This window comes from Zeus faber (assembly GCF_960531495.2).
Source record: "Zeus faber genome assembly, chromosome: 17".
NCBI lineage: Eukaryota > Metazoa > Chordata > Actinopteri > Zeiformes > Zeidae > Zeus > Zeus faber.
Genome location: NC_137204.1, coordinates 20,667,459 through 20,789,958, shown reverse-complemented (window position 1 = coordinate 20,789,958; position 122,500 = coordinate 20,667,459). Strand labels below are relative to the sequence as shown.

The 122,500-nt window shown below is 44.2% G+C and overlaps 5 protein-coding genes across 6 annotated transcripts; 3 read left to right on the top strand and 2 right to left on the bottom strand.

Moving 5' to 3' along the window:
* Nucleotides 1–32,076: 32,076 nt before the first annotated feature.
* Nucleotides 32,077–83,365, bottom strand: rai14 (retinoic acid induced 14). Of its 2 annotated transcripts, XM_080017503.1 has the most exons (21): nucleotides 83,193–83,365; nucleotides 81,047–81,128; nucleotides 60,479–60,609; nucleotides 55,889–55,977; nucleotides 55,627–55,691; nucleotides 50,612–50,669; nucleotides 50,409–50,479; nucleotides 46,147–46,253; nucleotides 45,092–45,276; nucleotides 44,443–44,468; nucleotides 43,961–44,047; nucleotides 43,355–43,444; nucleotides 40,972–41,103; nucleotides 39,790–39,888; nucleotides 38,764–39,531; nucleotides 37,832–38,340; nucleotides 36,036–36,204; nucleotides 35,136–35,303; nucleotides 34,870–35,028; nucleotides 33,899–33,964; nucleotides 32,077–33,803 (listed from the first exon to the last, which is right to left on the bottom strand). In XM_080017503.1, exons 2-21 carry the CDS (start codon nucleotides 81,080–81,082, stop codon nucleotides 33,717–33,719), a joined length of 3,102 nt encoding a protein of 1,033 aa, XP_079873629.1. In that variant the 5' UTR covers nucleotides 81,083–81,128; nucleotides 83,193–83,365; the 3' UTR covers nucleotides 32,077–33,716. The 2 variants fall into 2 exon arrangements, with proteins under 2 accessions (XP_079873629.1, XP_079873630.1); XM_080017504.1 differs by lacking the exon at nucleotides 43,961–44,047.
* A 6,278-nt stretch (nucleotides 83,366–89,643) lies between these two features.
* Nucleotides 89,644–100,576, top strand: scarb2c (scavenger receptor class B, member 2c). Its single transcript, XM_080017769.1, has 12 exons — nucleotides 89,644–89,831; nucleotides 90,891–91,048; nucleotides 92,026–92,170; nucleotides 92,489–92,680; nucleotides 93,501–93,592; nucleotides 94,006–94,125; nucleotides 94,895–95,073; nucleotides 95,777–95,895; nucleotides 97,028–97,101; nucleotides 97,614–97,665; nucleotides 97,915–98,067; nucleotides 98,626–100,576. Exons 1-12 carry the CDS (start codon nucleotides 89,709–89,711, stop codon nucleotides 98,662–98,664), a joined length of 1,446 nt encoding a protein of 481 aa, XP_079873895.1. The 5' UTR covers nucleotides 89,644–89,708; the 3' UTR covers nucleotides 98,665–100,576.
* Nucleotides 100,577–105,399: 4,823 nt separating this feature from the next.
* LOC307243022 (AP-4 complex accessory subunit RUSC2) lies at nucleotides 105,400–112,008 on the top strand (the record flags this gene model as incomplete). Its single annotated transcript, XM_080017673.1, has 9 exons — nucleotides 105,400–106,734; nucleotides 106,956–107,232; nucleotides 107,375–108,409; nucleotides 109,352–109,428; nucleotides 109,623–109,797; nucleotides 110,389–110,494; nucleotides 111,035–111,081; nucleotides 111,164–111,806; nucleotides 111,891–112,008. The coding sequence occupies 9 exons, from the start codon at nucleotides 105,400–105,402 to the stop codon at nucleotides 112,006–112,008; spliced, it is 3,813 nt and encodes a 1,270-aa protein (XP_079873799.1).
* A 3,203-nt stretch (nucleotides 112,009–115,211) lies between these two features.
* LOC307243116 (uncharacterized protein) lies at nucleotides 115,212–118,468 on the top strand. Its single transcript, XM_080017770.1, has 6 exons — nucleotides 115,212–115,801; nucleotides 116,576–116,758; nucleotides 116,917–117,091; nucleotides 117,248–117,336; nucleotides 117,674–117,771; nucleotides 118,179–118,468. Exons 1-6 carry the CDS (start codon nucleotides 115,244–115,246, stop codon nucleotides 118,264–118,266), a joined length of 1,191 nt encoding a protein of 396 aa, XP_079873896.1. The 5' UTR covers nucleotides 115,212–115,243; the 3' UTR covers nucleotides 118,267–118,468.
* Nucleotides 118,469–119,140: 672 nt separating this feature from the next.
* On the bottom strand, nucleotides 119,141–119,938 carry rnf208 (ring finger protein 208; the record flags this gene model as incomplete). The annotated part of the gene is made up of 1 exon (XM_080017775.1): nucleotides 119,141–119,938. The coding sequence occupies one exon, from the start codon at nucleotides 119,936–119,938 to the stop codon at nucleotides 119,141–119,143; it is 798 nt and encodes a 265-aa protein (XP_079873901.1).
* Nucleotides 119,939–122,500: the final 2,562 nt, after the last annotated feature.

Genomic DNA, 122,500 nt, shown 5'->3' with positions numbered 1-122,500 from the left:
GCACCTGCTTTTATTAAGCATCAGTTACCACTGAATCAATTATAATGTATTGATTACATATTGATTGATTTCCCTTTCGCCTCTCGCCAAAGCCCTTTTGTTCTGTAAAGCAGTTATAACCAGACTCAGATGTTGGACGCTCGTTGCCCGCGAGGAATAAAAAGTGTTTCGTCACACCAGAAAACAATTTGTTGGATGTTTTGATGCACCAAATATTCCTCTTTTTTTTTTTTCTTTCTTTTTTTTTCGCTCCCCTCAGAACTACTTTGGGAGGTTGTGGGGGCTTCCCTCCCCGGCGTCCCGTGTCAATCAAATACTTTACCAAAAAAAACAAAAAAGAGAAACGGGCGCGACGATCTGACGGAAATGGGCACCGATCAATTTAAGAGTAGATATCGTTCAAAGAATGGAAGAAATTGAGTCAATTTCTCGCTGTCGTAATGGGATTACGCCTTCTTTCCGACGATGAATATTTTGTTATTGTTTTGATTTTGATTTGGGGTTTTTTACTTTTTTTTTAATGCGGTACACATACCTCTACAGCCCCCCTCTCCCACTTGGAAAGAAATGAATCAGTCTTGTTGTGCTGCGGTTTTGGCTTTAACTGTTTGCAATCTGAGGGGAAAATTTAGTTCCAAGGACAGGAAAAAAAAAAAAAAAAAGAAAAGAAAACGCCGATCGAGAGTCAGCGACCAAAACAAATGCCTATGATCTTATTCATTCCCGGGGAAAAAAAAAAAAAAAGGAAAAAGTCGATTGCGGACGTTAGAAAAACGTTAAATAACCTTGTGGGTGAAGAACGAGACGGCTTGGTGTTAATCTCCTCCCGGTTCTATTGGTCATGCCTTGGATAAGCGCTGATTGCTCATGCCTAGGAGGAGAACGCCATTAGGGACCGGCAGTTTGGCTCAATGCTCCTAATTGTTTCATTGCGGTTGAGCCGTCGGCTTTAAACACACGGCGCTCTTCAAACCAGCGCCGTCGAAATGGCCCTGGCAGTTAAATGTAATTACAGACACATTAAAGCACTTATGGGCAACAGGGAGGACTTACGATAAGCAAACGTATATATATATATATTTATTTTATATATATATGTATAGAGATATGCATATCTATACGTATGTAAAGATCTCTGGTATAGTCTGCTCAGTCTGTTCCACTCATCTGGATGAATTTTCCTCTGATTCATTATTTGAACTAACTTCTATCACGAGGCATGTCAGTTTCCGTCGTTCTGTACGTACACAATAAATAAGATCCGTAAACAAACACGACGTTTCGTCCGCTGAATCTCGGCGCTCATGATTAAAGTCGGTTTTCCCTCCCCCTTCGGAAACCGGAAGAAAATCTTTTGCAGCCCCGCGCGTCTTGGGCTTGTTGCGTTTGAGACGATGTTTATCGCCACGAGCACCTTCCGACTCTATTTTTATTCTTCTATGTGCTGATGCTACCATAGGCGACGCTGGGAACACACACACACGCACACACGCACACACGCACACACGCACACACACGCACACACACACACGCACACACGCGCACACACGCACACACACGCACACACACACACGCACACACACGCACACACACACACACACGCGCACACGTGCACGCACGCACGCACGCACGCACACACGCACTCCTGCAACAAGAGAAATAAATGTAAACAGTTAATTACCAGGCAACGTCAGAAGAGATGCCAGAGTCCTTGAGGAAGAGTTAAAACACATAAACAAAAAAGTTCTGTAGACGCAAGATGGGAACGAACAAAGAACGTAGTGATGTGATCTAAAGACGTTGCGTGCTTCACAAAGCGCCGAATTTGGAAGTGGAAGCGTTCTCTAATCGGGAAATAAGAAAAATCTCTGCTATTTGCATATTGGCATTTCTTTTTTTTCATCACAAAATGCAGCTACAAAATAATACGGGAAGCCAAAAGGTGGTCCTCAGTTTATTATGGTTGTTTTGGCTTCTGTGTCGTCTGTCTGTGAACAAAATATCTCCAAACAAAGGAAATGGACCAACTGGGTGGAATGGATGACAAACACGATATACACATGATATACACGATACATGATATGGACAGGTTTCAAATGCCATAAGTAATAAAAAAATTGTTTTAATAAAGAAGCAAATTATTTAATGATGGCTCTTCATCATATATACAGTGGGCAAAAAAGTATTTAGTCAGCCACCAATTGTGCAAGTTCTCCCACTTAAAAAGATGAGAGAGGCCTGTTATTTTCATCATAGGTATACCTCAACTATGAGAGACAAGTGAGAAAAAAGAATCTAGAAAATCACATTGATTTTTAAATAATTTATTTGCAAATTATGGTGGAAAATAAGTATTTGGTCAATAACAAAAGTTCATCTCAATACTTTGTTATATACCCTTTGTTTGCAATGACAGAGGTCAAACGTTTTCTGTAAGTCTTCACAAGGTTTTCACACACTGTTGCTGGTATTTTGGCCCATTCCTCCATGCAGATCTCCTCTAGAGCAGTGATGTTTTGGGGCTGTCGCTGGGCAACACGGACTTTCAACTCCCTCCAAAGATTTTCTATGGGGTTGAGATCTGGAGACTGGCTAGGCCACTCCAGGACCTTGAAATGCTTCTTACGAAGCCACTCCTTCGTTGCCCGGGCGGTGTGTTTGGGATCATTGTCATGCTGAAAGACCCAGCCACGTTTCATCTTGAATGCCCTTGCTGATGGAAGGAGGTTTTCACTCAAAATCTCACGATTCATGGCCCCATTCATTCTTTCCTTTACACGGATCAGTCGTCCTGGTCCCTTTGCAGAAAAACAGCCCCAAAGCATGACGTTTCCACCCCCATGCTTCACAGTAGGTATGGTGTTCTTTGGATGCAACTCAGCTTTCTTTCTCCTCCAAACACGACAAGTTGAGTATTTACCAAAAAGTTCTATTTTGGTTTCATCTGACCATATGACATTCTCCCAATCCTCTTCAGGATCATCCAAATGCTCTCTAGCAAACTTCATATGGGCCTGGACATGTACTGGCTTAAGCAGGGGGACACGTCTGGAGGGTTTGAGTCCCTGGCGGCGTAGTGTGTTACTGATGGTAGCCTTTGTTACTTTGGTCCAAGCTCTCTGCAGGTCATTCACTAGGTCCCCCCGTGTGGTTCTGGGATGTTTACTCACCGTTCTTGTGATCATTTTGACCCGACGGGGTGAGATCTTGCATGGAGCCCCAGATCGAGGGAGATTATCAGTGGTCTTGTATGTCTTCCATTTTCTAATAATTGCTCCCACAGTTGATTTCTTCACAACAAGCTGCTGACATATACCAGATTCAGTCTTCCCAGCCTGGTGCAGGTCTACAATTTTGTTTCTGGTGTCCTTTGACAGCTCTTTGGTCTTGGCCATAGTGGAGTTTGGAGTGTGACTGTTTGAGGTTGTGGACAGGTGTCTTTTATACTGATAACGAGTGGAGGACAGAGGAGCCTCTTAAAGAAAAAGTTACAGGTCTGTGAAAGCCAGAAATCCTGCTTGTTTGTAGGTGACCAAATACTTATTTTACAGAGGAATTTACCAATTAATTCATTGAAAATCCTACAATGTGATTTACTGGATTCTTTCCCCCCATTCTGTCTCTCATATCCGTACGTGTACCTATGATGAAAATTACAGGCCTCTCATCTTTTTAAGTGGGAGAACTTGCACAATTGGTGGCTGACTAAATACTTTTTTGCCCCACTGTACATACAGTATATAGATAAAGATATTGTGTATGTATGTTTATATATATATATATATATATATATATATATATATACAGTATATACATACATTATATAAAGATATAGATATAATGTATATATACTATACACACTATATGAGCATGTTATATATAATATCATATAAATCATCATAATATCATATATATATAATATCAAAACAAATTATTTATAAATGGCTCTTGATCCAATATACATAAATATATTTATTTTTTATATATAACACAAACATATACTTTATATATATATATTCATATTTATATTTATATAATATAATATACTATATATATATATATTTATATATTTTTTTATATAACATAATATACTATATATATATATATATATATATATATATATATATTATATTGTGTGAATGAGTCAAACAATGTGTGGTAAGCAGGGAAAGCCATCAAATTCCTGGTTGGATTTTACGTCTATCAAGTTGTATATGAAATTTGTGGTTCGTACCCAGAGGATATTTATTCATAATAAGTTACATGTTTGCTCGCTTCCTCTCTTACATTTCACTAAAACAAAGTCTGCTACGGTGCTGCTTTGGAAATAACTCCAGCTTTATTGAAGCCGTGGCTGCGCGGAGCAGCACAACTATTTTAGATTTTGTTATTGCACGATGGGAAGCGGCGCTCAGACGTCAGCTCCGTCAGCTCCGTCATCTTATGTTGGAGCAGAAATAAACATTTATCAAATGCCGCAAATTCACCATTATATTATGTTTCACTACAACATAGTATGAAGGTATTTCGAATATTATCAAGTGGATGATATTGACGTGTAGGTCGGGGAAGGTCAGAGTCTTCCTTTGTTCAGTGATCTGGGTTTGCGGGGGGCGGGGTCCTCCAACCACGGAATTGCGATCTAACCTTTGGTTGCCGGGCTTGTTACCCCTGACATTTCAGAGGGTAATGTGACCCATCTGTTTGGATCCCAACGGAATGAATGGAGTGAACACGCTTCGCTGTGGGAAGTGGAAAAAGAACAACGTAAAGTGCCAGCAAACCACTGAAGATAAGAGTCGGAATTGACAGCCATTTGTTTTTATGGAAATTATTTTTTCAATTTACGAAAACCCCTTTGTGAAATATGTGACTTTCAGCATCGTCGGCCCAACACGTTGTTAACCCCCTTCATCATAGAGGTCTGCACCATCACTCAAGATTCAAGAGGGTTATTTGTCACATACATACAGTATACAGGCGTTCATACATGTATGCAGTGAAATGTCGTATGTCAGATATTGCGGTAAAGATATAGCAGCGCAAACACGCCCATAGAGTTTTGCTGCTGCGTGCGATTTGTGTTTCCTTTGTGGCTGATCGCAATGACCCATGTAGAAAAGTAAATAATCCGTACGTCAGCGGGGGGGGGGGGGGGGGGGGGGTCTCCATTGGAGAGTCATTACCGTTTACACCACTGCTCTGCACTTCTTTTACAGATTATCGGTCTTAAATAAATATAAGACTAAAAATAATTGTCGGGCAGTTGTTATCTTGATTTAAAGTGTTCAATGAAAATGTAAAATTGTAAGGGAATCATGGAGGGGCTGCGGCCATTTATATATACTGTATATATATATGTATATATATATATATATATATATATAAATTCTAGTTGTCACTGAATCCTAATATTACAATGTAGAAATGATGACAGTTAATTTAATATATTTCGCTCCACGCAGTTCAGCTCCACACAAAAGGCCTGCGGAGCTGTCCATGTTTCTGAGGTTCGATGCCATCCGTGGTTCAATGCCACTTCTGAACATTTTATGGCCATTCCCTGAACCTTTTAGTTGTTCTTTCGATTTCTTTTGAGTTTAATAGGAATTACGGAGCCGTTTTTGTCAACGCTTGTAACGCCTCTTTGGACTAAAACTTATTCAAAGTTTCAAAAGGTGGTTTTTGGAGTGGGTTTCGAAACGACCACGAACTGCTGCGCATTCCGCTACCTACAGATGCCGTGAGGGCAATAAAAATTCTAATAATAATGTCAAAATATTATTTACAGACCGCTGGAAAGTCTGGGCGTGACACCCCTCATAAATGTGCCTCAGTTGCAGCAGCGCTCTGCAGACGCCCATGCAGCGCTGCCTTTTTATTGCCTTTTTTTTTTTGCCTTTCTTTTTTGCCTTTTTTTTTTGTCTCGTACAGTTACCACCAGCTCTCTGCAGACGGTAATGGCGTCGCTCTAACTGCGTGTAGCTATAACCATCCGAGTTTCTGAATGGGACGCTATTTGCGACGAGGCTCATTTGCATAGGCTTGGCCAATTTTGCACCAAATGCATGCATAATACCCGTTTAAATACGTGCAAATAGCAGCGAATGCGCCAAGACGCTATTTGCGTGGCAGCGCAGTTAGAGGTGCACTGAATTAGACCCTCGCTTTTTCTGTTATTTGCGCCCCCAAAAGCTGCGCAATGACTTTGTGAATTTGCCCCTTCGTTTCCATGTGTGTCAAATTGTTGTTTGTGTTTATTTCTTTGGGAGCGTGTTTATTTGCTGCTTCCTCAGCCACCGTACCAACAACCCCTCAGCACGGAGAGGATCTTAATGCCATCAGTAATTAACATTTAGAACATGAGTAACTGCAGATGTTGCTCAGAGATGCAATGCATCTCCCACGTGGAGGAATACAAAAATGAAAATAACTTGTTTATCCCATGGGTCAATATTGAGAGTTACGACTCCGAGTTCAAGTCCTGACAGAGCTTTGACAGATACATTGGATGGAAAGCGCTGCCGTACCGCTTTTTAGATCACTTAGCTGCCCATCTGTTGTACAGAGCCACCGCCGACATCTGCAACGCAGCCCTATCCAGTCGGCAACAGCTCTGATACTGTAGTAATCTACGGATTCAAACAATATAACGCGGAGCAACATAAAAAAATAAAAACAATTTTTTGCTATGTATGGCTACGTTGCTCAAAAGGTAAGACAAGGTCAAACATAAAGTCACTTAAAATATACATTTTTTGACAGTCTTGTTTGTGTTTGACTCATTCACACAGTTACAGCCAATATAAAATATGATGTATTTTTTATATATATAGTATATCATATTATATAAATAAATATATTCTTTTATTTATATATTTCTTTATATATTTATTTATAAATTTATTTGTTTGTTTATATATATATATATATATATATATATATATATATATATATATATATATATTATAATATCACACTATTCAAATCACTGGGAAATGTTGGGAAATGGGAGTATTGAAAGAGTGTCATTTCTGCTTCATACAAAAAGCAACAGTTGACCTGCCCGCCCCACTTCATTCATTTTGAACAATTCCTTTTCCACCGCAGGCAGAGGTGCGTCCACACCGTCATCCATCTCCCGGCCGTCCAGTCCCAGGCCCACAGAGCTGGCCCGGCTCCCACTGAAATATTGATGGAGGGAGCGGGGAGCGTTGGTCCTGGTTGAATAATGCAGCAGGTGGATCGGTGATCTGGTTTCCGAGAAAGCAAGCGGACGGCCGCATCAATAATTGCGGCGTTGTCAGTGCATCGCACCGGAAAGAAGTATAGGGAAGAGGAAGAGATAAACAGACAGGGAAAGAGGAACAAGGCGTCGGTGCAGGAGTAAGAATTTAAAATGCTGGGCTCTGCATATGGCGCCCCGTGGGGTTCCCATAACACACCCGAAACATTTCCATCGTCTCCATCCGTTCATGTTTTCTCACAAGTTAAAACATTGACTTAACCGTGATCGCCGCTTTGCATTTCCCTGATGGGTGCGTGTACTTCAAACCCTTAGAGGACGTGTCTTCGACATGACAACAGGTAGACTCGCTCCACCTAAAAGGAGGGGTGCTTTTCCGTGATGACGGGTGCTCTTGTTTACTCCGCCGGGCGGGAAGTTCAAAGCGCGAGCACCTGCGACCAATCAGCCTCCGTCGTTAGGGGGGGAGAACGGATGCCAGAACCAATCAGACCCCGGGATCATTCGGAGGGCGGGGCCACGCTGTTTCAAACAGGAGAGCTTGATAAAGTGCATTAAAATGCGGATGGAGACCAGGTGTGAGACTCAAGGGTTATTATGCAAAAACACTCATCAGGCTTTTCCATTATTAACACTATCCTACAGCAGGCAGCCTACTCTACGCAGGCCACTTCCACACACACACACACACACACACACACACACACACACACACACACACACACACACACACACACACTGACACATTTGAATACAGGTAAGAGGTTAGAGGAAAGAGTGAGACACTGGAACTTATATCAGTGCCTTGCTAGTGTTACTACAATGCACACACACACGCACACACACACACACACACACACACACACACACACACACACACACACACACACACACGCACACACACACACACACCACCGCCACCACCACCACAACCCCCTTTCCACTCTCATTCATTACCTGGGCTGTAGCTGGAACCATACACCTGTGATGTGCTGCGTAACCTGGATGGATTTCAGGTGTCATGTTTAAACTGGGCCAAAATTCACAACGGACTCACAAAGGCATGCACGTACACACACATATGTACACGAACAAATACGCTCGGCGACGGTTGTGAAGCTTTGCCCGCCGCCGTGCAGCGCGGCACTGCATTTCCGGGAACCTCGGGCCGGACCGTTATAAACCCCGACGGGTTTGCTCCTCCACCTACTGTCGCGGCAGCGAGAGGATGGAGTCGCCGATCCAACCGCCGATACCCACGTCAACCGGGAGCGAGGCAGATCAGAGACGGGCGGGCGAGGGGGAGTTGAGAGACAAAGATGAACGGTCTGTGATGGGAGAACAAACAGAAGGAGACAAAAGCCCTGTGATGTGGTGCAGCCACCCGGCCGTTCCCCCGGCGTGCAGGTAGACAATGGACAGAAAAGCTCAAAGCTCTGAGATACGTGTTCCGTCTAGACACGTCGACCGAGCCGAGCCGGCGGCGGTGCGTGCAGGGCGGCGGCAGAGGAAAGGGAGGTAGGGACGAGCATGGAAAACATTACTTTCGGAACGCACCTGAAGTAGTGCGCAAGACAAGGACAGCTCGCGTTAAGACGCTATAGAAACGATGTGGGGGGACACGAGCACGTTGCGTTCTCCCTTTAATCACGTAGGTTTCGTTTTGCTTGATACTTCACAGTGTACTTTGTACACTGTGGCTCTAAACGCAGGAGGACCTGTTCACACTCATGGGTCATCCTGGATCTTCCCTAGATACTACTACAGTACTACTACTACTACTACTACTACTACTGCTGTGGCAGAACCTAGTGAGAAGACCAGTGAAATTGTCTTTTAGTTGTTATGTGGAATTAGTATTTTTTTTTGGCAATGTTACGTCTGATATTCTGTCTTAGGCATAGGTTGGTTTGTGATGGCTGGTTAGTCACACACACACACACACACACACACACACACACACGTTACCTGTCACTCACATGCTACAGCCGACTTAATGAGGACCCGTGTCAAAGATGACACACACACATGCTCAAAACCACAATAAACAGTTGTAGCCCAGAACTAATTCCATGTCTATACTGTATGTTGTGTTTTCTCCTGTAATGATAGAAGCATTACGTGATGGGTGTCACATGAAAGCGGACGCGCACGCACGCACGTACGCATTCCGCACGCACACGCACGCACACATACGCACACACACACACACACACACACACCCACCCAGTCCCTCAGAACTGTCCTGACTGAAGCTTTCTGCAGCTTCACTGAACCTACATGAGGTCTTTAGATGTAAGTGCTTTGATTGTGCAACACGCCTGTAATAAGTATCCAGTGATACAATAAAGAGTGATGGCATACAACATTGTACACAGCATACTGTATAATTAAAATACAAACCAGGTTAATAGTGCTCTGATTCATTCAGGTGTCAAACTGGCCATCAGGGGTAAGAGCAATGCCTTAGAACCTGGTAAATAAAGCCTTTGCAACTGATTGTGACCATTTATCGACCTTTATAGGTACATATATATATATATATATATATATATAATTATTATTTTTTGTATATATCTTGTCTATTGTTAATTTTGACTTATACCTAACAAATCCACAAAAATCCTTTAGATCTTCATGATAGGGCAGCCAAACTTCAGAATGACGATACGCAGGTCAAAAGTTTTGCCGAGATAAAGGACCCCCCCCCCCCGACGACATATCCGCGCAAATTTCAAAGGCCTCTGGCACATGGCGGCCAGCGCAATCGGCGCAGCGTCTCCGGCCTCTCCCGCCGGAAAAGACATCCGCCGCGGCCCAGTCCCTCGTACGGAGGCGGCGACGGGCGGCTCGCGCTGCCTCCTCTTGTTTGGCTTTATTTCACCGTATTCCCTCTCCCGTCGCCTCGTCCAGTGAGGGCGGCACCCCCGGCCCCGGCTGTAAGAATGTGGCCGCAGGAGCCAAGACTCTCATGTGGAGGCAACAACGCGCAGAGAGATCTTTGATGTTTTGGATGCAGACCCCGCCGAGCCCACATGGTTCCCAAACGATATGATTAATGGCCGATCGGCGCAGAAGAGAAAGGGAGCGAGCGGGGATGCCGAGCTGCGGTTCCCCCAAAAATGTTCCGCATCACAAACAGTCAATGCCTCACCGGTCGTTGCTACGGCGGGTTTTTTCGAACGTCGCATCGGGGCGACGTCGGAGATTCCACCGAAGAGCGAAAAGGAGCTCGGGCGTTGGTTGAGTCGTGATGATGTGTTGTAATTACCCGAGCTGTTTAAAGAAGCAATGTGTTCCGCACATTTGAATAAAGCGTGGCTGTGAATACGACGGAGCCAAAATCCATCCGCACGCACGCACATGCACATTGTAAAAACACATGGACATATTGCACAGTTTGATTTTAATCCATTATCTTAAACTCTTTGTTGAAATTAGATAAAGAGGTTACATGTTCCAACAGGGTAGAACTGGATTAAAATTGTATTTTTATTTATCAATAATAAAAATAATCAATTAGGGAAAGCAGGACACTTGCAATCTCACTGTTCCAAACAGTTAGATTTATTGTATAATTAAAGAAAAACTGTAATAAAGATTTTATTTTAATAATAAATATGAATTTACTTTTAAATTATATGATCTGCCTATTTAAAAAAACATGTATTTGTTGGCAAATTAAGAAAAAAATTATAATCGAATGTGACATGATAAGGGATTCTTTCACAATTTTTCAGCTACACTTGCAACTTAAAAAAAGAACTAGTCTATTTTATGCAATTTAAACTCGAAAGAATCATACATCAAAAGACACAATTCCCCATGCAACGAACAAGACCGAATGATGCTGAATATAACGACCAACCAGGTAAATTTCTCGCCAATCAATTTAAACTAGATCAGGAAAATAAATGCTCCTCCCAGCCATCGAAGATACACAGGGTAATATAACACACACTCAAGACATAAATAAAGTATTCAGGGACAATATTCATAAACCCAGATAATGAATTAAATCTATCAAGCTCATTCCTCGGTGGCATTCCTGGACCTTCAAAACCATCCAAAGAGCGGGATAATACATGAGAACAAGCCTTCAAATCACAAGATCCCTCCTTTCTACTCCCAACAATGAATCACCTGCACAGACAGGTCCGTGCAGAGACCTTCAGAGGGGCAGGTGCTCAAAGTTAAAAAGGGAACATGGAAGATGTTAAAACAATAATGTATGTGTACAGATATTTTTTCTATATCGATTCTATATATTTAACACAGGGCTGTCTTCTATTTTGCCTGGTACATACATACATACATACATACATACATACATACATACTGTACATACATATATACATACGCCACGGATCCAGAGTAATTTCAATCGAACCCATTTGAACTTGTCACCATTTTTCTGGGGCCCCTCGGTGCCTCTTCTGGTGAAATATTTCCCGTAGCCCCTGCATCTACATGTGGCCATGCAGCCATAGTGTTTTGTTGAGAAACTCTGGTCTCACGAAGGCTTCCTGAGAGGAGTACAAGGTTTACTGTCGCGTGATAAGCTGATGCACAGTGAGCACTGGGTCGCGGGTTTGAATCCAGACACCCAACCAAATGTCTTGCTGTTTGAGAGTTTTCCCGATCCGGGCAAAGCTTTTTGAGTCGAGTTGAGACGCCGTCTTTAATCGTAAAAACCTCACGTCAAGAGAAAACCGGCGAAGATCCTCAGAGAGCAGCTGGAACCCGGCAGGACGCCGCGGTGTGACGGGTTCACGGCGGGGCCGGCGCGGAGGCTCCTCTAATCAGGTGATGGGAGGAGACGACAGCTCTCCTTCAGACTCGGTGACTCGAGGGCTTGATCCCGGGCGAGATTTCCCGAAAGCCGACCCGGTGGCAAGACGGGTTCAGACGCCGCCGTCACCGGCTCAAGTCAAAATCTGTTACGTCCAAGTCACCGCCGAGGTTCCTTTAATCAGATGTTGTAATCCCTTGTTAAGGCTCGCGGCGTGAAGAGTTAAGCCGCCGCGGGAGAGTTCCAGGTTTTTTGCCGACTCGAGGTTTCGACGTAGATTTCGAAAGCCGACAACCTGAGGGTACGTTTTAATAGCGCCCAGAGAGCTCCTGACACATATTGTTGGGGGGAAAAAACAATACTAAGAATTAAAATATGAATGCATTTTTTTCTACTGTAAGTCGTCATGCAGCTGTTTTTTTTCATCCCAGTCGTTCGTATGAAAGTGAAACAATTAATATTATACAAAATAATTCAAAAGTTATTTTGTAAATGAAAACGTCAGAAACATAAGCAAGTTTAAATATAGATATAGAAAATAAATCACTTCGGATCATGTACGGCATATTTGGCACATTTCTATTTTTCACTTATTTGAATACGCTCTAAAAATATTATTTTCCCCCTCGCTTTCCTGTGGGTGAGAGAGACAGAGAGAGAGAGAGAGAGAGAGAGAGAGAGAGAGACAGACAGACAGAGAGACAGAGAGAGAGAGACAGGAAACAAGGACGAACAACAAAGAAACCTCTTGGGGAATTTTCTGGTCTCCAAAATCTTCTTCTATGTGTTGTCAGAATGTTCTCTCTCTCTCTCTCTCTCTCTCTCTCTCTCTCTCTCTCTCTCTCTCTCTCGCTCTCTCTCTCTCTGTCTATGTCGATCACCCACAGGAAGCGAAAGTCAAGTTACATATTTTTAGTGGATAAAAAAAAAAAAAAGCCCAAAATGTGTTTTCTGACGTGACATACAGGATCTCAAATAATAATACTTGCTGTTTATATTAAAAATAACTGTTTTGATTGTATTGGATATTTTGAATAATTTATGGATTATATGAATGCTATTATTAATTCATTATCAATTCATGGATTGGCAATATATTGGCAATATATTTTATTTTATCAGAATATCAACAACTTCACAGACTGTTGTAATGAATGCCTCAACCTGTATAATTTTTAAAATGTAAAATATTCAAAATATCCATAATTTCCACATTGTTATTGATTGCCTCTGAAATAGTTATTGTGTGTGAAGACCATTCTATACAAATTACACCTGGACCTGTCGACCTCGTGGGCATCTCCTTCCACTTCACCTTCTAAGGTACTTTCCTGTTAAAAAAATAAAAATAAAAATGTGCGTGTCATGAAAGTACAACCGGTGACAAAATTTGCAAATGGACAAAAGCGTCCGATCAACTACGTAATGTAATGGAATGTGGGACAAGCCGAAATAGCCTCAAATGATCCATATCGAGGAATTCGACCAAAAATGTTTTTTTATGTTTGAAACATTAAATATAAATAAATCACATTCCTTACTTTATTTGTATTAACATTATTCTATATATGCATAGTACATGCCAGTAGAAAGAATCACCATATGAACTTAACAGACGACGAATGAAAACACTGCACACTGTAATCGTAGCACTATCACATATGAATATAAAAAACAAGAAAATACAAATAGTAATTAAATCAAAAATATATGGATAAAATAAACTTATGGCAATAGCTTTAGCAGTCACGACGTGGGCGTCCTACAACCAGTTCCACCAATGAAGACTCGACCAATGTGGAATATTCCTTCACATGAATATTTATATATAATATATCTATATATATATATATATATATATATATATATATATATATATATATATATATAAATAATATTCATTATGCTGCCCAGAAAATAAAAACGCTACCGGACTTACTCTTCTCCTTTTTCCCTCGCTAAATAAAGTCATTTATCCTGGAATATGCGACTCGTTAAAACCCATTATTCTCCTGCTGTGGTTATAATAAATAATGTCGGGAAAGCAGTTCTTTCCTTCTTTTTCCACTAAAACCACACAGTGGCGCCCGCTGACATAGAGCTCTGATTCGGGCTTACGCTGTTTTATTTCACCCAAATCCGGCAAACGATATTCCGATTTTGAAGAAAAGAAAAAATGGAATTAGTCCTCTCTTGCCTTGGCGTCGGCCAAGCCCTCTCTCGCCCTCTCTCTCTCTCTCTCCCTCCCTAGATATGTTTGTACTCATACTATTCATGATTGACCTTCCTGTGGTTTGTCTCCAATTTTGTTGTTTATTGGTTCCTTCATGATTTAGCTTCTGCTGTTGTGACATGACTTACTGAAACTGGAAATAAAGGAACCTTAAAAGTCTCGCTCTCTCTCCCTCTCTCCCTCTTTCTCTCTCTCCCTCTCTCTCTCTCTCTCTCTCTCTCTCTCTCTCTCTCTCCCTCGCTCTCTTTCTCGCTCTCTCTCCCTCTCACTCTCTGAGATTAGTCAGTACATACACAGCTGTTCTCAACAAAATCTCGATGCCCGTTTGCACAGACTCACTCACACACACACACACACACACACACACACGCACAAAAACAAAACAGGCGGGGGCCTTGTTAAAAAGTGCAGCGCGTGAAGGGCCACGCTGAGCCCCCACTGCGCGTAGGATCCGACGGCTGCCTGGCGGAATTCCATAAACACTCCTGATCGCCCGCGCTCTTCATCATCCGAGATGAGGAGCGACCGCCGCCGTGTCTCGGCACATGAACACCGCTCTGGCCGTGAAACGCTTCGGCGTGTTTTTTTTTTTTTACAGGCCTGGTTCTTGACGGGTTTTTCCCCGACTCGTCGCTTCGTTCGATTCGGTCGGCGAAATGCCCCCTCCCCCTCCATTGAATGCCGGTACGGGCGCACTGCAAATGCGCCCGCACTGGCATTCAATGGAGGGGGAGGAAAAGCCAAATTTACACAAGGGAGGCAAAACACTGCATTGAAATATTGTGTATTTGTACATAAATCTGCACCGGAGATTAAAAGAAACAAAAAAAAACCAACTTAATAGATTTTAAGAAAAAAAGATTTAACGACGACATAATGGGGCATAAACACTGTTGTTGTTGCTTCACTAGACGCCGAGGCTCCGGAGGAGCGGAGCAGCCGGAAGCACTGGACCGCGTTAGACACCACGCCCGCGGTGAGAAATAGTCATTTTGAGATCGTCACTCCTCACTCAATACTGCAGCATCTCATGGTGGCCATCGCCCGTTACACCAGGCCTCGGAAAAGAACACAAAATGTGTTTCCTATTAAAGCCATTAGAAATATTTTCTTTCCACTGTCCCCACCGCTTCCTCTTTTTTTGAAGGGCTCCCCCGGGGGCTCTCGAACCTACGTACCGCTAGGATAAACCAGGCCCAGTTGTCGCGGGGACCACGCCAAACTAATTTCGAAAAAGGTCCTGCACGGCCGCGCGCAAAAGCAGCGGGCGTTCCCGCTCCGCGTTTCCCCATCATCTTTTTTCATCCCAAAGATCGACGCCGTTCCATCAGGGGCAAACGACGGGCCGCGGGGGAGGTTCCTGCGCCCCGATCCAAGTTACGAAACGTATTGAAAATACTCTGTGGGGACCCCCCCCGTGGCCTTCCCTTGTTCGCGTCAAAACTCAAACCAAAACATGCGGCCCCCCATGACCGCTCAGCGGTGTCCGCCGGGGAATCGCGCCGTCCCTCTCCCGCCATTTTCCCGTGGAAAACCCATGACATCATCGCCGATCAGTGGTTTCATCGCGTCTTGGACCGGCCCCGCTGGAGCCGACCGGCACCATCAGGAACGGGTCCACGGGAGGATTTAGCGATGAGTGCACCTTAAAGCCCCGAATTTGAGTTTCCCCGCGGTTCCAAGCCAAGCCCTTTGGCTGGACCTGTGATCGCCGGCCACATTCATTTCCAGATAAGTATTGTTTTGAAATGTTTACTCCGACCGCTCCGTATCGTTCAATATGAACGTGGCCTTACATGTGTTCCATCTCCGCCGTAACCCCGGTGCTTTTCCCCCGGGATTATAATGATTTTTAACTCTCCGAACCAAGGTTCAGCAAATCAAGGATTGGTAATTGGTGTTGATTGGTAATATTTTGAATTTTCTTGATGTTGCCTGATATACATAAATAATACTTTGTGTTAAAAAATAATACCAATAGTAATAATCTTCAATTTTTTATATTCTACTCTATTTTTATTAATTCATTTTAATAGATATATATTTATATCCACTATATATTTATTTAAGAACCTGTGGTCCGGGGTTTAAAAGGTTTCACTTATTTATTTATTTTTATATTTGCACACTTCACAAAAAAACTGAAAAACCCATTGTCAGATTTTTCGGTGCCGGTCTATTATGGTCTATTTTTTTTTTCCCAATCCCGAGTTAATAACTTTGTTGGTATCGTCCCGCTCCCGACCCCCCAAACCCGTCGGCGCGAGCCCCCCCCCCCCCCCCCCCATGGCTGTGCCTCCGTCCCACGGGCAGAGCACCAGACGCCGACGTCCACGGCCTCCGCGGCAGTCAAGCCGTCAACATGTCCGGGGTCATATATAGTATGTCCGTCCGCCCGGTCGGCATATCCAGCCAAGGGCGCGAAAACCAGGGGAAGGAGGTGGGAGAAAAGGAAGGTCAATACCCCCCGAGTTCAGGGAAGAGGGGGAACGGCTGAAGGGCCGGGCGCCACTGCGGCACCAAGCCATTCCAAATGAAAGGGGAGAGAAAAAAAAAGGGTCCTGGGATATCGGATGATTGTCGGCGGTGATTGATCTCGCAACCGGCGATTTCGACACGAATTGGACGACGGCGCGACTGGGCAAAACAGGCTAATCCTTCAAGTGGAGCGGATGGCGTGACTTGTAAAATAAACGCCTTCTGTGCGGGATGAAAATTGTTATGGATTATCGTACAACATCTTGAAAGAAGATGTTTCGGCCTTTTTATACAGTCGCCAGGGCCAGGATTGGCGTAAATATTATTGCGATTGTTGTTTCTTCGGCACAGGTTCATGGGAAAGGCTGCGGAGTGCGATACACTCGCAGATTAGAGCAAACTTTGGGGGTGGCACATTTTCGGCACAACGGGGGGTCGCGCTCGGTGCGGGGAGCTGAGGGGAGTACTGAAAGCGGAGTGGATGGAAGTAAGGGGGAGGCCGGGCAGTGATATATGCGACGAGGCTGATGTAATGGAGGAGAGATAAAGAAGGGGAAGAGAGATGGAGATGGAGAGCAGGGGAGGTTAGACTCAACGTAAATATGTCACCGGCCAGAGAGAATAAGGTATTCTTGGTATTGTTGGTGTCGAAAGGAAATGTAATTCTTTGCATGTGTTACACATGAGAACAAGGATATTGTTTTGGACGACGTCGTGTTGCGCACAGGGGAGAACGCGCACACACACATGTACGTACATATGTGGACTTTTTTTTCTCTTATATATTTTGTATTGTATTTTTTGTATTATGGTATTTTTTATAATACATGTGTCGTCACTGTACATACTGTAATAATTGAGTTAGTTCATAGAAATAATTCATATCTCTAATTCATACCCTATATACCCATAACATAAATTTATCTTACGCATTACATTTACATTTAGTCATTTAGCAGACGCATTTATCCAAAGCCACTCACAATTATTCAAACACCGATGGACTAAATGTTGGCTAAATGTATATATTTGACAATTCTTCTTCTTCTTATTATTATTATTATTTTTAATTCGCACAGTTAAGGTTTTTTTTTACTAATGGACGGCAGCCGCGCACCAAACCTCCGAGTATACGCGTACATTGGAACAATTCTACTTTCCTCCGTACTTTCTCTATCCTCCACTCTTCTGTGTCGCTCCCTCGCAGAGACCTTGTAAAAGTCCAGCTGTGAAGACAAATTCCAGGGCTTCCAGGAAAAAGAGCTATCACACAGCATTAGGCCAAATACTGTTGTTGATTAATCATTTACTAACAGGCTCTGACGTCGCTTCATCTGAGAGAGAGCATTACTCACACACACACACACGCGCGCACGCACGCACGCACGCACGCACGCATGCACGCACGCACGCACGCACACACACTCACACGCACACACACACACTCACACGCACACACACACACTCACACGCACAATCTCTGTTGGACTCATACATACACATTCGTAAACACACACACACACGCACGCGCGCACACACACACACACACACACACACACACACACACACACTCACACGCACAATCTCAGTTGGACTCATACATACACATTCGCAAACACACACACACGCACGCACGCACACACACACACACACACATACACACACACACACACACACACGCACAATCTCAGTTGGACTCATACATACACATTCGCAAACACACACGCACGCACACACACACACACACACAAACTCAGTTTCACTCATACATTCACATTCACAAACACACAGACACACACAGACACACAAACTCAGTTACAGTCATACATACACATTCACAAACACACAGACACACACAGACACACACAATCTTGCACGCGCACACTCGACATGTACAAACGCAGTTACACTCATACACTCAGAAATACACACACATACACACATGTATAAATTCAGTCGCACTCATAATATGAGTGTATATATTATACACACACACACACGCACACACAGACACACTTACATACACTCACATGCTCAAACTCAGTTGCCCTCATGTACTGTATACACAAGCTCTCACATGCATACACTCACATGTACAAACTCAGCTGCAATCATAGATACAAACTCCCTCACACTGACACACTCACACACACACACACACACACACACACACACAAATACACACACACGCCTGTGTCACACAAACTTAGTTGCACTCCTACATACACACTCACATACACACGTATACAGACAAATACATGCACACAAACATGCGTGTACGCATACACACATCCCAAACAAACACCACACACACACACACACACATGCGCCTCTCTCACACACACTCTCTTGGACAAACTCAGTTGCACTCGCACATACACACTCACATCCACACATATTCAGACAAATACATGCGCACACACGCACACACGCACACACACACACACACACACACACACACACACACAGTAACAGTCCCGATACCTAAAGTACTTCAATTGTGCAAGGACCTCTTTCGGCCTCCTATTACCTGGATGAAGCCGTGAGGCCGAGTTGGCTTTGTAATCCGAGCCCTCTCTCTCTCTCTCTCTCTCTCTCTCTCTCTCTCTCTCTCTCTCTCTCTCTCTCTCTCTCTCTCTCTCTCTCTCTCTCTCTCTCTCTCCTCCGTCCATGTGCCTTCCCGCCCTCCAGCAGGTGACAGAGACGGAGAACACCAAGCGGGGAGAAAAGTTGATTCAAAGTGTTTTTTTTCAAGCCCAAAAAAATTAACCCTGGCCAGATAAACGGCGATTATTTTAGCTGAGCAGAACCACATGTGGGGCCGCGTACTCTCAGCCGGAGCCATCACTCTAAGTACGTGGAGATGAATGTCCCGACCAGCATCAGGGGATCAAAGCAACATCAGCGGTTCACATTACTGGATGTACATGTGTCAAAAAGATGGAGGGAGAGACAGGACGAGGGAGGAAAGGCGGGGAGTTTGAAATCCATCCCTCATTAACCCTCGCACAATGACAGCGTTATTCTCATGTTGGTGTTTCGCTCATTACAGCAAACCCAGAACACATGTAGATGGTGGCGTTTGTTGGCGCTTGTAATTAAAGAGCCGGCATGTCGAGAAACAAGCCCTCCCGAGGCCATAACTTGCACAGCGAAACGCAAAATACAGTGTGACTTGTTTTCCCGAAACAAGCGCCGTGAAAAAACAAACAAAAAGAAACTATTCCCCGTATTGCGTGTGTAATACGGGGAATACTCAATATACAAACCGAGAGCATTGATATTCAGTACAGTATATAAATAGATGTATGAACGGCTATGATACACACCTTTGTTTTCACACTGTACACACTGATCTGGTGGTATTGCAGATCTCATTAGGATGTAGCATCGATATCTGTGTGACCTTTTTACTTTTGCACCACGTTTCTTTTTTTCAGCTGATAATATAATAACTTGATAATTAAATCGAGAAACAAACTGTCAGGAGTACGTTCCTTTCGGGTCGATCTCCGAGCTATCGACTCCGATCTCGATACCATCCTCCTGTCTGTGTCACGTCCCTTTTTAAATAGCCAATGTTTATTTATAGCCCCACTACAGAGGTTATGTTCATAATACGTTTCTAAGGAAGACGTGTTTTAGCAATGACTCAGATCTTCAAGTGGATCCAGGAATTCTCTCTCATTTCGCTTTTATTGCAGATAAAGATAAAGAGCAAAATATTATAATCACGGGCGCGCAGTCACTGATGCCGAGGAATGCCCTGACTCCCCAAACTGGGGTCGCGTTTGAAGATGTTTACGTTCTCTCGTAGATATCAGTCACGTTAAAGTAATTAAATCACATTGTATCGGATTTTACACGCAGACGAATCTCAACGATATACAAACAAATTCACTATCGGACTGCACACGTCAAGGAAAGAGCATCTGCTAAATGACATATTTAACTCATTTTATTATTATTTAACCAAAGCAGTTGAGGACATCACGGGAGACGTTTCCTATTTAGGAGTGTTTAGTCTGCGCCGCAGTTCGCCATCTGCACTACAGCTGCCTGGTGGAGGATCCAATTAGGACGGCGCTAATATCCGTTCATTTGCACCAGATCAGCCAAGACGGCGGATTCGGGCGAGACAATTTGGGAGCGCCGGTCGAGACCGGAAAAATTCAGAAAGCGAAACCAAAGTCAGGTCGATCCTGGGATGGATGGACGTGGCCCTCCAGGAGATGACTGTTAGTCCTAGTCTAGAACTAAATCATCTAGTCAAGCGATGTCTCAGAAATGGATTAATTGAAGTGGGATTAGCTTAGTCCTGATTTCGATTAAACCCCACCTGCGAAACCGCCTGTAATCATCTAAATGACATCCACCTACAGCATGGGTCGAGTGATCTAAAAACAATTCCAAGCTAAATAATAGGCGAATTAACGCTGCTTTATTTTTTCTTAACCGTTCCCATCCGTGACGCACGGTGTACAGCTCCTGAAGCCCACTCCTCCCTTCACCTTGGCGCTACATATTGGCTCATATTCCCGGTAAACCCGGCCACTAAAACCATCACCCCCTCCGCCCACTTTCTCCTTCCTCTGCCCTTTAACTCGCGCACCGCCCATCTTTTTCATATTCCCCGCTTCCTCTCTCCTCCTCGCTCTGGCCCTCGGCCCCTGCAGCCGGCTTCTCTTTGAAGTCGGCCGTTAAGAGCCCAGTTAACCCCCTTCCCCAGACGCTGCACTCACTTCTCACCTATTTAATGGCTCGCTCGGTGAGGAGCGTCCGACTCTCACACACACAGGCGCGTGCGCACGCACACACACACGCGCGCGCGCGCGCGCGCGCACACACACACACACACTGTCACACACGAGCAAGCTCAGAAGCACGAACGCAGACACACACACACACACACACACACACACACACACAGTCACACACAAGCAAGCTCAGACGCACAAACGCAGACACACACACACACGCTTACGCACACGCACGCACGCACGCACACACACACACACACACACACACTGTCACACACAAGCAAGCTCAGACGCACAAACGCAGACACACACGCGCGCTTACACACACGCATGCACACACGCATACGCACGCACGCACACACACACACACACACACACACACACACGCGCACACGCATACGCACGCACGCACACACACACACACACACATACACACACACACATGCATGCACACACGCTCGCACACACACACACACACACACACACACACACACGCACACACACACAGATTATTCGATTTCGATTATTGTGTGTGTGTGTGTGTGTGTGTGTGTGTGTGTGTGTGTGTGTGTGTGTGTGTGTGTGTGTGTCTGTGAGAGAGAGAGAGAGAGATCCTGGTTGTTTGACTCAGTTTGCAATTAGCCCCCTTCTCTTTGAAAGCTGGCGAGTCAGTGATGAGTCAGGGAGAAGCCGGTAAGAGAGCAGACCATCACCGAGAGCCTTTCAAGCACTCACTACGTGTGTTTACATCAAAGAACCACGCGGTGCTGTTAACAAGGGGGCATTTTGGAGATCTGAGCGTGTGTTTGTGTGTGTGTGTGGTTGTGTGTGTGTGTGTGTGTGTGTGTGTGTGTGTGTGTGTGTGTGTGTGTGCGTGGGTTTGTGGTTGCGTGCGTGCGAAAAATCAGGTGTACGGGTGGTACGGAGCGCTGAGCCGAGGGAGCGTGGAGTCGCGTTCAGAGGATATTCCATACGCAAACACACACATCCTGACATCCCATAATAACTTCCTCAGAAGCGACAGCAGCGCAGCGTTGAGCTATTTAAGACCAGCAAGTCTTGGAGATGGTGGGAGGGATTCTCTCTCTCTCTTTCTCTCTCCGTCTCACCCTCTCTCTCTCTCTCGCGCCCCCTCTCTCTCTCTCTCTCTCTTTCTGTCATTAATAATATGATATTGTCCCATCTGTCGGGGGAGCCAGTGTGGAGCACGTGTTTCCAGTTAGGATCATCAGAACCTGATGTGGGGAAGGCCTGGGTGAACGAGTATAGCGACTGAGACTGGGAAACCTGGCCCAGAAGGAGGATGGGAGGATGGGAGGACGGGGAGAGGTGATTAGACGACCGCTTCTCCACCATTCCGCTGCAGGGGAACACCGATACTGTACATCAGAGGTATAATGCATGCGCTTGATGTGACTAATGACTCAGAATGTAATTTAAACTCTAATCTCCCCATTTGAAGATCATGAGCCAATAGTTACAAAAAAACAAAAAAACAACAAAAAAAAAAAACAACAACCTTTGTTTCTAATGGTGCAATCACTCAACGTGGGGGTAAACAGTTTGCTTCTCGTTTGCGTACATTTCTCCCTTGAAATCGAATCTTTCCAGCGGCTTTTCAACATGCACACCTATTTTATCATGCAATGGTTTTCCCACCCTAAGTCCCGTGTTTCAAGGTTGTGACCCTCCAACTATAAAATAATACACGTACAATGGAAAAGTTAATTGTATTAAGTTCTCACATGCACTTTGGTACTGTATTAGCTCCATACTCAATTTGCTCCAGAAAGTTGCAGGATATACTGTATATAAGTCTTGTAGTTTTTGATCCAGAGCTAAAAAAAACTGGGCTGGTCTGGGTCTGGAACCCAAAACACATTACTAATAAGTTTATCTTCTAAACGCAGGTTGCTCACTCGAGAAGAATACTACTGAATACCACCGAGCAAAACTCTGCTAATGAATGATTTATCGATTTGCATGGAATTCAAAACAAGCATAATCCAATCTACGTTGGGATCTGTCCTCAGCAGGAGGTTCCCGAAATGCCCAAATATTCTCCACACCCTCCACTTGCAACAAACAATTCCAATGCTTCAATTTGCCTAAATACGGTGGACCCGTCTGCACTCTGCCCACACGTACCCACGTAGACAGAGGAACGGAAATGCAACCGGGCGGGACTTAAAGGTGCGGTGTGCAGATGTGGCAGAGCCGCCTGCCACACCCCACCCGAGTGGTGTTTTCAGGGCCCTCCGACACAGGCAGAGATGTTGCAAACACGCCAGTTTGTTGTAGAGAGTGGGCGAGATGTAACAAGCCGGGAGCGGGTGGAACATTGTCTTGAAAGAGGCTCTCACCGTGTGTGTGTGTGTGTGTGTGTGTGTGTGTGTGTGTGTGTGTGTGTGTGTGTGAGGATGGGGGTTTTACCTGTTGCTTATTGATTTCTCTGACCAGCAACAGGCGTACAGCCACCCTGATCCCGAGCCGTATTACCTAGACCCAAGACAGGCGTGGCTGCTTAAACCACACCACCCCCACACCACAGTAGAAATGGAATGTAATGGTCATACAGTAAGTATGTTTTAATGAGTGTATAATCCCAAAATAAGAATTGTTGCGTTGGGGTCACCTTAGAACGAGTCCCTTATGTCTTTTTTTTTTTTTTTTTCACAGCACCCGAAAGGTCACCGTAGCTTCTCCTACATCATTGGAAAAGGGAGGGGTGAGGGACACACTGCACCTTTGAAAAATATGTCTCCTAGACCCCGGTGCAATCCCAGTAACGACGCTGCCCCATCGCGCCGGGCTTCGTTCAGGCCCCCGCTGGAACCTCCTGGTCGGCTGATCCGCCGTCCCCCGGAGCCGCGCGGTGAAACTCTACCTCGGTGACCTGGGTTCGCGCTGCCAGTCTGCGCTATGATATCACGCCGTGTATCGCTGTGTTCTAGGGGAATACCACTCAATTTAGGAAATCGCACTGCTATCATTATTGCATAGTGCCGCCAAATCAGTTTCCAGAGAACACTCGAGACCCCTCTCTCGCGGAGCCAGAAACCCGAGATCCCCGAAACGTTTTGAATCTGTGATGTCATCCCTATCTGCAGCCTGGAGCTATTCTACTGACAATCAAGACGAGGTTCAATTTTGTGAACTCATGCAAAGTTGGTCGAAAAAATGTTCGCAGCGTTGGATCTAGTTCTGAACCAGAAACCCCCCCCCCCACCCGGTTCTCCCTGGGGAATCTACTCTCACAGTCACCTTTTCCAACTTTCTTCAATTGATTCTCTTTGGAACTGTACATTGGTCATGGTAGTGAGTGGTTCTCTGATAAAGATCACATCGTGCTTTGAAAAAAAACCATACATTGCAAAGATTTGGTGCTCTTCCCTTTTTAGTGCCGCGGTCTCCGCGGTAATGCATGCCTCGTGACGGTCCAAGATCAAAGCCTGCCAGGAACCTGTCCGTCCCGTCTGCCCTCGCTGCATCTCTCACGTCGTTATTATTGAATATAGATCGGCGTGTCCGCGGCCTCCACCCGAGAGCCGCTCGCGGGTTCCCGGGCGGCGCTTCCGCGGTAATGTCATCTTTGCTCTAACGTGCCGCAGCCCAAACGGGGGTCACGGGGATTCCTTGAGGAAACGTGACCTGTATCGTTTGGATCGTCTCAATTTGCTCTGGTCCAGCGAGAGGACCTTCACATCTGAGAGCCATGTTGCAGTATAACAACCGAGACTATTACAGACGTTCTGCATGCATAATGCGTGTGTGTGTGTGTGTGTGTGTGTGTGTGTGTGTGTGTGTGTGTGTGTGTTTGTGTAGATCTGTCTGTGTGTATATGTCTACGTGAATGTCTGGGTGTGTGTGTGTGTGTGTGTGTGTGTGTGTGTGTGTGTGTGTGTGTGTATCTGTGTGTATGTGTGTGTGTGTGTGTGTGTTTGTGTAGATCTGTCTGTGTGTATATGTCTAGGTGCATGTCTGGGTGTGTGTGTGTGTGTATGTGTGTGTGTGTGTGTGTGTGTTTGTGGGCTGTAGGCGAGGTTACATCTTGCAGTAATTATGCTGCATGCGTCTTGTACGCCCCTCCGCTCGTCTACTGAAGGGTCTTGTTACCGGGCCAGAGCGCTTGATGGCTCCGTAGCTGAGGGTTGCATGGAAACAGCGACATGTTAACTACCTGACTATCAAATGCGGTTGTATTAGATGAAACACCAGCGTGTAAACAACGCCGACAAGCCACAGAGATCTTGAGCAACGTGTGAGGAGGAGGAGAAAAAAAAAAAAAAGCATTTGGATTGGGATTAAAAGAGAGAGACGTAAGAGGAAAAAGATGGGGAGTGCGATGGGGAGAATGGGAGACCGTTGCCGTGGAACGCGGGGAGCAGCAAACAGAAGACGTAGAGAGGAAGCGATCAGATTTGATTATACAGCGCGTTATTGATCCCCCGGCGGGAAATTCGGCAGACCAGATCACAGCGATCACCGTGAAATAAACAATTATGAGAAACAATTATTGTAAAATACACAAACAAGGTCAGTATAAGTGACCGTCACTACACTTGAGAAAAGCCTCTTAACCCAGTATAATAGATAAAAGATTTATACTGTGGGCATTGTGCATATACACCGATCAGCCACAACATTGAAACCACTGACGGGCGAAGTCAATAACATTGTTCATCTCGTTCCAATGGCACCTGTCAAGGGGTGGGATATATTAGGCAGCAAGTGAACAGTCAGTTCTTGAAGTTGATGGGTTGGAAGCAGGAAAAATGGGCAAGCGTAAGGATCTGAGCCACTTTGACAAGGACCTAATTGTGATGGTTAGACGACTGGGTCAGAGCATCTCCAAAACGGCAGGTCTAGAAGGGTGTTCCCGGTATGCAGTGGTTAGTACCTACCAAAAGTGGCCCAAGGAAGGACAACCAGTGAACCAGCGACAGGGTCATGGGTTCCCATGGACTCGCTGGTAAACATGGGGAATGAAGTCTAGCCCGTCTGGTTCAATCCCACAGTAGAGCTACTGTAGCACAATTGGTGAAAAAGTTAATGCTGCGATGATAGAAAGGTGTCAGAACACACAGTGCATCACAGCTTGGTGTGTATGGAGCTGTGTAGCTGCAGACCGGTCAGAGTGTCCATGTCAGGGTGTCCACCGCCAAAAGCTCCTACGATGGGCACGCGAGCATCAGAACTGGACCATGGAGCAATGGAGGCCTGAAAGGTGGCTTGGTCTGATCAATTATGTTTTCTTCTACATCATGTGGATTGCCGGAGTTAGGGTCCAATCCGATGGAGCATCTGTGGGATGTGCTGATCCATGGGGGCCCCCACCTCGCAACTTCCAGGACTTAAAGGATCTGCTGCTGATGTCTTGGTGCCAGATACCACAGGATACCTTCAGAGGTCTTGTGGAGTCCACGGGTCACAGCTGTTTTGGTGGTGCGGTGGGGAGCTACACAATACAAGTGGTTATTAGTGGAGGTTTTAATGTTGTGGCTGATTGGTGTACAGTATACACATGTATATAGAATATTATTATATGTAGTACACGTTGAGCACACAACTGCCCATAAAATATATGCAATGGATGATGATAATAATACAAATTCTACAGTTTTTAAATTTTATGAATATTCCCCTTAATGAAGTTATTTTATCTTATTTTATGTGAAAGTGAGGAAAGAGACAAAACATAAAATGAGAAAAATAACGAAAGTAATAACAGTAATAAAAATACTAATAATAATTGTAATAATAATAATTACACTAATGATAATAATAGCGATAACAATAATAATAATAATAATAATACTACTAGTACTACTAATACTGCTAGTGCTACTACTACTACAAATAATAATAATAATAATAATAATAATAATAATAATAATAATAATAATAATAATAATAATAATATTACTAGTACTACTGGTACTACTCATACTGCTAGTACTACTACTACAAATAATTATAATAATAATAATAATAATAATAATAATAATAATAATCATAATCATAATAATAATACTATTACTACTTCAACTAGTACTACTACTACTACTACATCTACTACTACTCATACTACTACTACTGCTACTACTACTAATAATAATAATATAAATAAAATAAAGATAAAATAAGATAAGATAACTTAATTAAGGGTGCTGAATTTCCCCCTTAATTAAGTTATCTTATCTTATTTTATGTGAAAGTCAGGAAAAAGATAATAAAGAATATAAGAAAATAACAAAAGTAATAATAATAATAATAATAATAATAATAATAATAATAATAATATTAATAATATAATAATGACATGCTTTCAATACGATGCTTGAAAAGATGGATAGTAAAGGCTTCAAGGGGATCTTCACTAGTTTATAGCGTAGGCCAGTTAATGAAAGTTTTTCTCAGCAGAGGCTTTAAATCCTACGCATGTCAAACAAGGTCTTTTATTTCCCTCTGGCAGCCCTGTGCACTCAGAGCTCATCGAGGAGACACATCTAAACACATCCCTGTGGTCCCAACGCTCTGCCAAGAGGAACGACGACTTTTCTCTTTGACTCTCTTTACTGCAGCTGCTGAGCTCCCTGCTGACCGGAGCCGTGCAGCCACTCACCGTGGCGTGGATACTGTGCACACCCAAACCCGAGCGGCAGGTTAACAGGCGGCTCCCCATCGCATTACTCGCTGCCACGACCCCACCCGAATTCTCCCACTGAAACTATAACTCGGCCGATAGATCATCCCCCTGAGTGGTGGGGATGCAGGAGGCTCAAAGCATCCCATCGAGGTTGTCTGAGGAGAAAAATGAAGCGGCTGCAGTAAAGCTGGATCCACACTGCCCCCTAGTGGAGGTTGCAGGAAAGGTTATTCCCTAAAGGTCACTCAGTTTAAGCCGATTCCCAAACGTGTAGGTTTAGCACCTTAAGTGTTTAAGGATTCACGCCGCAGTGGAATCACGTCGGCCCGTGGAGGGGATTCGGCTTCATGTATCGGGAAACGCATTATCTAGGTATGTCCTGAATTCAAGCTTTCAGACAGAGAGACTCCTCACACTGGAGATAGGAACACAGCCTACGTAAGTTGGCCAAAGATTTATCTTGGTTGGAATTTTGCAAAATCCATTTGTCAAGCGCGGCCTTGTATCATCATTGTTTAAACATACACAGACAACATGGCTATGTGACAGTTTCCATTTTAACAAGCTTTTTCTATGAAAGTAATAATCTGGATATGAGAACTCCGCTGTCGAACCCGAACCCGGCGAAACCTTTAATTCTTTTCCTCCCTGGAACAGTTAAAGTCACATGGCGGGATGAGCTCCATGTCCTTTTGCAATCTCCTTCTTCTTATTGTGTTCTTGCAAAATCCCTCTTTTCATCTTCTCTCTCTTTTCACAGCCAGTTCATCATTTCTCAATAACAAACTTATTTCCTTATTTCTTCTCCTGTTGTTTCTGAAGGGCCCGACTGTCACCACCTGCACTCTCCAAACCTTCTGAAGATTGCTTTTTTTTTTTTACTATTTTGTTCATTGTGTTTGTGTTTAAACTAGATAAGAAGAACATTCTTTTTGAGGGCTCTATGTTTCCAGGATCCTAAGTTCACAGGGTCATAAGTTCCCAAAGTCCTATGTTCCCAGGGCCCTATTTTCCCGGGCCCTATGTTCCCAAGGGCTAATGTTGCCAGGGTCCTACTGTATGTTCCAAGGGTCCTATGTTCCTAGGGTCCCAAGTTCCCAGGGACCTTTGTTCCCAAGGTCAAATGTTCCCAGGCTCCTATGTTCCCTAAGGTCCCAAGTTCCCAAGGTCAAATGTTCCCAGGCTCCTACCATCTTTCCCAGGGTCCTGTTCCAAGGGTCCTATGTTCCCAAGGTTGTCTGTTCCCAGGGTCCTATGTTCCCAGGGCACTATGTTCCCAGTGTCCCGTTTCAAGTTAAAATATTTCCTAAATATTGTCCAGTTTTTTTTGTTTTTTTTTTAATTATTGGAACGAGGCTTCAAAACATCTTTATAAACACAAGAAAACCAATGGTTATCATTATCTTTGAATTTGACAAAACTGTTACATTTGTGGTGTTCCAGGTCCTATCATTAACCCTATGCCTACCGCTAAATTAACCCTAACCCTAACCTAACCCATTATGTGTTATTTAGAGCTTGGGAACATAGGACCCTGGGGACATAGGACCCTTTGTTATGTTCTCATTATGTGACATATAAATGTGGGGAACACAGGACCTGGAAACATAGGATTCTTTGTGGGGTGACATATAAATGTGGGGAACATGAACAGGACCTGGGAATATAGGAGCCTGGGAACATAGGACCTGGGAACATAGGACCCTTTGTGGGGTGACATAAATGTGGGGAACATGAACAGGACCTAGGAATATAGGACCTGGGAACATAGGACCTGGGAACTTAGGGCCCTAGGAACCTAGGACCTGGGAACATATAACCCTGGGAACATAGGACCTGGGAACTTAGGGCCCTAGGAACCTAGGACCTGGGAACATAGGATCTGGGAACATGAACAGGACCTGGGAACATAGAACCCTGGGAACATAGGACCCTGGGAACATAGGACCTGGGAACATAGGACCTGGTAACATAGGACCTGGTAACATAGGACCCTTTGTGGGGTGACATAAATGTGGGGAACATGAACAGGACCTAGGAACATAGGACCTGGGAACATAGGACCTGGGAACTTAGGGCCCTAGGAACCTAGGACCTGGGAACATAGAACCCTGGGAACATAGGACCTGGGAACTTAGGGCCCTAGGAACCTAGGACCTGGGAACATAGGACCTGGGAACATGAACAGGACCTGGGAACATAGAACCCTGGGAACATAGGACCCTGGGAACATAGGACCTGGGAACATAGGACCTGGGAACATAGGACCTGGGAACATAGGACCTGGGAACTTAGGACCCTGGGAACTTAGGAAAGACCCCACATGAAATCTTCCCTTTCTTCTCCATCACCATCCACTCGGCTTCTCTCATTTCTCCTTTTTTTTGCAGAGAACTTTGACGAGTTCCCTTTGAAACAAGATCTGAAAAAATGGTTTCTTCTTTTTAAGTCGGTCGTCATTCTAACCCTGTATTCTCATTCAACTTCTCTCCCCTTTCTGTGCATAGGTGGATCCTGAAAGAATCATCGGCGGGTTTGAAAGCTGCCATCAGAATTACGCCACTTCATTTAGATTATTTCTGTAGATTTGTGAGAGATTAACACCGGATATAATAAAAAAATAAATTTAAAAAACGACAATAATGCCACAATAAAGCTTGGTAGTACTATCCCTCCTGTCCGTTCCTTTGGAAAATGATCCTAAGAACATGTACGACATCATCCATCACTGCCACTACCGTCCACCGGTAAAGAGTAGTAAAGAGTTTTCAAGCCAACCCAAGCACAGTGCAAGCAAAGCATAATAAATAAGACAATCCATCTTAAATGTATATAATGCACAGATCCGCATGTAACTTAAATAATATACGTGCATCTCAATATAATAAATCTTTAACTCATTTCTCCGAATCCAACAGATTGTTTTGGTTAACGGGTGGGGGAATCACTTACACGGACCGTTTGGGAGACGTGGTCCGGGGGGCTCGGCTGCGGTGGCGGAGCGCCACTTTCCGCTCCACTTCGCACATCGCGCAGGTACGAAACCGACGACAGGTCACCGCAGCCGATTCCAAGCCCTGACCCGGGAGGCCTGGAGGTAGAACAGAGGAATGTAATATGAGTTTGGAAGGGTGGATGGTGTGCAGATGGATGACTCGGCGCCGGGGCTGGCAGCACATAAGAGAGGACGGGGAGTGAGGAGCAGCAGACCAAGGGTGGAAGGAGGAAGAGTACAGAAAATATATATATATATATATTTTTCCCCCAGATTCGCAAATATTGAGGCGCAATTGATTTAGTCCGCGTTACGGTTTGACTTTCGTCACAGGGCAAGTGCAATGTTACAGGTTATGTAATAAAGGTGGAACAAATTCTGCTTGTACCCTCTCCTTTTGGATATCCTCTGAGGATTACAGTCGGTTCGGGAGGGATGTTAGAAAATAATGGAAAATGTCTCCAACTGGATTGGTTTACCTCCTTTGAAACTTCCCTTTCTTCTTGACCCAAAGAGGTGTCGGTTACTTTTCATCCCTCAGCGGATCCACGCAATGTTCGCTGTTTTTCAACGCAGGCCTTATCGAGATTTAACATGGGGTTTTTTTGAAGTCTTAAAAGTTGCATGGGGAGTGGGGAGTTGGTTTGTAATAAAGTGTTCACCTTTTATAGTCTTCTACATTTGGAACAATAAAAAACAACACATAAAATGAGTAATTATTTATGAATAAAAGTAATATAAAGAATGTGTTCTTTATCATTTAATAAAGTGTATTGTATTTGTACAGTATAAATAAAAAAAAAGATTGTTTTCAAATTAATTATATATTTTTGGACACATTAATTACATGTTTTTCCACAAGAAATGAGCTGCTCTTTATGATATTGTGTATAGGATAAATCAACACACTACGGAGACGCATGAAAACCGCATCACAATTTATTTCAAGTGGGCGCAAACAGTCGGCAACACCGGTTTCCATTTTCACTGTAAAACAACAAAGAAAAAAAAAAGCTGTAGAGAGAGAGAGAGAGTTCTGTGCTTCTTTTTAATCGCTTCCCCGATCAACTTAACCCACGCGGCCTGACTGTCGGCGTCGGCGTGTGAGAGAATCTCAATCAGGTCAGGTGGAAATGTGATCCCATTCAATCAGATTGAGGTTTAGTATTTTGTCGAGCGTTAAACAATCCGTGCATTCTCAATAAGGAGAAAGGACGCTATGAAAACGGTGTGATTCCATACCGAAAGGGGGAGCGATATCAGAAGGGTTTGGAGTTTTTCGGAAACGAATTGGGAAACCCTTCGTCGCACAAACGGAGGACGCCGCGGGATGACGAGGCGAGACGGAAGGCCCCGGGCCGCAGCCTCAGCTGACGCGTGGAGGAGTGAGCTTCGCGCAGGCACATGACAGGAAACACCACCAGGCATTTTAGGAGCTTTTAGACAAGTACACTCCTCGTCCTTCTTCTAAACGGACCGGCACTTTCCATTTTCAACAACCGGGCTTAGTTAGTTAGAGAAGTTGAAATGTAGACAATGTGAGATTCTCAAGTCGTCGCCACCCCGCCAAAAAAATGTAGAGTGCACGTTGGTGAATTCAGTGAGAAACAATAACGTTGTTTTTGTTTTTTTCTGTATCTGAAATCACTTATATTCTTACGGCGCTGTAGAGGAGAAGCTGGACAACAGAGGGACATTCAGGTGACACCGGGCGTCTTAGTGCGTTAATAGCGTTTCATTAATTCACACACAAAAACACACAACAAGGTAAGTCAAAGACACTGATATCAAACGTCTTCATTGTTCTTTTTTTTTTAACTGTCACACATTGAAAAAAAAAAATGCCATGCTGTTACAATTTTAATAAAATACATTTCTTTTTTTTCGTTTTTTTTTTTAATAAAAGGTTTGTGCTAATATGAAAATATTCTATAGGGAACACTATCATGTATTTCTTTGTCGTAATATGTCCGAAAGGCATTTCTGTTCATCCGTTCAGGTGGCGACACGTGCATCGTAATAAGTAAATAATTCTGATTGTATCACAAAAAAAATGTGGACGAGGGAACAACGTGAAACTAACACTGTTGATTGAATTCAATTCCTATAAGAGCAGCCGCATTTCAGTCCTTCATCGCTACAGAACTAGTAACACAGAAACTAAGACAAAGTCATTATAAAAAAATAATAATAATGTCTCCAAGTGAATATTCAGTTGGCTCGGTAACCACGGAGACCACACGGCCTAAAATAAGTTGCTATTGACTGAATGGTCAGACCTTTAAGTGTTAAGTGTTTTGTACCCTCTACTTCGATCTGCTGTCGGGCGCGACCTTTTGACCTTGTAATGCGATTAATCACGTCAACAAATCGACCAAAGTACTTTTACAAAATTCGTGGATATCAATTTGCAAAAGCCGGTTCCTCTCAATGACGGAAAAGAAAAGTCTCCCGGGAACCGTTTGGGCGGACGTGCTATCTTTTAGAAGCACGATGGCTTGGGCAGAGGGACTGGACGGGAAGCGGCGGCTTTGAGCGGAGGAAGCTCAAGGCGAGCGGCGTCTCAGCAGGGCTCCTTGGCCGGACTCGGCATCTTGCACATCATCAGGATCTGCTTCAGAGCTCTTTGGACGTCCTCGTCCATTTGACCCTGCAACGCGACACAAATGCGGTCTTGAGAAATTTCGCCGTTTACAATATTGCGGATGAATCGACACCGAGCCGCCTCGCGTTCCATGCGCGTACCTGCACCGCGTAGAGGAGATGCATCCTGTAGACGGACACTATGTCATGATGCTGCTTCTTGGACTCCTGGACAAGCACATGCAAAAAGTAATGTTTTAATACTATAGCATAACATAATATTACAAGAAATCAAATGGAATCACTGGTTTCTTTTCCGATATGTGTTATTTGACATGACGTCCCTGTGTTCTCATATGTGACCCACCACAGATTTGAGGTACTTTTGGTGCCGTTTCACTCCCCCCCCCCCCCCCCGCGTCATTCGAAAGTGGAGAATCAGAGCTTCAAAACAAGGTGTCACTCGTGTGAATCAAGCAAATATTTATTGAAAGCCATAGCTTGTTAATGACCAGGGTGCGGAAAACTGTGTTCCTGAGATGACCGCCCTCAAAGTTTTCCGTCTTGTTGACGGAAGCGACGTCAGCTTTTCTTCTTCGCGTGTTACGCCGCCTACACAACAATGAATCGAGGTGTGTGTGTAAAACACGTAAGATTTAAAGGTTGAACTCTTATCAAAACGGTTTCACATTGTGACGTGACATCACATGGAATATGGAGGAATGATCTTCACCTGGACGCTCACTTTAAAGGAAACCATCGATCGGCGTTGTTCAGTGGTGTTCAGTGTCTCGGTAAGTGAACTGTGTTTCCCTATGTAATCTAACGGGAATATTTAACTCCACGGTTTAACTTTTTTTTTTACTATTTATAAATCAAACTCGGTTTTGAAAATATTAAATTAAATTATTTTGAAAATATATTTTTTTTTTGGAAAAAACACAAAGGAACACGTATCTGGAAAAATCATATTTTCCTTCTAGAAAGGTTTTTTTTCAGCTTATTTGGCTGCCCGTGGTGATTTTAGAAATGGCCGACAGCGCTGGTTCTGCTGCGGTGGGTCACACAGGATCGCCGCGGTTTGTCCTGAAGGTCTGAGTGTCCCTAAATGAGGGAGACCACAGCTCTCTCACCACCAGTTGGTACTGTAGCTGTTTGATTTGCTGCTGTAATGTCTCCATCTGCTGGTTTTGCTGCTGCCGCTTGGAGGCGGAGCTGGAGCTGTAGGACATCTGGGACAGGCTGTTCAGGGCGTCCTTCAGCTTCCCCACCTCCCGCGAGAGGTCGTCAATCTGGGACGGGAGAAAAGACAAAACATTTTTGTCAAAAAAAACCCCCAAAAAAACAAAAAACTCAGATCTGTCGACAACTTACAAGACACGAGATGTCGTTCACCCACCCGCTTGTTCTTCTCCCTCTCGGAGCTGACGTGGTTCTCCACCAGCTGCTTGAGCTGGGACACGGCATCCTGCGACTCCGTCAGCCTGGAGCTCAGGCTCTGGTTCTCCTTCTCCCGGGACATGACCAGCTCCTGCAGCGCCTCACGCTCCCCTCGACTCTCACGCACCTTGGAGGCAGGAGGAGGATGAGGAGGCAGGAGGAGGATGAGGAGGCAGGAGGACGAGGCAGGAGGAGGATGAAGAGGCAGGAGGAGGATGAGGAGGCAGGTGGAGGATGAGGAGGCAGGAGGAGGAGGAGGAGGCAGGCGGAGGAGGCAGGAGGAGGAGGCAGGAGGAGGATGAAGAGGCAGGAGGAGGATGAGGAGGCAGGAGGAGGATGAGGAGGCAGAGGCACAAGTAGAAGTTTAAAAACACACCATTCAAATAATTTCGGGGCATGATAGACAGTGAGGTATTTGTTATTTATTGTACTTTCTTTTTAGTTTAGTTTATTCTTGTGATTTATTTTGAACTTTCAAATGTATGCTTATTTTTACTGTTATCATTAGGTTTATTGTATATTGCCAAATTTTTATGGTCAATCGTATATTTATAGGTTTATCTTTGTAGTTCATTTTTAGGTTTTTGGGTTATTTGGTTATTATTAGGTTTATTGTATATTTGTCAAATTGTATTATTATTTATTGTTAGTTGGCTGGATGAAGACACGCTAATGTTTTTTAATTTAACATTAGAGATGGAACGAAAAATCTAATGAAAAAATAACATCATGAACAATGAAACAAGATTATGTTTATGTTTTTCTCCCTCCTATAATATTGTTTCTGGTTTTTGTGCCAGGTCCTCAGACCGGTTTCTAAGCCCCGGTGTCTTCTCTTTCTTTTCCTGCTCCCGCTCACCTCTTGCCAGGCGGCGGCGGCCTCCAGGGCCATCTCGTCCTGCTTGCGCAGCGCCCCCTGCAGCAGCTGCGTCAGGTGGCTGACCTTGCCCTCCAGGGCTTCCCGCAGCGTCTGGTGCTCGAGGCGCGAGACCGAATCCGCCGGGACGACGTCATTCTCCACCGTCGGCCTTGTAGCGGGACGAGCACAAGCATCCCATAGTAAGAGGCAAAGTATTTTTTTCTGACGCAGCTTCCGCCGCAAAAAGCAGGTGGAGGTAGGGTTAAATGGCTTAGGATTATACCAGTTCTGAATCAATTTTTGGATTCTTCTCATCGATAAGATTCCTTGTCTTTATCAATTTGTCTGGCTTAAAACATCAGGAGAAATATGACCGCTGGCACTGTTTACTTTTATTTTGGTGCCTGTACATGAAAACGGCCCTCTAAAGCCCCTTGCCCCACTTGCACTGAAAGTAGTTAATCCACTGGCAATGTTCCATATTGGCGTAATGTGGGAAAAGGAACCCACTCCCCACTCTCGACCTAGTATCATTTACTGAAAAATGCCGGTACGGCTGTGAATGAAAGAGCGTGTGAATGGAAGCAGTAACATTGCGGGAACAAGCCCGTGAAGTAGGGGTGAAGCCGAATCCGAATACCGGCAAAGCACAAATAGTGGGTTTTTACGAATATTTACTCTGTACAAATATTTCAAAAAGTGATTTGTTTTCGGGAAGGAAAATAAAGAAAAAAAGAAAAAAAACATTCAGAAAAAAGGCAAGTCCGAACCATGTAGCTCGGCTGCAAAGACGAGAAACTGAAAGACGCCCAGTCTCTACGGGGACGGTTCTTTATGTTTCCTTCGAAATGCCACTCAGACCCCAGAGGTGTCTTTTACAGTTCGGGATGGAGAGGGGCGCTACGCGGTGTATGTCAGTTCGGGAAGTATGAATGAAGTGCTTCGAGTGCGGCGTCATCGGGTTCTTTCTTCGGCGGCAGAGAGTGTAGAACAGGTTGAACATAATCACCAAAAAAAAAAAAAACATTCAGAACGTATGTGCGTTGCCGACAGATTGTCCAAAACGATCGCATCTAAACTGGCCATAAAGTACTAACCCTAACCCATTACTTACATAGAAGTAACAGTTGTCTAATGAAGAGACTCACACACGGAACCTCTCTGTAAAGGAGGCCAATGTTGGAATGACCACTTGCTGCCTTTGCCAGACATTTTTTATCCAGCAATGTTATGGATTCCATGTGGGAAAGGGGCTTAGGAAAAGTCTTGATTTCTCACTCTTGCGAGTTCCCTTTCACTGTATTTATTTAATTGTAATTATTGTAATTATTTAATTAATTGCCCGCAAACATTGCACATACTGTTGCACTTTAGACTGAACATTTGCACATTCCTGCACAAACTGAACAGCTTTTTAAAAAACTAACAAAAAAAAAAAAACAGCCTTATTTTACATGTTCTTATATATTTCACGATTTTTTTACTTATTGTTTTATATTTATGTTTTGCGTACGCACCAAACACCGAGACAAATTCCTTGTTCGTGTCAAATTACTTCACAATAAAGACTGACTCTGATTCCGAAAATTAAAATATATGCAAATGTTTTCTGCCAACAGAAAACACAGCAGCCCTGATGGAAGTTGACAGCAGTTGAGAACTGTTCCATGAGATACAATATCAGAAGGAAATTCTCAAATTAGATGAATAGATGTACTATGTTAATTAACATGTTTTGCGAATCTTATTATTTCAACGATTTTCCATCGACCACAAAATAAGCGTTCTAACGTCACCTGTTTTGCAGCGCTTCCACTTGCAGCGTCGTCTGGGCCAGCTGCTGTTTCAGGGCCTCCGACTGGCTCTCCAGCTCTTTGATGGCGTTGCTGAGCGAGGACACCACCTGCAAGTGGTCGGCGAGGGCCACGGAGCCCTGAGCCTGCGCTTCCGCTTCCTGTTTCAGGAGGGCGACCTCCTGCTGTGCGGCGCGGAGCCCGCCCTCCGCACGCTCGAGCAGCGCCTGCAGCTCCTGGACCCTGCTCCTGGACGCCTGGAGTTGCTCGAGTTGCTCCGGCGAAGGCGGCGAGGGGGCGGCGGCCGGCGGGGGTGTCGCGCTGCTCCTCTGGGCCTCCGCCTCGGCCAGCTGTTTCTGCGCGGCGCCGAGCTGGCTCTTGGTGTCGCTGTAGGAATGCGAGAGTTCCAGCAGGCGGCGGTGCAGGCCAGAGATTACCTCGTTCATTTCCGCCTTCATCTCCTCAAAGTCTTTGGCTGCCGCTTCGACGGGCACAGTGCCCCTCAACGCCTCCTGGACAAATCACGGAGAACACATTTTGATTGGGATAATGGAAACATACTGGACGTGGGTGGCGGAAAGAGGCATCTGGTGAACTGATCAACTTCTCAGTTAATTTTCCTGAAGATAGTTCACACTTTTAAGATTTTTAATATTGTTGCTATTTACCACATTAAAGAAGTGGCGCTTCCGCCTTTTTGAGGTAAGTTTCTCACCATATCGTTCAAATCTTCCAAAACCCAAAAACAGAGACAATATTAAAAATGTTAGAGTGTGGGCTATCATCAAGGAAACAGTTAGGGGGTAAAGTGAAGTGTGTGTGTGCCGAGTGGTAAACAGGCTGAAAGTTAATCCCTTACCAGTATGGTCCTTAAAAAGCTATTTGAAAGGTAGATAGGTAGGGAGAAAGAAAGAAAGACAGAAAGAGAACTCTACCTGCAGCATTCTGATCTCCTCCTGCGCCTCTTTGTACAACTTCTCCATCCGTGCCGTCCTCCTCTCCTGCTCCTGTCCTTTCCCGCTCTCCCTCTCCTCCATCGCCCTCCTCAGCGCATCTTCCAGCTGCCCGATCCGCCGGGCCGCCTCCTGCTGCTCGCATCCCGATTGGACGAGCTGCGCCTGGAGCTGCGCCACTTCCTGCTCCAGGGCCGATCTGTGTCTCCGGGCTTCCTGCTCCTCCGCCGCGCCGTCACCTCCTCCTCCCTCACCGGCCTGTCTTCCGATCTCCGTCCTCAACTCCTGCACCTCCTCCGCGGCCTGGTGGTACCTCTCCTGGGTCTCGGTCAGCTTGGCCTGGAGCTCCGCCAGGCTCTCCAGCAGCTCCTCCTCCCTCCCCCTCTCCCTCTCCCTCTCTTCTTCCTCCCTTTGCCTGCTTCTGTCGGACACCACGCCGGGCTTCAGCTGGGCCTGCAGCGAGCGGTTTTCCTTCCGCGTCTCCAGCAGTTTGGCCTGGACGCTCTCCAGGGCCTGTCGCAGCAGCGCGATCTCCTCCTCGCCGCCCCCTCTGCCTCCGTCGCCCTCCTCGTCTTCGTCGAGCCGGGAGGCCTCCCCGTCCGCCGGCCGGGAAGAGGGCGCCCGGGCCGAGGGCTCCCGAGGCGGCGACTCGAAATCGTCCTGGGTGGAGTGAAAGGAGGTGTTGGAGGCCATGCTGTTGGGGCGGCTGTCCTCCTTCGGGTCTTCACCCCCTTGGAGGGACGGACGTTTCTACACGTTAGGGAGAGAAGTGGTTTTTAGTCAGGCTTAGGAACCACAGCTAACCATGATCAGTCCGATAGTATGATGGTGACTGGGGCTAAATTTCTTGATCTTTGGGACCAACGGCAATCGCTGTCGCCGAAGAACGCAGTCGCGTCTGCCCCGGTGCGTGGTGGTCAGCGGAAGCCGTTTCTCTCTATTTTAAGAGATTCCGTCGTGGGTCGAAAAAATGGGGTTCAAGCTGATAAATTCCTCGCCTGCCTTTACCTTGAGTATGTTCGCAAGCTGCTGGTTCTCCAAAGTGAGAGCAGAGATCTTGGCTTGCAGAGAAGAGACTACGGCCGGGGCTGCAGTACCGTGTTCAGTCTATTAACACACACACGCACGCGCACACACACACACACACACACACACACACACACACACACACACACACACACACACACACAGACACACAGACACACAGACACAGACACACACAGGTTTACACATGCACACACAGGAAAGCATAAAAGCAATGATCAGGACCCCTGGCTCCCCGGTGAAAAACACAACAGGTCTTAACACGTCCCAGGTTAACCCTCCTTCAAGAATGCCTCAGGTGAGCAAGTTCAGCAGATGTTCTGAGGAGATAGCGCAGAGTTTTAGGAACCACGACGAGTTCCTTTTCACAAACGGCTGCTAAACAGAAGAGATAGAACGCGCTCGCTGACATCCAGGCAGCCCACACATGCTTTTTACTTATTTTATTTCGTTTTTGTACTTTGCTTTACACAAATAAAATGAGTGTTCTCATTTTCATTGCCTCTGTGGACGTTGCTGTTGGGACCAGACTGAAGAGCAAATCGTGGCCATTTTAAAGATACATTTCCAGACTGGTTTGTAAAGGAGTCTCAACCGGTTGAAAGACTCGCTCAATTTAAAGGTTTGAGTTGTTTGGGTTTGAGTTGTTTTCATTTGATTTGGTGACCATGAAATATAATATAACGGTTAGTGAATGCCTTCATCTTCTGAACTAGTTTCTGTCTCAGCCCCTGTGTGTGGTCCGACATGTACCACAGTTATCATACACACACACATATAGATAGACAGTATATACACATGTACATACATACAAAAAAAAAAAAATAAAAAAAAAATATATATATATATATATATATATATATATATATATATATATATATACATACATACATACATACACGCATATATATTTTTTTTACATACCACACATATATACAGTATATATATATATATATATATATATATATATATATATATATATTTACACTATATTTTTTTCCCCACACTATATATATATATATATATATATATATATATATATATACATACATACATACATACATACATACATACATACATACATACATACATACACACACACACAAACATGTATTTACACTGCATTGTTTCAGAGTTTGAGCTCACCTTTGTTTCCTGTCCAGAACCAGTCACTGCAACCTGCTCCACGATCTGTCTCATCGTCTCCAGTAACATGGTTTTTTCCCCTTGCAGCTTTTCAACCTGCTCTTTTAGGGCCGTTTCTCTCACTTCGTCCTCCTGGGGGAGAGAGAGAGAGAGAGAGGGAGGAAGGGGAGGAGAGAGAGGGGTGGCGGAGGAGGGTAAGGGCGACGGTAAAGGAGAAGGAGAGGAAAGAAGGACAGAGGGGAGAAATAGTCATGAGAGGAGGAAAAGACGAGGCGGGGGGAGTGTAAGAGTTCACCTTCAAACATAGAAAATATGGTTCTAAATTACAATCTATCAGCCAATTAGTACCATTAAATTTGCAAAACTGTGTTCAGTCTTAGGTTTTATTTTCTTTAATTGTTAGGTTTATTTTATTGTCTATGGTTGTATGTTGAAAATGTTCGCTATCTTCTTGTTAATTATATGTAAGTGTATATTGCCATTTATTCTCGCTTTTTGTTTATTTCTAGGCTTATTTTATTGTTTTTTCAATTATAGGTTTGCACTTGTTGTCTATTAGTAGGTTATCGAAATATCAATTTTATTCTTTATGAGAATAAAGAATAATAATAACTTTTTTTGGTTCATTTTTATTGTTTATTTCTACATTCTCTATCTTTTTTATCTATCTATCCATCATCTATCCATCCATCCATCCATCCATCCATCCATCCTTCCATCCATCCATCTATCTAGATTCAAGATGTTTATTTATCACATACTTATACATACGAGCATACATATATGTAGTGAAATGTCATTGCTAACGCTAGCAACGACATTATGCACAATAAGTACAAAGACACAATAGCTAACTAATTAAGTAATTAACTAACTAACTAAACTAACTGATTCCTAAAACATAGGAATAAAATAATAAATAAAATAGGCATAAAAAGGTAATATACTTTACAGGGATGAAAAATGGAAATAAGAGGAATAGACTATTTGTATATATACAGATATGTACAGTAAAGTAGCCTGTGAATAAAGTGAGATAGTGTGTGTTGAGATATACAGTACAGTATACCACAGTATGACGCAGCAATACAGTAACAGTACAGTATGCAGTACAATGTGCAACACACATTACAGTGATGCAGTGGGGGCCTATGTGTGTGGCTCAGTGAGGGCCCCTGGTGAGTGCAGCGTTGACAGTCCTTATGGCTTGTGGGAAGAAACTCTGTCTTAGTCTCAGTGACTGCGGAGGCGCTTGCCCGACCGCAGCAGCTGGAACAGTCCGTCGTTGGGTTGGTGAGGATCATTCATGACCCTGCGGGCTCTGCTACTACACCTCCTGGTGTGTAAGTCCTGCAGGGAGGGGGAGGGTAGTTCCAGTGGTGCGTTGGGCTGAAAGCACAGCCCCTCTGCGGGGCCCGCCTGTCCCGAGCAGTACCGTTCCCAAACCAGGCAGTGGTGTTGCCTGTTTAGGAGGCTCTCCACCGCGCCACAGTAGAAGGACTTGAGGATCCTCGCTAAGACCCGGGTTTTCTTCAGCTGCCTGAGGTGGTGAAGACGCTGCCTCGCCTTTCTCGCCAGAGCGTCCGTGCACCTTCCCGGGGGAGGTAGAATGGACGGCATGAGGTGGTCAGCTGTTCCAGGTTCGGCAAACAGGAGCCGGAGAGAGTCTCGATGTTGTTGGGGTTACACCAGCTGTTGTTCATCATGAGGCAGATGCCTCCGCCCCTCGGCTTTGCCCGCCTCCTAAGGCCTGTCGGCGTGGAACACGGAGAAGGCCTCGGCTGGACGTATGCCGTGGTCCGGCACCAGCGGGTTCAGCCATGCCTCCGTCAGGCAGAGGACGCAACGGTTCCTCGTATCCCTTTGGAATGTAATCCTCGCTTGAAGGTCATCCATCTTGTTCTCCGGGGACTGGACATTGGCTAGAAGGACGCTGGGCCAGGGTGGACGGTAAGGTCGCGTCCTCACTCTGATCCGAACGCCGCCTCGTTTACCGCGGCGCTTCCTCCATCGGCGCCCCCGTGGAACATGTCCAAAAAGTTGTTCTTCCAGGGAATTTTTTATATCCACGGATGCATGGCAGTCGTAGGAGATCACTGCCGGTGAGTTTTTGACGGACATAGCCATATGAAACTAAATAAATGCTAAAATGTGCGTAACCACACGGATCGCTCGAGCAGGCAACCACGAGGGGCGGTGCCAAGCAGCACTATCTATCTGTCTGTCTGTCTGTCTGTCTATACATTGCATCAATCTACTGTATCTGTCTAAATATTCATTAGACGTCAAATTATAGTAAGCAAGCTCAGATTTGAACAAATGCTGCACCACCGCATGTATCAAATACTTAACTTCTACGCTGCAAAACACTTAGACGAGTTACCTTGTAGTTGAATGTTTTGGAGGCGTCGCTCTTGCCGGACACCGGCGTCCCAGAGGAGATGACGTACGAAGGAGACGAGAGCCCAGAACTCTTCGGGACGGACAGTACACAGACATTATGTCATTTGTATTTTAAGAGAGGAGTTACAAGCATTTGATATCAATACTGTTAATATCATTAACAATAGCCTGTTAGGGATGCGGAGGTCACTACAGTATAAAGGGTTAATATGAAATCAAATGGGGGCAAGAATGATCTTAAGTTAATAGAAACACTTTGCTGAAATCCAAATATCCAACAGCAAAGCATGTCATTTTAATTTGCATTTCTGGGTTATTTTCTTCAAAATCATAAATCACAATGGAGGCTGTTGGGATACATACCGCGTTTCTTTTTCACACATTGAAATAGAAACAAGTACAATGACAATATGGAAATAAACACGCACGCACGCACGCACGCACGCACGCACACGCACACGCACACACGCACACACACACACACACACACGCGCAAAATACTTTTACATTTGCGAAAAAGATGCAGACATGCAAACGTGCACGTACAGAGACAAACAGGCAGACACAATAATAGACATGCCTTTACCTGCCGTGGACTAATAGGAGGTGGAGGTGCTTTTCGTTTTTTGGGAGTTGTGATCCGCTCATCAGTTAGCTTAGCTACTTGATCATGCTGAGGAGCCAGCAAAGGAGACAGCCAGTAGAAACAAAAGGCAAGGGGGGGAAAGGAGGGAAAATAAAGACGGCAGTGTATTTAGTTGTGGTTAGTGAAAGAGAAGGAATACTCAATGAATAATGAAAAAAATTACGTTTCACGGGATTTCCTTTTTTCTTTTTTCAGGCTGCATGAGATTTGACGCCATTATATTAGAGATGGTGGTCACATGCTATGTGAGGTGCTCCAAAAGTGCAGCAAGGATCCTTTAGTATCGTGATTAAAAATCCTGAGGCAGGATTTCAAGTTGCATGGTGACACTTCTGAAGGAAGGTCAACCAGACTTACAACCTTTGAGCTGGAATCCCTAAAGAAGGGGTATAAAGCATTCAAAAATAAAGTTGAATTCTCACCTGGGGAGATTTGGGGGACTTCATATCTGTGAATGGAAACAGTAATGGCGATTAAATTGGATGTCAAAAGTACATTTCTACTCTAACCCTGTTACTTTTGATACGAAAGACACTGATGTAGATGGAAATAACTTCCAAGCACCAAGTTCAGGAAAATATGCAAAAATCCATAAAGGAAAAAATACATTACATTTCCAAAAGGTGGCAGTGTTGAACATGTGATGTTATGTAGAACTCTGAACTAGTGCAGTACCACGCTCGACCACACAAAGAGATTGACACTTCAACTGGATTCGGAAAAGCATCAGTGAGTGACTGCAGTGAAGTACTTTTTTTTTTCAAGAACAGATAGACTAAATACTAAAAAAAACAAAAAAAAAACTACCCAGTAAAAGTGTCGCTTTGGCTTCTTTTTGAAACTGTTTACAAAACTTGTTTTTTTACATGACTGATCTGTAGCGGAGTAGATATAAAGTAAATATAAAGAGTAAAAGTCAAAAGTTTCCAAAGCAGATTAAAAAATGTAGACCACTGTGTGTGTGTGTGTGTGTGTGTGTGTGTGTGTGTGTGTGTGTGTGTGTGTGTGTGTGTGTGTGTGTGTGTGTGTGTGTGTGTGTGTGTGTGTGTGTGTGTGCACGCGCGTGTGTACCCGCGCTTTGCTGCCGCTGCAGGGCAGCGGTGAGGCTGGCTCTGACTTCGCTGCTGCCTGACAGCTTAGCGTAGTGCAGGACGTCATGGCCTTGGGAGTCTATGGCCCAGAGGTCGGCTCCTCTGCGAACCAGGACGTCGATCACAGACATACCGCTGGACTCGCTGGCCAGCATCAAGGCTGTCCTGAAACACAGAGCCGCAAAGAGATCATCGCCCCTGCAGGTACTGAGCTTAAACCTCAGTATCTGTAGGGATACACTAGGAGGTAGGCACATAGACAAAAATCTGTTTTTCATTACAGCCACGTGGGGGGAGGGGGGGGTAAGCGAGTGACTGAGAAAGTCTTTTGTGTTGTTGTTTTTTTTTTGGGGGGGGGGCGCGCATTTTGTTTCAATTAGGATTCTGGAAAATAAATACATCAACAATAAAAACACACTGTTTTTATTTTCTTTGTCTGGAGAAACGGGGAGTCAAGATTCAAGATTCAAGATTTTTTATTTGTCACATACATATACATACTTTCATACATATATGCAGTGAAATGTAATGCAACGCACCCGGTGATAGCAAACAATATGTCCTAGGAAAAAAAGAAATAAAAGTAAAGAATTCCTTTCTAATAGACCGACTAACTGACTCCTAAAACGTAATACAGTAAGTTGAATACTTATAGAATAAGATAAAAATATATAGAATAAAATACAATAAAAATGGTGGGAGTGCCCGCCTTCTCATGGCACGGTGGCAAATGCCCCGTGGCCCGGCACCGGTCCGAGTCCCGGTCGTTGGGAACCTCATATTTAGCAGAAGTTTTTGTCCGAAGAGACTTACAATAAGTACATTTCGTTGGTAGCAGCCAAACCACTGCATATCACAGTCACAGCCAAACCTTTTCTAGGAATAAGTTGCATTAATAGAGTGAGAGTTTGTTTTTGGATCCTCAAGAGACGGACAGGTGTGTGGAGGTTTGTCTGTGTTTGTGTGTGTGTGTGTGTGTGTGTGTGTGTGTGTGTGTGTGCACTGCGCTCTGTGTGCTGGCGGCCGTCTTCCTACCTGCCATTGTTTTCAGGCACAGTGATGTCAGCGCCCCAGTCCAGCAGAGCACTGCACACCTCGGCATGAGCGTGTCGGGCGGACAGCAGCAGCGGACTGAAGCCCTCCTGCAGCAGCAACATTAGAAACATCAGAAACGAATCATATGAGAAATGACCTGAAACCTACCCTGGAAGCTTGTTAACTACAACTACTACAATGCAAACAATGACTACCACGCACGCACGCACGCACGCAAACACGCACACACACACACACACAGGTAGATGCAGGTTGAGGTCAGTGTCGCTATGTGGTGAGAGAACTCTCACACGTGTGAAAACAAGAGTGAATGTCCAAACGTTTGTTCCGATTATTATTATTATTATTATCATCATCATATCTAAACTGATAAAAACTGGAGATTGAACCTGTCTACTACTACTACCGGACTACTATACAGTGAAAATTCATCATGTGTAAAATGAAAAAGTAAGAACCTTTTTTTTAATATATATATATAATAGTATTTCCATGGAGCTTGCGTTAGAATATTTATAGAAAAAAACCCAATAAAAAAAACAAGAAAAAAGTCCCTCTGGAAAATGCAGAGACTGGTCAAAGCCCAGTAAGACATGTCAGCGTAGCTTTGTGTTTTATATTACATGACTACTGCTGCCACAAACCAAACAGTAAAAAGCTGCTTTGTCTGTTCCTTGGAACTCTGTTAAAGACTTTAGCAGACTTTCTCTGCTCATTTTCCCTCTGTAGTCTAACTCTGTTTATCTGTGTGTGTGTGTGTGTGTGTGTGTGTGTGTGTGTGCGCGCGTGCCTGCGTGCGTGTGCGTCTCAAGGGGTTAAATGTTTAAATTGGTCATGGCTTCTAACTAAAGCCAGAGTGAAACTCTACACCGATCAGCCATAACATTAAAACCACTGACAGGCGAAGTGAATAACATTGACCATCTCGTTCCAATGGCACCTGTCAAGTGGTGGGATATATTGGGCAGCAAGTGAACAGTCAGTTCTTGAAGTTGATGGGTTGGAAGCAGGAAAAATGGGCAAGCGTAAGGATCTGAGCCACTTTGACAAGGGAGGTCTTGTGGGGTGTTCCCGGTATGCAGTGCTTAGTACCGACCAAAAGTGGTCCAAGGAAGGACGGCGAACCAATTTCAAAATGCATATTTCCCAAGAAGAAAAATTTACAGTTTTCCTCATGTCTGCAGAGCAATAATACAATGCTGACATGTTGTGTAACATGTTTTGTTGTTGACATCTTAAGCTATATTTATATTCATCTAGACAATATGTTGAAACTCCGTATTAATAATCAAAGTTTGAGAAACGTTTAAAAAAAAACATGGAATCCTTTCTCGTGCGGTCGTTGGGAGACTTGATATTATAATGACCATAAGCATAGAAATGTACAAATGTATAAACTGGTAAAGTACTCTTCGTTTCTCTTTGGGTCTCTGCACCTCCACGTATTTATGCAAGTCACATGTCACAGACATGACGTACGCCTGGAGCCAAAAAGCTGGCATAGCTTCTCTTCACCCTGTCGTTCATTTCAGCACAGTCCGAAGCCCAGCAATGTCTTCCAGATGTCTCTGTGGTTCCCCGTCGACATGTAACTAATGCAACTAACCACCACCACAGCAAGTGGGACTGCCCGACTGTGCACCCAGCTCGAGGCTTGCAGATGTACATACATGCACACGCACACGCACACGCACAAGGGAAATCACATTGAGACACGCGGATGTTGTGCCACGAATCTCCATCGGGTGCGTCCTATAACCACAATCCCCATTGTCTATTTCTAATCACTTAAAGGCGACCCTTTTTAGGTCACATTCCAAGTTGGTTTAAAATAATCTCACATTGCGTTTCTATTGAAGCCAACTCTCCTGGAAAACACGTTCAACTGACTTTCAACTATATTGGCAGGAACGTAACATCAACATCTGGCTGCACTATGAAGGACAATGAGGAAGAGCACAGTTACTGGTAGAGAGCCATGACTAAGGAGGACCATGGTAAGACTTCGGGCGAAACAAGAACCGCCAACACGCACCAACGCCGTGCACTGGAACAATAAAGGGATGAACAACAGTGATGCACTCTCCAAATGAAGAACAGAGCCGACCGATCTCCCGCGGCGGGATCAGGGCACCGGCGATGTTCCACGCCTTAGCGTCTCTTAGATCTAACCTCCTTAGCGCCGGCATCCAGGGAAGAGATGCAAAGAGGTTGAGTAAACTGGTTTGGGAGGCTTGTCCTGTCATGGGACCGTCTAGACGACAGGGAGGTGAGGGCGGGGGGGATACAACCCAGGATTATCTCCATCTTGGGGAAACTGTCTTCCCACACGCTCCGCGATGACGGGCCCGCAGCGAAGAAGCACCTTCAGTCCCCGGCTGATTCCCCTCAACTGAACTCATGAGCAGTTCGTGCATTCTGTTCAACGCCACTGACCAGAAGGATCACCAGATACTTGAAAAGGGATAATTCGGCACAGGAACAAATTCTTCATACTTTCCACCGCTCTGTTACACCTGTCCGTCCCCCGCTGGAATGCGATCCAACACTCGTTTGGTGTTTATGCTCGGATGTGACCTTGGCGTACTTCGACGTCCAGCCCTACTCTCTCCCGGCCCGATCCCTGCTTTGTACCCGCACCACCATCTCGGGGAGATGGATTAAGCGCAATCCAATCCCACATAAAACTCAAGTCAAGACGAGGCTGTCTGATAGCAAAATGGCTGCTTGTGACTAGTTCCCAAGCGCACATCGTACAACTGCCCCCGGCTTTAAACCAGCAACGCAGCAACTTGAAATGTAAGCAGAGGAGAGAAAAGTGTGGGGTTCACATGCATGTGCACATGTATCAAACTGTGACACAGGAACAACAAGGGAGAGTATTTCTTTCCTCTTAAAAAAAACCACAGGCATGGAACGTCACTCCAACGGAGACCGCATGTCTGCGGCTGGAGAACAGTGTTCCCACAGTACACTGACCCCCTAACCACACACACACACACACACACACACACAGACACACAGACACACACACACACTCTAACTTCACTATTAATCAATCTTAAAATATGGAAGGAAAAAGAGAGGAAATTCCTGGTAGCAAAGACCTTTTATATTCGAGAGGTAGTTGTTGGTACGAGTCCAGCAGAGCCAGCCCTTTGCCTCAGCATTCTTTACGTGCTGTATTTGAAGAACGGAGAGGTGCTAGATGCCACGGTTTCTATAAGTCACTTAGTTATGTTAAATCTTGAGGAAAATATCGAAAGAGCAAGGAGCAATTCATCATTTTGAGATGATGTCATCATGTCAGATTTCAGTTGAGATAAACTTCCAAACTGGCCGGGTAAAGAATCCTGATCACTAATGATTGTTTGAATATAATGTGTATGTATATAATCAGTACAATGTGTATACTTTGCATATAAAACAGGGCAGCGTATATGAGAACAGTTGGATATATGAAATTCATATATAAGGAAGAATTTCTCCCCAATCACCATAATCAAAAGGGGATTTTACTTAACATTAATATATTAGTCTGTACATAATGGCATCCACGTATACATTCAAATCCTTGCAAAAAAAAATCAAATCACATTGAACTATATGCTCACATATTACTAAACAAAAAGTTATTTTCCGGATAAAACTCCATAGAAATATCTTATGCTATATCAAGAGACATTTTTAGATCTTACTTCTGACCAATAATGGATATGTAGATGTCTTTAGTTTGATGACGATAACCATAAATACTAAAATGATAATACTGTATTAGAACCTATTCATATGATGATGTACTGTGGTGTGGTTTAAGCAGCCACACCTCTCTTGGGTCTACTGTAGGTCATTTGGGCCCAGGATCAGGGTGCCTGAGGGCCTATTGCTCGTTAGAGTAATCAACGAGCAACAGGTAAAAACCCCGTCCACCCACACCCACACACACACACACACACACACACACACACACACACACACACACACACACACACACACACAGGAGAGGAGCCCTTGTCATGACATGCTTTCCATATGCTCTGGGTGTCTTCCACCAAGCCGACTCTCTACAATTAAACGGGCGTGTTTTCAACCCCAATCGCCTGTGTCTCTGTGTCGGACGGCCCTGAAAAGGCCACTCGGGTGGCGTGGGGCAGGCGAAGCGGCCACATGTATCAACATCAGGCAGATAACAAGTGAGGAAATCAGAAGAAGACTGTGTGTGTGGGGGTGAAGGTACGTACAGCGTCTCTAAGGTTGACGGGACTCTTGTGTTCACACAACAGTTGGACGGTGTGGACGTTCCCACTGGCAGCTGCAGGAGTCACAACCAAAGCAAAATCAGAAACTTTTTTGTGGTGGGGTGGGGTTGGAAAGAATGTCTTGGACGATGATCACGGAGGTCTTTGTATTTGCCTGAAACGTTCGGTCTTAAGTAAATTCTTACCTGCATAGTGCAACGCAGTTCTCCCTGAGTTGTCGACAGCATCAATTAAACATTTATTCTGCACAGGAGTCAGAAAAAAATATAGACAGAGGTGTTAGACAATGAGGATTTATAAATATACACATTTTTACAAGAATAAGCTCAAGTTCAAGTTCAAGAATAAGTGGAACAGGTCGAGTTTGTTTCAAAATAAAAATAACACCCCAAACTGAAACTGCAATAAGGGTTTGGATGGATGTGCTGTGTGTAATTTTGAATAAGTACAGGGTTGTAATTGTGTTTTCGCCAGGTACAATATGTGTTGGCAGGTTTTTGCTGACTGTTATGAGATAGTTAAGTCCGTACCTTGAAGCAGTGTGTGTGTGTGTGTGTGTGCGTGCGTGCGTGCGTGCTTGTGTGTGTGTGTGTGTGTTCAGCAAATCTCTGTGGGACTGAAGAATCAGCAGAGCGAACAAGTGAAGCAGCTAAAACAGATCGATTGGAAACAGACAGTCTGCTTTCCATACCAGGACTGCTGCGCCACCTCCAGAACCGTTTGCATTTTTCAGCTCTGTACTGGTTTCCTATTGCACTCCCTGCAGCAATACACCTACTCCACAGTCGCCAACATACACCTTTGACAAATAACCGATTTAACCACTCTTGTTAAAACGGTACTTTCCAAAAGGTGGTGTATGACTATCCAGGCTGGCATGCACAATCATTTCTTCATACTCTTTTTCAACCGAGTGATTACAGCCTTTATGTTGAATATTCCTCATCGTTACATTCTTACAAACTGACATTCACCTTTGTTCTCCATTACTGAGGCTGGCGAGTAGCCTGTAGCCTAGTCAGTAGCCTAGTGAGTAGCCTAGCGCAGAGGTTCCCAACCACCGGGCCGCGGGGAATTTGCCACCGGGCCGTGAGTAGGCGGGCGATAATTGTTTCAGAAGCGATCTCCACTTCGCTGCGCGATCAGAGCACAAAGAGAGCGACTTTCCCCAGTCACTCTCTCACCAGTCCATAAACATTTTATTTTCACGTCCTCGTGCAGTGTATTGAAACTCTGACTTAACACTAAGTTAAACCATAGCCAATGAAGAGAGAGTCATAGTAAGGCTGACTATTTACTGCCACACCTCCTCATACATGCCGTGCTCAAAACTGTGAATAAAAAAAATTGAAAAAGTGTCTGTGTTCTTCACTAAACACCATTGTACATTCTGTAGCTGTAAATATGAACATACTGTACATTGCTGTCTTGCACTGTAAGTAGCAGTTATGCTAACTGCTACTTACTGCTACTGCATGGCATAGCATTGCTGTTCACTTGTGCAAAATTGTAAACAAACAGCTATTAAAATAACTTACTAAATATTGGGTTTTTTTTAACTAAACCGCGACTGATTAATGTTCTTTAACATGTCTAATGTCAGACAATAAAACTTACAGCATTGCCTCTACGATGCTTCATAGTGGATGGAAGTTAATTTAATTCAGATTGTACATTGTGTCTATCTGCGGAACCATTAAGCCATTGCACCAGAAGTGACTAAACAGGAAGTAAACCCAAAATAATGTCACCGTGTAACGCGATTTGACAAATAATATTAATTGTTACAAACGAGTTGTAAACTGTGAAGTAGTTATCAACTACTTAGAACTATTTAATGTATCGATTTCAGCCATAGGAGCTTAATAATGCCTTAGAAACACCACACTCCTTGCCTTGCCTTTGTGAGGTCACTATGAAGTTGCAGAAGTCCAGAACATTAGTCTCTAGCTCAGCCTTTGGGTAGAAGTAGAACAATCTCTGCAATTTGTCTTGAGAAAGGTATTTACATTGCCTTGGTCAGTTGTCTTCACCTCAACCTCTCTCACATCCATCCTTTCCCAGGAATGTGGAGGTGATCCAGGCCATGGGCCAGCAGTTGCGGGCGGTCTGCTTATCTCTGAGCAGAACCAGATCTCCAACTTCAAGGTTTCTGCACTGTCCACTTTTGTCTGTGTTGCAATGAAAGTAGGTATTCACAGCTTCAGCTGGTCAATAACTGGTTTGCAAGAGCTTGAACTTGTCTACACTGCTTTGTGTACAGGTCCTTCTCTGAGAAATCTCCTGGTGGAGGTGGAGCTCCAGCCTTCTGTGTAAGGAGTATCAACGGTGATAGTATGAAGGGGTTTTCAGGGTCTGCAGAAAACAGGTAGGAGCGGACGTGTATTTATGATGGCATCTATGATTGCAGCTGGACGTGTCCATAGACTCAATGACCTCTATATGCACTCATATCGAACTCAAACAGCTGACATGATGGCCCACTGCTTGCTCTTGGCCTGTCCTCCTCTGGTGCATCTGGTAGAGACAGGCCAGGGGCCAAATACATCCATCCTGGGTTTTTCACTTGCTCATGGTGATGTTGTGTGAGCAGTAAGGAGATCTGGCTATCTTTTGGCAGAATTATTGGGTTACTTTCTGCAGCTGGGAGTGCTTTAATCGGCCTCCAATCTGCAAATGAGATTGTTCTCTAAGGATGGGCTGCGTTTCTGCTTTGTTGGCTCAGAGGGCTGACAGTTATTTTGCAAAAGCTGCTTTTTGTGTTGCTTTGAGGATAACACTCCTTTCTTGGGCCATTTCATCTGGAGTGCGAGGTAAGTTACATCTGCAAACGTACCCCAGTACTACTTTGCTGTCCATGTAGGACTTCGTCGCATCGAACTTTAGGTGTAGCTCCTCCTGAATGAGATCTGCCATCATGACCGCTAAGACGGCAGCGCACAGTTCAAGCCAGTTCAGGATTGCAGGCATGGACTGGGGTGCTAGCCTTGTCTTGCCCATAATGAATCCTACTTCAGCTTTTCCATCTTCTTGAACTGCTCTCAGGTACGCCACAGCGTAGGAGCAGGTAGATTGTCTCGGTTTTAGATGGTATGGATTCCAAGCCATCATCAACATAGAAATGCCTTTCCAAAAAGTTGACTATATCGGCACCATGCTCCTATGCACCTTCTCTTATGGGTCTTTTGGTCCTGAGGTGGTCAAGGAATTAAATGGCCCGTTGCCAAAGACATAGACCTTCATCTGGTACTCCACAACAGCCTTGTTGATGTCATTGTTCTTGTGCCATAAAAAAAATGGAGGAAATTGCTGTGGTCTTCACAGACCAAAAAGCAATGGAACATCTGCTGGATGCCCGCCACGATTGCAATCATCTCCTACCAGAAGCGTAGCAGGGCACCAAGGAGGGGCTTCTTGTGGTGGGGGCCTGTGAGATGAGTGTGTACGCCTGTGAGCACGTCATTGAGGGAAACACCGGAGCACTGGGCGCTGGAATCAAAGACCACCCTAATCTGATTGGGTTTTTATGAGTGGTAGACCCCAAACGGTGGGAGATACCAGAATTCTTCAGCTTCTTTGGTTGTGCCGCTACCTCGGCATGTCCATTCGCGAAGATCTTCTCCATGAATGCCACATACTGTTCCTGCATCTCAGGTTTCCTTTTCATGGTTCGATGCAGAGATGTGAACTGGTTGACTACTTGTTCTTTGTTGTTCAGCAGAGGCTGGCATGGTTCCCTGAACGGCAGTGGGGCTACCCAACTGTTAGCATCGTCTCTGTAGACGCTGGGGGAGGGGCCTTTGTGTGGTCCGTTGACCTGCTGCCTGACCTTGTGTGCTCTAAAGACATAATTTCCGAGTAGCAGGATTACTTCTGCTTCAGGATCCAGTTCTGGGATGTGCTTCGCAATGTGATGAAGATGAGGTTGGTGTAAGACTGCATTTAGCGTTGGAATCTCGGATCGATTGTTCAAGATCTTGTGACACTCAATGAGTGGTGGGAGAGAGATGAGAAGTTTGCTGTCCAGTGACTTGATCTGAAATCCTCCTGCCTTCTTGCCAGATGTTTCTACAATGCCAGAGAAGATTCTGGGGTGGTATGAGAATGGTTTGCTCTCCACACTGAACAGCTCGAAGAACACTGGTTTGGCTAGTGAGCGACTGCTCTGGTCATCCAGGATTACATAGGCTATTATGGCCTTGTCCCTGGCACCCTTCGGGTATATCTTTGCGGGGCAGATATTTGAGCGTGAGCAGCTCAATTGACTTGGACCGCAAACTTCTGTGCAGCTTGTTCTAACAGCAGCCATGTTAGATGGATCTTCACCCTCCCAGCTATTCTCCTGTGACGGTGAAGGAGCCTCGGCAGTTTGAGGGGATGGACTGGGATGCATTGCCGCATCATGATAGGTGATGTCGCGTTCTGACCACTTCACTGAGGACCTCTTTGGGGAGGTGGGTGAATGAAGAAGAACATTTGAAATGTATTCCTTTCTTCTCGAGGAAGGCCTTTCTGTCATTGAGGAGTTTGTTTCTAAATGTTCTGCATTTTCTGAGAGGAACAGAGCACACGGAGCAGTCGAAGCGGTCCCCACATAGCGGTCCCGGTACTCAAAACATTTCATGGTCCCGCATGTGGGAAAAAAGTCAATAACTTCTGATTTTCTTTTGACTCTGAATCCGATGTAAAATGATCAAATGATACAAGGATATTCCTGTCTATTTACGGGCCGACGGCTGGGACTTCAAAGCGTGACAGATTGCGCCGGTAAAGTGGCAAAATTAGTATGTTTCGGGTGTCATGTTTCCATCACTGCCGATCAGAGTTGTAGCCGATAAAAATTTGTGACTATTGCAGGGTAATTTGTCTCGGGACTGAATGCCAAGCGTATCCTTTTCCACTAGAGAGAAAAGTCAGATGTTAGCAGGTGTTAGCGGGTATTTCCTACAGTGGAAAAGAGGTATAACTCCACTAGTACTGCTTGTCTCGGGCGAATGTTTCGCTGGCTGTGACTGTGACTTACAGTTGGTTTGATACTGCGACGAAATGTACTTATTGGATCGAATTCAGTAGGCAAGGTCAACGTTCCCCAACTGATATTTTATAAAGATGTCAGTTCATTAAGTATGTCTGGTCGTCCAAGTAATCAACACCCCTTGTTGTTATTCTGTACTTAGCTCCTTCAGTATTTTAACCTTACCTGGATCAGCTTTTTGACACACTCTGTGTGGTTGTTTTTGGCAGCCAGGTGCAATGCGGAGAAACCTATGGAAAGATTTTAGTTAAGAAAGTCAACATATTAAAGGAATTATGAATTATTATTAATCAGAGGTAGACTCTTTTCCCATCCTGAATCGTTTGTTGACACTTATACAGCCTTTAACCAAATAAACCCGGAACAAAACTGCTCAAAATTGTAGCTTAATGATGTTAGAAAGTACAAAATAGAATTATCCACATACCTGCAGCATCAGTGACTGACAGGTCAGCTCCATGGGCCAGGATCACAGATAGACAGTCTGTCAGACCACGGGTGGCTGCTACATGAAGACTAAACACAACAACAAATCCATAAATAAAACATTATCATTATCATCATTATTAATACAAATAATAATGATAATAATAAACAAAATACAAAACAAATGTTATTGCAAGAAACCCTTATCTATTCTCCCAGTGTTATTGAACCAATGCAATATAGGAAACTTTTGTGAGTTTTCACTCCTTGAGTCATCCATAGAAAACATTATCTAAGGCGAACGTTAATCTATACACAGAGAAATGTGCTTTGTGGCTGACAATCAATGTTAGCATGTTGGCTTGTCTCCATGTGATTGGCAGACAATCAATGCGACCCCTTTTAGTTCAAGGAGCGGAAATAAAAGATAAGCGGCACACAGATAAATTGACGAACAGGCCCCAGCACGCAAATGCAAAATGCTCTCACAACATGGCTTCCACTCATGTTCCATCACTATAGCAGCATAGTTGGTCCTGAGAGACCCAAAATGATCGAATCCATCACGTCTTGAAAAGGTGCGTGTGTATGCATTTTATGTGTTTCCTAGTCACACACCAAAATCAGTCAAGGATGTGAACTACTTGTGACATAGACCGCTTGTGTGCTTTTGAGTGTGTGTGTGTGTGTGTGTGTGTGTGTGTGTGTGTGTGTGTGTGTGTGTGTGTGTGTGTGTGTGTGTGTGTGTGTGTGTGTGTGTGTGTTTTCATCAATGGATGACAAAATCAATAATTAAAAAAAATAATGCTTTACTATTTTATCATATAGGTCAAAGGGTGTTGATTAAATTTTACGTTTTTGCACCATTTTGGGACGCTCTGAGCCATACATTACATTATATGTATATAAGATACATATTTGGCCATATATAGTTGGCCACCACTGTGTACGTGCTTGTGCGAGTGTTTCCTACATTTGGGCCTGTGTGTGGATGCCATAGGATTGATATGAGCGTCTGAACACATTGAGGTCAGTGGGTGTTGGGTTTCAATAAGAGAAGTCAAACATTGACATTGGGTTTCTGTGTTATCAACAATCTCCACTCGGAGAGCACTAAAAGCTCTCAACGCGCTCCAAACTCAGAATGTCTGTTCCTATTTATTTCAATGTTTACATGAGGACTGTAGTTCGAGAGAATAACTCAACATTGTTAAAACATAAGAATAATAATGAAAAAAATACAACATTAGATTCCTTCCATCCATTTTATTTTTCAAACGAGATTTAAGGGGGATGATACAAATGTTGCAAGAAATGTAATTAGGTTGGATTGGATTAAATGTGAAGTAGTTGGTTTTCCATCAGTTGGGTTCAGGCAAATTAAATGTCTGTCCACATTTATTATGTTCATATTCAACATATTTAACTTTATTCAACTAGGTACTTTTTTCAACTAATATGTCATGATCGTAACAGCCCTAGATAAGCTCACGCCGAAACACAAAATGTCCTGCAGAAAATGATGACACATCCTAATTTCATCCTCTTTCAAATCCTCAAGTCTACATCTTTCGCTCACTAGCGTGTAGTGTGTGTCTCCGATAATACACAACGCATGATATAACAATCCCAACAGAGTTCATACTCTAGTCAGGCTTTGAAGGCTTTGCGCGCAGTTCTCAAACGCTCGGTGATTGAAGTTCAAAAAGTCGTCTCTCGGGCCAGAGACTGCGGCTTCTTCGCCGTGCAAAGTGTGTTCGCGTTTCCAAAATGCAGGGATGGAGAGAGTCACCACCACCACCACCTGGTATCTGGTGGGGTGACTCAGGCCTGCTGTCTCTGTGACAACGTTATGCAAACTTAGTTTCAGTGCTGTTCATCCAAACGGTGCCTTCGCGTGTCTATTTAAATGACCCCCGCTCCTCTCCTCTGAATAGCCCTCGGTTAACAATGTTCTCTACTCAGCTCATATTTGTGAAAATAGCTCAAACTGAGTCGGGCGCTAAGCAACTCAACTCCACTGTCGTAAACAATATCCAGCAGCACAAAGAGGGACGAAATAATCGCACTTGGATACCATTGTGAGTATTTTTCGAGCAGTAATGAGGCTATTTGGCCTGAGAGAAATTAAATGCTGAGGAATAATACTACAAAACTGTCAAAGATTTGATTTAGAAGAACGTTTAATCTTGGACTTGGGTTAGGGTTGGGTTTTACATGAACCATTTCCAAAACAAGCCAACAAAGCGTAAGAGAGAATATATACATATGATATATACAATACATATACAATACAATATATGAATAAGTGTATTTTGATATAGGACATACAGTATGTGTGGCTGTGTGTGGAAATCAGGTAATTTTATGATATTGATTGAATAATATTGATATAATAATAATATAAAATAATAATAATAATAACAATAATAATAATAATAATAATAATAATAATAATAATGAGAATATAAATATGAAATATAAATGTATAAATATATGTACATATATGTATATAAATGCATATATTTATAAAATATAATATTGATAATATTGAGGATCAATTTCTGTTGCATTCCATATGAAGATAACTAATCTCTTCGGCATCTGTTCGGCAAGCATGAGCAAATGCGCCAAATTTTTGTTGATTCTTTCAAAACATCCGACAAAAAAAATGTTTTAAAGACGGTTTGCGCGCTTTATGTGAGAAAATGTATTTCTGGTCTGAGACAAAAGAAAATTGGTATCATAACAAGTATTTGAAATCAAGGTATGGTTATTGGTATGAGAAGTGTAATGTCAAGACAAGAGCCCTGTATGTTATGAATTATGTTTTGGCTATAACTGATCTAAATGCATCCCGGCCCTTCATAGGTAAGGCGATCGTGTTCTACATCAAAGACGACACCTAAAAAATGGCAAGAAGGCTGAAGGTGATTCTACAGGGCATGGATACTATTTATAATTCATCATCGTTCATCATTTAATCAGAGCTCTTGTGCGTCCTCTGGTCAGACCTGTGTTGGTTCTGAGTAAATATATAGTGAGGGCTGCCGACTTCCCGTCATCCCTCTCTGTTTTTTACCGATCTGACGATAACACGGTGAATCTCTAACCGGGATCTGCAAAATGTTTAGAGGGGCCGTGGATCGCTGTTTGCATCTCTGAAGTTTAAAGATCTTGACATAGCTAATTAGGAACATGGGAATCGTGTGCACTTAATATAAACGGGACTGAAGTTACTTTTGGGAAAGGGAATTTTTGAATTAACTTAAAACCCACAGAAATGGCACTTTACTCCTTCTGCAGCTTTGTAACCCAATGATGGTTGCAGTTGTTATTGTTGGTCACCAAAAAAAGAAAACTGCAGCTGCAAGATGCAAGTAATGGGGAGGATCCATGTCCCTGGATCAGAGTAAAAATAAGTCTAAAATGCTCATCTGTAAAAAAAACAAATGTATTTATATTAATTAAATCAACTTGCTGATTCTTTTATGAAAATCCTATTCCTTAAGGATCTGTAGACTAGTATTTTTGTTAACTGAAAAAGGCATCTTAAATAATATTGAAATTGCGGATTTGTTTTTCTAATCACAAGTTTCTAAATGTGCAAACTTTGGATCTCCAGCAGAAAACACCGAGTTGATAATAGTACCTTCAAAAATAACAACAGACCAATTATTGAAGGTGCCATGTTCTTCATTTCTCCTATTTCATTTGCAATGCATATAGACTACAAGTACTCCGTTCGGACTACGACCAGCTCTCTGACCAGTCTGTATTGTAGGCTGCATCCAATACCCCGGCGTCTCAGCGTCAAGCATCTCATCTCATCACCCTTTATACACTATATACACACTATATACTATATACACTACATATATACTATATACACACTATATACACTATATATACAAGTTATATACTACATACACTAGATACACTATATACACACTATATTTACTATATACACTATATAGGTAAGTACTGGAGGTACTAGATATACAGTATATAAATATACACACTATACACACTATATACACTCGTTCCCGCAGTCTGTCAGTATTCACTACACTAGCTTACGCAATCACCACTCCCCCTTACCGTGAAATAACAATATATATACTGTATATACTATATATACTATATACACGCCCCCTGACCATGAAATAACACGGGTCCTCGCTTATCGACCAATTCGTTTAACAACCTGGTCCTAGGAACGGAACTCTGTCGTTAAGTGAGGAGTACCTGTATTACCTGTGGACCATTTAAAGGATAAGTAACGATCCTAAGTGCATGTATTTCTTTCTTGTTTAAGTTAGTTTGTTTTCATACGCTGGTATCAAATTGGATATCAAGAATCGTGGAATTCCAAGTACTTCGATGATGTGGAATTGAATGTTTTCACAGCAGAGCAACAAGTCGTATAAAGTGTGAATTATCTCAGCATACCACGACACCAACGTCATTCCTTCGTCGATTCATGGGCAAACTTTTATTTCTCCAAACGGATGCTCTGCCAAGAAATAACTTTGCAATAGGCACGTAGTAAAAAAGCAGCGTGGCGTCTGACCACCGCGGCGGCACTCACGCTGACTTTCCCTCGTTGTCCAGTTTGACGGCGCTGGCTCCTTTCTTGGCCAGGAGCGACGCCACCTTCTCCACCTCGCCATGCTCCACCGCCACCAGCAGCCGCTCATCGTTCTTGTTCCACTCGTGGACCTGCAGGAAGAGAGAAGAGGAGGATGAGGAAGTAGAAAGAGAATAATAACATTTATTTGTGCACCTTTGGGACCCAACACGCAGTTCAAAGTACTTTGCATTACAGTTTTCCTTTAATTGTTTACACAGTAACACTGGTACCAACCTGTAATTCATGTTTCAATCTTCAAGCTAATTCTGCTAAAATACAAGCACATTTCATGCTTTACACTCAGACTGCAGTTCTAAACCACACTTCTTTCAATTCTCTTCATTTGGCACAATCTTCATGAATAAAATCTCTTGTGTTCACATGGAACACACTGCCATTCAAAATGCAGATCTTCAATTTCCTACTATCCACACTGACCCTCCATCATCAGGCCCGCCGGGCCCGCACCATCACACCCGCCGGGCACGCACCGTCACATCCACTCCCAGCGCTGTCAAGCCCGCCAGTCAAGCACCATCACGCCCGCCAGACACACACCATCACTATCACGCTCGCGGGTCATACATATATATATATATATATATATATATATATATATATATATATATATATATATATATATATATATATATATATATATATATATACATACATATATACATATATATATATATATATATATATACATATATACATACATATATATATATATATATATATATATATATATATATATATATATACATATATACATACATATATATATATATATATATATATACATACATATATATATATATATATATATATATATATATATATATATATATATATATATATATATATATATATATATATATATATATATATATATATATATATATATATATATATATATATATATATATATATATATAAAATCGTATGTATATGTATGCGCCTACTGTCATGCCCGCCGGGCCGCACCGTCACACCTACCAGGCACTCACCGTCAGGCCCACCGGGCACGCAGCATCACGCCCACCGAAAGAAAGATATAAATCCGGTAAAAATAGAAAGGAAGAAACATAGCAAACTGGAAAAAGAAGCAAAGAAATAAAGAAAACTAAAGAAGGAAAGAAATAAAGAGAGAGACAGAAATGTGGAGGAGTATCGTGTCAACGTCGGTGCGACCTCTCCGCTCACTGTGAGACGGTGTTTTGCTGTGTTGCCATGGTCACGGTTTTGCCGCATGAGGCGTCAGATGTCCCCCCCTAACGCGCCACACCGTCGCGCCCTCCGGGCCCACACCTTCACGCCCTCCGGGCCCGCACTGTCACGCACCATTGCTCCCGCACCGTCACGCCAACCGGGCATGCACCTTCACCGCCGCCGGGCCGGCACCGTCACACCTTCCGGGCCCGCACAGTCACACCAGCCGGGCACAGCCCAGCACGCGCCCAAGGTCCGCACCGTCACGCCCGCCGGGCACGCACCATCACAGCCACCGGTCATACATATATGTATAATCGTATGTATATGCATGTGCCCACCGTCACCCCTGGACCGTCACGCCCGCCGGGCCCGCACCATCACGCCCGCCGGGCCTGCACCGCCGTGCCCGCACTGTCGCGCCCACCAGGCACGCCCGCCAAAAGAAAGATATAAATCCGGTAAAAATAGAAAGGAAGAAACATGTAAAATGCAAACTGAAAAAAAAAGAAAGAAAGAAAGAAAAAAGAACAAAAGAAGGAAATTACAAAAGAAAGAAAGAAAGAGAGAGAGAGAGAGACATATGTGGAGGAGTATCGTGTCGACGTCGTTGTGACCTCTCCGCTCGCTGTGAGACGGTGTTTTGCAGCATGTTGCAGCATGGGGCGTCGGACGTCCCCCCCAACCCGTCACACGTCTGCCGGGCCCGCACCGTCATTATATTTATGTGTTTTATATTTGAGTATAAAAATATTTCACAACAACTGTTGTTACAACATACGTTGTAAGTATAACACTGAACATGCAAAAGGCACAAGTCTCCTGATAAGAAATTGGTACTCATATTTCTATTCACAGCCGTGTTTTACAATTGAGCACATCAATTGATTCTTACAAATGTCTATTCCTATAATGGTGTGGTGTGTCATTTCAACACCGTCTGCGATCACATAACATTGTTCCGAATGCAGAGTTTCATTTCGTTTGTGATTTGTGGAGTTCTGCCTTCTTGCGTGTCTGTTTCTGGATTTGTGTGTAGAGCTTCTGAGAATAGGAGGCATGTTCTCAGAAAACATGTGTAAACAATTGAGGAAAAAAAACGCAATAGTGGGCCATCAAATAGCCATGATAAAAAACAAACAAGCTAAATCATTTAATAAAAATTGGTAAGATATTATACTCAATTTCAGATGTGAGAAGAAGAGAAGGAGATGGAGGATGAGAAACAGATCCAAAAAAGAGGGAGGGAGGGGCTCAAGAGGAAGTGGAAAAATGAAAAGTGAATGACTATGAGGGGAAAGGAGGAGGTGGGAGGAGGGAAAAATGAATGAAACGTAACCATGTTATGTTCATGTGCATGCACACTAAAAATAAATGAGAAATAAATAATACATTGAACTCAATCAAGAAGTACTAAATACAGCGGCGGCTCAGAATAGTCCGTGTACCAGCGTGCCACATTTCCCTGATGAGAGATAAGACCGGGCTCCTGCTGTGACGTGTGGAAGGCCACATCACTAAATCATGGACACGGGCCCTGTAATTCACTGGCGCGGACATGCGGTTACAGGCACAGTGGGCTGAGACAAGTGGCTGAAATCCCCGAATGTGGGTCATGTTCCTCTGAGAAAAAAATAAATAAAAAAAATTAAAAAAAATTGCCCTCTGCTATGACGTATCCAAAAGAGCAGTCACGCCACGAGTTACAAGCTGATTAAAAAAACATGTACTATACGAGTAGAACATACAAGCACAAATGAAACACGTTTCCATACATAGACCACACACACTAGGGCTCAAAGACACGATACCAGTACCATCAAAGTGATACCGATACCAATAGAGTACTTCATTCAATACCTTTTTTTCTACTTCTTCCATCATGTGAATGGAAGCATTCTGTTGCGTAAAATGCCACCACTCCTCCCCGTCCAAATGATTTTTACGCAAACACATTCCGAACGTGTCAAAAGCATTGATATATTTATTCAACAACTCTACAATGAAGTATTTCGGGCGGTGTCATTTTAAACAAGGAGCCGGTACAGGAGGAACGATTACAGCGAGGAAAACCTCTTCCACTAAGACAGACTTGAAAAATTGAGAACCTATGCTTTACCAGACTGTTGTGGCTGCTGCTGTGGTAGTGAGCCAAATCACACGTTGCTTTAAATCGCAAAAAAAAAAAAACGCTTGCGGTCATTGGCTGGGAGCAAAACCATAGAAATATTCCTTTTTTCTTTCTAGACCTGGCTACAAAAAGGATTGAATGCAGGTATTGTTTGTCTGGAGACGTTTGGATACTACTTGGTTTGGGGTTATTTCGGTCGATACCTTAAATGTATTGAGCACCCAGTACCCAGCCCCAGCGTGCACAGGGGCGCAGCGCTCGTGAGCCCAGGGTTCCACGCTGACAGCCTGAGTCCGACTGTGGGAGAGTCAGCCATGACCTCATATGAAGGCAATCCGCAGTACAAACACTGCACAGTGGCGGTTTTGAAAAAACCGAGCCGGACCGCAACATTTCGTCTCACGAAAACATAAAATAGAACGGGAACATTTTAATAAATAAAAAACGGTCAAAGCCAAAAAAAAAAAGCACAACCGGAGCCCTGACGGGCCGGCTGTCTCGGCGAGCCCCCAGGAGCTTTGTTTTCCCTGTCCTTAAAAAGGGCTGTTCACCTTCCGCGGCGGCTTTCGCGGACGAGGATATGACACAGAGATGGAAAGGCCCGACGCGTCGCCATTGTCAAGGCCAAGTCTGTTTGGCCGTGGATAACATGTTTTTGGCAAACTAGAATTGCCCCTTACTGGTTTATAAATACATTCCTGTGCGTGCACGCTGGAGAAAATATGCAGAACAGCATGTGATAAGACTCCTCTGGCTTCCAGTCAAAATACCCAAGTTTCCTTTTCCTTCCTCGATGTAAGACCATTGGTATGAAAGAAGATTTGAGCCCACGCAGGGCACTGCACTGGCAGCTACAAGTACACTAGTAAACCAGTAGGGACTGGTGTGTACATATTAGGATACAGCGGTAGACCTGGCCCGACGTGGCCCACTGACCTACAGACGATAAAGGGGTGAACTCTGACTCCTTAAATAGCCGTCCTGGCGTGCTGTAAGTTATGATGGGGGAGTAATGAGCCAACATTGAGACGCATGGTGTAAAATAGCCTCTGCGGCGTACACCCCCGCTATCACCGCACTACATTTTGCACGACCGATGGAAAAAGGCCGGGCCGGGCTATTAAAAAACCACTCTATCACTCATAGAGGGGTTTTTTTTATAGCCCGGCCCGGGCAGCCAGGGAGTGCGCTGGGCTCCTCAGGGGTCAGCGGTCACAGATAGGGCTGCCAAGGTCCATGAAATTTTAGCTGGCGATAAATGGCTAAACAAATAATTTCACATGCACCTAAACTGCCATACTTTATTGGAAAATCTTCTCCGTGGTTGTCCTCCACAAAGACTGTCAAGTGTGTGTCAGTACAAAGCTTCACATTGTTTTGGCGTTTTCAGTCTTTCTAAAGTAAAAATAGTACTTGTCAGATGGTGTCATTAGCACAGACCCATTAGTGTGTGTGTATGTCTCTCTTTGTGTCAGTGTGTGTGTCTCTGTGTGTGTGTGTGTGTGTGTGTGTGTGTGTGTGTGTGTGTGTGTGTGTGTGTGTGTGTGTGTGTGTGTTTCTATGACTGGAACTTGTAACGTGACACACATCAAGTAAAGCCGAGGTGGAAAACTCGACATGTGGAGCAGATGGACCCAAGATATCCAAGATGTCCAATATGGTCTGGTAGTATTATGGGAAGGCCCCCCCGCCCTCTAATTTTTTAAGAGAGTTCATATTTCGGTTAACACATTAAGTTCTATTAGACAGATACTGTACTTTCACTTGTCCACTTGTGGGGAAATTGAATGAACAGTAAAGTAATTACTGTAAATACGAATAAATATAAATGAAATACTATTAAATTAAATAGAACAGCAGGGGCTCGGGGTTGTGGGCAGTATACAACCATAAAACAGGCAAACTAGCACTCATTTGAAACAGGGAGCTGTGAATACAGTTGAAGGGGAGAAAAAAACACACTACTTCATTAGTATAAACAGGCTGCTGTTTAGTTAAAGCTGAAGGACAAAGTGTTTTGTGTGCTTTAAAACTTTAGACATACCGTGTACACTGTGAGGTCATGAAGCCCGAAAAAAAAGAAGAAGAATTGATTTTTTGAACAAAAGTAAAACACCACCCTTTATCATCAAACATATAATATACAGCAAGTCCCTGCGGCCTGTGGGAGGTTTCTGAGCTGAATGAAAGTGAAAGGCCGTCCCGGTGCAGTAGCGCGGCGCTGACGCCGCGAGGCTGCATTGCAACGACAGATCTAAGTGGAGCAGAATGCGCCGCTCTAATTCCACCTCACGGGTGGAGTCATGACGCTGGAGCAGAGGAGTGAAACGGTGAGAGGAAGTCAAGATTTATCCTACTCCTTAAACACAACTGGACAGGCTTAGCTCGTCATTATTTGTCACCGTACACAACACATGCGCGCGCGCGCGCGCGCACACACACACACACACACACACACACACACACACACACACACACACACACACACACACACACACACACACACACACACACACACACACACACACACACACACACACACACACACACACACACAGTGAACTGTGTGCTCTGCTTATATCCCATCCAGGCTGGTCCTTCCTGCGGGGGGAAGGAACCAACTTCAGTGTCCATCACTGCTCAGATGATTCAAGATTCAAGATTCAAGATTCAAGATTTTTATTTGTCACATACATATACATACTTCCATACATATATGCAGTGAAATGTAATGCAACGCACCCGGTGATAGCACACAATGATGATGATGATGTTTCTTGTGCATGTTTTTAGTGGAGGTTCTTACAACGTTATACTGTAACGTAGGAGACCCCATGTGTGAGCACGGGGAGAACATGCAAACTCCACACAGGTGATTAGGGACCTGTTTGGAGACCCACTGGAGGTAGGTGCCAACAATGGCCCAAGCGGGAATCGAACCCAGGACCTTTTTGCCATGAGGGAGTGCCACCGTGCCAAAGGCATGGCACTGCTAAGAAGTTAAGTCTTACCAAGTCAAATATTTTTTCAGCTGTCCAATTATTATTATTATTTCTCACAAAATATAAATGCAATTCAATTTAAGAATTGAAGTTGTTAAATGGAAAGTATGAAGACTCTATATGCGTTGTTTTGTTATGATGAAACAGCCTCATCTACAGCAGTAGGTTAAATATTTTCTACAAGTTATCCACAACCCCCACAGCTTCATACTGAGCGGTCCACAGAGTCGAAAGAAAATAAAATAAATAAGAATAAAAATAAACAGCTCGCAAAGAGGAAACACAAAATTCCGACAGTCTTCTTGGTCGACCGTAACGAAACAGCCACAGAGTGAGAAAACAAAACACGCTCTAGTAACATTCCAACAGGCCGTCCATCGGGCCAATTCTTTTACTGGTTTCCTCGTTACTTTTTCTCTGAACGGTTGAAGCGGATAGTCATTGAATGTCACATACAACCCACGCCATGGCGACGAGTGGTAAACAAAGCAGATTCTCGCCAACACCTGGATATGAAAGTGAATGTAGCGGCCACTAAAATCGGTTTTCAAGTGGAGGATTACATTATTATGGATTATTATATAGCTAACTGACTCCATAGTCTAATGATTAATGTCTTCGTTTGAAGGCAACAGAGGTGAACGTGAATGAACGGTTTTATTTCTTGGTGGGTGGATGAGCCAGATCGGATAGTCACGTCACTTTTCACCAAGTACAGTCATAATAAGACCGTTAAATGTTGAACTTTTGATGCTATATGCGCTCGCTTGACAATAACACACGGCAGTGAACACAATATCGACAGAATTGCAGCAGGAAGTGCCATGGAAAAGTGTTTTAATTGCTCCAGGAAAGAAAAGGGTTGAGGGGGATCATTTCCTCCGAAACAAAGAGTCCAGACCCTGACCGCCCGTTTTGAAGCTTTCAAACCTCGGCAGGCGTGGAGGGGGACGGTGGAGTGACCGGCAGCGATCAACAACATAATTCAATATAGCATGGTCACTTCGTCTCCTGTAATGTGTAACCCATTCGCGGCACGCTCCACCGGCCCCGGTATTCCCCGCAAATATTCACAAATGCACGACATCTAATCCTCGCCTCGACCCGCCGCACCGCACCAGAACTCTGCGTTTTGGTGAACGCCGTGTTTTCTCGCGCTGGCCACTCCGGGCTTAGCCTCAGCGCCGGCTTGCGACGGTCAAGAGTTTTTAGTCGACGCAGCTTTGAACCGGCTAAAAATGAAAAGGCGCCGTGTGTGTGGCCTCTCTGTGGCATTCATTCACTAATTACAAGGTTCTAAAGTAGGAAAGACCAAAACTCATTCTACGTTTACCACCAGACAGCTCGGCGGAGCTGTCTGTCTCCGACCCTTCAGACAAAAACCCATCGGTCAACTCTCCCTCTCGTGTCTTTCTTGCCTTTCGCTGTCATTTTTGGCCTTGTCCTTGTGCTCTCCCTCCAGCCTGGACAAACAGGAAACACTTGGTCTTATCAGGGCGCTCTCCGTGCGTCTTAATGAGTGTCAGGCTAAAGACAGAGAACAAACACTACCGTCCACACCCTCATCCCATTGTAAACACTATTATCTGCAGGGGGGGGAGGGAGATAAAGAGAGAGAGAGAGGGAGGGAGCGAGAGAGAGAGAGAGAGAGAGAGAGAAAGAGAAAGAGAAAGAGAAAGACAGACAGAGAGGGAAAGAGGGAGATAGAGAGAGAGAGAGAGAGAGAGAGAGAGAGAGAGAGAGAGAGAGAGAGAGCCCATGAGCTTGTTGCTGTAATGAAGGGCTAGTAGAGTTGGAGACAGACAGATGTATTTAACCGTCAGGTTGTCAAGAGGGAGGGAGAGATTGTGCTCAGTAATTATTAAAACAAAGACATATTATCCCCACTGCACCAAATTAAGTGTTATTATTTCAAACCGACACCATGACCCTGTGTGACCTGTGTGACTATGGAGTACTTGCACTTGCACAATTTCAGTGCGGAAACATTCAGTCACAATAATTGGGAGATCAATGATCTTTACAAGAGTCTATCAGTCGATTAATCTCATAAATATATATTTATTCACTACTATGTTTAATCTCGGCGTAACTTACAGGACTGAATTTTCTTTCAGAAAATTGGTTTGAAAGAACTTTACTGTAACACACCTTAGTTATTATACAGTCTTATGTTATGTATTTAGATTTATCAAAACACCTCCAAAGGGAAGAATTACAAAAAAAATTTAAAAAAACAAAACAAAAAAAACCCCACTTCTTTATGAAATTAATGAAAAAGTTCAGAGACTAGTTTTCCTTAAAAAAAACAACAAAAAAACGACATACTCCAGGACCCGTTCTCCGCTCCCGTGACCCTTTTGCCTTCTGCAGAAACAACAAACCCAGAGGAGGGAAAACACTGACTCCTCCAGCCGCTTTCGGCGCGTTGATGGACTTAAAACGACTTGCGTTGCGTCTCAGGAGGCAAACATTTAGGTTGGAATACTGATCGACACTTCCTTTCAAAGCAAGCTGAACAATAATGTGCGTGACTTTAAATAAACGAGGGGGGTTCCGTGAGTTAATCCGAGGAAGATTAGGACAGGAAGTGCGAAATGACTCCAAAGTCTAACCCTAAACCTATTATTTGTACATTGTTTATTTAGGTGCCCTTGTTCATCAGCGTTGAAGGGACTGCATTGATTCAACGGCGTTGAATCAATATGTGGGTTACATTTTTACGAGGAGACAAACAAAAACAAAAAAGAATGAATATTAACCACAGCAATTATCAAACTGGAGGGGGAAGGTGTTTGGCAACGGCTGCTCGTCGTCGTTCAGCATTTAATTAAATCCCGGGCTTTTCCTGCCAAAACTGCTTCCACGTGTATCCTCGTGCAATAATTGCAATAACCAAGCGCTATTCTTTAAAGCCGGACGATGATCCCACCCCAACCCCGACATCTCACGGCAAAAGAATGCACCGCTCTCCGATCAGCTGCCGATCAAGGCTGCAGTCCGCCCCGGTTTGGCTCCGCGGGAATCTCCACATCTAAGGCGGACGGCGATGGTGCACATACCAAGGATTGCACCGACGTAGGCCTAAATACCGTGAATAATTACATAAACAGGTTAGTGCAAAACAAAAGGAAGCTCCAAAGAGAAAAAAAGAGCCCAGGGCGCCTCAATGGAGCCGTTGTTTGTCAATGAACTGGGAGCAGACGATCAGAGACTATCAGACTACACCAATACCAGTTTCCAGAGGTCGGAACCGAAGCAGAGCTATTCAAGGGGCCACTCGGTTTTCCACAAATCTTTCTCGGCAAAGAAAAACACTTTCCTGACAAAGAATCCCCAATTTTCAGTATATTTGATCAATATCTCAATTATCAATAATCGGACGATATTTTTGGGCCAACTGTTGCCGCTTTCGCAGTTTCCTGATCTTACCCATGATAGGGCGCATCTGATCTCCTTTTTGACCTTTCACCGTGAATGAGCACAAGGACTACACACATCGGATCGCCTGCCGTCCCACTTCTCACGCCCACCTCCGCTGTTCTGCCCTGACGTCGGATGCATTCATGACCCGTGCGTCACAACAATGACAGTTGAAAATGGGAGAAGAGACACACAAACAATGACGCCATTCGCATTTTGGGAAATCTTCCCCTGTAAAAAGGATGTAGGAAATGGAAATTGTGTATTTGCAAGGAAAGAGAGTAGAGATTGAGAGTAGAGATGCACCGAGCCCGTCGGTTCCGTTCCGAATCCGTTACATGTGTGCCGATATGATACCGATTCCAATTCCAGAGCTCGTTGTTGTTGTTGTTGTGTTAAAGGTTACATGAGGTTGTAGTAAACCACAAAGCTCTTCTTATTAAAAGAGCAAAAAATACACAAAAATCCATTCAATTTAAATGTATTCCAAAGCGGTTTATTTGAACTGTATGTTAAGTAGGCTTCACATACTTCACGTTTTACCATCATGTGGGTTTTCAAAGTGAATATTAAAAAATATATTCAATAAAAAGATCAAAATCTGGATCTGGACCTCGACTTTTGGATCGGACGTCAACGTCACCGCCATATTGTAACGGTAATATATTGTAAAATAACAATAATAAAATAAAATTTAAAAAAAAATTACTTTTTTTCTACTGCACGTAGATCGTACGGGCCAGTCTTGCCCGTTCCAATATGGCGGCGACGTCGACGCAGTATTGTTTCGGTTTTCAGCTGGCAATCCCAAGGACGCATCTGTATAGTTTTTGATCCTCATCAGGTGATTTGTTTCAGTGTGCCATTGCACCAATATAACTACAACTCCCAGTAGCTCTATGGCGGCGCATATTATATATACGTGGGAATCATGAGGTCTGATGACGTGAATGGCTGCTTCAGTTACTGACGGTTTGCCCAGCTTCAACTGCCAATTCTTATTCACAGGTTAATTAATTGCCGAGTTGAAGTGTCGAGGAGGCAGACCATGGAACAGAATTTGGATGGGCACGCGGATGGGCGACGTCAGTCCGATATCCGATGTGCGGATGATGTCAGTATCTGCACCCGATACCGGTATTGGATGGGATCGGTCCCATCTCAAACTGAGAGTGCGGTGGGGGACAGGAAGGAAGGTAGCCGATGAAAATGTGGACATAATACAAAAAAGTGAAAAGGAAACAGTAGGAGAGAGACGGAGCGATGCATCTACAATATCCGAGCCCTTTGATCAGCAACAGTTGTTAACCTCAAGCCTCTTATCTTCAACAAAGCAGATGCTCAAATGTCGCCAAAACAATACATCCTTTCTCTGCTGGGTGCGGGGCTGGAACTGCTTACGGGCCGTACCACTACAAACACTCACAGATGTTAATGCACGCACGCGCACGCATACACACGCGCACACACGCACACACACACACACACACACCACTGACCTGGAAGCTGTAGCCCAAAATAAGAGAGTGAACAACTAGAGCTAGAGACCGAACCACGAAACAAATAGCAGATGGTGCTGCTATAATTTATTTATTCATTTCAATTTATTTCAAATTCCTCAATTTGACCTAGATCAACTCGCACCAAATTATTTTTTTCCCTCTCAGTTCACTCTAAAAGGATTGCAATTGGGCCACCTTGAATCCAAAGACTCACGATTCAGTCTCCTCGCCACACGACGACCATAATCTTGCCAATGATGCTATGCGTCATAATGCTCTGGTAATCTGTGGTGTTTTTCTTCCCTGGGAATGATTTGATTTATTTATTTGCGTGCCATGCATTGCGAGAGAGCCCAGTTCACACTGTCTTAAAACAGCTTAATGAGAAAAGTACAATCAAAAAAAAAAAAAGGAGATTGGGATTAACCCATCTCTTAAAATACATCAAGTTATTTCATTGTCAAAAGTCAAAAACTACAACTTTTTTCAATGTTTTCAATCATTGATTCCTTCTAAGAAGCGTCTAAATGAATTTCTAATTAAAACATCATCTGGATGTTGATCATTTCTTCATGTTATCAGTACTATCAATACACCTTGATATTCCACAACCTACTTAAAAACTGATTGGATTGTTAAAAAAAAAAAAAAGAAATCGTAAAATCACAACTGAAAAACAAAAATAATCCTTTTTCCATTGGAAAAAAATATCATGTCTTTAATGGCTCTTACTTGCAAATGCCTAAATGCACTTATTGTCCGTTTCGAGAGGGTATATCTTGTTGTGCAAGTCAAGGATAGTGCACACTGGCAAAAAATAGCCTTCATGCAATACTTCCTGCTGACACAAATAGCTTTTCCAGTCCTATAAATAAATTGTGCTTAACTTGGAAAGCCCCCAGCCATGCAGGGCCCGCTCAGGAGGTAAAAAAAAGAAATACAGTCTGCTTTTTTACCTAAAGCTCACACAAATTGTGTATCAGTTTCCATCCCTGTATGCATACAGAGACGTTTAACTTAATGCACAAACACAGACACACACTCTCACATTAGTGTGCACTTACTCATGTGGACTCTCAAACTCCAAGTGCCATTTAATTATTATCAATTATTTGCAAATACAAAAGCAGGATTATATTTGCATGTAACACTTCCCAGGTAAAGTGTGAATATGTATATGCAACGTTAAGTGCGACAGCAACACAAGGCTCACGGTTTTTAAGTCGATCCACCCCACCAACACCACCACCACCACCGTCCATCCATTTATTTCTCTGCATGGATATTATTCCAGTCGTTTGGGCGCCGACGGGCCGCCCAGTTTGAATAACTTTTCTCGTCCTGACATTCTTCCGTTTGGTTTCACTCTCTTCCGTCTAACCCTTATCAACTGCCACTCCCTCTTTATTTCCCCTCCGTTACCCCCTTCTTATCTCTCTTCATCGTTCACACTCCACCTCCCTCCTCCTCGCTCCCGTCTCTCCCCTTCCCTGCGGTACAAGCACCCTGGCTCTGCTCTGGTTCTCGCTCTCCCCCTTCCCCCTTCCCCCTTTCCCTTCCCTCTCTCCCCCTCCCCCTGTCTCCTGCCCACTGCCCTCGTCTTCATTGGGGATCAGTCTTGTGCAGCAACATTGCTTCATCTAGCTCTGAATCTGGTCTACAGAGAGGCAGGTTATCTAAGCAATCCTGCCATATCCGATTTCCATGATTCTTCGGATATGAAAGGGGTTTTAAAGGGATGCTCCGGTTTTTTGGGGAAATTTGAAAAAAATTGGATTCTTTGCACGCACGCATGCACACACTCACACACTCACACACTCACAACAACAGAGAAACAGCCTTTTGACGATTACTAAGCAAGTCAGAAACCTCCACCTCAAAGCAAGATTCAGACTGATTTGTTTATCGCCAGTTACCGTTAGTTAATACGATGCAGCGAGATATTCGCAACATATATTTCATACCCATAACATCTTTTAAATGAAATAATGCTGAAGTTTTTCTATTCATCATTTTGCTGGAGACCCTGTGGAACCCCTTGAAGGACCCCCGGAAGGGTCCCCGGACCCCACGTTTAAACTAATCTACTAAACTAACCCCGTTATTCTCTTCTACTGTGACCGGCTTTTGCCTCTGCTGAATGTGTCGCAGTCCCAAGAAGACCAGCACACCGACAGGCAGGAGCATTTTAAAACAAACATACACATATACAGAGGCAGCCGGGCACCTGCCGACGTGCAAATAGAGCTGGACACACACATTCACATCAGCACACAGCGACAGATCAGAAACCAACCTTCCTATATCCTCAGTCCGGCTCGTATCTGCTGAGCGGTGGGCTTTTCCATCCCTGTGTTTACAGTGTGTGTAAACAGAAGATAAGGCATACTGTACTGTCAGGACACTTCCTGCTTTAATTGGATCCGTGTCTAAACAGGACCTCAACCGTTCCTTTTGTCTTTCCTCACATTCCTTTGAACGAGGAAACAAATTCAGACATAAAAGACACTTTGAAATATCGTTTTGTTTTTTTTTGGGGTCCAGCGCTTTGAGAAAAGTACCGACAATTACCATCCGACCGAGCAGCGGAACCAGCGGGAACAGAACCACACTGGGCAACGCAAAACAACAGTTGTGGAAAATATTTGAACATAATCATATAATCATCTAGTGTCTAATTTCCGAACTAAGGTTTGCACCAACCGACAACCAGGCCATCCAGCTGACACAGTGACCACCACAGATGTCGGTCACAGCATGAAAAGGAAAAAAAAAAAAAAAACACATCAGATACTAATCCCGTCAGCAATTTTATTATTGAATCCTCCTTTAAAACTGATTTATTCCTGTTGCTAGCAAATATTTTGCATTGAGTCTTTATCAATAAGCGTACTTGAATTTAATTCAATATCATTCATTTAAAAGTAAAATGTTTTTTTCTTCTTTATTTTTCTAACAAATAAAATATTACATCCTTAATTTAAATTGAGGTGAAATTGAGTCCTCCTGGGTGGAGGGACATTTTCCCCCAAACAGAGAATCTGACCCAGGCTGCCTGTTTTGAGAGCTTGAAATCGCAGCGGATTACTGATCATACCTTTTACCATTTCTTTAATAACGGCTATCTCATGAAGCACACACACACACACACACACACACACACACACACACACACACACACACACACACACACACACACACACACACACACACACACACACACACACACACACACACACACACACACACACACTTCCTCCAGACTCCCGGATTGAAGCTCTGAGGGTTTACTGTCACTCTCAGGATTAATACCCTTTTACTACACCAAGCCAGACCAAACCATTCCATGCCAAACCAAGCTAAGGAGGGCCAAGTCAAACAGAGCCCACTAAAGACAATTCCGGCTGTGTTTTGGTTAATAAAGATACCCACTTCGTTTAAGGAGTTTCCACTCTGAAACCATCCTCATAAATGTACAATTTACCTGGCATATTTGGTATACACACACTCGGTTTTTTTTTTTAACATTTTATTTAACGAGCAATCCAACGACTACCTTAAATTATATGGCAACTTGAGTGGAGAAGGTCTCCGACTCTGGGATGAAAACTCTCCATCTCGTCCCTATTTATAGAAGCGGGAATGGAAAATACCACATTGTGCTGGGTCTACCAATTAGGGCTCACCAATTATACGGAATGTAAAACACCACGGCTCCATACACGCTGGATGTGTCAGAAATGCAGTAAACAGTCATGTACCGTCCGGTCCGCTGCGTGACGGAGAGCGGCTGAATGTAAACCACGAAAAAAACAGCTGTGTTAGGACAGAAACAGGAGACGGCGTAATCCACACATCAGCGACACACCGTTTTACGAGACAATTTTATAGGGGGGAAGGGGATATAGCGTGAGTGTGTGTGTGTGTGTGTGTTTTTGCTACTCAAGTCTATGCGATATTTTCCCGTGCACGTGCGTTTGATAACCTGCATCCTTGTGTGCGTTTGCACGCACTTTTGTGCGTGTGCACAAAGAGCTTGGGTAATCCAGTTTAATCCAGCAGCTGGGATGCCGGGGAAAGTAGGGTAACCATGTGGAAGGCTGGGTGAGGGGCAATACTACGACTCCTGTAAACAATGGAGTACACAGATAGCGCGCTCGGATGAAAGTGTGTCAGGGTGCGTGTGTGTGTGCCTGTGTGCGTGTGTGTGTCATTCTTGGTTAATTGATATTCTAATAAAGCTGTGTTTCTCCATCCACCCCTCAGTTTTCCCCCCCCCCACGATAACAGACCTGACATCACACCAACACGGCAGCGCACGCAGCCAACAGCCAACAAAGTTCCCCCTCGCAGAGGTTCTTAGACCCACTCGCGCTGCACGACGCATCGTATTATAATCACAACAATCAACAATCTCGCCGCATTTGCATCCGGGAGATCGAACCTTCTCCTTTCGCACACCGATGCAATTAAGGGGACATTAGAATGTGTGGACCTCGGTCAGATGTGCCGGATGTCCCTCCGCGGCGCCGTGCTGGCGTCAGATATAAAAGACATGTTGACGAAGCCTCGCACTTCACACATCCACCAAACGTGAAGTCAGCAGAGCCCTCAGCTGAGATTTGGTGAATTCTTTTTCTCAATTTGACGGTTCTTATTTAATCAAAGCGCTTTCGGAGCCGAAGTCCCCCCCCCCCTCCCACCCGTCTGTTACTGTGGGAGAATTTTTTTCACGGTTGGATTAACGTGAAATTCAACACCACCCTCCGAAAACACATACAAATTAAGTTTCAACCGAAAAGGGGGGGGGGGGGGGGGGGGGAAGTGAGTATCACCTCAATTACATGACTCGCGCGGGCGCCAAGCATAACCTTTCTCTGAGAGGGTTCTGCGCCACGGTTCAGACTCCAAGAACATCGCTTGATTGGCAACAGAAGGTGCGGGCCGTATCTGGAAGTGTGTGTGTGTGTGTGTGTGTGTGTGTGTGTGTGTGTGTGTGTGTGTGTGTGTGTGTGTCCAAATAAGACTTTCCGTGGCCGCCGGCCAAACCCATTCCCAGAAACCAGCAAACATCGCTTGTTTCTTAAACATTTCTCCGCCCCCCTTCCCGCCAGCAGACCGGGCCAGAACAGGCCGAGTCTTAAGCATTCCATAAACGTCGCCCGGAACGCCGGCGACGTGCTCCCGGGACACTTCCAGGCGGACGTAGACAAACAGAATCTCCGACAGACGCGCAGAATTCCTCCGATTTCGCCGCGACCTCGCGTAACCCAGCCCCCCCCCCCCGCTGACACCTGCTCCCGGGCATCTGATAAAGCAGAACCGGCACTCCCCCGAGCCCCGTAAGCTCGGATCATTTTACGTTTTCGCACTGAAACCCTGCGCGGGATTGACATCACGTTCAACCTCCGGACGCAAGTTCTGTAGAATTAGTTGGGCTCAACGACTTTGTCTTGTTCGGCCTGAACGCCGCCAGAGCTGGAAGCCGCATTTTGCATTTCTGTTCTCCTTTTGGGGGCGAACTCTGTCGAGACCTCCCTCGGACTTGCTGTCTTATCTCTGAGTAAACATTATGGGATGGCGAGGGATTCACAAGTGGATCCAGGAGACGCGTGAGCGCTGCCGTTGGGTCTAAATCCAACACGGCTGATAATAGAAGTGAAACCAAATGTCACCGGGTGTAAAGGTCGCCATTGAAGTCGGACGCGACATTGCCCAACATTACAACAACCTCTTAAATGATTAATGATAAAGGTTATGACACAGTCAGTTGTTCCGATGATAAATGACTTTATTCATCGGAGCGTATCTTAATCATTCATAGGTCCATTTATGTGCATGGATACTGGACATGGGAAAACTCAACAATTTCAGCTTTGTTCTCACTAACGTCACGAGTACACTACATTTATGAATTGATGCTTTACTTAGAATATAAACTCAGTAAAAAAAAAATAATAAAAATAAAATAAAAATAAAAAACGTTTCAATTCTACCCAACGGGCCTCATGTTCTCACGCTCCCTGGGCTGGAGGAGTATCCTGAGTGCGAAACATTTAGCGGAGATTTGACACCGCTTAATACCCCTGAACCTCGACTAAAATGTTATTACAAACGGTGATATGGCAACTGCCAGGACTTCGTAAAAACAAAAAAAAAAAAGATATTTATACAGGCATTCTTCTCCTTCAGTTCCTAAAGAATTAATGGTTGGTTTTAGGCAGATGGGGGGGGGGGCGGCGCATTCCGCTGTAATCTATCGCAAACACACATAACTTAAAATAGAATCCAGAAGTTATTTTCTTTCAATTTCTCTTCATTACAGATTCTTCAAAAAAAGAGAAATGGCATGGCTTACTGACTCCGAACCAAGACACATAATCCACAACCAAGCAGATCTCAAACGTCAGTGTGTTTGCCATCACATTGTTAGCCTCCGGGACGAGACGTTTTTCTGGACATGTCGGCCGAAATATAAATATAGCTTTGGTAATTTGTCACTATGTTCTCTACACAGTTAAAGGATAAATCTGGCCGCCGTCATGCTTGGCCATTTCAGTGAGTATTTTTCGTGCACGCCCCATTCCTGACAACCTGAAATTGGCAGCGTGCCACGCTGATTTCGATTTCGGGTAGAGATAATTGCTATGCTTGCAAAAACACGACCCAAAGCATCCATTAAACATGTCAGAGAGCACACGACATGACACGGCGAGGGCAGGCTACGATATTATTTTCCATGAGTGTGCCTTTCGCAGTTACACTAGCTGTAGATTTATCCATAATCAATGCACGCCGTGACACACATACAGTCAGGCCAGAATGATGTCAACTTGTGGAAAGAATATTGGCCAAAAGTACCTTTTGCAAATAAAGAATCCATTTTATGTCTAAACCCTGTTTTTGTAACACTTTATTCTCAGATGACCACGACAAGAAAACCATGAAATGTTGCAGCTGTGCTATACAGGGTTTTAATAGAGCGGCGTGCCAGAGGAAAGCTGAAATCAGAATTGAATATCTCTTTATCGTCATTGCACAAGCGGGATACGACGAAATTTGCCATCTGGAAATTTGTCCGCATTTGACCCATCCTTATACCTAGGAGCAGCGAGCAGCCACAGCGCAGCGCCCGGGGCCCAGCTCCGGCTCTTTTGCCGGCGCCTTGATCAGGGGCACCGACAGGAGTATTAACCCCGAACATATATACATACGGTGATGGCAGGGGGGAAACTGGAGCACCCGGAGGAAACCCACACAAAGACATGCACTCTAACCCTAACCCTAACCCCAACCCTCACCCAGAGAGGGCTGGGATGGCCGGGGGTTCGAACCCAGGACAGCGCTGAGCCCTGAGCCACCGTGCCAAATTCATTTGTTTTACTGTGTCAAAGCAAACAAATTCAAATTCAATACTTATGCAACATACTATATTCACAAAATAATAATGTCTTTCATTTATCAAAATGTGAAAAAAATGCGTGGGCGTGAGGCCTCCGAAGGCATGCATGGCTTCAAAAAGGCAGAAGTCCTGTTTCTAAGCAACATTCATTCACTTCTCCCGACTGTTCCGCTCTCAGAACACCCACGATAGGCCAACTCATAAAAAAGCATTTTATTTCGAGAGCATCAGTTTTGCGCAGCCATCCTCTCTCATCTGTTACAGCTATAACTCCACCAGGAACTTGTCCAACTTTGGACCCAAAAGCAACAGTACCGTAGTTTCTAAAGAAGCATCGGCATCTGCCAGACAAAGCTTTAGATCAGTGAGACGGAGGTCATTTTCGACACTTTTATCCTCCTGGTCATAACGGGCTATGCTGTAGCTCTGCACACTCCTACACAGAGTCGGATTGGAATAACAAAAATGTGCTTTAGACCATTGTGGGGGCGGAGGCAGCAGAGATGGGGGAGAAACAAATCAGATGAGTTTCCTAACAATGAAAATGTTATCTTACTGGGATCTCAGATCAATTCTTTCTCGCATCCTTATTTCATTTTAGAAATCAGAAGTCTTAGAGGTCGATTTTAAATTTGGTGAATGAGATGTATAGAGAAGCAGGACTTTAAGAGGCCTCGGTTCCCTTCACTTCACTTCACCTCACACACACGCACACGCACACACACACACACACACACACACACACACACACACACACACACACACACACACACCAAGTCGAGTAAAGCTGAAGTGCTCCAGTTCATTTTTCCCCCCCAGGGTGCAATCCGTCTAAATCAGTCATGAAGTAAACAGTCTGTGACATTTAAGCAGTGCCCTCTCCACCATGTAATCTTTGCCTCAAAAACATTTCTCAAGCCCGTCTCATTAAGCCGGCATTCCCTACTGTTCACCACACACTCCGCCTCCGAAACCCTCTTCATCCCGAGAAACAGTCCCGATTGGGCCGCTGTCCCGGCAGACTCTTCCTGTCTGGCAGCGGCTCCTGTCTCATCATGGTCACCGTGACGACTGATGAGTCATACACCGTGCAGGCGCCTCACTTCCTGTGAGGGAATCTCACCACGGTGAGTGAATGACTGCCTGACTGACTATCCCAATATGGAAAACCTCCAATCCTGAAGCTCTGATTCATAGACAGTAGATCGTGTACTTGTCTGGAACAGCCGAGAGCCAGACTCCCCCCGAAGAAGGAACGGTTCAACCATTCAACGTTAAAACACAACATTCCCTCTGATCCGGAGTCAGTAACTCTACTGAAATGACTCAACAAGAACGACGAGAGCGTCTGTGCGCGCGTACGAGCGGGTGCCATTCACAAATATGTCTGTCTTCTTCGGACTGACTATGTGTACACAGTATGACTAAGGGCCAAAAAAAACAAAAACAAAAAAAAAAAAACTCTGATACAATTCAATTCTATTGTATTGTATTGTTTCAATTTCTGAATCGATTTCACATCTGTAATATCAATACTTTGTTTGGAAGATATACATCCATTTTCCACTCAAATTAAATACCACCAAAGCCGCAAATTATATACTATTTCTGCATCAAACTGAAAATGTTTTATGGCACGTCAGACGGTATAACTGCAAAGTTGGCGGCAAATATCATTATGTATAAAACATCAATATATTGATATTGAATTGAATCATGCCCCTTTGTATTTGAATCAAATATTCAGCCCCAGCGTATATGTTTGTCCTAAATGTAGACGTTTTTGGAAGTCCCGGAATTCCACACCTTTCGCATAGCGCATAGAAATGAATCAACAGAGCAAAGGTTACTTACATCACTTTTCCTAAATTTGGCTTTGAGGCTCTTCATGTTCGATCCGGTCCATGCAGTCTTTCTGCCAATCGCCAGGTAACGGCTGTGAATTCAATAAGATAAAAAAGGTTAAGTCGTCTCCTCGGGTGGTGTTCTCACCGCACTCGGGTGCAGCGCCGCGTCTAAAGGGTTAAACAAGTTAGGGATCATCATCTTTTCATTCGTTGCCTTCAATTACACGGGCTCTGGGTAAACAGTCACAATGAAGTAAAAAAAGGGAGGGGAAAACCCCAGTTTGCAATACAGGATTCCCTTCATACCTCACGTCAGTTAATACCTGTGAATAATCCAGATTTCTAAGGAATTGCTGCTTGACGTGCTCCAAGTATGATTTAAAAAAAAATGTAGACACGAGCATTAGAACAACTTTGATTTAGATCTTCACAATAAGGTAGTTGAACCACAAAACAATGAATAGTCTGGGTAGAAATGAGTAAGGAGCAGTTAACAGAGTCCAGTCCTTGTTGTTGATAGTAATCTAGATGGAGTTGAATAGTTCCTTCTAAGGACCTTTGGGCTAAAGCAACAGAAAGTCTTCTCCGGCTGCCAATATCACCACTACACGGAAGGCAAAGTTATCCGTGTTCATCCTGACCGTTGCAAATCGAATAATCTCCCGACGGCTAACCTTTCCAACCCCCTCAAATCCTCGGGCCAAACCGGCTTTGCCCTCCGATAAAAGTGCGCCAGCGCCTTTGCAGAGGCTACGCAGATGCAAAGTACATTTCAACACACCTGATTTTGATTTTAGGCTGCTTAGGTTGATCCTTCGGAGTTTCAACTCCGATAAACAAAAATCTTGAGTGATTGAAAAGTTGCCCCGCTAAATGAAGCGGTGCCGCCTCCTCTGAAACCACCTGAAGACGTACAGTATCCTTTGGGATACATTTGGAGTGCCAAATGAAGCGATCCAAAGGGTTTAAACGGCAGCAAGCGGTAGCGTGGATACACTCTCCCGACGCAGGATTTCACCAGCTATAGACTTCTGTTAAATATGCGGACTGAAACACCACTTTGTGATTGTGGGTGACAACATAATAATTGTGTTTACCTCGTAGTAGTAGTAGTAGTAGTAGTAGTAGTAGTAATAATAATAATAATAATAATAATAATAATAATAATAATAACCTGACCAATGGGCTCAACACTAGTGTGATATCACACATAGGCCACTGCACACGCATGGACACATTAAGTAGTTAATAGAACTATGATCCCACTGCATAGAAACAGTTTGTGATCGATAGCACTATGATCCCACTGCATGGACACAGTATGTGATCAATAACATTATGATCCCACTGCATGGACACAGTATGTGATCAATAGCATTATGATCCCACTGCATAGAAACAGTTTGTGATCAATAGCATTATGATCCCACTGCATAGAAACAGTTTGTGATCAATAACATTATGATCCCACTGCATGGACACAGTATGTGATCAATAACATTATGATCCCACTGCATAGAAACAGTTTGTGATCAATAGCATTATGATCCCACTGCATAGAAACAGTTTGTGATCAATAGCATTATGATCCCACTGCATAGAAACAGTTTGTGATCAATAGCACTACGACCCCACTGCATGTGATCAATACTAGTGTGATATCACGAGTGTTCACGCATAGAGCCATGACCAGTATGATGTCGCCGCCGGTGTAAAAGACAGTGAGAGAGCGTGCGCCCCGTTCGCCCCTCGCGTAGAAGCGTCCGACGCGAGGGGCGAATCCGTGGGGTGGTTCGCTTCCCCGTCGCGCGACGCGAAGCCGCCACCGCCGAGCGAGGCGACCGGTCAAACCGGAGCGAACCCGTCGCGTAGCGTACGTTTCGTTTTGTCGGTCGGCGACAAAAAAAAAAAAAAAAAAAAAGTTAAAGTTCGCTTCTGGTTGATTTAGGGGCGAACGAACGAGAGCGGCGGCGTTTCCTCCCGCTCCCTCCCGCCCCCCCAGAACAACTTTCCAAACACGACTCACCCAGTGAAAAGTTGCAGCGGCGCCGAGACAGAAAGAGAAAGTGTCCCCCCCCCCGCCAAAAACAAAACAAAAAACAAAAAAAAACCACAAAAAAAAAAAACCAAACAAACAAACACAGGAGGATTACCGCGTGAAAACAACCCGCCGGTGAAACCGTAGAAGAATGGAGGAGCGGCGGCGGCGGCAGGAGGAGCAGGAGGAGGAGGAGGAGGAGGACAAAACGGAGCGCCTCTACACCCGCTCGGCCCGAATACATTAAGAGCTGAGCTATTCAGGAATCCTCCCCTCGGCTGCCGCTGCCCGCTGGCCGCCCGGTGTGTGTGTGGGGGGGGGGTGTGACGTCACACCCCCGGTGCCCCCGTGACCGCGTCCTCCGGCTCCGCGCTCCCCGCGCGGCCGTTCGTGTTGGGATTAAAGGGGCATTCCCCTCAAAACCAGGGCCCGACTTCCAGGGAGGAGGAGGAGGAGGAGGAGGAGGGTGGAGGGTGGAGGGTGGGGTGGATTAGAACAGGGGAGAAAAGACGACGGTGGAAGAGAAGAACAGTGGAATGGAATAAATTACGGAAGGATCGGGTGGAAGAGAATAGTGAAAAGAAAATAAGTTGAATGGAGTAAAGTAGAATAGAGGAGCAGAATGGAATGGAATGGGATGGGTGGAAGAGAAGAGAAGGAATAAATAAATAAAATAAATAATAAAGAATATAATAGAGGGGATTAGAGAAAAGAAGTGAACACCATATAGAGTGGAATAAAGCAGTTAGAGAAGGGGAGGGAAGCAGAAGGGAATATAATAAAACACACTAGGAAATACTTCAATAGAAGAGAAGAGTGGTAGAATAGAATAGATTAGAATAGAATGGTGTGGCAGATCCTCCCGCCACACACAGAGACGCAGCGCCGGGGTGTTGTAAACACACCCGTTTATTGTAGAGAGTGGGCAAGACGGAACGAGCCGGGAGCAGATGGACATGATGTCACGACAGAGGCTCTCCCTGTGTGTGTGTGTGTGTGGGGACGGGTGATTTACCGTCGATTTATCGTCGATTGCTCTGGCGAGCAACAGGCGTACAGCCACCCTGATCCCAGGCCCAATTACCTCCACCCCAGACAGGCGTGGCAGCTTAAACCACACCAGCAGCTGATGTGTCGTCATGTCAGGTTGTAATTTTGATTAGGGGGTGAGCGTATGATTCACATTCTAACAAGTTTCGGCTCAAATAAGGGAATTAGTGACGGTCTGGTTTTCTATCTATCTATCTATCTATCTCTCTATCTGTCTATCATTCTATCTATCTATCTGTCTATCTATCTATCTATCTATCTATCTATCTATCTATCTATCTATCTATCTATCTATCTGTCTATCTATCTATCTATCTATCTATCTATCTATCTATCTATCTATCTATCTATCTATCTGTCTATCTATCTGTCTATCTATCTATCTATCTATCTGTCTATCTATCTATCTATCTATCTATCTATCTATCTATCTATCTATCTATCTATCTATCTGTCTATCTATCTATCTATCTATCTATCTATCTGTCTATCTATCTGTCTATCTATCTATCTATCTATCTATCTATCTATCTGTCTATCTATCTATCTATCTATCTATCTATCTATCTGTCTATCTATCTATCTATCTATCTATCTATCTATCTATCTATCTATCTATCTATCTATCTATCTATCTATCTATCTATCTATCTATCTATCTATCTATCTATCTATCTATCTATCTGTCTATCTATCTATCTGTCTGTCTATCTATCTATCTATCTATCTATCTATCTATCTATCTATCTATCTATCTATCTATCTATCTATCTATCTATCTATCATTCTATCTATCTATCTATCTATCTATCTATCTATCTATCTATCTATCTATCTATCTATCTGTCTATCTATCTATCTATCTATCTATCTATCTATCTATCTATCTATCTATCTATCTATCTGTCTATCTATCTATCTATCTATCTATCTATCTATCTATCTATCTATCTATCTGTCCATTTGTCTTTTTGTCTGTCTAACAACTAAAACATTGCCATGTGAATCGAATCAAATCGAATGTGATAGAAAATGTGATCAAAGAGCATTGACGAGAATTGGAATAATAAATGCATTGCTTGGTGGCCTCCGTGAAGCGTACCCGCTCCCTATGTAGATAAACATCCACATCTACATACATCATTTTAACGTAATGAAAACACAATTCTTATTTGCAGGGCATTATACACCTATTAAAACATACATATGAGTATTTTATTCCATTTCTGCTCAGTCAGTTTCGTATATTATACACACTGCACCCTGCAGACATTCAAACCTAGGAGCAGTGGAGTCTTTGCAACATTATTGGATAAAGGATCGTCCTAGACACCCCTCAAATCCATTTGAGGTTTTTAACCGTGTGTTAGGTTGCTAAATGACAAGGAACAGCTAAGTTTAAGTGCTGCGCTTAGAACACAATTTGAAGTACCATTTGGAAAAATATATATATATATATTCCAAATTAAATTCCATCTCGTTTAATTCCATTCAATCCTATTCTATACTTGAGTCTAATTTAGGCTCGGTACAGTGACATCTAGTGGAGAAATTCATCTATCACGATCTCTCTCTCTCTCTCTCTCTCTCTCTCTCTCGCTCTCTCTCTCTCTCTCTCTCTCTCTCTCTCTCTCTCTCTCTCTCTCTGTGTGTGTGTGTGTGTGTGTGTGTGTGTGTGTGTGTGTGTGTGTGTGTTTAACATATGCATGTCCAGCGATGGATAGCAACTCTAACCGCTGCTTCTAACTCAAAAGGATTTATTCCTGTGAGGAGTGCCTGATGAAAAAATATCTTTCTTTAATGTCTCTTTGATCGTCTGTTACTTATGAGGCAAAAATAGATCCAGGCATAACAAAAATTCGGGGAATATAAGATGATATTCCACGACAGGCAAATATGCTCAATAATAAAATGCAAAAATCCAAGACATGAAACTAATGAAGAACAGTCCAACCAAAAATGACCTGAAAAGGTGTTATCAATGACTCACAATGAACAAACGTTGAATTGTGTGAACTGTCAAAATGGAACAATATGATAATAAATATCATGTTAGTCTAAAATCAAAAATAAATGTATTTTGGAATGTCTGTAATTGAAGAATAGCATCCATCTTGGAATATAAATACAATCCATTCATTACAATTTATACTATAAAGTAAAATGATTGACGAGTGTGAAACATCTTCATCAGGATGAATTATTACTATATGAGATATTGCAGACATCAGGATTAATCAACTCGGTAATGAGGACCGGTTTTGATTGGTGATTACTCATGTCGTCGTTGAGGGGTTATAAGAAAAGTGGATGAACTTGAAAATGCATCAATAAAGCAGGACAATGTCGGTTTTGCATTCGCTAAAGCACAATCAACAGCAGTCATTTCCCATTAGGATAAGGAAATATTGTTTAAATCAGTGTTGATTCACCCTTCAGGAAATGTGGTTCTCCACAACATCCCACTCCTACATAGACTTGATTTAAAAAGGAAGAAAAAATAAATGAGACGTATAAGGGGGCTGCTGATTGGGCTGGGAATGCCATTGCTGACATGCTAAAGCTTGGATGTATGCTATGAATTACTTTGTCAGTTTGGCCAAATTTAAAAATATGCTCATTACGTACCTCAATCAACATCAGGATGGTTTCCTTTTGAGAGTAAATTCCAGCATTAATAGGAATCATTTGTATTTATTGTACAGTATGTACAACTAGATCAAATAGTTTATTTCTCAGTATTTTTATAATAAAAAAAAAATTACATTGTCACATTTTTGATGGTTCATGCCAAGCTATTGGAACTTCTTTATCTGCGTTGTTTTTCCCTGAAATATATCCGCCTCTGTCAAGTAAATATACCTACTGACCGTACTGTTCCCTACTGAGGCTGACCGTAAGAAGTTCAAAAGAATGAGTGATCGTATATCTACTATACTTTATACCAATTCACTGTAAGACCAGTAGTAATAACATAGTAGAACAAGGTTTGGTCAATTTATGTATCCATTTATGTCATTTTTGTATTCTCTCAGTTGTTTATTATGGGTGGCCTCATTCATGTTTAGTAACTTTGACAAGTAAACCGAAATTCAAAGCATTAATTCAATGGGAATTCAATGGGAAGCAAGGAAGCGTTTGGGGAAGGTTACAGTTAGACTTGTTGTTTTGAATCCTCATATATACCAAATGTGAAAGATGATGACTGATATAAATGACAGTGCTAGACATTAGGGACATTAATTACACAGACCTTCAGACTAACAGTGCAACTACATTCACTCATAATCGCTGAGTTAGAATAACAACACACCAAAGTAATAATCAAATAACACACAGTAAACACAGAGTAAAGTCTGACTTATTTCGAACACAACTGAACCACACCTGTGTCCATAAACCCATCATCCCCCCAGGGAATGCCGGGAGGCTTCTGGACCACCCACCCCAGCACGCTACACTGCCCCAGCTCGGTGGTTAGCTCTAAGTCCCCAGTAACCCATGTGTCCATGACAAAGTCCCGAAAATGCTGGGGAGGGCGACGCTGCCGTCAGGCAGACATTGGATGCTCCTCTGTGGCGGCAGGGTTTCCACTCTTTTCTAGAGATCATTCTCCAGGACATTTCCAGGACATTTACAGCGATGATCCAGCTTGTACGACAGACAGGGGTCGCGCCATACACCACAATGTTCCTGTCTGTGGAAGTCTGAATTTAAAATACGCATCTATGAAATCATCTCTTACATGCTTAGAAATTAGGACAAATTGATCATAGAATAATGCAAACACACCTGCAGATGTACAGCACCTTACTTTATTAGTATAACCAAGTTACATGACGGTTTGGGCAACTCTCACCTCAGCTCTCTCTTTTCTCTTACTTTCTCTACCGTCTCTTACTCTAAAAAATAAAAATGAGGCTAAGTAATTAAAAAAAAAGGGCCAGCAAAAGTATCTGGGACCTGCCTCATTAAAAAAATATATAATAAATAATAATAAAAATAAAAATCAGGAAGGTCAGTGCATATATATTTGTGGCCACAAACATTATTTTTTAAGTAACTCAAAATATAACTGTTGTATCATGGATATTCACCCTGCAAAGTGATCAATATAAAATAAAGCAAATGTCACATTCAAATAAAAATGTTCATCATTGAGTTTAGTGTAGTCTCTTGACACACCTTGACATGGCTATTTTATATTTTGTTTATTTATATTGGACAAGCATTTAAAATGTTATATTTTGGACATCTGGATATTTACGCTCAACTTACTCTACTTATTTCAACAATAAATCAGATCGTATGATGTAAATCAGTAGTTGAGTAGTCTTTTCACTAGTACTTCTACTTGAGTCTTTAATATTTTAAAGTAACAATACTTTTACTTGAGTACAGTTTTTGGCTCCTCTACCCACCTCTGGATTTCAGTTTAAGGGCATAACCCTTAAATGTCACAACTTTAAAATTTTGCCAACTGACCAATCTAGACTGAACTTTACACCTAAATGTACGATTCAAAGTTAGTCAAGTTTGCTAGGATTATGAACTGCCACTGACTTATTAGTTTATCACATCATACGTTAGCACCTATGAGTAATATTAAGTGTTATTAAATGTTAACTGTTAAAAAGTGCATACATAACTGCTAATGAATGCAAAATAAAGTATGTATTAACCTCGATAAAGCCACAAAAAAAGCTTAGTAAAGGTGTAACAATGACATAATAGGTAAGTAAGTTAAACTCAATAAATGTGTTTGGAATGCTATTATAAACAATGATAATAAAACTCATAAGGCTTTTATTGACGTTCTTAAGCAGTTCACAAAATGTTAACAAGTTTCTTACAAGTGCTTAATGTCTTATAATCTAACAATAAACATGTTTATGATGCTATTATTAACACTTATATAGTGCTATTGACACATCATGTTAATAAGCATCTTATAAGGACTTTTTAGGGCCTTATCAACTATTAACTAACGCTTATTACAAGGACCTTCATAGAACGCTTAACATTCAACCGTTTAGGTTGGGAAGACAGTGACGTTATGTCTATGAAAGATATTTTTTTTATTTTGATTTTTTTTTTTTTAAAAGGACCCCAGTTTGCAGCAGTGACTAATATTGACATTAACATTGACATTATTTCCCTCCGTGTTTCCCACGACGTCGTTATTCTTTTTTTTTTCCGGGACGCGTGGGAACCCGGGGCCGCCTTTGACGGCAAAGCCGCGACGGTCGCTCCGCACGGGGAAAAGTCGACGTATGTTCGTTCTCGTTTTCCTTCGTCGAACCGCGTAACGGAGCGACAAAGCGACGACACAACGGGGGCGAAGGAAGATCGGCAAACCCGCGAACTGCGCCCTCACCCGGTGCCGAGTCCGGCGTCATAAGGTGGCGGGCGGGGCCGCGGAGCTGTCGCTGACCGGAACGGGCGGGGCCTCGCCTCGCGTCCGCCCGGGGCCGTTCCGTCAAAACAAAACGACTGCCGCGTCCGGGCGGGGCCAACGCGTCGAAGCTCGGCGTGTGTGTGTGTGTGTGTGTGTGTCTGTCTGTGTTGTTTTTGTTCCGCCATGTCGCCGCGCTCCTGCTGCGTTTACGCCCTGGGAGTCGTCTCCCTGCTCGTTCTGATCTCCGGCATCGCCATGGTTCTGTCCGACGTCTTCCCGAGGTTCCTGAACGCCTTTGTGAAAAGGGTGAGCGATGGCGTCGTCGTTAGCGACGGCTACTGTTTTTCGCTGCCACGGTTGGTTCTGTTGGAGCTGAGGGAGTAGGGAAGGGTTATTTAAATGTTGTGTTTATTAGTTTATTATAAGGAAGAACATCTTCGCGGGTTAACGTGGACAGACATTGGTCCAGCTGACTTTATTTTCTATTTACCCATTATTTTAATTTATGATGTTTACTGTATTGTTATAACCAGCCTTTTACACCCTAATGCGCACAGCATATATAGTACAGGTGCTATTGTGTGTGTGTGTGTGTGTGTGTGTGTGTGTGTGTGTGTGTGTATGTGTGCGTGTGTGTGCGTGTGTGTGTGCGCGCGTGTGTGTGTGTGTATAATATAAAATCAATTTCAATTCAACTCAAGAGGTTTATTTTCCACATACATATACACAGGTTCATGCAGTCAAACGTCTTTGCAACGCACCCGGAAATGATGGACAATGGTTACCGAACCCAACGTGATAGCTTACCTAATTTCTACCCAGCCAACTAACTGAAACGAACTGATTCCTGAAACGTAATGAATAGAATAATATAAATGTAGTCAAATAAAAATACAAGAAGTCTCAAAAAGATAATACAGGGGATAGAGGGATAGAGTTATGTATATAGGATAGGCTATTTGGATATACAGATATGTGCAGGAAAGTGCAGGTGAATAAAGTGAGTATGGAGATATACTGCATATATATTGCATATATATATATATTGAATTTATACTGTATATATGCAAACTTGCACAATTTATTATTTGTGTGTGAGCTGTTGATACAGTTGTGTATTGTTAATTTGCAGGTTATGAATTTATTAATATTGCCTTTTGTTTTGATGTAATAAAGTATAAGTATAATAAAGTATGTCCGTCGGTCTATCTGTCTAATGTCGTGTCATACTGCCTTTGCTCCGCTGACGCTCATATGTTTGGTTTGAATCACATGAGACAAGAAAAGCTGAGCTCATCATTTTTGTAATGATTCACTTATAGATCACGTGTGGACTAAATACCTAGTGCCTTTTGTCCCCAACAGGAGGTTGTTCTGAGAAATGGCACAGACGCATTTGAAGCTTGGAAGGATCCACCCCCGCCTGTTTACATGCAGTTCTACTTCTTCAACCTGACGAACCCCCTGGAAGTGCTGGATGGGGACAGGCCAGCTGTGATCGAAATTGGACCCTACACATACAGGTAAAGGCCTCATAAGTGAGTTTTTTTTAACACTTTTTATACAGGCTTCTACAGTACATGTTGTTGTGAACAATGACGTAGGGCTGGGTGATATGTCAATATGATATTGTGATATCAGACTGGATATTGTTTGGGGTTTTGGTTTTCTTAATATTGTGATTTAGTTCAATGTTGTCTTTCAGTCAAGCAATGCAATATTCTGAAATTCTGGCGACTGCTATGTTCTAATCAACGTCTCTACCTGCTTGGTTCTAACACCAAAATTCCCAATTATTTTCTATCAATTAGCTAATTAACAAATTATTATATGATCCAACATTGATATCGCAGTATTGGTCCAAAAATATTATGTGATTAGATTTTGCAGTCAAGGAAATTCTGTCTTGGATGTAAACCTATAGATGTGTAAATTAAAAGTGTAAATTATTCTCAAACCTTAGTTGGAAGTGCTGCTAAACGGTTCTCTCATCTACATTTGCCTGTTCTATTCAGCCTGTCGGTAAGTTGGTCCTGGCTTGAATGCACTTCCAACTTTACTGTGAATCAATCAGCATTACAATTTTGACTTTCACTTTTTTTTTTTCTCGCTTAAACACGTTAACACCCACTTTTATAATCTTTGTTCAAAGTTCTTTCTCGCATTCTGTATTTTCAGGTTTTTTGTTTTTATGTTAATGGTCACTTTGGGGGTTTCAATTGGCAGCCCTCCTCACACGGGCTTTGCTGTCTAATCGTACTGTTTTGTTTGGACACTGTTAAGCAACAGTAAATCTCAATACAGGGAGATAATCAGGTTTATCGAGCAGAATGGTCAGAATGTTTGAGGATGAACACAGCGGTAAACATTGCACAAGAACAGCAACGTTTTGGATCGAATTAAGACACAAAAACTTGAGAGGCCAATTGTTTCTACCCCACACGCTGTGTTACCACCAAGCTCTTGTACTGGTTTAAAGTCTTACTTCTGTTTAATACAGGGAGTACAGACCGATGGAGGAAGTGAATTTCTTGGATAACGGCACTAAAGTGTCGGCCGTAAATACCAAGACGTACATATTCCAGCCTAACATGTCCAGAGGCCCAGAGAGTGACCTCATCAGGACAGTGAACATCCCTGCCATGGTATGTCAAAGGAAACTTTATAGATCCAAACCTGAGCATTGGACTAAAGTAATAAATAACAAGTACATAACATGTAATAACGTATTTTATTCACTATCAACCTGAAAAGGGAAAACAGTTTGACATTAATTAAACATGTGCATGTGAGCCCACAGCAGGATTTGTTTCACCCCAAGATGAGATTAAAAACGCTCACGCTGATGATTTAAACTGCTGTAATGTGCACTTTCAGTTACATCAGATTGTTATTATGGTGCCATTAAGAGATGTTTTGTTGAAGTGTTGTTTTTTTGTTGTTTTTTCCTCTTCAATTGGCAGACTGTTATGGAGAGATTTAAGGACCATTCCATCATAGCCAATCTGATTTCATCCTACCTGAAGTCCAACGACGAAGGTCTGTTCGCCACCAAAACCGTGGGAGACCTCCTGTGGGGATACGAAGACCCTCTCCTCAAGGCCCTAAAAGTCTTCCGGCCTAATCTAGATGACGTCTTTGGACTTTTCTATAAGGTCTGATATGTAAATTGAAATACTTGTCTGATATATTACTGGTAGAGCTGAACAATTTGGGAAAATAATCTAATTGCGATTTTTTTTTTTTTCGACCAATATTGATTTCGTATGCAATTTTTTAAAGTTCTTTATCTTCTGTATTATTCACTAAACACAAGCAGTAAATCACTCTCAAGTATGACCAACACAAAAAATGGATACAGTCAACATATAAACTGCTGTTTCCTGTAGGCCAGACTTACGTTTTATGATGAAATGAGATGAAATGATATGAATCATCTTTATTTAACTGTTGAATTGTAAAAAGAAAAACCTTCAATCACAGTGTCTGAAAACTGACATTCAAAAAATTTGCAGTGTTTCAACAGAAAGTTTTTTTTATTTATTTTTTTATAAAAATGTTGCGCGCATATGTCCACATACACGTGTGCCCAGGTACAGCTTTATGCTCGTTAAATACAAAACAACGTAAAACAAACAAACATACGCATTATTCTGGAAGAGGCTTTGTCAGGACTCTACAGGTGTTTTCCGAAATAATAATAACAATAATAACAATAATAATAATAAAAATTAATAATAATGTTTTGCAATTTTCAAATCGCAGCCTTTGCGATTTGAAAATTGTGTGAATATTGTGAATTCTAATTAAATTGCGATGTCGGTTTGAATATTTAGGTTCCAGGAGAGCGTTATTTTTTATATAATATTTTTTATAACTGAGGACAAAAAAATCAATGAAAGAAATGATAGTCTCTTATTTGTTTGTTCTTTTGTTGATTCTGTGTAAAGTATGAAATACTTCCTTTCCTAACAGGCCAATGCTACCAACGATGGAGAATATGTTTTCTTCACTGGTGAACAAAACTACCAGGACTTTGCTCGAGTGGATACTTGGAACGGGGGCGGGTAAAGGAAACTCTTTATCAAATGAACTGTCCCTGCAAAAACCAAGTGATAATACTTTGTTTTCGTAAATTTGCGGGACGTTGATCAAATAGCTTTTTAATGGACGCACGTCAAATAAGTAATTAAAGTGATTCTGTTGATTAGGTTGTAAATCAATGGCTATACGGATAGGCCTTGACCTCGTCATGGTTTCTTAATTCAATCTAAGGGATGAAGTTACGGCGCATAAACTTAGGGGGAAATTAATCGGGGGCGTGTTGTTTTGCACTCTAGATAACCGCAGGGAAATGAGCGTCGAGTCGTTTGAGAAGAGGGTTTTTTCTAAAGCTTATCTTGTAAAAAAATAAAATAAAAATGACGCGGTTTGGTTTTGAAAAGCACTCAGACAGTTAAATTTTCTTCTCATATTCCAGCACACTGCAGTGGTGGACGTCTGATCAGTGCAACATGATCAATGGAACCAATGGAGCTTCCTTCCATCCCGTCATCAGCAAGAATGAGACGCTCTACATGTTCTCCTCTGATCTCTGCAGGTAACGGTCTATGTTTAGACTCTTTAGGATTTTGGTCGAATCAATAGATTTATTTAATAAATCGGAGCCGGCTGTTATTGGAAAAATGAAGACCCATACTTAATTTTATGACTTAATTTTATTTATATATATTTGTGTGTGTGTGTGTGTGTGTGTGTGTGTGTGTGTGTGTGTGTGTGTGTGTGTGTGTGTGTGTGTGTGTGTGTGTGTGTGTGTGTGTGTGTGTGTGTATGTGTGTGTGTATATGTATGTATATATATATATATATACTTTTTTTTTCTTAGTAAAATAGTACAAAAAAACCCCAAATAATGCTTGTTAATAGTACAGTACTCAAAGATGTTAAACGTATATCAAATACTCGCCCAGCACTAAACCCGCCTTCTCGTGTGAGCAGATCCACTATTTTCTTCTTGGTAAGATTAAATTTTAAGCTGTACAGTTTAGTTTTGTTAGATTTAGTTTAGCTTGTTGGTTTCTGTTTTCTATATTAATTCTATCTTCCTGGCTTCAGTCGGCCACTTTACCACCTATCCCCGTAACCATGTTTTAACAAAGTCAGTAACAAACAAACAAACAAACAAACAAACAAACAAACAAACAAACAAAGTCTTTCTAAGCCTTATCTCGGCATTATTCATGTCTGGCAATGGGATAAAGGACACAGAATTAGCCTCGACTACTTTTTCAAATTGTTCAACGTTCTAAATGGGATTGACACAGGTCCCAATTGTACTCCATCCTTCCTCATGGGTCTTTGTGGTCCTAGGTCCCTGTATGCGAATTACGTGGAGGATGTGAGTGTGAAGGGGGTCCCCGGGTATCGCTTCGTTCCCCCCAGCAAGGTGTTCGCCAACCGGACGATAAACCCCGACAACGCCGGGTTCTGTGTCCCTGCAGGAAACTGCCTGGGCTCCGGCCTGCTCAACATCAGCCCATGCAAACAAGGTGACTGTTCCCTCTTTAACCACGTCATATCGTCACATCTATATCGGTCTGATGGAGAGTTCAATGTCTTGCCTGTTGAGATCCATGTTTTATGGCGGTGTTTTATAGAAATGCCCTCTCCTTTTCTACTCTGCAGGTTATTTTAAAAAGTCTGAAAGTATTAAGTCAACAGCTTAAGTTAAGGCCTTGTATTGTAATTAAAATACTTTTTTTGATGTACTGATGTCATTTTTACGCATATCAAAGTGTTCACCTCTAAGAATCATGTTTTTACATCCCTGTTAAAAAAAGAAAGGCATTGAAGTTACTGGTATCTGGAAAAATACAAAGTTTGAATGCATTTACGGCTCACAACTAAGTCGACTTTTGTTTAGAAAAAGTATTTTTCTTCCTCCAGAATTGTTTTTAAAGGTGCATGGTTTTTAAAAGATCTTAAAATTGGTTTGCAACCTGTAAGAATTTTAGAAGCTACAGTATAAAGTTATAATACTCTTCCCATGGAGTTGCATGATGAATTAACCCATAATAATCATAAAACTGTTCAAACCAAGATATTTCTTCAGACTATCAGCTCCACCTCAGCAATAGCCAGGTGGAGCCTGGATAAAAATAATATATAAGTTGGCTGAAAGAATATCCATGTTTCTGTCTTGTAATAAATATCTTCATAAATATTATTCCATGTTATCTGTTTTATTTTTAGGTGCACCAATTGTTATGTCATCGCCACATTTCTACCAGTCAGATGAGAAATATGTTCTGGATGTGTTTGGGATGAGGCCGAACAAAGAACAGCACCAGACCATCATTGACATCAACCCAGTAAGACCTGCATATGAAACCTTGTTGTATGGCCACAATATGGATGCTTTTAATTTATATACAGTGTGTGTGTGTATATATATATATATATATATATATATATATATATATATATATATATATATATATATATATATATATATATATATATATAAAAATGGGTTTTTTATTTTTATTGGGGACGTTCAAGCAGTTTAGTTTCTGCATCTTAAATGCCATCTTATTATGTAGATAGTATTTGATCATTCTTTACAATATACTACACTATAGAAATAAAAAAACAGCAATTTAGTTGAAATCATGAACACAACATTATTTACTTTTTTACTATTCAAAAACAACATTAAATAATCTCATTGCACGAGGGAATGCCTTGGAAATTTCTCAACAACATGACATGTTTGAGTTATTGTTAGGCTCACTGACTCAGAAGCACGACGCAGGGGAGCGGGTGAAAGTTCACAAAGCAGGGGGTTTATTCGAACCAACAGGCCAGGGTTAAAAAAAAAAACAAAAAAAAAACGGTATCCGTCAGCGAGTGGCAAACAAGTCCGACAAGGAACAGGCAGGGAACCAAAACCTGTGAGACAGGCAGAGGATCCAAAAACCGGGGAGTCAACGGAGAGAGCACTAGACGACACGCTGGAGAGCTCCGCCTAGGCAAAGACAATCTGGCATAGAACAGAATATAATACTGGATCTCAGTGGGGATTCATGACAGTTACTTTACCATTAGCAGACACTAGATGGTGAACTATTCCAACTTTTCAACATTAGTAAACTGCTGCCACAATTCTTGACCAGATTAACTTCTGTAAGAAGCTAAACATCGGCCAAATGATTGTGTAAGTGTCTTTTTGTTTATACCTTAGATCTGAATGTTTTTCTTTCTTTTTTTGTTCGTTTTTGTCGTTTTTTCAAGTTATAAAGTCATTCAGGGTAAATAAAAAAAAAAGATGAATATACCTTGTATATGGTAGTGAAATATAATAAGCATTAAATTAAATTCACAAGTCAAGCTCCTCAGTAAAACGTGGCTCTTTAGTTTCTTGGCCGACAGGTGTAATATTTCACACCTGTAACACGTTTTTAGGCACATTTTTCTGATAAAATTGTGATTTTTGTGTCCCAGCTCACAGGAATTGTCCTGCAAGCAGCCAAGAAACTCCAGATCAACGTGTTTGTGGAAAGAATCTCCACCTTCAGGTACACCATGCCTGAACCTACAATAAAGAATGTTTCTATATTAAATCATATACTTAGATATTGATCAGCCGACATAAAAATGGGTGTAAAAAATGACTCAACCGTCGAATAAGAAACCATTTGTGTTGAGTGGGAGCGACTGTGACTTTTGTCTTAGCCTCGTCATTTCCTTCCACTTTAATAGTTTGAAGGTGAATTTGTCACTGATCTACGATGGGTTTCTTTGATGTGACTGTGCAGTAATTACGCCATCCTCATGGTTATCGCTGGACTTTTGGACCGCCACAGCTCACCTCTGTTGTTTTGATAGTCACCATCCTAAATTGGTGAAATACAACAAACCAGTCTTTGGACCAAATATAACCGCACAGTTATGATTTTGCTTCCTTGACTTCCTTCCACATGTAAAGGAAAATGTACTCAACTCTCAATAGTTTGTGCACGACGTGTTCTCTATCAAAAGGTTCATAAAAAAGGAAAAAGTACTCAATTGTATTTTCTTTCTTTCTCAGCCAAACAGGAAATGTAAGGACTGTGGTGTTTCCTGTGGCATATCTGAATGAGGTACAAAAGCACCACACACACACACACACACACACACACACACACACACACACACACACACACACACACACACACACACACACACACACACACACACACACACACACACACACACACCATTCTAACTTCATAAAAATGAAAAATAAATTGACCCAAATATTCTTCAGCTGAGCGGCATAGAGACATGGACTTCTTTTGCCTGCTCTGAAATCCTGCCATGCATCTTTTCTCACAATGCCGCCTTTTCAGAGCGTCGTCGTGGACGACGCATCGGCCAAGAAGCTGCAGGATATCGTTGAGAAGCAGAACATTGTGGTGAACATTCCCTTCATGCTGATTGGTCTGGGCATCCTGCTGGGGGCGCTCTTCATGGCCCTGATGTGTCAGCAGAAGGGCCCGGAGGTGAGAGCTGGAGGAAGCCATGCCAGAATAGTTAGCAAAGAGGGAAAATACCTCAATAATCAGTTGACAGGGAGGATTTTGAGACTTTCAATTCACTCAATTTCCCTCTGGGAAATTCATCAAATTTTTATTTTATTTTATTTTATTTTTTAACATAAGATGCATCATTTACATGATCTAGAATTCATCGTTTACAAACTTTCGCTCTGAACTATTTCTTCCTTTCAGTCCTTAGGGTTAATGTGTCTTTTCCAAACAGTTTTACATTATGTGATATTTTCCTTCTAAACATGGTTGTATGCAGTCCTTGTGTCTTCACAGTATTTATGATAGGAAATTGAGGAAATGATACACAACCATATAATATGCTTACGCAGCTTAGGAAAAGGTGCACCTGGAATTTGGCATTCATAGCAATCCACTGTGCTGGAAAGTATCTTCCCTGAGTTGTAATATTGGCTTCCATGCCGGGTGTTACCGGGTTTTTTTGGTGCGGTGGGAAAGGGCAATGGAGAGTGATAGAATGGACTCTGATATATTTTGGTGTCTTTTCTTTAGAGCACCGCTGCTGAGCGACAGCCCTTGCTTAAATCGTAACACAAAAGGGGATGTGGAGATCTGGAAGAAGAGGAAGCTCGCCGTGCTTGCAGCGCGGTCACGTCCTTTTACCAAGACACTGTCAAAGACATTCACCCACCGCCTCCTAAGTACCATTCTACTCTGAAACCATTCATTCTGTCTTTAAACATACTATTTTAGGGAAAACATCCATCACCTTTTTATTTTTTTTTAAATTATCGCTTTTAACCCCTATGATTTTAAAATGATGTTGGAATTTAATTAATATTTTATTTGATCATTTTATAGTCTCAACAGGTTCATTTTCTCGGACGTGGGGATTTATAATCTCTACCTGTACTACTACTACTACTACTACTACTACTACTACTACTACTACTACTACTGAAGTAATACCAGACTAATTGGAGTGTAATTATAGTTAGTAAAAATCTCTGTCTTGAAGTGCGAGTTGCTACCAACCTGAACCGTGTGTGATACTCATCCCTGTCTGGCAGTGATTCATTTGTACTATGTTACTTGAGAGAGATGGTGTTGGTGACGGCTTCTGGTTTTACAGTAAGACAATGGGCGTTTTGACATTTACACAACGTACCCTCTGCTGTGTTGTTACTCTGGTATTGAGCACATATCACCGAGCGTAAAACTGATGTTCATAATCCTGCGGCTCAAAGAGCTGGTCTATGGAAAATGATTTGGTGAGATCGGGTATCTCCACCGAGAATTCTTTGTCCAGTAGTGAATTCAAAAAGCTTGACAGGGTCTTCTCTGCATCCAGACCTTCATTGAGAAACAGTCATTTGGTGTGTGTGTGTGTGTGTGTGTGTGTGTGTGTGTGTGTGTGTGTTGTTATACATACACACATGGCTACAACAACAGCCTTGCATGGCTAGCCGGAGAGCCTACTGTGCACTATACTTTACTTCAATATGGAGCTGTCTACTAAGTCAGGGGTTCACAAACGTATTGACGATGTCAAGCCCCCCCTTGGCAGACTCATCTTTGGCTGAGGAAGCTGTAGACACTTATAAGCCTATAACAACTTAATCAACTGCCATGTAGTTTGTTTGGAGTGAAAAACATTTATGTACCTTTTAAAAAAATATATCTATTTTTTTTTTCTAGTGCAAATGTCACTTTTTTTCCCCCAATAGTGAGAGGGAGCGTGTATTCATTTGTGGCCCCCTATCGATCCACAAAGCTCAGTTTGGAAACCCTTGTACTAAGTGGCTGAAAATGATGTTGCTGAATAATATGCACACTTGCATTGTTACAGTTTTTACAGCACCAGGCCTGATAGACAGCCAATTCAATATTGGCTGTCTACACCAATCAAAGAAAAGCTTTTATTTTACCACACTATTATCTTTGCAATTCTTAGACGGAAATTCATGTAACAGATAAACATGAAATACTTTGCTTTACTTTAGCATTTAGAATGCTCTGATGTCTCATGTGATGTATAACGTGACACTCTTCAAGATTCAAGAGATTCAAGAGGTTTATTCGTCACATCTTGACAGTATTGCGGATTTCCTGGCAGGTTGTTAATACTTATATACAGTAAGAACGGCAGTTTGCGTCGCTTTTAATGAGGATTGTCTTGACAACAAATGAAGTTATTTTTATTTGCCTGTACAACGCTATAGGATGATTTTACTTATCCATGGAAGTACACTTTAATTTGTGATAACTGTAGCATCTCACATTGCGTTGTGTTTCAGTTTTGAATGTTCTCTTGGCATTAGGAATTTCCTGTCTTTGTTGTTTTTAATTACTTTTATCCCCAAAACATATGGGATTTGGGTGCCGTACCACTTCAAATAATGTAAACGTATATTTACCCAATATTGAGGTAGATTTGAATACTGTCTGTAAAACCTATTCACTGCACTGATCACTACTTAATAAAAATACAGATGTGCTTGTAGATGACTGTGTGTTTGTCTTTATGTCATCAAAACATTGCTCATAACATTCATAAATAACTACATTTGTCTTTAGTACTATGAAGCTAAGGATAGATGGATACTTTATTCATCCCCGGAGTGAAGTTTCAGTGTCAAAGCAGCTCACATCCAAACTGGCAATAATATTAAAGAATTTGAATAAAAATAGAGAAAAGAAATGGCAATAGACAATAAACCTCTTGATTACCAATGCATACTGTATAAACCTTATATATAAGTGTCATGGTTTAAATTCTAGTTGAATAGAACTACTAATAAGAACAAAGAAAAATTGATGTATGCTTTGATGGTTTCCAGCCTGTCATGTAAGTCGCTTTGGGGGGGCGTCTGCTATATGAATACATGTTAATGTAAAAACAACTGACAATCTGCAAAAGCCTAAATATGAATACAAATAAATGAAATGAAAAAAAAAAAATCTGCTTGTGGTGCCACAGCTTTAGATACCTTTGGAAGTCTCCATGGCATTTATAGATAACCAATTGACTATAAGATAAATAATAAATCCTAGAAATTCATAATGTCAGTCAGGTGCAAATGTTGCAGGTGCAGACCTAAATGCTCAACATAAACAAAAAATAAATGCCCGTCCTTGATTTCCTCAATATTTCATTCCCTCCCAAGCTCTAAATGGGAACATAACCTATCTAACTTCTGGACCCAAATCGATAGAAGATATTTCTTATGACTAGTAACACTAACTTACAACTCATTCAATACAAAGTGACTCACGAGATACATGGCACTGCACAAAATATGTAAAAATGGAACTTATATATCACTTAATATAAATAGTATATCACACATCACAATATCAAATGTTTGTTCTCACTGTAAGGAAGATATTGACCTACACGCTACCTGGTAGTGTGCAGCTGTTAAATCCTTCTGGCAGAAAATCACTAAAAATCGAAATAGTAATAATAATAATAATAGTAAAAATAATACTGACAATGATATTAATAATTTTAAAATAATATACAAATAATAATAATAATAATAATAATAATAATAATAATAATACAATTAATACAAATAACAATAATAAAATTATAATAATAGTAAAAATAATACTGAAAATGATATGAATGATAATAATGATAATAAAACAAATAATAAAAATAATACAATAACATTATTATTATTATTTGTATTATTTGTATTATTATTATTTGTATTATTCATAATAATAATAATAATAATAATTATTATTATTATTATAATAACAATAACAATGTTGATGTTGTTACTATTATTGTTATTATTGGTGTTATTATATAATAAATAAAGAACAGAGTCGCTGTCCCACCCTGTCACTCCCTAAAAGCAGTGAATGGCGGATCCTGCTCCTATTGGCCGCAGCCCCAGTGACGCACTGAGCGTCCTGTCTAGTCAGTGGAGCTGGAGGAGCGGCGTGTTCCGGACGGTGTGTGATGCCAGTTTACTGATATTCATCCCATTATTACCAGGTATTTGATCACCTACAGCACTATTCACTGGGCATCTGATTGCAGCCTGCTTTCTATCCACACCTGTGTCATTGTGTGTGACCACTGGCTTATGCATAATATATATATATATATATATACGTATATATATATATATATATATATATATTTTTTTTTTTTAATTATTATTATCATTTTTATTATCAAATCTCAACGATAATGTGTGTTATGCAATCTGCCTGGAAGACGAGGATGGGGGTCCACCCTTGACTGGCCGCTCTTCTCAGGTAAGCTATTACTTCATATTTCATATTTCATATTACATATCGTATTTTTTGTCATGATTAATATCGCCTCATATTTTGGATTTGCATTGTACCTTTCGGTGCCAAACGCCTCTCGCAGGCGCCCTTGCATTGTACTGCGCTTAATATAATATAATGTATTGTCAATATTTGAGTTTATCAGTGTTGAGTTATAATGTGCGCATGCGTGCGTGCGGGTGTGTGTGTGTGTGCGCGCGCGCGCGCGCGTGTGTGTGAGAAATTTTATTTTTTTTATTTGACAATGATTCATTATCATTTTCACTTGGATCTTCCGGGTAGAATCAAGTTAAACCCACCGGAAGCCAACTGACACGTTTTGCCAGCACCGACTCGATTCTGTCAATCAACGAATCACTTTCATTTTCACTCCAAAAACTGTGTTGAGGAGCAGCAGGACGGACATGGGCCATCAGCCCCAAAGTTTCAAAAGCCACAAATGAGATTCTTCTGCATCCTGTGTCACCTGCATTTTCATATGTATTTTATGTTTCCAAATAAGGCAGTCACTTATTATGTTTTATTATTATTACACGATAATTATTACTTCTTACAAGTCTATTCATCCATCTGCTTATTATGGACCATAGTTTCCAATAACAAGTGGCCTCCACACATCGGGTTAGGGTTAGGGTGACTCGGTTGACTCCCCTGAACTACTGGAGTTTTCCACTGGACTCAGCCGTTTGTTTATATTTGTGCCCATTTAACAGCGGAGACTCCCTGCTTGACACTGTCAGTCTCAGTCGAAAAGCAAAACAGTCAACTCGCCGAACCAGACTTGAGCTTTTGTTGTCGTTGTCGTCTCCGTGGTCGCAGCTCGCGGTTAAAAGTTCTGAACGTACGTAGTGACGTGGAGGTCGGCGGTGGTTCGGTCGGGGCCATGATCCCATTCGAAGGTTAAAGGCGAGAGTGAAGAGGACGAGAGCCGCGGCGCGTCGCTTCTTGACGGTGTCACGCGGCTCAAACCCCGCCTCGAGCGTACCCTGCACGGTGCACCTTTGCCCTCTTCCCCCCCTCGACAGCTCCAGCTTAGCGCCAACACAGGTGAGTGATGTTTCAATGTTGTGAATATTTTAGAGACTGCAGATTACATTTTTTATTTTCTTTTGTTCTAAAACGAGGTCACGCGCCACCGTTTAACATGCAGGGAAAACGGCAGTATTGTGAATTTCATTCCCGCGCCGTCCATTTTGTTCCGTCGGAATTCGGGCCCAGAATGGTGCCTGTGCCACACGGCTGCTTACACACACGCACACGCAAAATCCAAATTGAGCACTTGGATCAAATTGGATCAAATTGGATCAAATCTACAAACAAGTTTCAAAGATATTCCAATAGTTTGGTTGAATTACTGCAGTATGGCCTTTTATTCAAATATCATTGTATTTCTCATAATGATTGATCGTCAATCCATGATGATGATGATGATGATGATGATGTTTTCTAAAATCTTCACAGCCGTGACACTGAACCATCTGATAATGCGAACATGGTGTAGCAGTTCAGTTTTCATTTATTTAGCAAAAGTTATAAAAAAAAACGGATTATTCTGACTGTTATTGTCGTGCTCTGTCCTCATGCGCTGTCTGCACCGCGCCTGCCTCCGAAATGGCCCCTCTGGGATGAATAAGGGTTTTTGAATTGATTTTAATTGAATATGACTTCATGACCCTATTTCATAATCCTCGACACAAGTCTCGAGAGAAAATTCTGACTCCAATACTTCCCTACCAGCCGATTCCAACAAAGCTAATATTTGCTCGTGTTTAATATTTTCCCTCGAAATGAATGTATTTTTACCGGCCTCTTTTATTTTTTGTATATTTGATAGTAGATCCATTTCTCGTGAACTTGCTCGTCGTTTGTGGTGTTTTTTTTTTTTTTTATATTTCACTAACTCTCGAAAATATAAAAGAACGACAATTTACGTGTATTTGTGCAAATTGACCGTGGTAGAATGATGGCAAGCCGCATCAAATAACAGGATATTTAAATATAACCGCTGTCACCGGTGCGATCAGAGCGTCTTTGCAGTGGAGCTGCCCCAGTTGCAGATCGCTGACTAACTGTGACGCCTGCGCTGGCCCAGGGAGAGAGAAGGAGGGATGTTCACGGTTGACTGAATCAGGGAGGAAAGCCCGCACGGAGGGTCTTACGGCAAGATGTAGACAAGAAAGCCTGCGCTGCCGTAGAGCAGGCTGTCACCCACAGCAGGCTGTGACTCATTTCTTGCATAGATCTCTGTATTTGGATCGTTGAAGAATGCGTTTTGAGCCTTGCAATGTTGCCCTATTATGTAAACCTCGATGCTGCATTTAGGGAAATTGGACAAAACAGTGACGAATTAAAGGCAAGGAAACATCCACATCAAGATACATTTTTTTTTTAGCTGGATCCCACAATAATTTGGGATTGGATGGATTTCAACTGAATTCAGACAGTATGAAATGCAGACGGCGCGCAAGTGAACACACGCTTTAATTCCTCTACTGAACAACAGCTCTGCGCCTCCATGATGAGCGGAATGAAGTAGTGGGGCCCCGCAGTTAAGTTAAATGAAACTGAACATCCCCGGTGCACAATAAAGCTCAGCTGAGCCGTCAAACGAAAGCTTTGACCTTTCTCGTTAAAAACACCGGCTCGCCGGCTCGCATTTTTTTGTAAAACGGTTGCAGCTACAATATTGACCCTGAATAAGATTAGAGAACACTTTATTGTTCCCCTGGGGGGGGGGGATTCAGGAACGGCTGTAAAAGGTAGAAGAAGCCTGTGGTAGCGGCCAAGTCAAGCAATCTGAAAGTGGGCAACAATAGACAAGAGACATTTTTTTGGGAGATGCTGGATAGTGGTAAATGTTGTCCCAACACAACTTATTTTCCTCTTCTATTCTGTTTTATTCTATTTAATTGTCTTTTTTGTTGCACCATTAGAAGTTGGATTTTTCTTCCCATTCAGGAGATTTGATTGGAGCGTGAAGACGGTTGCCGCCGTCCAACCAGATGTAGGAGAATGATCCGGGCCTCCAGCCTTTCAGGAGACACCCTGATCACGTGCCACTACCCGGTGGTGCAGCTTCCCTCCTGGCAGCTCCCCGTCCAGGCCCTGTGCTCCGCGGCCGAGAGGCCCGGTCGGCTGTGCGCCCCGGGGGTGACCCGGGCCGTCTCCCTCCCCGAGCAGGATACCCTCCACAGGGGGCCGGCGTTGGCCTGCAACCGCCAGCGCGCTTCCAGCGGCAGTCTGAAGGAGGAGCGGGCGGAGGAGGAAGCGGTGAGCGACAGCAGTGGGAGGTATGACTCCAGCTCGTCCCTGGAGGACGCCCTCCAGCGGGCCGGGTCCGGCAGGACAAAGGAGTGCCCCGCGGCCAGGGGCGGCCTGAGATCCCGCAACCCGTTTCTCCCCAGCGCCGATCTCGAAGAGGACGAGGAGGATGAAGACAGCGACGGAGATAACCTGCACAAATACCGCGAGGACTCCTCCTTTGTGTTGCACGGGAATTTCAACTGGGCGCTGAGGAATGTCCCCAGAAATCCTAAAGTTCCTATCGCGGACGCGGGCGGCGTGCGGGGCGGGGAGCCGTCTGTGTTGGATTTGGAGAGCGACAGAGAGAGTCTGTCTAATCAGCCGAACTCTCTGGACCCGCCGCCGACCGAATTCCAAATTCTCGATGTCAGAGAATCTGGCGGTTGTGGGCAGGACCCAGCCAGGCGCAAGAGTAACATGCCTTGTTTCACCTTCGGGCAACCCAAATGTCCAGAGTCAGTCAATACTGGTCATCGAGAGTCGGTCAGTGACTCCTCCTGCAACAGTTCTGATGGCATCCTGGTTAACTTCTGCACCATCTACAACAAGAGCAACAACCCCGCTACGCCCCACGACAACCTCGGAAGCCCCGCACCGAGACCTCAGCCGCCGGACGAGGGGTCGGTCTTCCTGAACCTGCGGCCCGTTCCCCGGTCCCCCGGCCGTGACCCCCGACGCGGGACCCGAACCGTCTCGCCGCCCCTAGAAGAGGAGACGAAGGCAACGCCGTCCGCGCCGCGCTGGTCCCCTCGCGGCCTGGATTCCAACTGTAACTTGTACCCGTTGGAGCCGGCGTCCCGGGGTCCCTCCTCTCCGGAGGTGTCCGACCTGACCGCGTGTCTCCAGAGCCCGGTGACGCTGACGACCGGGACCAACCAGAAGTATTACAAGCTGGTCACCTGCGACCCGCCCTCCCAGTCGCCCAGCCCTGCCTGGTCCGGCCTCGGCAGCCGCCCTGAGGGCCAGAGGCGGAGCGGCCTGGTGCCTCCATCAGAGTCATTCTCTCTCGGCAAAGGGAAGGAAGGGCACCGGAAAGACGAAAAGGTACGTCAGCATTAAATTCAAGATTAAAAGTTTGACTCCCAAACCGGTTCGCGTGATATGCATAGATTTACCGAATCTAGATGATCCATCTAAATATCTCTCACATCTTAGTTTCTTGAGTAATCATGTATGTGGGGTTTTTTATTTTTATGTTTTGAAGAACGTGCAGACAAAGATATAAAAATACACAAAGTGAGTCCTGACTTTCCTATTACCCCCAGGAAAAGGAGACACAGCAGACTGACGGAGCTGGGTCTTTTCCATTGCAAAGCACCGGTGGTTTTGATTGCACCAAACGTGGAGGCTATAATCCGCCGGCCTATACTGAGAAGCCCCTCTGCGAGACGGTGCCAACGGATTACGTCCGGCGCTGCTCCGACGCTCCCGTCCGTCTCAGCAGGAGTTCCACGCGGAGCAATTTAAGCCAAGGCGGCCGAGGCGTGTCCGCGCACCCACCGGCGATTTTGGAGCACTGTGAGACTGGAGCCGAGGACGAGGGTAAGGCCACAGAGTTACGGAGAGATAAACGACATGTTTCATTTTAATCATCGTATCACATATTCATGTATAATTAATAACAATTTATGTCAGGATATTGATAGACATTTACCACCTCATTCTTGTCATCTTACTCTCTCAGGAGCATGTTCATGGGCTACCCCAGTGGTGCGCTACAGCAAAGCCCAGAGACCCACCTCCCTGCCCATTCAGCCATTTGTCCTACTACCACCGGGCAACCCCAAGACCCAGCACTTGGGCACTTTGCTCGACCAGTATATAAGCCACAAGAGCAGCAAGCCCAGCAGCTCCCAGCCCGTGTCCAAGTGTAAGGGTGAAGGCGACCGGCTCCCCACCCGCCTCCAGCCTTCGCCGATGGGCAACTTTGGTCCCATTCTCCTGGAGGCTCCTTCCAGCTCTGACACCTGTTCCACCTGCACCCCTAGTCCGGAATGCTTCAGCCACAGTCGTACGTGGAGCCACTCCAGCGCAGGCAACAGGCACACCAGCCTGTGCACATCCCAGTCCAGCATCAATTTAACCCATGCAAGTCCACAGCCCAATGCTGTTCAGCTGCAAGACAATACGAGCCCCTATGCAGGCCCAACTCAAGACAAAAATGTTTTAAATCTGAACAGCAATAGTCCAGGTTCATTAATTCCGCCCCAAAATCAGTCCAGCCTCGGGAAGGTTCCAACCTGCCATGACCTCATCAGTCTTACCCCTGAACAAACCCGCGCCACTACAGGAACCGGCCGTGAAAGTCCGACTCCACCTCAGACCCAATCCACGTTTCCTCCTGCCCCGCCCGCTTTACCCGGCGCCAGCCAAACCCAACCCGGACACCTGCTGATGCCCCTCTCGCCGAACCCAGCGTCGGAACCTAAAGACGAGTGGCGGCGCCGTCCCCCGACGCCCGCCGCGGAACCCGCCTCCTTTTACGGCGGCCTGTCGGCCGCCCTCTCCACCGTGGCCCCTCTTTCCTCCCTGAGCTCTCTGCTCTCCCTGGCCCGTTCCAAGGCATGTCCGCGGCAGGGCACGGCGGGGCCCGGCGAGGAGCAGAGCCGGAGTCGACGCTGTGATTCCCTAATGCTGAGTGACAGGCCCCCCACAGAGCTCTGCCTCTCGCCCGACGCCTCTTACGAGTCCATGTCCATCAGCCACCTTCAGAGGCGAGGTAGGAGGCAGCTGATTAATGGATGTATAGACGATGACGTTTTATTAGGCTATAACATAATAAGTACTTTCAGCATGTACGTATGTTATGTGAGAATAAGCAATATTGCAAATTTAATTCAGATGAAGAATATTTTAAAATGATTTATTCGTCTGGAATGATTAGGCTCCTCTGCCTGGACCGGGATCCTCTGTGCCTCGATGGGCTGTTGTAACGAGCCGCAATAAGAACTTGCAGTACTGTATCAGTGCCTTCAATACCCTGAAGGGGCTTTCTCTCAAACGTGACCTATTTTTAACTCTCCCCGCACGGGATTGGCTGAGTCTTTTTCGCTCTCCAGCCTATGTGAGCGTGCCTGCGAGCTGCAACCCAGACAGACAAGAGAGGGCCTATGTTGCGATGGCTACAGCGCTCGCAATGTGCGATGAGCATTGTCAGGATTTTCTGGGGCTTAAGAAAAAAAATGGGGTATGCCGCATACGGGTTTAAAATTCGACGCGTTAAAAAATGTTTGAACGTGGCTACGGGCGATCAGCGCGGGGAGATGTGCGCAGCGGCGGCGAACGCTGGGGGTGGCGGCGGTGGAGGCAGCTTCAAAACGCATAAAGAATTCACCGTGACATTTGCGGATAGGAGCCAGCGAGAGAGACAAAAAAAACAGATGAGGCGGTGAAACGCAAGAAAATGAGCATCACTGCTGCCACGGAATGCCCCTTTATCTTGCGTCTCTGCAATTCGATGTTGAAAATGTGTTTGTGAAACATTTTTTTCTCTACGCGTTGACCTAGTTTCTATGATCATGTATTATGTATCTCCTGCAAATATAGCAACAGGGTGTTGTGTCGGCGCTAAGGGAAGAGGGAATTTTGATTACGCCATGAATATTGAGTAGCTGTTCATCTCGCACATTATCATAACTCCCCGTCCGTCCGATTCCTCTAGGTTTGCTCAGATCTGTGAGCGGGGCAGTGGATTTGATTATGGCTCATTTTGGGAGTAGCAGGGACCATGAAGAAAAGGTATGAAATGTCATTGTGCGGGAGCACTCCACTGTCCTTAAAAGATGCAAAGCAATCACATTTCTCAAAAAATGGGCCGATGCTTAGTGCCTCTTGTCTCATTTCCATGAAAGAAATCTCCAATATAATTATGTTTATCATTTTGTGTTCGGCGAGTGTACGTTCATCTGCTGTGTGTCTTCTCGTGCCCACAGATGCGACTGGGTAACAGCTCTCGGAGTCCCACTATTGTTGGCCTGGTCCTTGAACATTTGTGTCCAACAATCCAGAACATTTTGGAAGATGGACTCAGGGATCACAAACTAGATCTCATCATTGGCCAGCGCCGCAACCACTCCTGGAGTGTAGTGGAAGTCTCCAGTCAGATAGGTTGAAATACAATCTATAATATAATATAATACAATATGATACAATATAATATAATATAATATAATATAATATAATATAATATAATATAATATAATATTATATTATATTATATTATATAATAGAATTCCTAAATTCATATATCAGATAATGTAATATAATATATATGACCTTGTGTTATTGCATTACTTGTATTAAGAAAATAATGTATTTTTCTGCCTTATTGTCATTTTCACTTACACGAAAATAAAATTACTTTTGCAAACTTTATGCATAAACTGAATGAACCATAGGCCTGCATATTTACAAAAAAAAATAAATAAGAAACAAATTATTGCATGTTATTATGTTGGATTTAATATATTGAAGTATTTTAGTATTGTACTCTTCCTTTTTTGTGTATTGTTTGCGCATGTTTGCATAATTAAAAAATATAATAATACTGTAGGATTCAGATGGATGATAAGGTTGATGCAGTGATTTAATGCCATTTATTAACACCTTTACTATGTGGAGTTATTGTTATTGTACTTTGTTTTTAAAAATCCTTTTCTTTTTATTCTTATTATTTTTTCTTTTTTTTTTTCATTGAAGGTCGTTCTTCTCGAGTTCTCCACAACCTGGTGTCCAAAATCAGACAATGTCCCCAGCTCAGCAGCCACTGCATGAGACTGAGAGCCTTCATCATGGGTCTGCTCAAGTAAGTTTCTCATCCATGGGAGACAAAAAAAATACCCCAAACAATTACTAAACAATGGGGACGAGTGAATCAATACCTTGTTAGAATATTAGACCATTTTAGATCAACCTGTAGGGGTTGGATGGATGGAATACCTGATCAGTACTTGACATTCTGGAATGTCTGGAACCATTATGTCCTGTATATTATATAGAGTCTATGGATGCCTGGACAATCCGTTCTCTTCTCCGTTCACAAATCCGTGATGGGTCTATGACTCACTTCTCTCTGAATTTATGTTAAGAAAAACTATGTCCACCCCATTGGTTAAGAAATTGTTGTGTTGGTCGAAATTCATGCACGTGAATGTCATATCACTCTTGTAATTTAATTTGGTATTGGTTTGCCAAAGCTCTTTTGAATTGTACCCAAATCAAAATATACATAATACATAACATTCCACATTGTCAAAACATTTCAGTCTTCACTGTCTTCCAAGTAGAATAATCAATAAAAAACAGTGATTAGTTGAATAACTACGAGCTGTCTCACTTCTTTCAGTCTGAGATCGCTGGAATTTTGGTTAAGCAACCTCCAGAGCCAAAAGGGTAATTTTTCGAGTCTGTTTTATTTTAATACATTTTTCCCAAATCATCTGGGCACGGTTCTTACGGCATCACTTCTCCACAGACGTGGTGGCAGCGTACTACCACTCCTGGGGCTTCCTGTCTGTCTCTCAGAGCCGCTGTCAGCCGCTCTTCCAGGAGCTGCTCCTGCTCCTGCAACCGCTCTCCGCGGTGCCCTTTGACCTCAACCTCCTCCTGGAGCCTCGGCTCCTGCAGAGCGGACGGCTAATTTCCGCAGACGACCAGTGCAGCCCTCCTCCGCCTTCGGCTTGCTACACCCTCCTGATGAGCAGCTGGCCACAACTGCAGGCCGAGAGACACGCAGGAGCCGGTTCCAGCAGCAAGCAGACAGGTCCGGTGGCGGCCCCCAAATCCACTTCCAACGGAACGTCGCGTGCGGAGGTGGCCAACGGGGGTCCGTGGTCAGGCTGGCAAATAAGACAGCCCCTCCCTGTCTACGGGGTCGCCGAAGGGGGCCGCTGCGGGCGGAAGCCGCGCTCCCGGCGAGGCGTCGGAGGAGGAGGGCCGCAGGAGGCCGCGGGAGGGCGAGAGACGCCTCCGCCGGGGGAGCAGCCGAGCCCCCGTGTGCGGGACGGGAGCCCGTCCCGGGGCGGGCTGCGCTGGGCCCGGCTGTTTGGAGCGGCAGGCGTTCCTTCCGCCGGGACACCGCCCGCCTCCCCGAGCCCGGGTGGGGCGCAGCCTAGGAGGTAAAAACAATTTCATTTCGGGTCCGCGTGAAGACATTTAATTTATCCGGCTCCTGATCAACCCCTGGAATGTTTCTCCCCCAGGTGCAGACATCCTTCACGGTGGCTGCGGTTGGACGGGGCACGTTTGGGACGGTTAGCCCGATCGGCGATGTCGGCGAAGCTGGGCGGAGGAGGCGAGGCCGAGCAAGCCTTCGCCTAAAACACTCGAATCGACGCCCGACCGACTATTTATTTTTGATGATCTTTGAATTTACGTCACCGTCCGGCACAGTGCTACGTCTCACAACGGCTCAACCACGGATTACAAGCTTTGGCTGTGTACGGGTGACGGTCTCGAGGCCTCGGCCAAAATCGCACTTGTCAAAATTCGCCCTGCACCGGCGGTATAACCCCCTCGCACAGCTTCAGAACCGTGTAGCGGCGCCGTCCGGTTCCCCCACATGTGTAGCTTTGATCCGAAACGCGACAGTGCCACGGAGTACAGCAAGCTATAGAGCGCCAAACGCCGCGCTCCTCCACCCTGAGGCAGTGGAGTCTGGGTGGTGTCTTCTAAGTGTTGGTTATCCTGCTTTTAAAGCTCAACCCCCCCCCCCCAGCATGGATCATAATGCATGCAGAGAAACATCAGCGCTTGGCGTCATTCGGTGACGGCGGCTTTTTAAAGCACGTCGCGTTTTATTTTTTGTTTGTTTGTTTTTGTCGTTTTACATTTTACCGGCGTGGAGGTAGGGGTAGAATTAATTGCACAAATATAAGCCATCATGGTGTTGTTCTTGTTGTTTTTTGTCAGGTATTTGAATAGACTGTTACTGAACTTGAGGATGGGGAGAACATTGACGGGTGTGGTGTGTGTGTGTGTGTGTGTGTGTGTGTGTGTGTGTGTGTGTGTGTGTGTGTGTGTGTGTGTGTGTGTGTGTGTGTGTGTGTGTGGGTTAGTGTAATTATGCAATAATGTCAAGTTTATACCGTGTTCATTTTGACTGCACTCTCTCATGCCCAGTGACAATCAACTCCATAAATAAAAGACTTGCCATATTCCCGAGCGCGTGGTCGTACGACGCCGAGGTTGTGAAGTGAGTTTGTAGCACGTTCAGTGAAATACAGTTTTACAGCTGAACCATAATCCTTCAATTGGAGACGAGCGGCCACGCCCCGCACCGCAGGCCCATCGTTGACTGATGAAGTCACAATACGTGTTTTAATCGAGTGATTATATGTTTTGCTGGTCCCTGTGTACACTTCAATAAGATACCATTCGATGACGTGAACGGGAACATTTGCACAACTTATTACGATTAAGTCGCGAAGTGCTTCTGGTGTTTCATCAATGTGACTCATTATTCCTTCATTTCAGCACTTATTTAGATGGTATGGATACGGATTAAAGAACAGGCGGCTCGGTGGTCAAGCCCCGAGTGGCCACCTGGAAGCTACCTGCAGGAAAGTCATTTCAAAACTTACAACCCATAAAACTATAATTTTCCTGAAGAATGTGTAAAAAGGTGGCGGTTATGTGTGTATATGTGTTTCAACAAGGAACTGCGTGAGAAAGTTGCCAACTTCAAAAATCGAAACTTCATGAATATTTACAAGAGAAATGATGATTTAAGTGAAAGAAACATTATTTCCCAAAACGTGGAAACCAAGTTATTCCCTCTCCAAACACTAATGTCTCCTTTTCTTGCTCTGGTGTAAAACTTGACAATTCTGCTGACAAGATATAAAACATTCCAGTTAAAATAAAGATGATTTATTCTGTCATTTATTAAAAATGAAATTATCAGGTAGGAATTTTATTTTTAATTTAACTTTACTCATAATCTAAAAGAAAAAACTTTTTTTTTTTAAACTGGCTACAGTTTAAAGATTCCTATTGTCAAAATCTCATTTTATATATATATATATATATATATATATATATATATATATTACATTTTTGTAAATTAAATTTTCTTATATATAAATAAATAATTTTCTAAATTTTATACCACATAATTCATAAGGCAGACACCATTTTGGAAGGGTCCAGTAACATAAATTATTTTAAGCAATAAATAATCTGTGAAATTCCTTTTGTATTTGTTGAAGTGGCGGTCACTCTTTTGGTTGAAAATAAGGTTTAAACTACATAAACCAAGGACGGGCGTCAAACCTAAACTGCCTCGATGGCGCCCGCTGAGCCTCCCTGGTTCTCCCGACACAGATCCACAATGCTGTCGGGTGCAATAAATGAGGAGGGAGAGTAGGGCGAAGGGGCCTTATTCGGCGACAAAAATCAATAAATGTAAAAAAAGAAATGCGAAACACAGCACGGTCCGTGGGGAACCTGCGTTGCCCCGGGACCGGGTCCCTCCACCCCCTCCCCGGGGAGCCGTGTTTCGTTTTGCCCGTCGGCCCTCGGATTCAAAAAAAAAAAAACGAAATTCTGCACCGGTTGATCTGGTGAATCTAATCAGAACGTCACTCAGCAAGACGGTGATTCTCACCGGACGCACACTTTTAGGCTGATAATGATAATGCAAATGGCAGAAAAAGTCCATACACTACATCTACCGTGGGCCACCAGCTCATCTCAATAATTTCACAACGAATGCTTAAAAAAAACAAAGCGTTATTAGATCACACTATTGGTTCGGTTCTTCCTGAATGTGGTTTGCAGTGATCCATTTAGCAATAGCGTCACGACAATGAGAGGCTTAGGAGCACGACAATGACGGATGGTTCACCCAGGGCAAACAAAACCGCCCCCAAATAGCCACTGTAGGCGCTAAACGTCGAACGCCACCGGTGTCTGTTGTGCTCATGCGTGAGTCTGTGTTTCTGACCCGATGAGCCACACTGTGGCTATTCACCTGGGGACAGGAATGTAGATGGTATCACCGCGCAGGAATGTTCATTCTGCTCTTTTCTGCAAGTCTCGTAAAATAAGACCGGCTCCCGAATAATCCAGTACTATGTGGCGTCTGCGATTGCCTCTTTGTTTTGTTGTCGGCACCCATTCATATCTTCCCAAGCTGCGCAATAAATGCGCCATGGCGCACGGTGGTAACCGCGTCCGTCTCTCTTTCATTGTCACTCGTTAGAGGAAGTTGTTCTGGATCCCAGAGGCTCCTCTGCAGCCGACGGAGGGGAAGAGCGGGCGGGCCACGCCGTGACACGCTTCCCGCGTACGTACCCCCGGGCCGTAGAGTCGTCAGATCCCTTCGGCCCGCCTCCCAGGTGAGTTGTTACAGTGACAGGAAGGAGCACGTTCGCACATGCACGACCGCCTGGTGGAGGAGGTGCGGTCGAGGGGATCTGGGCGGAAGGGTGAGGATGTTTCAAATTCTACATCACCTCGCCTCGGTCGTTGCGGAGACGGTCTGAACCTGCGACGGTGCTTCCCGGAGCGGTAGCGGCACCGACTTGACGATTGAAGGCGGGGGCTTGGAAAGATGAATCTCTACAGGAGCTTTGGAAACCTTTTGGAGATCTGGGTGACGGACAGAGCGCCGTTCTCGGACCTGCGGGCGGAAAACGGGCATGGATGCGACCACGCGGGTTCGGCGGAGAATTGCGGCTCGGCGCCTGACCTGGGAATTCATTTGCGGTCGGAGTCGGAAGACTCCGGAGTGGAAATGACCAGTTCTCACACGTCTCTTTCGTCTCCCCGCGGCATCTGGCCGGGAGCAAAGACGAACGCAGAGCCGGTCTTCACGGGCAGAGAGGAGGACCGGTCCCCCGGAACAACCCCGCTCACCCCTCCGCTATCTTCCTTGGAGCCTTCGGTGGAGGTGCCTTCAGAAGGCTCCTCCGTCTCCCTGCACCGCCGAGTGGAGCGGGCTCTGCTGAGGACGGACCCCGGCAGGCAGGGCGCCGTAAGCCGCCAGACGAAATGTGGACGATCGGAGAGTTGCGTTTCCCGAAAGCCAGCTAGCCAGCAGAGATTGGAGCAGTGCAGGCGGCCGCTCTCCCTCTGCCATGACAAGCCGCCGACGCAGCCAAAAACAGAGGTGAGTTCGGACTCAAAGGCAGACTCTGTGAGACGACCGCTTGGCTCATACTCATACTATTTATCCGTCGTCTTGGGATTTATTTTTATTTTTTGCAACCAGGGCGCAAAAGAAAAAGTCAAAGAGCGGATCCAAACGCCCCCACGCTGAACGGGTTCCGAGGCCTACGCATGCCCCGTCTTGCTCTCAGATTTACAGGAACTCAGGCATGTAATGACACGGAGCGGGGCCCTTTCATGCCACCGAGCCGTCGCGGGCCGCTGTGATATCGCAAACCAGTCCATCCGGGTGTGACGTGTCCCAGAGGCGCGAGAGGAATGGGGACGCTCGCGATCGTCAGATAGCGTCGACCGCGTGGGTGCGTGGGCGGGTGCGCGGGCGGGTGTGCGGGCGGGCGATCGGTCTGCTATGTTTTTCACCGAAGAGTGACAGGCATATTTTCCACCAGGTAGGTTAAAAAAGCCGCTGTGTGTTTAATGTGGCAGGAATGAGGTCATGACGGTGATCGGGCGCGGTGTTGACGTTGCCTCATGTGACAGAGCCATGAAACGCGGCGGTTTGGGTCGTGGGATTAACGGGGTTAAAATGTTTTTTTTAACATGGCTGCCACGGGCGCACACACACATGCCGTCCCCTTCCACCTTTTGTTATTCTCTGTGGAGACTCATGTCTGTCGTCACGTCAACACGTTGTAAGTGACTCCCGCCTCGGCCTCCGTGCTGTCAATGGTATGAAATAACAAACGATTGGCGTTCTTCTCCGTGGTCCGTGCAGCAGCAGAGCGCGGCGGCGGCGGTGGCGGTGGCGGTGGCGGCGGCGGGCGGGGACGCCCTGAGCCCCGGGTTGAGCTACTTGGAGCAGGTCTGTCGGATGCTGGAGGAGATCGCCAGGCTTCAGCGGCGAAACCACGGGTTACAGACGGAGATGGACAGCCTCAAGGAGCACCAGGCCAAGCGGGTGAGCCCGAAAACCACACAGAAATACGGTCGAGACCCTTGTTCAACGAATTGTTTCCGCCGATTGCAATGCGGTTCCTTTGCGATTCCGGCGTAGCGTATGTCTGAACACGCATGTTCCCGCGCGTGTTCCTGTCTGAGCGTCTCATTTCCCGTCAGCATCCTGAATCCCGCCCGTGTGACTGCACCACGGCTGCAGACGACGTTTCTGTCAGCGAGAGGCTCGGGGCCGGGGATCTGGAGCGAATCTCCGCCGGGAGTCTACGGTGCAGCTCCCTCGATTTTCGGCAGAGATCCGCATCTGATACAAGAGTCCTGGAAACGAGACGTCTGAGTGAGTCTCCTTACAATCAATATCTATCTGTCCGTCCGTCTGTCTGTCTGTCTGTCTGTCTATCTATCCGTTTGTCTGTCTGTCTGTCTGTCTGTCTGTCTGTCTGTCTGTCTGTCTGTTTGTCTGTCTGTCTATAATTCTGACGTCTTTATGCAGGAAACGTGCTACCCGTACCCTCCACCAGGGGGCAGCATGTGAATGAAAACGTCCTGGCTGAGCAGACAGAGGAGCAGGAGGAAACGCAGGTAAAGAATCTTCATAAAAACATTCATAACGTTGTATTTAACATAACGTTGTTTTTTTTTTCGTATTTGGGTGTCATGACACATCACTGCATATATGCATGAACGTATGCGTATGTGTGTGACAAATAATCTCGTGACCTTGAACTTGAGCTTTAATTTGTTATATGAATTTCCCACTGGAATTCCTTCATGCATCACCACCTTACCATGCCACCACCTTGAATTATGTCCATACGTAAAAATTTTATGAATTTTATGAATGATTTCTGACTTTTTTTATCATTATTATTATTATTATTATTATTATTATTAACCTAAAACTCTCGTCTCTAATTAGGAAACGCAAGAGGAGAAGAAAAGTAAAAGGTGGACGATAAGGAAAAGCTCTTCCAAAAGAGAGGGAATGAGTCATAGTTGGGATTCGAAGGAAAACAGGTGAGGCGCCGCAGCGACCCCTCGGGGAGGAACACGGGAAGTAAACGATAAATCATTCAGGAGCTGCTGCTTGTAGGAGTGTGTGTATGTGTGTGTGTGTGTGTGTGTGCGTGCGTGCGTGCGTGCGTGCGTGCGTGCGTCTGTGCGTGCGCGCCTGCTGCTCCAACATGGCACCCATCCATGCCGGAGCAGTGGTCCAAAACTAATGCACAGTCGGGTGGGAGTGGAGGAGGGCGGATCATTTTTCTGCCTGTGCATCTGTTCCTCTCCAACACTTCCACGCTCTCGCCCCCCAGCAAAGCACCTTCCCTCAGGTTTTCTCTGCTGTGAGAGGGACCCGTCCTGTGCCGTATATATTTGAACGCGTCTCCCTCCCTCTCTCTCTCTCTCTCTCTCTCTCTCTGAAGCCAGGGGACTCGTCCGCCCGAGAGGGGGACCCCCGGCCACCGGCTGAGGCAGCTCTTCAGAGGAAGGGGGAAAACTCTTCCCGCCTGAAAACGCGACGGCCCAATCCGAACGACCACCGCTCACCACCATGACTTATTTATTGCTCAGGCTGGCATTCATTATTTATGTTCATTCTGATTGTGCTGTATTTCACAAAGCCGCTCAATGACTGATAGGTGCACGTGTTCCTGTTTTTCTCTGTTTTATGTGCGTAGTCGATTCAAAATCGTATTAAAAGGCTGGAGATGCGGAGGTTTGATTTTTTTCTTTTTCTTCTTCTTTAATTTACTCTTCCTGCCTTGGGGTTTTATTTCATCTCATTGTCCTGCTGAGAGTGGAGCAGGCAGTTCGTCGCAAGTATCGATCGATACGTTTGAATACTTCCTATTTGTTTAGACTTTTTGTTGAAAATAACGGAAATGTGCCACCCTGCCGTAAGTGAACAACACCGATCGGCCGCTGAATACCAATATCTTTATATTTTTTATTTTTTATTTTTATTTGTTTTTATGTTGACAGACATTGACAGCCCAGACCGACAAGGCTTTTTTTTTTTTGTTTTGTTTTTTTTTGTTTAACCTTTATTCACCGAGGGGACAGACCGCCTCTGGCATTCCCATGTAAAGAGATGTCAATGACAAACACGTCCAAACAAGAGAGGGTGAATAGGATTCCAGTCCATACATAAAATACATTTATTTGCTATATTTCTCCCTGTTTTATCTGCAAGTGTCAATCGGCGTCCATGGGCGTCCGTCAGCCCCACACAGCATCCGTCCGAGCTATTAAATATATAGAGATACATCTGTGGAGGGATTTATGCACGTGAGGGATTGGGGGGGATGGGCGAGGAGGGGAAAGGGGGGCGGGGAGGGGGCGTAGGTGGGGCAGCGTTGGGTCATGCCAGTGTCGCCCCCCGCCTCTACATGATGCCGCAGGACGACAGAGGGTTGGCGATCTGGCAGGTGCAGGCCGACTGGCAGTACTGCCGCACCGTTTGGTAGCAGCTACGGTCGGCATCCCCGCCCCACTGCACCGGCCCGTTGGGGTCGGAGGGCAGACGGCTCAGGATGCTGGTGTTGATGGCCAGGGCGGCCAGGCCGTAGTCCGTGAACAGCACCGTCTCGCGCCGGCAGGTGGGACAGGAGATGAACTTGTACTTGGGGCAGGACTCGTAGAGGATCTGCAGGCACTCCTCGCACACCGAGTGCAGGCAGGAGAGGATGCGTGGGCGCTTGCCCGCGAAGTTGTAGGTGTGGCCGCAGGTGGGGCAGTCGAGCGGCTCGCAGGGCATGACGGGCCCGGCGGCGGAGGAGGAGGAGGAGGAGGTGGTGGAGGAGGAGGTGGAGGAGGAGCGCAGCACGTACTGGTTGACGATGACGTCCTCCATCTTGTAGTGGAACTGGTGGTAGCATATCTCGTTGGCACTGGCTTTGCGCTGGGCCAGGAAGCTCTGCTCCCTCCTCATCAGGGGGGCCGGGGGCGACGCCATGGGCCGGGGGGGGACGATGGCCGCGCCCGCCATCTCCAGCGCCAGGTCGCTGCACGCCTGGTTGACGATTATTTCGCCCTCGCCCCCGCCGTCCCACGCCACCCTGGGGGGCGGGGCGTAGCGCGGCTGGGTGACGGGCACGGGGCACTCTCTGGGGAACTTCTCCGACTGGATAATCTTCACGGTGTCCATGGGGATGGTAACGGTCTGACGCCTGAGGCAGGACATTCGCTTGTTTGGAGGTCTGTGTCTGAGAGAGAGAGAGAGAGAGAGAGAGAGAGAGAGAGAGAGAGAGGGGAAGGCGGCCGCGGCTGGAGTCAGCACCGGGAGCCCCTGCCCGCTTTCGGGCGCGGGGAGAAGGTCGGGATCGGCAAAGCTCCGGAGCTCCTGCAGTCAGCCATTCGAAGGGACGTGGGGGCGTATGCTTCTGTCCATGATTCTTTTCGGGAGGGCCTCCCTCGACGGCCGCTTGGCGGGGTCTCCGTGAGGATTTAGAGCGGAAGAGACGGCCGCGGCCAGAGCACCAGGAGCGGCGGCGGTCGGCGGCCGGGACCCGCCGATCGATCGTCGGCGTTCTTTGACCTGCTGTGGTTGTTGTGTTTCTTGATTGTGTGATTCTCCCGTGCCGCGCCTAACGTTCTAAAACACGGACGGATACGTCGACACGTCTACCACACGCGATTACAGGGCAATATAATTATCGGCACAAATATATGTTCTCACTCAGTACTAACAGCGGTGTGATATCTCAATTGCACGTGGGTCTTCACATGTACACACACGGGTGATTGGTTCAGAGAAGTTCAAGAGGTATTGTCCGACACGTATCCTGCGGCCCGCCCGGGGGGGAGCCTCTCGCCCCTCGGACGAGGCCTTTTTTATTTTGTTTTTCCAGGAGGTTGCCGAAACCCACACCTCCTCCCCGGTTTCCGAGCCACGGGACGAGCGTGTGAGAGACGACGCCCTCCCCGGGGTCCACGGCGGTCAGACGGCCGCTCCGACCCTCTGGGTGGCTTATCGATAAGAAGGTGGGGGGCTTTCTTTGGGGGAGGTGTTTCGCAACGTTCCTGGTGGGGAGAGGAGGGGGGCAGTGGAAAGATGTCGGAATGCCTCCCTAGCGCCTAGCCTCCCGAATTCCTCGAAGGCAGGGGGGCGGAGGGGCGCTCGGCTTCGAGACGGAGCCGTCCCACTTGAGCCAAAGGTGCCTGGTCCCGCCCTCTCGGCCGATCTCCCTGGCGGGCGCCGTCCTCAGGACGCCTCTGGCTCCTCCGCCACCTAGGAATAGAAGAGAGATTAGCCGGACGATAAACACACCGTGGGGGCACCGCCTCCGTGCGTGCCGCTTCCTCTACCGGCTGTTCGAGAGAAGGTTTCTAGAGAAGGATTCGAGAGAAGCCAATCATTTTGCAGAAAAACATGCAAACGCAAAGTCGTCCTGGAACCGAGCTGTGAATGAAGGAGTTACGGTTCAGCTACCCTGGGCGGTGCAGATTCTTTAAAAATCGATGGTATTGATTCAATAAAAGTAGTGATAATCCAAAAAATATATTGCACCGAGGTGTCGATTGAAATACTGTTTAAATTGTGCTTCTACGCACCCATGTATATGTCACCATTGTTCATGATATGAATGGGGCACAAAAATTTCTGATGATATTAATATACTTATGAACAACTTATTCGTCAAATATTAAGAAATTAAGAGTTATATAATATCGCCACAATGACATTTTCATCAGAAAGGGGTGATTGTATCAGCCTGAAACACGGAAGGCATTTAGAAAGGCTTTTTTTAGAAAGTGTTATTCACCTATTTCTCACTCTATCCTTATAATAATACAAATGGATGCATGTTTTTCTCACACTCCCTTTAATTTCTCTCTGAGTTTGGTGGGGAAAAAAAGCTTCATTCCTAATCCTCTTTTATAACGATATGTTGGTAATACAGGAATTTAATTGTTGCAGAACAGATGTTCGCTTCATAAGAAATGCTTCCGATATAATGGCCGTGCAACGTTTCCCTTTTGGTTCTCGTTGACTTCTCAATGAACCTCTCTGTCCTCGATGGCGAGTCGGGGGGGACAGGAATATATTTTGGATTTATTGTCATTGTTGTGACTTTGGTTCACTCCGGATTTGGATGGTTAAGCCGGAAAAACGCAGAAATCGGTCGTTCGCCTTCAGAACCGCGTTCGTCGATGCCGATGGAACGTCGGGCGCCGGGTAAAAAAGGGCTTTTTTTGTGATGCGCTCGAGCCCTTGTTGATTTCGACCAAACGGTCGACGGCGGCTGTTTCCGGTAGGCCGGCGCGCCTCTCCGGGGAGGACGGCTTGGCCGGGTTCCCGCTCGGCGGGGTTGGTGGGCGACGGGACCGCGGGGCGGAGGAGCCGGGCCAACGCGACGGAGAACAGAGAGGGAATGTGACACATCGCCGCTCGTCTGTGCGCACTTCACGGCTAAACTGATGCGTGGAGACAAAAGAGGTGGAGAGGAGGTGACCTACATGGAGAGAATGGGAGAGAGGAGAGAGGGGGAGAGAGAGAGAGAGAGAGAGAGAGAGAGAGAGAGAGAGAGAGAGAGAGAGAAGGAGAGAGGGGGCATGGCTTCAGCCCTGGTTTCTATATTTGGCCTCTTTATCTATTCCCTTCTCGCTGGTTTCCTGCCCCCAACGTCCACGCGGAACGTCTACCTGACAGGAGGAAGTGCACAGGCAGACCACAAACACACAGATATATACACACACACACACACACGCACGCACGCGCGCACACACACACACACACACACAC

What these genes read in the sequence shown, in the direction of transcription:
- rai14 (XM_080017503.1), bottom strand. Translation starts at nt 81,082, where the DNA reads ATGAAGAGCCTCAAAGCCAAATTTAGGAAAAGTGAT. An exon ending in GTGCCTGAAAACAATGGCAG is followed by an intron (nt 45,277 to 46,146) that starts GTAGGAAGACGG and finishes TCTGTGTTTCAG; the next exon opens with GACAGCCTTGATGCTGGCCA. An exon ending in GTTCTGGACAGGAAACAAAG is followed by an intron (nt 39,889 to 40,971) that starts GTGAGCTCAAAC and finishes GTGTGTTAATAG; the next exon opens with ACTGAACACGGTACTGCAGC.
- scarb2c (XM_080017769.1), top strand. Translation starts at nt 89,709, where the DNA reads ATGTCGCCGCGCTCCTGCTGCGTTTACGCCCTGGGAGTCGTCTCCCTG. An exon ending in CTGTGGCATATCTGAATGAG is followed by an intron (nt 97,666 to 97,914) that starts GTACAAAAGCAC and finishes CCGCCTTTTCAG; the next exon opens with AGCGTCGTCGTGGACGACGC. An exon ending in GTCAGCAGAAGGGCCCGGAG is followed by an intron (nt 98,068 to 98,625) that starts GTGAGAGCTGGA and finishes TCTTTTCTTTAG; the next exon opens with AGCACCGCTGCTGAGCGACA.
- LOC307243116 (XM_080017770.1), top strand. Translation starts at nt 115,244, where the DNA reads ATGAATCTCTACAGGAGCTTTGGAAACCTTTTGGAGATCTGGGTGACG. An exon ending in CCTGGAAACGAGACGTCTGA is followed by an intron (nt 117,092 to 117,247) that starts GTGAGTCTCCTT and finishes GTCTTTATGCAG; the next exon opens with GAAACGTGCTACCCGTACCC. An exon ending in AGGAGCAGGAGGAAACGCAG is followed by an intron (nt 117,337 to 117,673) that starts GTAAAGAATCTT and finishes GTCTCTAATTAG; the next exon opens with GAAACGCAAGAGGAGAAGAA.